The sequence below is a fragment of the Anoplophora glabripennis genome, unplaced genomic scaffold (genome assembly GCF_000390285.2).
Source record: "Anoplophora glabripennis isolate ALB-LARVAE unplaced genomic scaffold, Agla_2.0 scaffold12, whole genome shotgun sequence".
NCBI classification, from domain to species: Eukaryota; Metazoa; Arthropoda; class Insecta; order Coleoptera; family Cerambycidae; genus Anoplophora; species Anoplophora glabripennis.
In genome coordinates, this window is record NW_019416512.1 from 2,664,039 (window position 1) to 2,797,840 (window position 133,802).

General features: G+C 31.9%; 3 protein-coding genes across 7 annotated transcripts in view; 2 read left to right on the forward strand and 1 right to left on the reverse strand.

Annotated features, from left to right (window-relative positions):
* LOC108903233 (ecdysone receptor) overlaps positions 1-23,129 on the forward strand; it is a 521,233-nt gene extending 498,104 nt beyond the window's left edge. For 2 of the 4 annotated variants that reach the window (XM_018705334.2, XM_018705350.2), the window contains 6 exons: positions 10,129-10,299; positions 15,614-15,873; positions 18,129-18,278; positions 18,337-18,489; positions 18,558-18,780; positions 21,495-23,129. In XM_018705334.2, coding sequence (XP_018560850.1) covers positions 10,129-10,299; positions 15,614-15,873; positions 18,129-18,278; positions 18,337-18,489; positions 18,558-18,780; positions 21,495-21,745 — 1,208 coding nt within the window. In that variant the 3' untranslated portion in view covers positions 21,746-23,129. The remainder of the gene's footprint in view (positions 1-10,128; positions 10,300-15,613; positions 15,874-18,128; positions 18,279-18,336; positions 18,490-18,557; positions 18,781-21,494) is intronic. The other 2 variants (XM_018705342.2, XM_018705358.2) reach the window with 1 other exon arrangement.
* Positions 23,130-33,407: 10,278 nt separating this feature from the next.
* LOC108903369 (dnaJ homolog subfamily B member 6-A) lies at positions 33,408-117,150 on the forward strand. Of its 2 annotated transcripts, XM_018705523.2 has the most exons (7): positions 33,408-33,662; positions 64,676-64,785; positions 82,831-82,940; positions 93,032-93,145; positions 111,504-111,680; positions 113,464-113,722; positions 116,697-117,150. In XM_018705523.2, exons 2-7 carry the CDS (start codon positions 64,721-64,723, stop codon positions 116,794-116,796), a joined length of 825 nt encoding a protein of 274 aa, XP_018561039.1. In that variant the 5' UTR covers positions 33,408-33,662; positions 64,676-64,720; the 3' UTR covers positions 116,797-117,150. The 2 variants fall into 2 exon arrangements, with proteins under 2 accessions (XP_018561039.1, XP_018561048.1); XM_018705532.2 differs by lacking the exon at positions 93,032-93,145.
* Positions 117,151-129,223: 12,073 nt separating this feature from the next.
* On the reverse strand, positions 129,224-133,452 carry LOC108917952 (26S proteasome non-ATPase regulatory subunit 11). Its single transcript, XM_018724779.2, has 2 exons — positions 132,283-133,452; positions 129,224-129,542 (listed from the first exon to the last, which is right to left on the reverse strand). Exons 1-2 carry the CDS (start codon positions 133,409-133,411, stop codon positions 129,421-129,423), a joined length of 1,251 nt encoding a protein of 416 aa, XP_018580295.1. The 5' UTR covers positions 133,412-133,452; the 3' UTR covers positions 129,224-129,420.
* Positions 133,453-133,802: the final 350 nt, after the last annotated feature.

A 133,802-nucleotide genomic window follows, 5' to 3' on the forward strand; every position in this document is an offset into this window, starting at 1 on the left:
TGATGTACGTACATGGAAAGATAAGGAAAAAATTTGGAAACGTATTGAAGAATAATAAAAAATGTTTGCCGGACTAAAGCAATTTCTCTCTCTTCTGGCATTTGAATATATTGTGGACGAAACGCGAATATGGCTCGATAGGAAACGTTTGCAAAAAAATTTAAAGTCAACATGCAACAACTGTTGACTTGCAAGTTGTAGACAAAGCGAGGTTCCTACAAAGAAAACAATTAAGTAGTTATTACATAAGGTAATTTGGATACTTACCTTTCTGTTGGATGACTGATTGCTTCCTCAAGTTCCTCCAACAACATTTCAACTGTTCTGGGTTTTAATCTAAATCTCACAAAAAAGTCGTGTGAATCATAATTTCAAAATAATTAGGTCTCCGAAGTATTCTAGGCATTACTTTACTTATTAATTTCTCTTTGCTGCTATATGCATTTTTTTCATAATCGCTCAACTTCTACAAACTAAATTCTGAATCCCAACTCGATAAAATTTACGGATTTAGATAAAACTTTATAGGTTAGGTTTCTCAAAACCGGTAGTTAACCCATACTTTAAGTTATAGTTAACAAATTGGGAGGTTAACCAAAAGCTAATGCCAAATCCGATATTGTGAAAAGGAAATTTACTGGTTAACTTGCAGTTTCCAGTCATCTTCAAGTGACCAGATATTATGAAAATGGCCCTAAGTACTTGATTAGTAATATTTCGACACAATTTTTTTCCTAATGTCAGAATTTCTCGATATTACTATGGCGTAGGAACTAAATACAATCTATACATATTTTTACTATAAACGTCAAATTATTGCTTTCCAAATTTATCATAAATTTGGAAAGCTTTACTCCTTTTGTCGCTAATTTTTACAATATTTCGAAGCAGTTGTCGAAATAATATTTGACATAAAAGCTACGCTTTGCAATTACATTTATTTTATACTTAAATAATTATTGTTTATGGTTTGCTTACAAAATAAAAGCCATGCGTCAGCCTATCTTTCGACAGCTATTACTTCGGGTAGAAGATAATTAGCGAGATAATTAGTCCAATGAAGTTATATAAAAAACCATTGCACCAAAAGGATCAGTCAAAGGGTTGATATAGAAATATATCACACTAAGAAAGTGGATAAATCCTCACGACAAGTCACTAAAAAAAACGTCACAGAGTTTACTTTTTGAAAAATTTGAATTAAAAGTCAAATGTGACAATTTTTTTGTTTTGTTTATCTATCTATCAATTCTATTATTACTTGACCTCATCAATCAATAAAAATAAAAATTTAAAGAATATTTGAATCACATCTACCACAATTTAACAAAATAAATGACTCCTTTAGATTTTTTTTACCGCATTTGTTTTCCCAAACTTTTTGTGTTATTTCATTGAATAACATTACCATTTCCTCCCGCCTGTTCACAATTTTTTTATTTTTCAAATTCTCCCTCTCTAAGATAACCCCGATGACCTAGTCTGATAGTACCAGTAGCACGCCACTGGTTAAAGCCACAAGGTTAGTATTACATTCAATAAAAGGTCTAATTAAGTGAATATGCTGTAGTAAATTTCAATCAGTTCCGGCAGCGCATTATGAAGATATGGCAGAAAATATATTTTTTTTTGACTATTGCGAATACGTAGTCCCGCAGGAAAAAGTTTATAGAGCAAACTCTACTTATTTTTTTGTAATGAATATAGTCCTGCAGTTTCTGCATTTAAAGCGAAATCACCCTGTATAAAAAACAAGAAATTCATTTTTAACGTCTGCATTTGTCCCAGTGTGCGACGTTAGGTCGTGATCCGGCAACGTCGGCGTGCGACACGATTCCGTCGGCACCGTGGAGCAGTATGTGGATCAATGTGCTGCCGGCCTCTGGAGTTGTCGGCCAAGACATCGCCATCGAGCGGCCGCCATCTTTATTGACCAGGGGCAGTGCGCGGCCTTGACTTTTCCCCTTCCCGTCCGGGTTTCCATATCCCTCCGCTCCGGCTCTGTTATGTAAATATTTGGATTATGTAAATCCGTCTTCGGGCCCAGTTGGTGCGATTCGACTCGACGATCGCCAAATGTTTAGATAAATTACCAAATGTGGACGCGGTTTCATTTCTTGTTAGTCTCCTTCCGGATTATTCCGATTATTCCCCACTTGAGATAAGTCAGTATGACATATCGTTAAAATCGTATTATTTCCTCATTACAAAATGTGGTGCAAGCACGTACTTACAGAGATATTATTTTTTTTTAAATCCACCCAGCCCCATGTACATTTTGAGAACCTCTGTCCAAATGTAAGGTAATCATTTTTACATGCACACTAACGATTTGCGAGTTTGACATGTTATGTATCAAGAAAATGATTTAGAATCTTAGTCTCTTAGTTCTACAGGGTGTTTCAGAAAGACCTCCCGTAAAATCAGGGGGTGATAGTATGACAAAAAATAAGAATTTTTTGTCTTATGAACGACATGTCTATCTCCTCTTGTTTTCGAGATACAGAACGACAAAATAAAATTTTTTAAATAGTATTTTTACAAAAATTTCCAAACGGTGCGAAATATTTTTATGAAATTTGGTATTCCGGGGTTTTCAAGAACGCCAAATACGTTGATCTAATTATTTTTTATATATTTTATAGAGGGCGCTAGTTGCGTTACATTCCTATTACATTTTGGGTTCTAATTTTTTTTAAGGTTAGGTTTTTACCATTCGGGCTCCAATTTCTAATGTACAATTTTATTTTCTAAAATTTTCGTAAAAATTCTATTTAAAAAATTTTATTTTGTCGCTCTGTATCTCGAAAACAAGAGGAGATAGACATATAGTTCATAAGACAAAAAATTCTTATTTTTTGTCGTACTATCACCCCCTGAATTTACGGGAGGTCTTTCTGAAACACCCTGTATATTGCGGATTAAAGCTAACCCAAATGTACTGTGAACAATACTTTAAAAAATGGTAACTAATTTTAAAAGTGACTTAAAATTGAATTATGCAGTACTCTTAGTCTTCATTTTGACTTAATAACAAAGAAAACACTAAATGTCTGAAAAATTAACTTAAGTTAAAAATTTAGTTAAATGCCAAAGTTTAACATTGCACCATTTTAAATGTAATTCTCTTAATTACTCAAAAAATAGTTTAACTACTACTTAAACAGTTAGTTGCTACAAAATATGTTTAGTTAGGAACATGCCAACAGAAAGTTGTCATAACCTTTCCATGCACATGTAGACAACTCATAAATATACTACAAGTACCATAATTTAAAACAGAAAACTAGTATCAAATTCAAGTAAAGAATGTTAAATTTTAATGAGAAATACGTATTTTGACCCGGAGTCTTCGGGTTTTCATGGTACATCTTCGGGCTTCGGGTTAACATGTCATTTCTCCGGGTTTCCTGGAAAATCATGGATTTCTTCTCACATTTCCTAATTCCGTCGTTTTTTTTTAGACATCAATTATTATCTGCTCTAGGTGTGTCACGAAGGAAAGAAGTAAATATTTCCTGAGTACGTCCTTTTTTTTAGAGATCGATTTATTTGAAAACAATTTGATTCCCAGATTTTCTGAGACCTTTTGTAGAAAAATTTTCGGGGCAAAAATGTAAGCTGTATATTAGTTTCCATTTGCCAAAAAGGAAGCACTTTGGTTTTCACTTATTGGAAAATACTTTTATTTGAATATCAAGTAAGAGCAGCCATTAGCTGTATCTTATACGATTTTGTAATTCTTTGTGCACAAAGTTACCCCTATGTATATCTTTTTGATTTTAATTGTCGAACTGCTTGTCCTCTTATACTCGGCTGGATATTGTCCTGGAATCCTCGTCTTCCTGCAGTTAATGGATAGCTGGAACTTGTTGCTTACTTTATGCGTCTGGAATCTCGTTCCTGGAATCCTCGATTTCTTGATATTGCTGGATAGCCGGAACCTGCTGCTTACTTTATTCGTCTGGAATATTGTCCTAATACTCGCTTTCTTGAGACTTCTGGATATCCGAAACCTGATGCTTACTTTATGCGTCTGGAATCTTGTCTTTTATGCGTCTGGAATCTCGTCCTGGAATCTTATTGGAGTCCTTTTTAAGAGACTGGCCTTTTGAATCCTTTTTCGGCTCAACTTTAGATTTTCTTTATACTGGTTGACTAACTGTACTTATCTTACTATTTTCCACTATAATTATTTCTATTTATATGGGTTTTTCCCACTTTACTTCTTTTCAATACCTCTCTCTGACAAATTCTTTCGTAACTAATCAATAATCTTCTAAATTTTTTTTTCCTACACTTGATATTTTCTTCCTTGTTGGGGCCTTTCCACATATATGCCTGTTCTTTTAAATGCCGTTTTCTTTTTCCACTTCACTTCACTTCACTTTATAATTTACAATTTTACAATCACATTCCAGTTTATTTCCAAAAATTTTTAACTTATATTTCAAAATATATTTGTATTTGAATTTCATATTAATATAAATATTATACTTTAGACATTAATATTTCTTGATACTTATTTTTCTTACTCATAATACTACTATTAAATAAAACTATGATATTTTATTTATTTAATTTGATTTCATCTCACTATATTATTTTAGCAATGCGAAATCAATAAAGGCAATAAATAACAATAAAGCGAGCGGTTCTCAACAAGTTTTTATGAAAAAAAGTCAGGCATATTTATTTTNATTATACTTTAGACATTAATATTTCTTGATACTTATTTTTCTTACTCATAATACTGCTATTAAATAAAACTATGATATTTTAGCTTTCATTTGATATATGTCACTTGCTATTACTAATTAATTTTGATTACGTTTTTCCAATAATAACTTTGGCATGTACCCTATTTAACCAAAATGATGTTTTTTTATACTTAAGTCTTTGAAATTTATTCTGCTCTAGTAATACGACTCTCCGATAATAATTCACAATTACCTATTTAATACTAACAATTTTTTTTTACTCAAATATTTTTTGTAAGTATTACAACAATTATTTCAATCTTTTCTCTTCAACGTGTCTTACTCAAGTAAAGTTTTAATTTAACTTATAAATTGCTATCAATAATTTGATTTCATCTCACTATATTATTTTAGCAATGCGAAATCAATAAAGGCAATAAATGGCAATAAAGAGCGGTTCTCAACATGTTTTTATAAAAAAAGTCAGGCATATTTATTTTAAATCATACTTTTTATTCCTGATTTTCTCGCAAAAATCTATCAGTACTGTACCACTATTTAGGGTACACCCTGTACATGCATGAACTTGGTACGACGTTACAAAATGTGCCGTGAATCATGGTGCCAGTAGGTTATTTTGTTGCAAACACGTTAATAATATCCCTATTAAAGTTACCTTGGAAAGTTTGCCAAGTAAATATTTACCGAAAGATTTGAGGTCAAAACTTCCCGAAAATCGACGCTCGATTAATGGCCGCGCGATCGGGGCCATAAATTAGATTTGTCCGTGCGCCGTTGTGTCGTAATGCAATAAAAGTCACGCGAATGCCTGCCTCATTGTGATCCGGAGAGGAATCTCGTTGTCGGTTGTCCTTGAACGTTCCGCACCGTAGCACAGTACCCACGTACCTACTCCGCAATAATATCTCGGATCTCTAGCCTCTTCCATATACAGCGTACAAGAAACGACAGTAAGGATTTCAAGAGTGTTGCCACTCTTCGTACCTTACAACTCAGCAGGATTACACAGTCAAAGAAACATGTGCAAGATTGTGCTCAATCTGTTGACAATGACAATAAATTCATGAAGAAATGGTAAGAATTGAATTGGCTTTAAATTTTTAGTACATTCTGGTCACAACTGGTAAAATCGTTAAATCGTAATTCTCTTGGATTCCTTTATGAACTAAATTCCAGTTACCTAACTTTTTTTTCACTGTAATCAGATTTTCTTGGAATTCTTTATGAAGTGTTTTTTTTTTCAAAAAACGTATATTCTGTTATAAGCTCTCCCATGTTTTTACTCTTTTTTACCTTAAAGACAAGACTCCTGTGGTATTGTGGGAAACAACTCTATGGGTCGCATTTTCCAACTGATATTGAATTACACCACGCTATATAATACATAATTATCCAAAATAAATAGGTACTAAAAAATGATATGTACATATATAATTAATACAAAACACGCACCTAACATATTGAAATTCTTGAATAAATGCACTCATTCAAACAAACATCCTATATTTTTGCTGTCACTTTTGACAGATTAATCAAGTAGAAAATAGCTGCTACAAAGACATATTTTTGTTTCCACATTTTACTTGCGATGTTTTTAATTGTCTAGAAAGACAAACAATCAGATCTTACACAAGTAAACTGATGTGCATTTGAAAAAGTCTAATGTTCGTTGAGGAGCAGTGTAAATTCGCAAAAAGCAAAACAAATAGAAAATTTGCACATATGTATACAAGAATATTTTAGTCATTAAAAAAAACTTTTATATCTTCAAATGATTATTTTCAAAATCCAGTTATCCACAGAGAATTTTGAAACAGTTATTTAAAAAATGATCCCTAATTATGTAAAACCGAATGTTTCACATTGACGGTTTATTTAGGATAGAGTAAAAATGACCTTCATTTATTTTATCTTTGGTTTAATTTTACGTTACTTCAAAGGTGTTAAACTACTTACAAATTAATTCTACAAATTTACCTAAAATTATGCTAGAGAAATAACTTCATAGAGCTCGTTAATAATTACATTACTCCTTGTTTTTTTGGAATCAGTAATTGTCTTGGAGTTTATTTTCTTCTTCAAATAATTTAATAGTTCTATTTTTTCATGGTATAAAAACCGTATTTTCTTATGTACACATATAATTTTTTGAACAAGAAAAAATCCAGAAAGGTACCTACATTACAAAAATTTTAATAAGTATATTAAATTCTTCTTGGTAGATATAAAAAGATTTATATGCTCCCAAAGTTGAGATCTTCTGGTAATTTTTTTTATTTACCTTTATTTATATCCAGGTGTTGTTTTTTGTTCATTGATAATTGTATATATTTTTAACATTAATTGTTTGTATTTTTCTACCAATATTTCATGATTTATGTGTAATTTTTCCCGTTATTTAAATTAAATAAATAAATAAATAAATAAACTATTTGACTGGGATTGGCAAGCATTGAAATGAGCTTTAACGTTGCTATTGGCTTTTTCAAATACATCGTATTTCTAAAAATATGGGGAATAAATAGGAACAAGGACGCAGCCTCAATTTCAATGAAGCATCGCATATTTTTTTCTTATATCTGTGGCAAATACAGAATCGGATCAAAAAATAGATCAGCGGCGTGATTCTAACTATAGTAGCCGGGTCCACACGATGACAATCTGACACGGCAGATATTTGGAACTTTATGTTGTCATTGGACACAAATTCTAGAATGTTTCTCTCATCATGACGGATTAGTCAATCTCATTTAATCTATTCTTATAACTTGGAAAATCCGCCTAAAAACCAGCTATTTGATCTATTATCGCCACGGTAGCGCAGTCGGTCGAGAGTGCGGTGGCAAGCATTTCGGCACTGGCAATGTCGATGGATAATGGGTGTTTGTCCGCGTTTTTTCAAGTGTAGCCCCCTTCCGCACAGCCTTTGGCTTTGGATTTGGGGGTTGTCCCATTTCTGTGGTGTGTTTTATGTTTTTTTTTATTATTATTTTTCTAACAACTTATTCTTGGAATTCCTACGTTCTTTGGAATGCATTTCGCGCGTTATTTGAAATATCGATTTTTCTCTTTATACCAGATGCTCAACACATGGCCCCGACAGTCTCCGAAGGACGGCCTTGTTGCGACGCTAAACCTACTTGAAATCCCTTAACTTTTCGATAAATTAGTGTTGACTGAAATATTTGACTTTTTGGTCCATCCGTTACGAGAACTAATAAATAAATTACCACGCGTCCCGGCTTTTGTTAAACGTACATACCATCTTAGAATCAGAGATTTCCAGACTTATCTTCGTATGAATGTTTCTCTTTATTCTCAAATGGAATATGAAGAGCATGCGACTTAGTTTTTAAGCACCACCCTGTACAATGTAAATTACAAAAATTACACTACAGCGACCGAATAAAAATAATACATAGTTCGTAAAATTCTGCTTGTTAAATATTGAAATTGAACACACTGTATTAAAGGAGATTCTGTTTCTCTTAAACGAAGCGTACCTAGTCTAGTGAAATAATTTCTAAATTTACATACTTAATAAACATAAATTGTTTGCTCTACTTATCTCACGCAAAGTGAAAATCTGGGTGTAGCAAACGAAACGCGTAGTGTTACAAACCAAAGCGTGCTATAAAATAAAGAATTATCACCGAAAATAAATATAAAATTATTGTCTTTATAATCTGTACCAGAAGTTAAGAGATTTTTTTTGAGCAATTTTAAATTAAAATTAAAATAAATCTTAGCGTGATTTAACAATACCTACAATGAACAATTGAAGTGTTGATTTGTTCTGTTTAGTTAACAAGTGTAATTTTGGAAATAATAAACTGTACATATAACTCATTTCACATTTATAACAAAATAATTTTAAAAAATGAAGTATAATCATAAAAACTTAAAAGTAAAAGTAACTTATAAAAGTAACGTAAAACTTGTAATTTTACACTTTTCCTGCAATGTATTGAAAATTGTTTAAATGAAAACAAGCAATATTTCCAGTAATGTAGATCCAATTCCACTTTTTTAATTTCCTGGGCAATTTTGATAAATTAGTTCTAAAAAAAATAGTATTTACTTACTGATCATTATTATATTTATTTACAAGGATAATTTACTAAAACCTTATTTTGTCACATAAGATACAACAGAAAGTAGTACTAATACTTATGTTTTTTTTCTGGAAATTATCTTTATAAAACTGCATATAAAAATTCGCGCGAAAAATGTGACAACGGACGTTACTGTCATAATTGAGATCACAACACACTGTATTTAAAACTAAAATTGTGTTTCTTATAATTAGATAGTTTCTACAGGGTGATGATGTTATTAATTTTAACCACGTATTCGGATGACCTAAAAAAGATAGAAAATCAAAAAAAAAAAATTACTTGACCTTTTAAAAAATTTGCAAATTACCCCTTAACTCCCGTTAACTTTGAACTCTACTTCGCAACAGGGAACGTGCCGGCCGGCAGACTACAGTGCCTTTCAACATTGAAGAGAAACAGCTGATTTCCTCAGTCGTCTCGAATTTTTCAATTGGTTTCAAAATCAAAATGCAGCCGAACTTATTATTGATAAAGTGCTATGAACGGATGTGTTTTCTTTTATCCTGGAACTTTAAATAGCTACTACTCTTTGAAAAGCAATAAGTCACTACGTACTACAAATTGAATAATTAACTAAGATAATACTAAAAACTCATATTCAGTTATAAAATATAGTGAAAACGTTAAGTTTTGTCGTTCACTACAGATTAAAAACACAGTAAAAGCTAGGTTAGTGACCGAATTCTGTGGATCAAGATTCACTCTCGATAGACCTTTGTAGGTATTCTAATAATTTTTCCCCATCTTCCCTTAAAATTAATGACATTATGACTGAATCACCATGTATGTTTCAAAGCAGTTTTGAGAAAATTACGTATTTCTCCTGTAGAAATATCACGTGAAAGCATTTGGTACCCGCATTTTTAACTGCCCCGTTGATGTAAAAGAATATTCACGTAATAAAAACATATTATTTCTTTACTGAAATACTGAATTAATTTTTGTATTTACTTTGTACAAAACTACGTTGATTAGGTATGTTCTGGTTGTTTCAAATCTAGAACAATAATGTACCTTTTACCTTTTTCTATGTTTCCGTACCTTTTCTAAATAAATTAATTAATGATTTCTTTAAAAATCTTTAAAATTACAAAATGTCCTTCTGAATATTCTGTTTCACTACTACATTTGCATATTAACATCAAATATAATAAAAACAGATACAAGAATAATAGTTATACACAAACGCGTAATGTATGTAATGTACAGTTACACCCATTTCATAGTAATAATTAAAAAATGTAGTTATCTTGGAAACAGCATAGTTAATTATCCTTTTTCTGTTGCAGGACGCGAAGATCTGTCTCCCCCCAGCAGTCTGAACGGATACAGCGCGGACAGTTGCGATGCGAAGAAGAAAAAGGGGCCCACACCTCGGCAACAGGAAGAGCTGTGTCTGGTGTGCGGCGACAGGGCATCTGGGTACCACTACAACGCTCTGACTTGCGAAGGATGTAAAGGTAATTATGGACCTCGATAGTTATTACTCTCGAACCGTTAAACTATCCCGGTGATGAGTTGCTACCCGCAACCGCAGACGCTACTTGTACGGAAGCGAGCTAGATAGGTACTTCTTTATACGTGTTTGGGAGACGTGAAGGATAAGTTGTAGAAACTTTTCAAGAACATGATGAGAATAATAATAATTGATGAGAAAGTTAGTGTTTGAAACTTCACTGCGAGATTATCAGATCGTATGCTTTTATCGTAGGCTCATTTACCAGCTTCTTTTCATATTCAGAAATTATACCTACATCATTGTTAGTTGGATGTGCAAAAAAATCTGAATTTGTTTTCACAATTTCTCCCTCAAAATAATGAAAACGCAACGCGGGAAAACGCACGGAAGCCACGGTGTGACGTCATACCACTCGTTACATACTTTACTGGGTCCATACGATATTTGTTGAGATTGAATTGCAAGAAGACCCTGCGTCACTTTTTTGGAATTGACCGCATTCAACGCGAGAGGTAGACAATTTGTTTTAATTTTAACTATAATTAATTGTAGACCCTGGTGTAAGAAGGGAATGAGCGCCAATATGTAAATTGTTTAGGAGAAGTAAGGGAAATAAGTACAACATTTGCATACCTATAACATTAAATGAAATATTCCCATAAATAATGATATGTCCAAAAAATCATTCATGATCCATTTTTTATGATGCAAGAATGGGATATGTAAATGTTTTGTTTATTTTTTTAGTTTTAAATTTACCCCAGAATAAGGAAGAATAGGTGAATAAGAATGATAAGGAATGAATAACATTCAAAACGTTTTTCCATGCACGAAAAAACCAATGCAAGATGGGGTGCCAGAACGACATAAGTGACTTGTTCCGTTCTTGCACTAGTTTATAACTCGAGATAAATGATTTAATCCTGTAGTTTAGTTTCTATTAAGTCCACAGATTTCATTTTTGCACCAGACGAAAAGAGTAATTTTTAAACTTATACAGGGTGTATAGGTATTACTGGCATCCTTGCAAGGGCTGATTGTAAAGTTAAAATAAATTAGATTTACTCAAATATATCTAGATATATCAGATACAAGGTGTCAAAGATTTTGAAATTTTTATATTTTTTATATACTTGGAAACACTTCCTTCATAGTCTATTCAGTATGTTTAAATATTCCCATTATCACCAGTGGCGTAGAAATTCTGTGGCATTCTTCTTTTACTTAGAATAAAAATAGTATTGCCATTGTCTTAATTATAAAAAAAAACGTCATATACTTTAAGTTTTGATTATTTTGAACAATAATTATTCTTTGAAATTTTGAAAGTACTAATAAATACGAACAAAAACTAAAATTATACCACAAATAGACATTAGTTAGTAGCGCATTGGGTCATCGGATTGAGCCAGTCGAGTGGTGTGACGTCACACATGCTAGATAATTTTAAATATATCATGAACTAAAAATTAGTTGTTGCTGTAAATATTAAAGCTACCGACCCTTTTTTGCCATATATTTAGGGGAGAGGGTTACATGCTTACTTTTCGGAAAGCAGAATGAAACAATTCCGAAATTTCTTATTTTCAATAAGAAAAAAATAATCGTGATTGAAAAGGGTTGTGCTTAAAGGTAATATGTGAAATACAGTTTCTGAAAAAGATATAAAATTTTCAAACAGTGTAAATCTTAACTGTGTACCTACATATATTGTAATAAAGTAATATAATTCGCGATGTAAATGAGGTTAGCGAGTCATTTTTTATAATTATAAATATTTACAGAGGTATTAATTTTATAAGAATCCGCCCATTTACATATACACAAGAGTCATCACGCAAAAATGTTAACTTTCTTACCTTTGAAGTTTTCGAAAAAGCAAGATTTGCTTTAATGACAAATTTTTAATCAGGAGAACAATCGAGCATCAGGTTCCAGAGATATTGCGTCCCATAATGTAAAAGAAGTTACTGAATAATTAAACTGGCAATGGTTAGGAGAATATGGGACTATTCGATGGCCAACAAACAGTCCTGATCTGACACCGCCGGATACATTTTTACGGGGATATTTAAAAGACAACGCCTATATGAATCGACCTGCGACTATTTTAGACATTTAACATATAATTTAGAACGCAGTTGATGACATTAATCAATATCCCGAATTAGCTAGCTAGAAGTTGTTTAATAATTTGAAAAAAAAACAAAGACAATCTCGTTTAGACGGTGAAAAACGAGGAAGCCTATTTATACAATTTTTATTAAATGTAACTATAATTATTATAAGTATTAGTAATTAATATATAAAGAAGTGATAAATTGCTTTCAACATGAACGGAACAGATTTAATTATTTAATTGTTAATATCCTGCAAACGACAAAAGATAATGGCGTACAGGTTTATATTGATAAAATTTGAAAAAACTAAGGGAGCCAAAAATACAATAATACAAAGGGTGTTCCTTGGGAAAAAACACGAGTGTCAATATATGGAATGTGATGCTAAATTGTTTTTCTGATTAAAAAATTGAAGTCCAGTTCTGTTAAAAACCGTGTATTCCCGACAAACTCTAGAAATTTGTATTTGTAGTGTAAACCAGTCTTGAAAGTGCCTAATTTTTGTTAATAAAAAGTGTTTAACTAAATTTTTATTTGATGAAGTTGTAAATAAACAAAAATTGTTTATGTTTTATGTCATTTTCGAATTTTACAACAATCTATAGTAGGATCGTATTCGATGCATAGTAGAGCAAAAAATTGTCGGTCTTTTATCAAAAGAAAATCGTGTCATCATTTTTAGGAGGCGTAAGATGAACCGTTTCACATTTAAAATGAAATTGAATGTAAAATCTGAAATACCGCCGCATACGCACTGTGTTCTGGTACTAGCTGTAGTCGGCCAGGTGCATCGAGTGTACGAAGTGGTCGGTTATACGTCAAATACTAACCTGGCGAGCTTGATCGTAGAGCAGGGAACAATAAACAGTGGCGCGTACAGAGGTGAAATGTAGTACATATGTGGAATTTAAATAACGAATTGGATTTATAATAAATTACATTTAAAACAAATAGTTTATGAGAATAAAGGGATTTTTGTAGGAACAGGGTTCCAGACGTGAACTGATCTCTTCATCGCACCCCATTACGATTTTTTTTTTTATAAGGAGAACGAAGTTTCAAAGCAAAAACCTTGTATAACAGATATACTATAAATATTTACAGAATGAAAACAAAATATAAATCCTATGATATGATTCTATCAAATGAAAACACTAACAACAATTCTCTACCAATATCAACAAAATAAGTTATTTTTCTATCAAACAAGAAATGTTAACAAATTATAAACAAAATATAAATTCTATGATTTATGTACTGTACGCCAAACTGCATTTTTCTCAACTTCATTTAATATTAATTTCTTCTTTCCACCCCCTTTTTTAGGTTTCTTAACGTCTCCATTTTTCTTCTCTCTTAAAATTTTGAAAACAGATAATTCGCTTACTCCAGTATATCTAGAACTCATTTCCACCAAACCAGTCTTCAGTTTCATGGGATGATCCTTTTCTAAAGGGTTATAGACATTTAATATTATCGTTTTTTCTCTGTAACTTAATACATATTTTTTTGTACCCACAGCAGTACATCCGGCTCGCGAACATCCAGACACCGCCTCCATTTCTCCATATAACGACAACAGAGCAATAATAATACAAAAAACTTCACTTCACTAGCACAGAAAATATAATAGCATTCACGATTCACAAACAACTGCCCGAAACACACTCACAGCACACAAATAAAACACTAAAAACACTTTTGTTTGAACGAAATATAATTGCACATATAACAATTATAGCCTCACAAATATCGCGAGCGAGAAACACGCAGCACCAATACAACCGAAACGAAACTGACCACGCCGGGTCGGCACGCGCACCGCGGCAACAACCACAAGACACAAGTCATGTGAGGGAGGATGAAAGAAGTAATAAATGTATTGTTGCCCTGCCGCCCAATGTGCGAAGGAGATGCCTTTGTTCTTCATTTTGTTTTTCATAAATATATACTATTAATTCATAATGCATAAAGAAATTATTCAATTTCCAAAACCCCGTATAAAATGTGTTGCACTGATTCCCTTGACAGGCAATGATTTATTACTTTGCATCGAATATGATCCTACTATAGTCTGAAGCTTGGATAGTTAGCCGATTTAGGGTTCTTTGTATAATCTAACTAGGGTAAATTATTATTATTATTATTATTATTATTATTATTATTATTATTATTATAGTATAGCTGTCAACATTGGGTTGAGGTGTTTGTCGATTTGTTATTTTTACGGACGGTGTTTTTCTTTTAAATGTAGTCTATTTAATTAATACTTTTAGTAAATTAACTATACAAAATACTATATTTACTTTTAATTTGATTTTTTCTATATACATTTTGTACAAAGTCGTAGAATTCTTAGGAACTGCTTTTTCTTTAATTTTTTAGATAAAGTTTGTCGCAACGTCATTTATACCCTGTATACCCTGCTCATTTACAATTTAATTTTTTTTTGTGAATTCGCATTTTGGCGATGACATATGACATGAAACATGCTTCGACTCTACCAGTCTCATACATATTAAACTAAGTAATTGTATAAATCCTTAGACTGAAAAAAAGTCTACACCAATTAACGTTCACCGTAGTTATTAATCCGGGCTTTCAGCTATCGTGCAAAAAACCAACAAAAACCCGCTGAACGAGATCTGAGTTTGTAAACGCTAGTGTCGAAACCACTATAAGAAGACTACGTATTTGTCTCGTTACGTCACTTAACACAACCTACTCACCATACCATATGCCTGCCTACTAGTTTTTGATTTATCATCTCCATCTATGAATTTTATTAGCTGTTCTACATAGAATTTCGTGTTTTATTGCTTCAATAAGGGAAAAAAATTGTTTATTTATCGCAAGTCTTCATGTGATCTCAACGTATTCCTTAAATAATTAAGATTTATTTGAACTGTGGACATTTTTAACATTTAAAGTCGTGTAGTAATAATATTTCAAAAAAATGTGCGAGCAGGACATTTTAATGAAGAATTTACTTCTTTAAACACATGCAAATTTTTAAAATAGGTCTTCTGAGTAATTTTGAATTCACTTTTTAAACTTCATAGAACTTTATAATAAAAAAAAATTAATCAAATCAAAACAGTATATCCGCGTATGCCGACTTGCCTACCCTTCTATGTACAATGTTTATGCACGCTATTTCGTCAGTTTCATCACTTCCAATATCGCTATTTGCAGGTTTCTTCAGGAGAAGTATTACAAAAAATGCCGTCTACCAATGCAAATATGGAAACAATTGCGAGATAGACATGTACATGAGGCGGAAATGCCAGGAGTGCCGTTTGAAGAAGTGTTTGAGTGTCGGAATGAGGCCGGAGTGTGTGGTTCCAGAGGTACAGTGTGCTGTGAAACGGAAAGAGAAGAAAGCCCAGAAGGAGAAGGACAAGCCCAACAGTACCACGAACGGATCTCCGGAAATGATCAAATTAGAACCAGAGGTAACTATTGTTAATAATTTATAAAATCCTCATACGAAATCGACTCATGATTTAGTTACATTACATATTTACAAAACAATAGATATAAAACAATACCCTGTGGAATATCCATTGTTATGACTTAGTGTTTTGTACAGGGATATTCACATTTTATCTTCCTTATTTTTTAGCATTTTTATCTAGAAAAAATGGTAAAGACCGGTTTCGGAATTTTTTTTGTGATTTGAAAGAAATGCATAAAAAACAATTGAAGGTTACATAAATATGCACTCACTTCATGGACTTCTAGACTAAATATATATTATACAGTCAAAAAGTAGATAAACCAGAATATTGTGCAGTGTCAACGTATATCTATATATGACATTATAAGTTATAATAAAAAAAAGATAAATTTAAAAAACGATAAAAATACAGTGTGTACTTTTGGTTTGTATCTGTAGTATAACAACCCTAGGTTTGATAAAAAAAAATAATATAAACATAGTTGTGGCAAAAAATATGTGATCGTCATAAGAAATACCTACGTTGTGTGTATCTATTTTTTTATTGACCGGAAGGCGCTGGCTACTAACTTTTTTTGAAGTAATGTATGGTTTAATTTTATAAAACAAGGACAAAGTAAATACACCTAACTTTATTATTTACATACAACAGTCTTCAAATTAAACATGTGACAAATAGAAAGAACAACAAAAACATTAACAGTCATTTAACATAGAATGAGAGTGCCAGGCTCACCTAGAGCTCCTGCGGGGAAAGAGCATGGCAGAGAAACCCACGATCGTTGCTCTTACCACCCAAATATAAATGCAAAACAACCGCTAACCAAAGGCATAAATTAAGATCCTTTGCTAATGATAAATAAGACCTGTCTCATTTAATGCGTCACTAAATGTCATCGGTTACCTCATATTAGTCATACACACTTCCAAGTAAAACTGAAGAGGTTTGGTGTTAATTAGCCGGCAGAGCCGGAAGGTACTGGAGTCCCATACGGGAGGCAATCCAGCTATAGTTGAGATTTCGAAAGATCCTTCATAACACTGGAGTCCCATACGGGAGGCAATCGAGCTTAATCCAGATTCGTTCCGCACGGGCGAAAATGTTAGTAAACTCAACAAGGCTCGTATAGACGTATGACATAAAGTGAGCACAAGAAATCAAAGAACAACGTGGTCATGATAAAACAACTTAGATGTGAAACAAAGTAGTTGCTATTGCAATATCTGGGCAGTCACGACAATATATATTTTAACTTGAAATAAATAATGAGCAATCGTTAATAATAATTATAACAATTTTACCTTAGAAAAATATATGCCCTTGAGCATAAAGCAATGGAAGCTAAACATACAAAGAATTATTATCATGAAACATCTATATTTTACGAACAACGTAATCATGACAAAAACAAGTTAGATGTGAAACAAAAGAGTCATTATTGTAATGTCTGGGCGCCCACACAATATATATATTTTAACTTGAAATAAATAATGAGTAATCGTTAATACTAATTATAACAATTTTACCTTAGGACAATATATGCCCTTGAGCATAAAGCAATGGAAGCTAAACATACAAAGAATTATTATCATGAAACATCTATAACCATCACAATCATAAGATTACATTGAACAATTAACAACAAAGTACTTAACGGATATTACCTGCTAATTAATACCGGTTAAACACTTATTTTTACACTACTTTGTCACACTGCCCGCCGATTGTCTTGCTACCTATCTGCACACTGTTCTCACTTCAACTCCCTATCTTCAACTATTTCGGCTTCCTTCCAGTATTCCCCTCCTATACGTTAGTTTTTGCGCTTTCTTTTACCAACTGTTAATATTACTTTTTCATTATTATACAACACTCATGTAGCAGGTAACGTGGAAGTTGATAAGATAAGTACGGTTTTGCACATATCTCTGAATGCCAACATCCAGTTTTTTTTGCATTTTTTTTGAGTTTTGAAAGAAGTAAATTTCCGGAAACATTGGTCTTCCCAATTTTTTATAGATAGAAATACAAAAATTATAAAAGAGGTAGAATGTTATGTGATTATACCTGTACACGTAGAATAAGATGATTTTGCATTAATCACAAGTGAAACGTTGATGAAAACATAATAAAAACTGAACAAACAGCAACCGAAACGTTGTTGCCGAGTTCAGCTTCTATTATTTTTTGTTTCCTTCATTTGGGACTAGTGTGGCACTTGCAGGATTGTTTATTAATATACTATGTAGATGTTTTTCTTGCAGCTGTCCGATTCTGAGAAGACCCTCACTAATGGCGTCAAGCCCATCTCGCCAGAGCAGGAGGAACTCATACATCGATTAGTCTATTTCCAAAACGAATATGAACATCCCTCAGAAGAAGACGTCAAACGAATCATCGTAAGTGATTTTTATAGATGTATTTCAACTGGATGTAATACTTTGTTTTATGTTTCAGAACCAACCAATGGAAGGAGAAGACCAATGTGATATTCGGTTTAGGCATATAACTGAAATCACCATTTTAACCGTACAACTTATAGTAGAGTTTGCTAAGAGGCTACCTGGCTTTGACAAACTCTTACGAGAAGACCAAATCGCTCTCTTAAAGGTAAATCGCACTTAAAATCACTCGTACAACCTTATTTTTAACACTAACAACTGTTATTATTTTTTCAGGCATGTTCTAGTGAAGTTATGATGTTCCGAATGGCCAGGAGATACGACGTTCAGTCAGACTCCATCCTGTTCGTTAACAATCAGCCATATTCTAGAGATAGTTACAACCTGGCTGGTATGGGTGAGACTATTGAGGATCTCCTACACTTCTGCAGGACAATGTACTCTATGAAAGTTGATAATGCTGAATATGCCCTACTTACAGCCATCGTCATATTCTCAGGTAAGTTTGTCACTTATAAAATCACTAGCGCTTAAATTATTACCGCAATAATTTAAGCAAGTGTGATATTTGGTAAGAAAATTCCACATCAACGTTAATCGTTTAATCAACATGAAACTCTATTCTCCGAATCCACCGTGCTTAAACTGTTTCGTTTCAGTAAACAAATTCATATCAGAAAAGAGGTTCAATATGTAATACCCAAAAATATCAAAAAAATTAAAGTACATGTAAGTAAACAGTTTGAATTTCGCCATCAAGTCATATAAAATGGACTTCTTCATCTTATTGGAGCTGCACATGACAGCAGCCGACCATTTCTTTTATTGTTTTTAGATGAGCGGAACCATATGACATATTTTATTGAGGATCTACATTAGTATGAGTTTTTAAATTCAACGATAGTATGCATCGACTGTTTATTGTATTTTTCTAATTTAAAACATATAAAGAGAGACATATTTTAAAATATATTTCCATCAATGAACTTAAAAACTTACGCATTAGTTCAACGTATACTTTATTCCATGCATTTTTCTTAATATATTTGTCATGGTATTGTCTGCAAAAGGTATCGTATAAAACGTGGCACTTTTGCATCTCACTGTTCAATTTTTTTGCACCGATGACCATAGCAACAAGATCGGCTATTCTGTGGCACTGTTGACTGACAATACTGACATAAAAAATATTGAACATGTGCATAAACATTATCATACGTGGTCTATTCTCTGAACCAAAGTTGAATTGATCAAAAAATGGAACGATTTGTATTCGTTTTGTCAGAACTACATTGTTAGCGCATGTTTAATGGAGTGTTTGCAATAAAAGTGAATGTGAATTGTACAAACAATTTCATTAAATATATATATATATATATATATATATATTTAATGAAATTGTTTGTACAATTCACATTCACTTTTATTGCAAACACTCCATTAAACATGCGCTAACAATGTAGTTCTGACAAAACGAATACAAATCGTTCCATTTTTTGATCAATTCAACTTTGGTTCAGAGAATAGACCACGTATGATAATGTTTATGCACATGTTCAATATTTTTTATGTCAGTATTGTCAGTCAACAGTGCCACAGANAAGGCATAGTTTAGAGCGTCACAGCTGTACAGGGTGATTCACTAGATTCTGACTCTCCCTCCCATTAACGTTTTTGTTTTAAGTTATAAAAAAATGTGAAAAACATAGTCCAAATAAAATGGCAGCGAATGTGAACTTTGTTAATTTAAATGGAACACCCTGTATATTTTTACATATTTGGATAAAACGTTCCCTGTCGAGTTATTGTGTCCATCTCTAACAATGAGATAATATTAAAAAAATAATAATTATTATTAATAATAATAATTAAAATAAAGGTTTTTTTATTAAGAAAATAAGACATTTTGTAATTGTTAGAACTCTTTCAGGCATTTTTGCCCTTTTTCCAATTACATAAGGATTTAAATTTAGTTGTAATATATTTTGACATATCGGATATTGATATAGTTCAAAATGCGTATAGTACAATTAAACAGAACAGGGCAAGTTTTATCACATTAGTTTATTTTCTGTTAATATCTGAAAAGGTGGCAAACATTCCATTATATCTTGTTCATTTTCGCTGACAAGATAATCGGCTGTCGATTGTACATCTCTGATAATTCTGGATAATTTGTTTCGATATTACTCATGTGTTACGAAGTGTATTTCAATACATAAGGCGTCCTCATACCATATTAGACCACTAAATTGTTATAAAATATCACACAGATTTATGAAAACATATAAATATGGTTTTGTTATTAAAAAAAAACAAAAAGTCGGACGTCAACTGTCTATCTACACTAGGGTGGCCCAAACAAAAACCAATATATTTTTTTCGTGTCTTGTGAAAATATTTTAGTTTATCATGTTTTAAGAGCCCCCTCAAAAAATCAGCTCAAAAAAAATTTTTTTTAGAGGTCGCTTAAAATTTTTTAAAATTTCTAAAATCGTTAAAAATTTAATTTTTTTTTTAATTTTTTTTCTCGTTATGATTTTCTAGGATGAAAAAAATCTCAATTCTGAAAATTTCAAATCAATATGTTAATTTCTAAAGGTCACTCATAATTATTTTAACTTTAAAAGTAGTGTACCTAAAATGTTTTCGAGTGACCTCTAAAAATAAATATCAACGAACTAATATTTTTGTTTTATTGAATTTGATGAACAAAAGAACAGAAATAAATCACGAGACACTTGAAAAATTTCTCGAGGCAAAATTTACTACCGCACTGAGTATCAAATATTTATAATTTTTTAATTTTTTTAAATTTAAGTGAGATTGATTTGAAATTTTCAGAATCAAGATTTTTTCAACCTAGAAAATGATAAAATAACGACAAAAATTTAAAAAAAAAAATCAATTTTTGACGATTTTGAAAATTTTTAAAAATTTTGAGCGACTAGCAAAATTTTTTTTTGAGCTGATTTTTTGAGGGGGCTCTTAAAACATGATAAACTAACATTTTTCACAAGACACGAAAAAAAATATTGGTTTTTCTTGGGCCACCCTAATCTAAACCCATGAAAAGAATCATTTCTAGGATTTTTTTTATTACCGTAATAACATTTTAAAACAAAATTTTTAGTAAAATAAGTTTCCATGTATGATTCGTCATATACAAATTGTTTGGATTTTTTTTTTATAACCTAATGATTTCGTTTTCAGAACGGCCAGCGCTTATAGAAGGCTGGAAGGTGGAAAAAATTCAGGAGATCTATTTAGAGGCTCTGAGGGCCTACGTAGATAACAGAAGAAAGCCCAGGCCAGGCACTATATTTGCGAAACTGCTGTCCGTACTGACAGAACTCCGAACGCTCGGTAACCAGAACTCTGAAATGTGCTTCAGCCTGAAACTGAAGAACAAAAAGTTACCGCCATTCCTGGCCGAGATATGGGATGTCGATTTGAAGACATAGTAGAGGAGGATACGAGAAAATCCGGAGAACCCGGGAAGGGTGGTGCTCCTTTGTTTCGCTGTTCGTTTTTAACTTTTAATTTCTCTGATGAGTTGTACATACAGTGAGAGAGAGAGAGAAAGAGATATGGCATGAAATCAGATTACTTAACACAAAGAGAATGACAGTTGGACAGTGCACCACCAAAGTTGGCTGTGAAATATTATATAAAAGTTATTCTTTTTTTACTACTAACCCTCGACGGCATCTAGAAATGTTATATTATGAATAGTTTTTATTTAGATGATTATGTAGTTCGATTTTCGTATAAGAATCAAACTATACGTAGATTTTATAAGCCTCTATGAACTTTTATAAAACTTTATCTTGGCAAAATGCTTACTTAATTGGTAAGACTGGACTGGACTGAAAACAAGGTGCCTTCACGAAAAAAAAACAAGGATCATTCAGACTGAGGGCAGGTGCAAGCGAAAACTAGGGACCGTTGAACAGGAAGGGAAAATTTTATGATCTGGAATCGATAATTTAAAGTGCAATTTAGTTTTTAATAAATTATTATTGATTCGTTTAGATGAATTTTACGCACCAATTTAGGAGTGGATACGGGGGGCAGAATTACTTCATACAAAATTATTAAGAATAAAATGCAACCGTCCGATGTAGCGTCTTGCAACGTTAACAATGACAGTGGAAGTGAAGTGATTCAAACACACCGACTCTGACAGTGCTATTTCCTGACGTGTGCCATTTATTTTTGGGCATGGGTCACACATACGTATAATAATAACCACTTTACAGACTATCCTGCCTTTAAGAACTATTGATGTTTAAACTCTTTTGATGTGTAGTTCATAGTCTACTCATTTTTTATACGATATAGTTTCCGCCATTAGTATTTCTGCTGCTACATATACAAGCATTACATAACGTATATACATATTTTTCATCGATGTAGATAAAACATATTTTCATAAATGAGACAGATGTATTTTTTTTCAGACACCGTTATTTTTGCGCGCCATCTAATGCCTTACGGACATGGCCCGGCCAGCTGTGCACAAAATCCCACTCTCACTTTCACTACAACTTGATTAGTCCCTAACAATAAAAAAAAAAGATCTCAAAGATAACCACAACAAATCGTACATATAAAGAATATTTGGTATCGTCCAATAGTTTTTATATACAGTGTGGACCAGGACATTTTTTCAAAAATTTGATCGAATGCATGAATCGAATAAATTTTATTATGATAATCCAATTGGTTGGTCATCTGTTTATTAAAAGTTTGGCTAAATAGCTTTCATTTGTATCACTTAAGAGGGCTCTATAGCAAATAGACAACCAGCAATACATTTGTATAGATTTTATTACACAGTTTGTCTAAATACGAATGAATGCACAAATATCAGACTTTCCCCCATTTTAACGCAGATTTTCTATAACATAGACTTCGTTTGAAACACAAATTACTTTTTGGTGCAAAAAAAATTGTAATTTACGATGCAAATTACAAATTTATTTACAACAAAAAGTAATTTGAGTTTCAAGCGAACTCCATTTTATTGAAAATTTGCGTTAAAATGGTGGAAAGTCTGTTATTTGTGCATTAATTCATATTTAGACACACCGTGTAATAAAATGTATAAAAAGGTGTTGCTGGTTGCCTATTTGCTTTAGAGCCCTCTTTAAACCACAAATTTCTGTTTAATTCCAAAATCTATGAGGTATTGAAAATGCCTGACGATGAAATATTGGCCAATTACTGACATTTGGTTTCTATAAATGATAAATACGAGGGGGAATTCAGAAATAACCGGACACCAAAAAATGTAGAATTTATTTCTTTGGGTTACAAACATTAGTCGCCTTCGAAGTACTCTCCATTAATATTAATATACTGGTTCAAACGTTTCTTCCACTGCACGAAACACCTTTCGTACTCGTTTTCCCCGATGCCTTGCAGCGCCGCCTTTGATTTTCTTTCAGCTCCATTTCATCCGAGGGAATAAAAAAATCACAGGGTGCCAGATCAGGTGAGTAGAGTGGGTGTCGTGGTTTTTTGCCAACAAATCATGTTTCCTTTTCATCAGAATTCAACAAATGGGGAACGAAAGGACATATCAACCATGTCTAATACACTTTTACTAAACAAAAAACAAAATTTCAATGCCGCACACTGTTCTCAAATATCAACCGTTTTAAAAAATCAAAGAAGTCAAAATAGTCATCGCACGAAAGCTGTCTCAGGTGCTTGCTACACCCGTCTTGGCAGACTGATTCAGGAGAGGTTACGTAACACCCATCTAGCGGGAGAAGCCCGAACTACAAGAGCGGCATGTCCAATTATTTTTGGTTCCCCCTCATAGTGGATGTTTATTGTGAAAATTTTAAGTCCTGTGTAAAATTGTGACGTAGCTAGTTATAATCGGCAATGTCACTAATTGGTTAATTTTTCATGTTCCAACATTTCGTATGAACCCTAGATTCTTAAATGGAAACAGATATTTCGTCTATATAAAAAAAATTTTCAATTTGTCAAAATTTAGGGCACAGCATTTCTAAATAATTCTGAAAAAATATTTCTTGTTAAAAATTCCCGCTTGCGTTCAAATATAAAAACATAGTATCATATGAGCCAACATATACAGTAGGGTGACGAATATTTTTTTTATCGTGTCATGAAAATATGTTAGTTTATCATGTTTTAAGAGCTCCCCCAGAAAATCAGCTCAAAAAAAATTTTTTAGAGGTCGCTCAAGAGAAATAGAATTTTTTTTTCTCGTTATTTTATCATTTTCTAGGTTGAAAAAAACCTTGATTCTGAAAATTTCAAATTGATATTTTAATTTCTAAAGGTCACAAAAAATTTCTCGAGGCAAAATTTACTACCGCACTGAGTATCAAATATTTATAATTTTTAAATTTTTTTAAATTTAAGTGTCTCGTTATTTATTTCTATTCTTTTGTTCGTCAAATTCAATAAAAAAAAATTATTAGTTCGCTGATATTTATTTTTAGAGGTCGCTCGAAAACAGGTACATTACTTTGAAAGTTAAAATAATTATGAGTGACCTTTAGAAATTAAAATATCGATTTGAAATTTTCAGAATCGAGATTTTTTTCAACCTAGAAAATGATAAAATAACGAGAACAAAAATTAAAAAAAAATAAATTTTTGACGATTTTGGAAATTTTTTAAAATCTTGAGCGACCTCTTAAAAAATTTTTTTAGAGCTGATTTTTTGAGGGGGCTCTTAAAGCATGATAAACTAACATATTTTTGACAAGAGACGAAAAAAGAATATTAGTTTTTTTTTGGGCCACCCTAATATACAGGGTGTCTTCTACTTCGTAAAGTTTACTAATATTGGTTGGTTGGTTTTGTCCATAAAAGTTAATAATGCACTATATCAATTAAGAAATAAGCAATCATTTTTTAGTTAAAATTTTGCCATTTTAGATAATATATTTTATGAAAAATTGAGTAGGCCTTAATATCCGGACTCATTTTTTCAGAAATAAGAATAAGTTACAGATTATTTTTTAACCAAGCAGAATCGTTTTCCTAATTGTCAAATTTAAATATAAACATTTTTTGTCATTGATATCAATGGTTAAAACTATATGTAGACACACTGTACGTACATCTTGGAAAAGATAGCAAATATTTATATATTTCAAAACTGGCACGGTATATTGAGTTCTAAAGATAAAATTAAATACTAATTATATTTTTAATAATTCACCCTGTATATTTTCAACTCTATCCGTGAACATACTGTATATAAAAAGTTGGTTTGAATCATTTGTTCCAAAAATTTTTTACGGAGGTTCTCAATGGATCATGCTGTATATTATTTACAGTGTGACTTGATTTAAGTTAAGTTAATACCTTTGAATGTTAAATATTCAATTATTTAACAGTATATCATCATATTTAAACCTCGAGAAGCTAATTTCATCTTATTATTTTAGTAACATTCTTTTTCTAAACAAGCAATAACGGTTTTGCATTTTGTCCACAACTGAACTGGGCCAAAAAGCACATATTTATTTACTCAGGAGTCAACCCAATACCTTATTTCATCAGGTAATAATAAAATATCGGCAATATATATAAATGCCCATAATTCTATAAATAAAGTCATGTTTGTGATGATTCTAATTCAGATGGCCTTTCGATGTAGAATGTTGTTTGTAAATTGTTCAGAAATATATTATTTATCGTCGAGAGATCTGCAGATTTTTATATTAGATAGATGATACACCCTATACTAAGTGTACAAATAATAATGGTACAAAGTTTTTCAGGAAATTGTTAATTGTAATCAGCAATCGGTTGACTCCTTTCGTTTACATCCTCACTGCCAGCAGTGACTCTGTCTCTCACACCCCATCAAATATCTTATTCTACTAGTGTTTCACTCTATGTCTCTGCCAGAATTCCAAAAATAACCACAGCCTACTTTTGGAAAAAATGCCACTTACACTTTATCACCCCGGTCATCGTATTTTATAGTGTTAAGGATACTATAAGTAAAAAAATGTTTTCCTAAATGACGTGTCAAGTTATTTTTTCACGAAATCGATATGTTATTGTTGAATTATCTTTAGAAAACATGCCGACTGTACCGATCGTAGGCGGTGTTCGTTTTTGGGGTGCTTGGCACAAAATCCATGCAGTCTTATAAGAGTGTTTTAGTCAGAGACTTTTTAAAAAAATACAGCCCTTCATTATTCACGATATTATTGGAAAGAGTCTCTGAATAATTCGGCACAAAACCTTTAAGATAACATTTGACACTGCCAAATTATTTGGACTGCCATCAAAGTAACCGTAGTTTTCATAAATGTATGTCTCATAGAAAAACGGCTGCATGGATTCATTACGTATTTAAACATTAAAAAGGACTGTGCTGTTTTCGTGTACCCTTGCGAGAATCTCCCCTTCGCATCACCGAGTTTTGTATCGACGATTATTATGCGAGCGATGCCTAGAAGAGATTTCCGCAGGGTAGAGTGGAATGCAAAAAATTGACACTGGCGTTGGTTGATGCAGTTATATGGGAAACTTTTATTTATGATCTTTAATACTTAACAGGAGAAGATATTATTCATTTTTTAGAATGAGATGTCTTAACGATTTCATTTGAAATCCAATGACCAGCAGCCCATCACTTTATTCAAGGATACACTCTATTACCAATAATTAAGATTTTCAAAAGAATAGAAGGTACTGAACATGATTTTGTGACACATATTTTGAGTTTAAAATCTCTTGATAAAATAATTTGGATTACATGGAGAAAAAATTTTCTTTCCTGTCTTTTGATTTTAACTAATAATTAAGTGTAAACAGGCCGATATCTAGGGAGTGGGCTATGGGTGATATACCCTCTGGAACTAACGAGATCAGGAGGCCTCAGCAAGATCTGGTAAAATCAAACCGAAAATTTTGAAGATGATGTATAAAAACAAAATAAACCGCAAAAAAAACTCAAATCGAACTACTTATATTGGTAACTCGTTGATTGCGGAATAATTTTTTTTTTAAGAGCTTCAGGCCCCACCATAGGTTAATAACACCCTAGATCGTATCTAGAACAAACCACAAAGCTTTTATTTGTATTATTGTCAGCGTTTTGTCACTGTATGTACTGTGACATTCTCAGGACACTACGATAAAATTGATAAATTGGTATAGTTGTTACGATCTCAATTGGAACCGCATAAAAACATTTAACTCATAAATTCTACGGAATCCATAGACGTCCAGAAAAATTTAGTCCTGTCTCGTCTAGATGTACTATATTCCAACCATATAATTACCATACGATTGTCAAGTTTTATCACATTGTTCACTATTTTCAATTTTCAAACATTCATATATATTTAATATAATACGTTGACTTTTTACGTGTAAATCTTTGTTTTTAAACTCTTGAGTTTGTTTCGATACTTTCGATAAAAACCGGTTCCACTATTTGGGGATTTTCCTGAGTTATTTCATTATCCTCCGCTTCAACGTGTCTCCAGAGAGCCACGCTAAATTACTAGATAATTACATATAACATTTATTTTAATAACTATTGCCCTTTACTGGTTACGATATGAACAAATAATAATATCGACTAATAAATAATAATACGTATTACACCAACAAGTAATGCTCTGCACTACACTGGCAAAGCGGCAAAGCTAAGTGAACCTGTGTACCATACAAAAAAATTATTTACGACCTAGTGGACCAATACAGGTTTGCTTTGATGACCAGCGCGCCGCCGTCAATTCTACATCAGGTGGACTAGTTTACCAATACCAGATTCGCCGAATTGCTATTCGAGTATAAATTACGGGACACATCATGGTCAAAGCATAGGAAGAAATTTCAGGAGAAGTGCATACGGTCCTGTGCTTTAAGATTTATGGGTTCCAATTGACATCGTAATAACTTATATATAATATACAGTATGCTAATAATACATATTACAATTTAATTTAATAGGTTTTTTATATATTTTAAATCGTAATATGGGTGATTATGTAAATGTTATATACATAACGTTATGTAAATTTTATTGTGGTATCCTGAGGAGGTCACCAAACAAACGTGACGAAATATCGATATATATAGAAAATTTCTGTTTACTTTGAAATTTACTCTCACTTTCCATTAGTGACTAATAAATATTATATCTAAAAAAATTTCAGTATGTCGTATAGCCCACACCATACTAAATATTTTAAATAAAAAAAAATTACACTGAACTAAATCTGAAACAGGAATAATATCAGATTTGCAAATTTATCATGAGATCTAAGAAAATGTACTAAGAATTTTTGTTTGCCTGATTACATTGAAGACAAGACACTACACAGATGAGTGTCAACAGGATGGCTATATTGCTTTGGCTAACAAAATATTAAAATATATCTATCTTTTCAATAGAACTGTTATAGTTTTCTTATAGATAACTTTTAACAATGAACATTCATCAATCAATTTCCGTGGATATCAATACGCTTGAAACGGACTTAAGTACCTTCTGTTTCTATAAATAAACCACGTTAAAATGATGGGCTATTGTTCTCGATGTTTGTACGATAATGTAAATAATCTCTGGTAATGATTTAGTCATTTTGTTAAATACCGATATATTAAGTTTTGATCCTGTTTTGTTAATCCCTCTTTTGTTGAAGCAGGTTTCGATTCACACGTTTTTTATTGTACATGGACCCTTAACAACGCCTGCTTTCTCAAAAGAGACCATTCCTACTAAGAGTGAATATATTTAGATTTTATTAAAAAGTGCAATATGTACAAATTTTACTAATTTACTTTTTTATATATTAATTATTAGGATTGTATATCAAGATTATTAATTAATTATTATAAATATGTGTTAATTTTATACAGAGAATGCTGAGTGGCAGTATTATACATAAGTGACAACTAATATGGCAAAAAAAGTAAAACGGGTTTTTTTGTCATGTTCGATGCAACCCCAAAAATGTTAGTCGGCCTCAAACAGCCATAACACTTTGTTTTATATATATATATATATATATGATAACTATAGTTATTTTACTGTTGTACAGAAGCCTATATTTTATTTATTATGGCTGTTTGGAGTCCGGATCTTATCACAAGTTAACCTGCAACATGAACCGGTACTGTAAAATCGAGTGTTGTACGCAGTGACATGTTCGATGATATATTTTGTGCAGTAAACAGTAAATTAATAGATCCTATGTCTTTTATTTCACTGTCCATACCTAAGCAGTATTCGTAAATTCCTAGTTATAAAAAAAAAACAAGCAAATACACTAAGAAAAATAATTGTTGACGTACTAAAATTTATTCTATCAGAAAGAATGATGGAAAATTTTTAAATAAACAATATCCGATTATAGTAAAAAAAAATATATCACGGTCCAGCAAAGGTGTAGCTTCCAGAAACGAAGGTAAGTTGAAAGATGTGTAATTTCTAAATTATCCAACAGATGTCATTGTTTCTCATTCATTTTATTAGTAATGAGCATGCAAAAAGTTTTCATATATTTTTAAAACACTACCTACAGGTATTTAATTTCTTCACAACAATCACTATCCCTACTTGCATTCAATTTAAAGAAGGCTATTTTATGATTGTTTTTTGAATCATTATTTTGTCTCTGTTATTAGGAAAGATATGGTCATATTTGAAAAATTTAAAATACAAACTTAGTATTAATCTTTATATTCTTATAACCAATTACCTCTTAGCATTGGTACTATTGTATATTGGTACTATTGATACAATTATATTTTGTGGTAGCTCTTACGGTTCTTCTGATAGTTTGCTTAACAAATCAATAGTATTGTAGTGGCTGGGGATGTATACACGTGTCTTTTCAGAACATCTCGTACAAATCAAAATTTTGTGCGTTGAAGAGTTTTATTAAATTCGGATAAATGGCGAATTCTTTCGCTCATGATTTTCTGATTATAACTTAAAATCAGAGCAGCTGATTGGTTGAATTTAAAAAATTACGGCATAGTTTCAAATTCCGCCAATCAGCTGCTTTGATTTCAGGTTACAATCTTAAGGTTATGAAGGAAACAACATGGGTTAAAGACAACATATGAGTAATATTTAGTTAGGTACCCATATGGCTAAAGACATTCAGTCTTAAAAAAATCTGACCCTTGTTTACTTATATTTACATAGATACTATTGAAATGAACAATTTCAAATTAACTTATTTTTACAAAGATTTAGATTTAAGAACAGCCAACAAGTGTCCGTAAAATAGATACACTAATGTGCTTAAAACTTACAAAAAATGATATAAAAGAATATTATTAAATTTAAATAAAGTAAAAATTTAACATTAGCCGTTATTCCTAATGCTCTGCTCGAGATTTCCTTTCCACCACCCGTCCCATGGAGGCCGGTGTCCCCCAGGGCACCGTCCTGTCCCCACACCTATACACCATTTACAACTCCGACATCCCACATCCCCCCAACACCAACATATACTTATACGCCGACGACCTGACAATCACATCCCAATCCGTAGATCCTAGATATTCCGTCTACCTCCTCCAAAACTCCTTAGACCAACTTGAAACCTGGTGCAACAGGTGGAAAGTCAAAATTAATCCCAACAAAAGTTCGGCTATCCTTTTTACCAAACGAAAAATCCCACAAAACCTCGACAGACTGACACTATCCCAGGAACCCATCTCCAGGAATCGACAAACACGATACCTGGGCGTGACGATGGACCAGCGTCTCACGTGGAAACCGCACATCGTGGAGACGGTGACGCGAGCGAAAACCACCAGGGCTAGGCTCTATCTCTATCCCTTACTCAAAGGAGGAAACGCCCTCAGTTTAAGGAATAAGCGAACGCTTATCAAGGTGGTACTTCAACCGCAGCTAACCTACGCCTCCACGGCGTGGGGTCACGCGGCAAAAAGCCACTTAAAGTCATTACAGGCTGTGGAAAACATAGCCCTCCGCACGGCCACCGACGCGCCCTGGTACGTAAGAAACACTGACATATTACGAGACTTACAATACACAAACGCTACACAGACAATAAGACAAAACGCGGAGAAACGGTTTGACGTAGCCGCTAGACATGACAATCCCCTCCTCAGGCAAGCCGTTGACTACGTACCCGACGTGACCGACAAACACAAAAGACCTAGACACCAACTTTTTGACCCTGGGTGACCACCCCAATGCCCCCCCCCCTGCCCGCTAACCTTTTCTGTTTCAGAGACAGCCAGGATCAAGAAACGAAGACAACGACACACACACACACACATACACACCCCCCATACCCTCCTTAACCCTCCCCTCCCGCGCTAGCCTAAGGGCCACCTTAGCAAAGCGCATCCCAGGCTGCATAGCCGCACTACCCTACCCAACCATACCACAACCATACCACACATAACCCCCGGGGTTTACACAGACGAGCCGGCGAAGCAAGAAGAGCGCCAGAAGAAAGGGCCCTAGCGAGCGGGGCCCAGCCAGGACAAAAGGACAAAAGGCTTTGTGGGCACAAAGCGCCTACACCGGCCGCATTTGCGGTCGGGGTAGACGACGGATGGGGCCCACCTACGAAAGCTGTCCAGGCCTACACGAGATGAGGCAGGATAAAGAGGGATAATCCCCCTCTATCCCAAATCATTGAGGCCAATTTCTAGCCATGGAATAATGGCGCTCTGCTCGAGAAGAATAGCCTCATACGCAAGTGAGATCTTGTTGATATATCATGACTGTCATCAACAGCGTATTTTCTCTTCTTTTGCTTAATCTTAGCATTTTCAATTTCTACCATGTATTTTATATTGCTTTTCTTGGTGTTCTGCTGTGTCAGTCGGTTTATATAGTTTTTTTTCTTTAAGTGATTTATATAGACGTACTCTTAACCAGAACCAAAGTTGTCTTGATTGGTATCCTGTTGCGAGGCGTACGTGAAATTATCTTTAATGCGCATGCTCAGTAACATTGATATAATTTTAATTTATTAATTACTATAAAAGTCAATATTGTTCTTTAAATTTAAAAATATAAATTCTATAATTCTTTTAGTTTGTCACTTGGGGTTTGAAACTTATTAAATATTTATAATATTGCCCGAATATCGCGGTATTAAAGGTTATGACAAAGAAGACATTTTTGTTGCACTTATGTCCAAAGTACATAAGGTCGAAAATCGATCTAGTAAAAATACTGAGAAATTCTTCATGACAATGTGTACTATGGGGTTGCCTATTATTTGGCGTATGTGACGTCACTACTAAAAAGGTTGTAGCATTTAAAATTACTACCGCCAGAAANCGCGTGTTTGGTGTTTGTGGTCGTGTTTTGTTTGTTTTGTCTGATTTTTTATGTCTTGGGGCTTCGTCCTCGCTAGAGGATTCCGCCGTGTGTTTTTTTTGCGTTTCTCTGTCCGTGTGTGTGCGGGGTGTGTGTGTGGTGTGTGTGTGTGTGTGTGTGTGTGTGTGCCTGTCTGGGATATATTGTCGGTCATTTGTTTGTTAATGAGTTTGTGAAGTTTTTGGTGTAATTTAGTGGTGTTTTCGTCCGAAAGTTTAATTGTTTTTTGCAAATCGACGATTTGCTGTGTCATGGTTAGTATTTGTTGGTATTGTCGGGTGTTCTAATAGCATCCGTGGATTGATTACTTGTTACCTCCATTTTTCAACTTGAATGAGACCTAGCGACTTAGCATTCATGTCCACAGAACATTTGTCTGTAATCTGGGTGATCATCCGCAAAAGACTCGCGCTCGCGATGCTCGTCCACCCGTCTAGTGACCTATATGTTGGTGTATTCACAAACGTTATACAAATTTAGGTTTGTATAGAAAGAATATAAAACCGTAGGTCCCTTATCTAATGTTAGACAAGTAAAGAACCTGTACCGTAACAAAGTGGGGTTTCGGCAATCACACATATTAATTGTTAGAATCAATACTTGCATAGATAAAAACTAGAACAAACGAAGTAAAAACTGTACCAAGAATATTTAGTTGTTTAATGAATGGTAATTATAAAAATCTTTTCAACGATTTTTATTAGACAGCGTTACAGCTTAGTCCGACTCTGATTCCAGTTCCCACTCATTCGCGATAGAGTGCGTCATAGCAGATAGTGACTTTTGTCTGATACCTGCACCTGGGTGAGTTCTCTAAATAGTCTGCATTAGTGTAAAAAGTTTATGTTTGTCGTTGATGTGCAGTAAACCGTTTAATAATAATAAAAGTGACTAGTGTGTGATCTTAAATAAGGTGATATATTTTAGAAAAAGACGAAAATTAGTGATACTCAACGGTTGTGTATACACATTCAAGCAGCTATGGGTGACATGAAGTATTAAAAAACAATTTTTGATAAGTTTCTCCCACTTTGCAGGTAAGAACATAATTGTTGCAGTAATGTTAGGATAAACAATACATTGTTATTAAAATTATTGTACGAGTTAAAATAAAATGACGGATAAAAGTGGGCAGTTATTGTATTATCAAATCAAATGAGAGTAAATTATAAATATGTTAACATTTAAGTACGTACTATAGAATTCGTGAACCTACACCTAACCTATTATCGGTTCGCCGCGGTCTATTTTGAGGATACTAATTTTTGTAGCAACATATCCAGAGTATTTATTTTTGTTAACTTCTAGAATGTAACAGCTAGATCAATGAAGCGACCTTGAAATTCTAGAATCCCAATAATTCAAAAAACGAAAGAACCTTTGAACAACAAGACACAGATTCTGCGTCCTACGCCTTTTTAGCATAATAAAATTTTATGTGGGTATATATGCAGCTAATGTGGGAGTAATTATACGGTACCTACAAATTAATATTTTCAGGTACCTACTCATACTCGTAAATCAAGTAAGTATGCTACTTTGTTTACACTTATTGAACAAAAGCCCAGTCACATTAGCTGCAGTGATAACATAACTGTTGCTATATTTTGAATATTTTTACCCAAGCCTACATTTTTTCACATATGTTGTAACACTTGTAAGCATATAAGCTGATAAAAAATATAACAATATAGGTAGATAAATGAAATTCAAGTGGTAGTTGGTATTGAGTTATCACTATACCTATTCTCTATTTGACTAATATGTGGATTCTTTGGTTTACAATATTTTTTGTAATACATTATGTCATAGTGATTTTTACTTAACAATTTGGAATGTAGTTACGTATATTTGAATAAAAGTAGAATTACCAAGTCTCATTAAGTTAAAATTTCAGAAATTTTCTCATCTACATATTAAAAATTGTTTCTAATCAAATTAAATATATTACTTATATGTTAAATTTGAAACTTTACTATATTGATACCTATTACTCATTAGAATATTCATTGATATTTTTGTATTAAATTTACAGAAAACAGAATCTAAATTTACTAGGTATATAGATATTGCAGATAGGTACCTACTTCCTACTTATTTGATTATATTTCTAGTTTAACATTGGTAAAATTCTTATGTCGAACATTATTATGTACAATTATTATTTTATTATTATAGTTCTTTTTTGTGGTACTACTAACTAAAGAATACATTTTTGGTTAATTCCATCACTACTTTTAGAATAATGTGATTGTTGACTGATAAGTGACATTTTCAGTACCTAATACCTACATTAAAGCGTACCATGAAAACTTGGGTACCTACTTAATTTTAAAATGTTATTTTCATTGATATCTAGAATGATGCAACATTGTTCTGGTAATATAAACTATACGTAAGATTGTGCAAACACTTGAAGCCATGTGTATCAGTCATCGAGTAGGTAACCTAATAGTTTTTAATCTGCCAAGGTCATTAATAGTAATAATAATTAGTTCACTTTTTGGTAAAGCTGATGTTAATGGGTTATTTAGGTTTATTTAGTAGCTATCTCCTTCATTGGCATGCAATAAAATTGTTGGGTAGGTACTCAATGATTGAGCAAGATAAATATGAATTCTTAAAATAAGTACCTAATACAACTCTTGCAAATCGACTATAAATGTTCCAAATTGAATGTGATAACAACACAACTATCTACACAAGGAATAGTTTAATAGATTGTTTCGTGGAGAAATATAGAAAATCTTCAATTTCAGGATATTTGTTCAAAACTGCTGAATTTATTTATCATTTTTTGTTTTTGAGGAGCTATAGGTTAATATAGCATAATTATATTGAAGACCGTTTTCCAATCTATTCCAATATAGGTACAATATATGTACTAAGCTGAGCTCGATACTAAGATACATGAGTTTACTTATTTGCATCAAAAGATTAGTAGTAGTCTGTAAGTCATTATCTCTTACTTAATAACCCTGCTTACTGTAAATATTTACGCCTTTAACTTCTTTACATATTCTTTATTTGAGTCATTTCCTGAAAGCGCTAGTCAAAATAAAATGCTTTATACAAGCTTTCAACAATTAGGCAATCTTATTTGCACTTAAAGTGATTTCATTTTGTACATACATAAGTGTGTAATTAGTGCATCATAATTATAGCTAACCATTTAAGCAACAGTACTTATACTTAACAAGTTGCAGCAAGAGTAGCAGCAATTAGATCATTTTTTATTTTTTCACTTTCAATTTTTTATGAAACTGAAACAAAATGTTATAGTTTTAAAACCCTTTTTGAGGTGTTGCTGATTTATTTTAAAGAAAAATGTCTAGATGCATAATGTAACAGTATAGATATGAGTGACTTAAAATAGTGGACATGTAACTAGTTCCTGAAATAATACCCCGTATACAGAGTGTTAACAGTAAACAACTCTACTTCGAGTAAAACCTCGAGTAAAACTATTTAAATATGTCTAAAAAAATTAATTATTAAATAAAACACTGTGACAGAAGAATCATCACTGACACGTTGGTTTTAGTAAAATTTGTTTAAGCTAATTTGGAATCTCATGATTATCATAGTTATTTCTACTAACATGAGAAATACAGGGTGTTTTATAAATAAATAAGGATTCTTTTTATAAGAATACCTAGTCGGTGATAAAATAAATTACTCTTATATAACATAACAGTTGCAAGTGCTATAAAATTATTAATTAATTATTTTTTTATTTCTTATTGCAGGAAGTCAAATTCAGTTACATAAATTCATTTCACAAAAAATAATGTCTATAAAAAAAGATGTACCTATGTAAAGTATTTTTGACGGATTTATTACACAGATTATTATTTTAGCTATCAAATAAAATATTTACAAACTTATTCCTGGTTATATTTGTACAAATAATAATTAAGACATTGTATATCATTGAAAAGCAGAAAAATCTTACTTTCTAAGCCATAACCAAATATGGTTCCCACTTTTTAAATATAAGTTTGCTCCATAATCAAAAAACTATTATTTTCATTTGATTATATGCTGAATAATTCTTATGGACCCATTTTCATTTTAATTCTAATTTATCTAGCAGCGTCATTAATATTTTTTAATATTCTTGGACCAGTAGATGACTCACATTCATGGTGTTAATGAGGGGCTAGTTTTAGGAATTTTTTTCATATTTTTATGACAATTTATCGAGCAATTTATTAATGTTGAAAGTTAATATCGGTTCCATGCATTTTAAAATCAGCTCCCCGTATACGATTTATTACGGAACTGACAATGGAGTGGTTGCATATTAACAAACGGTAGTACTTTGTCACTAAATACTACTCTACAATGAAAGTTAATGCGATCTATACAAGTAATATCGCTAAAATCTCCTTATATAAATTTTTATTTGATTTTAAAAATTTTAATTCAAATCTCAAATCGTACTCCATTGTTTTCAACTTGTGACGTATTAGACCAAGCACTAGACTAAGCTGTGACTAGACTATGAACATTATTACAGAAAACTTCATATTTAAGTAACCCCTTCTGTCTCCGTAACTCATCTATGTCTCTCTATTAGTAAATAAAATTAGTTCAGTAGTGTGAGAATTGATTGCACCATTAAGATAAGTATGATTTAACACATATTCAACCAGAGATACACGGTACAGGTATCCCTAGAGGTACTTCAGGATGTATTAATAGGTACGCGGGAATAGTGAATGAATAATTTAATCAATTATGTCTCTATTTTTTAGAGAATATAGCTCAAGAAATATTTTATAAATATTTGATTTATTGATCAATTCGGGCATTAATACAATAAATGAATACAGGCATATAACATTGGCATAATATACTGCATAAATTTAGAGCGACTATAAACTTTGACCAGGTATCCGTACACTGGTTACTGAACTGCCGATGGATCGGGTTGACGTTTCGAACCTGGAACGGCTATTCCTCCTTTAACTCGCGTCGTTGGCAGAACTGTACTGCTGAGGTGGGATTGGACTGCTCGGACGATTTTGGGCGCGATGACGGAAACTTTGAAAAGTGACGTGAAAATTCCAATTCCCGTGTCGCTGCGTCCTTGCTGTCTTTGTGGACAGCATGAGTGAATTTTTGAAACACACGGACTTGTATTACGGCACTAAAATCACCACGACGTGTATCAGTTTATTTTTAAATTATGTTAAAAAGTCATTGGTGTAGAAATATTTTATTTTTAGTAACTTTACTGTTTTTAAAAAATTAAAATTTTCTATCCCAATGATTTTTTTATCTTTAACAGGATGAGGACGATTTTCATTTCGGTAAACAATTTGAGTATGATCTGAAAAAAAATAACCATGATTATTTGCGTATGTGAAATTTTTTTAATCTAAGTTAATATAACATGTTGAATTAATATCCAGGAGATATAAGGGGAATATAAATTTTCAAAGAAACACCCCTGAAATAAATTCGGTTATTTTTGCTTTGTTCGTCACCTAGTTGACGGTTGAATAAACCGAGGGGTTCCAGAACATACATTTTCAACCATTTTAATCTGCAGCGTTTCATTCATATACTTAGGCCTCGAATGTGAATTAGTTTTGTATTGTGTATATCTATATATTGTAGCTTCGAATTATATCAATGTCTAGCTTGTAGCCACATCTAGCAAGCAAATATTGTAATATAATAATTTCTATATTGTATTATTAAAATAATAGTAATAACAATTTTGTCAAATTTTAGGTTTAGTTTAGTTTAGTTTATTTATTTTGCATATAGACATTAATACATGTATAGCAATAGTCAATATAATGATACAGTAAAACTGTACACTATTATTACAAATAAAAAAAAATAATTGTAAATATAAAAACATTAAACACAAAAACAATTTAAAAAACACCGCTACTTAAAGCAGTTAAAGGTCATAAAATTAAAAAACCTTACAATTTAAAATATTCTGGAAGAGAATAGTAACACCCAAATATGTTTAAAAACATGCAAGTTTTTACGACTTAATATTTTCCGGGAGAGAATTATAAATTTTTAAGCCAATGTGGTCAGGAGATCTTGAAGCAATCGATAATCTTGCAAATGACAAATGGAAGTGTTGCCCAATTCTAGTATTAGCAGAGTGAATATCACGATTCAGCATAAACTTATTTTTGTTTTTATAAACATACACACAATTCCAAAATATATAACGACGTAACAGTTAAAATATTGAGCTCAACAAAAATACCTCTACAACTATGCGTGCTAGAAAGGCCAGCTATTGTTCTTACTATTTTCTTTTGAACTTTAAGTATTGCTTGGGACAGAGTAGACTCACCCCATAAACAAATTCCATAACGAATATGTGAATCTACACGAGCATGATATAAACTTAACAACTGTTGTCTCGTTAAGACATCTCTAAGATTTAAAAATAAAAAGTTCATGGAACTTAAATATGAAACCACATTTTCACAGTGTTGTTTCCATGTCATGTGCTCATCGAGTAATATACCCAGAAATTTTACAGGTTCTGAGCTAGTCTTAATTGAAGAATTACCAATTTTTATGCACAGAGGCTCACACATTTTTTGTCGAGTATGAAAACGCATAATTCGTGTTTTATCAGTATTTAAGTATAAGTGACTTTCAATGAACCAATCACATAAAGAATTCATAATTTGATCACATTTATTTTGCGCGTCAATATCGGACTTGTGCGATATAATTAAAGAGATATCGTCTGCATATAACGAAAAAGAACCATTACCCAGAATATTTTCAATACTGTTCATATATAAAATGAACAAAACAGGGCCTAATACGGATCCCTGAGGCACTCCCGATTCAGCCGTAATTAAGTTAGATCTCACATTATGTTAGATAATTATCTTTTTTATGATGTATCGAAGTAAACTGTTTTCTGCCAGTGATGAAGGAAGGTGTCAAAATATATTTAAAAGTTCAGTTATTTCTATGATATTTGTTAATCAAATATATTTTTTTTATTAATATTTATTTATATAGTTCAAGTATTGTATAATAAAGGAACTATTATTACGTTCATAATGTATAGTTGGAGTATAGCATAATAAATATCACATATATACAAATAAATAAGTTGAAGACAATTAAAGAAATCACGTACAGAAAAGATAAACTTGTCTGTGTTTACGGGTTTCCGCTGTTAATTTTTACATGAATTGCACTACGCCTGTCTAACTGCCAATGATATTTTAACCTAAACATCTCGGATTAAATAACCAATTAAAAAAAGATAAAAAAGAAAATATTTTGAGGCAGTGTTGAGTTAAACGGGGGGCTTGTGGAGTTGTTTTTATTTGTTTATTTTCGAATATTTTAAACTTGTAATATTTTTTTTATGTAATTTGTAGAAATAAATGTTATTAGCTATTGTTTTTACGTTAGGTAATACTTTAATTTGTCAAGTAAGTGGAGGAATAATGTTGTAGATTAACAACAATTTTCAGGCATTTCCAACGCTTTCTACATTTTTTAACGGAAACACAAATTCAATAAATAAAACTTTAAAAGCTTACTTTTACTTTGAGGAGTCATTTATTTTATACATATTGTAAGAGTTCAATTAAAAGCATTTTTTCCCGAAAACCGTCCACATTAGGAAGTTCTGACAAGAGTACATTATTTTAAGAAAATAAAATTGTACATTAGAAATTGAAGCCCGAATGGTAAAAACATAACCTTAAACAAATTAGAACTTAAATTGTAATAGGAATGTAGCATAACTAGCGCCCTCTATAATATATCCAGAAATTAATTAGACCACCGTATTTGGCATCCTTAAAATCCCCGGAAAACCAAATTTCATAAAAATATTTCGCACCGTTTGGAAATTTTTGTGAAAATTCTATTTAAAAAATTTTTGTTTTGTTGCTTTGTATCTCAAAAACAAGAGGAGATAGACATGTAGTTCATAAGACAAAAAATTTTTATTGTTTGTCGTACTATCACCCCCTGTATTTACGGGAGGTCTTCCTGAAACACCCTGTATATATTAAATTATATGTATAATGTGCCCCTGCTCTTTCATTGAAACAATTCTTCGGTACATAATTACTTTATGAGTCAATATTTACAAATAACATTTTGAAAATAGATATGTAACCTTGTTGAAAATGGAGGGCATGAAATATAATGATTACATAAAACAAACTGCTACTTTATTTTTATCTATTCATTATGTTTCGTGTATGCTCGTCTGTATCTATCTAAAAGATGTATATTTTTTTAGTATGCATTGATATTTTTCTGCGTCAATACTTACTTTAATGAAACTGAATTAATTTGGTTTGCCCTTCAATATTTGACCAATTTTTAATTTATTAAATATACATATAGTTTTTGTAAACGAAAAATTTTATAGTGTAACTGAATGTATGGAGGTGGAAAATTGTAGTACCAACGACTCAATTTACCTTGAAATATTTTTTATGAACTACAATGTGCCAACTTCATATAGTAATTTATTAGCTAATAAGTCTATAATCTATAAAGTTCTGTACATAATTAATAGAGTAGAAAAATCCAGAGCATCAAAAGAAACAACGAATTAAGTTATTTTGTATACTTAAATAAAAGGAAACGACTTATCAAAAATATCTAATACCGCAGCTACAAACCGAGTATTACGTAAGTACACTTATTATAAATTTTATAATAAAAATATGTGTTTTACGCCGCAGGCCAATACATTTCTGTATTGAAATTATTAAGAGAAGGTGGGGACTGTGTGCTTAATAAATAAAAATTGGCGTCTATCCACCGTACTGATTTTACTCTCCGCTAGGACACCCACAATTTTTCGTAATATGAAGTTGTTTTCATAGAGTAGGCTAAGCCCACATTGAATTCAAGCCCATTGCCCATTTTTGGAGAATTCCAAATTTCTTATTTATTGCTTTAATAATACCCACAACGTCAGTATGAAGCAGAAAGACGAATGACTTCTAATAATTTTACATTCTACAGTATGTTGCTGCCTTGATATGCGTGTGTGTTAAAAATATGATATAGGACTGAAATGCCTAATGTTGGTGACACACGGAAGATAAATCCTATTAATTTAAGCGTGCAGTTAAAAATCGTTTTGCTAACTGCACACAAAATGGCTGCAATTTATTCCATCAGCACGGCACAAACCGAACTATTTCCCGTCCAAGTCGAATAAATCTGCACAATTTGATCTGGGCTAAAAATTGCCGTTTGTAACTGGCATTACGTTTTGTTTCATCTACACAGCACCAATATCTACACAAAACAAAAATTCCATCCACACATCTGATAAATACACGGGGCATTCTACGACGCCAAATCACTGTCTTGACCTGACCTTTTTGAACTTTCCTGATTTTTTGGTATTATTTACTACCCATCGAGAGTAGTTTTCTTGAATTTTTTGAATATTTTGGGGAAAAAATTCATATACCTGTAACTTGGCAAAAACTAATGATACCTATCATAAACTTTTTTAATTTTGTTCGTTTTGAGATGTAAATAAAATTTTAAAATAATACATTTTTAGTTTTTTGTTTTTTTTTTATTTTTAAACCGTGTTTTTTTTTCAAAAGAGCGGCGTTTTTTTTCTCGAAAAGTTCTCAAAATCTCGTCTCAATATGCAAATTTCTGAGACAGGTTCTAGAGTGGTATCTTTGTTTTATTTTTTTTTTCGAATAAATTTTTCTTTTGTATTAATTTTTTACAGATAATGCACGCTATTAAAACAAGTTTTATTATAGAAATAAAGCGCGATGACTAAATACTAAAATTACCATATTTTTAAAACTACTTTTACTAATATATATTGTCATTTATTAAATATCGAAATTATTATGAATTGAATATTCCAATTTCTTCAATATTGAAAAGTTTGTTTTGCGTAATACTTGTTATATATTTGATGATTTCTATTTAGTAAAAAGCATTTATGCATATATAGATAGGTTAACGACAAAATAAAAAAAGAAATAAATTTCTGGAATATTCCCACCAAGAGGATTTGACTCCTATAGTTGTTAATTCTCTTAACGACTACTTTGGTACAATGGTACAACAATATTAATATTTATTATATTATTTTCGTTATTTAAACCAAACATAAATACAAATTTATATTATATATGAAAGGTCAAAAATATGGCATTATGCAAAACAAACTTTTTAATATAGAAAAAAAATGGGAATATTTAGTTAATAATAATTTAAATAATTAGTAATGACAATATTAGTAGAAGTAGTTTTAAAAATATGGTATTTGTAATAATTAGTCATCGCGATTTACTTCTATAATAAAATTTATTAGCGTACATTATTACATTACAAAAAAAAATAGAATGAAAAAGATTCCACTCTAGAACCTATCTCATAAAACTACATATTGACGAATTTCAGAGAATTAAAAAAAAACACTAAAAAAGGACTTTTTTAGTTTAAAAATCAATAAACACCGCAAAAAACTATTATATTTATATATTTTTTATATACAACCATCTTAAAACGAACAAAATGAAAATGCTATTTGAAAATGTTTTACCCAAAATATTCAAAAGCTGATAACTTTGAGGGGTTGAAATAAAAATTTGAAAAAATTCATGAGAATTACTCTAAATGAGTAAGAAATAATACCCAATTAATTGCAAGTTTTAATAAATATAAAACGTCGTACTATGAAATTGTCAATGTTTCTCTTGATTGATTTTTTTTTGGGAATGGAGCATTCAGTATGTCAAAAATTAATAGTAAAAATAAAAACGTTACTGTCAGATATTAGTATTCGATTATTTATAAATTATAAATTCAATAATTTACAGTAATATTATGTATTAACTGACGCCTTGTTATTATATACTACAACAAAAAAAAATGCTGAAAACTAAATACCTACTATTTCCTTTGGCACGCAGGTAATGGTGCTGATTCAGAATAATAAACGACAATTATCCATTCTTTATGTTGATTTGTTTCCTTATTAGAGTTTAAAAAATATATAATAACGCGGATATACGTATTGTACGTATTTATCTACTGCGCAAATTGAAATATCGCATGTGTTTCTATTATTTATTATAACATAATCTAGACCACATATGTAAACCTCAAAAATATTTATTAGATGTGTTTGCTCAAAGAACAGTGTTTATGTTATTAAAGGAAATGATTCAGTTTGATAAAGAATTTAACATTAATATTTTTTACTTTAAAATACACTAGATCAGATAAGCATCAATCACAGTCGACACTACAAGTGTCATGCAATACACTACAGGGAACCCTATTTTTCACGTGGGCCAAGTATCCGTACTCTCGTAGGAAAACACCATACACACTGTCGTAGGCAAACTTCTATGAGCAGTGTAGGCAAACATCGTCTGCACTCTCTTAAGAACATATCTACGAACAGTGAAGCCAAATATCGCTGCTTACATATCTCACTTAAGATCTTTCTAGCTTTATTTATCATTTAGTTATATAGAATATTTTCTTTTGAAATGTAAGGCACAATAAACTGTTCATGGTCAAGAAATATACAGGGTGTTTGGTGCATCGTTTGCCAATTTGAATTTGCCGAAGGGAAGGGTGATTTGCAATCTCTTCAGCCCTAATAATTTACCCTTTTCTCCATGGGGTTTTTATTTCAACTTTTTCATTGTTATTTTGAAAAATCCGAAAATTCAGTTAAATACTGATTTACTGAAGAGACGGACGATGAATTCTACTGCGGAAGAGTGAGATAACAGTATTTACGTGCTTCGCGCGTGTTATTGACGCAAATACAAGTCTTCATCCCGAATATCGAATATCAGCCTAATGGTCCCTATACACAAATTAAGCGAATTAGTGAAGTTATTAAAAGGTTTTTATGGCATGTTGCACACCGTTTTTTATTGCAACGTTAAGTCGAGCTTTAAATTTTCTTTTACCTGTTCCAAAAACTTTGTGAGTTAATAAAATGACAATTAGATGTTATACTTGAGTCATTTTGAATTTGATAGAACCATACAACAGTAAGCATAAAAATTTAAAATAACTTTTGAGGCTATACCAATAGCTCTTTTTTAAATATAAGTATTAATACTGAATTTTGGGATTTTTTAACAATGAAGATGAAATAAAAAAACACATGGAGCCAAGAGTGAGTTATTGGGGCTGATGATATTGCAAATCACTCCTCCTTTCGGCCAATTCAATTTGACAAACGATGCACAAAACGCCTTTATGGGTGAAAAATTAAAAAAATTCCCATCAATAAGATTTAGATAAATTACCATAATACAACTGTGTTTTCTTAAAAAGTTGTTGGGCTTCAGAAAAAGTGTTTTTGTTTAAATTTTACTTTAAGATAATGCGACACTTTTAATAGGATTCTAATGAATGAATTGATATAGCAGAGGGTTCCTTAGGGATAGCAGAATATGAATATGAACTAATTTTATACTTAAAACGTTCCTAGAAAGTTTTCATTCAGGTGTGTCAAGGGTTACGAGCGTTACCCTTGACCAAAGATAACTCTCGTTAGTAACGCTAATCACATTTTGTGCATAAAAGACTAAGGTTTCTACAAATAGGCGCGCTAGTAGTAGCGTTCGCGTTATTGCGATATGACGATAATACAGTACAGAGCTTTCATAAATGTTTACAAGCCACGTGACCGCCGAGCTTACACTTCTAAAGAAAATTTCTGATTAGTTGAATAGTATCTTGTAAAAAATTGCACCAACCACAGCCGATGAAACTTGTAGCGTTTTAATGTGATCTTGATCTTATTGTTTTAATAATTGTATGAAGGAAATAAATAAAATTACTGTGCCAATCAAAATCACTGGTCACATGGCTTGTAATCATTTATGAAGGCACTGTAGAACTTCCCTGACAGATAATACCAATTAAGTAAAAGGCAGGGCATACAAAAAAATACCTAAAATCTACACTAAAGGAAGATATGCATATTGGAAAAACTTAGCAAAACCATTAACTAAACTTTAAAGATTAACCATTAACAGTAACATCATATCATTGATAAGAAGCACTATTATATGACATTACGTGTACACTATTAGCAAAACACGCATTTAATACATCATAAAATTGATCGCATGCGCTACGTGAATTCGTTACCGCGATATCGCAATAACGCAACCGCTCCTTATATCGTGCCTGTTTGTGGAAGCCTATTTAGTAATAATGTAATACCGGCAATACTTGATCTCCTGTTCAAAATAGGCAAATCAAGTTACCGCAGTGAAGTCGGCGTTTCTTAGTAAGTTTTCTTAAAAATATAACGCATTCTTATTTTGAAAGTATTTTTTTATTCCTAATCCGAAAAAAATCTATTACTTTAAACTTATTAAACTGTATCCCTATTTAAAATAATAGTTACGCACATATTTAAAATTTACTCTGTATAATTTACAATATATAATATATATATACAATACCACAAAACTCATCATGTCTCAGATGTTCGTTTTAAACTTGTTAAAAAAATGTACCATAGGCAACTGTAACTAATAGAACAATTTAGTGCCTAGATAGCATTAGATACAAATAGTGGAAACATAGTAGGAAATAGATTAAAATGATATTAAATAATTACGTAAATATATTTTTGTAAATTTGAAGTGGATTAGATTTAAAATCTACTCGCATACGTAATACTATATTATTCATTCGATTAAACTCAACGTCCGGTTCAGTCAGACAAAGACATTGCGTCGAAAGTTGTTGTGTCTGCTTATCTGGGACAGCAATCAGTAGTACACAGTTATTATATAGCCATAAATGGATTACACAACAGTAAGTCGGTTGGGAGACGCGTTTCTTCGGATTTCACAGTGCTTTTCCACATAAGTGTCACAGTACGCTCTTTCTGTAAAGGTACTTTTACATACATTAAGTGTTTTTGTTCACGTTTTAACAAGTACATACAAATGGTACCAGATTCTATTAGAGGTTTCTAGAAAGCTGTTAAAAAACAGTTACAGCAAATACAGGAAAGAGCTAACAAAGTACACGTATATTACGTAGTATTGATAAAGCATTAGGTGCCCTAGTTTTAATGAAAATGTTAGCCTCCATTATATATACATACAGGGATGGCCAGAAGTGCGGAATAAAATTCATATCTTTTGAATGAGTTAATTTTTTTAAAACGCCGAAACACGTTAACTGATTTTGATTTTTTCCCATCTTTCGGTTATATAATTAATTTTTCTTCAACCCCGTAACCCCCAGCTACCCCTACTTTTTTTTTCAAACGGAAACATAAGGCATGAGGGGGCTCGTTGAAAAGCTTATAGAAAACCGAATCCAGCCATACCAAATAAACAAGTTTTATTTTTTCAATAGCAAGGTTTTTAGGGTTGTATAAAACACCTACTTAACAAGTGAAATAAAATTTAATTATCTTCAGTGTTATCCTCCATGAATTTGCACAGAATAAAATAAAGAATTTGAAACTGTACCTATCACTGCTAACGCAAAAAAGATATATTTTTTATGTTGCGTTTTTTTGGCACCACTTACTTGCCAGGCTTTCTGGTTAATTTTTCGCTTTAGTTGTAAATTGGAGTTCGAAACGTTACTATTGTGTCAAAATCAAGTTATTTACTGAATTGCAATGGTATTGTCGGAAAGGCAACGCATCGAAATCTTGATATTGCTTGGATGTGGAGACAAAATAAGAAGTCAGGCTGAAGTGCGCGATTTATTTAATGCGAAATATCCCGAAAACCAAATCTCGCAAGGGACAGTTAGTAAAATATTTCACAAATTTGAGGAACACGGTACAGTACAGACTTTGCCCAAAACTGGACGGGCACGTGCTTTGAATGAAGAAAAGAAATTAGACATTGCATTAGAACTTGTTGAAAATCCTCATACTTCAACTGTTTCATTGGCCCGCAATCACGATGCTTCTCGAACTGCAATTCGAATGTTTCTGAAACAAGAGAAATACCACCCCTATAAGGTATGTCTTGTCCAAGAGCTTTTGGAAGACGATTATGATAGGCGATTACAATTTTGTGAGGAAATGATGAGACGGTGTGACGACAATAATGGTTTTCAACGAGACGTACTTTTTTCGGATGAAGCTACGTTTTATTTAAATGGAGTGGTTAACAGGCACAACTATCGCTTTTGGTCCCAGGAAAATCCACACTGGACATGCGAATCGCATACGCAGCATCCACAAAAAGTTAATGTATGGGCAGGTATCATCAACAACAGAATCTTGGGCCCATTCTTTTTTGAAGAAAATCTTACTGCCGCACGCTACCTGGATTTCCTAACATTTGACCTGATACCTGCTCTAGCTGTGATTTTCCCTCATGAAATTGATCCAGATATACCGAATGCAAGAATTTGGTTCCAACAAGATGGCGCTCCCCCACATTTTGGTATTGATGTTCGAAGATACTTAGACGAAATGTTTCCAAATCGCTGGATTGGTAGACGGGGTACAGTTGCATGGCCGCCAAGATCCCCCGACTTAACACCCCTGGATTATTTTCTTTGGGGATATTTGAGAGAAAGAGTACCAGGACAGACCGGATAATATTGAGAATTTAAAGAACAAGATTAGGGCGGAGATGCATAATTTATCAGCTGAAGTCATTCAGAATGCTGTGGACAGCATTACTATCGCCTTGGGGAATGACAAATAGTGAATGGAGGACATTTTCAGCATTTGCGACATTGAGTTTATTTTTGTAAATTATCTAGTTGTTTCAATTTCTAAATAAAAAAAAAACTTGTTTATTTAGTATGGTTGGATTCAGTTTTCTATAAGCTTTTCAACAAATCCCCTCATGCCTTATGTTTCCATTTGAAAAAAAAAGTAGGGGTAGCTGGGGTTAGGGGGGTTGAAGAAAAATTAATTATTATATAACTGAAAGATGGGGAAAAAATCAAAATCAGTTAACGTGATTCGGCGTTTTAAAAAAAATTAACTGATTCAAAATATTTGATATTTATTTCGTACTTCTTGCCATCCCTGTATAGCTAAAAGTGTTTATCTTATAATCTAAATCACACAATCATGTCGTAAAATATTTTTAAAAAAATGCTCGACTGTAATATGTATAGGACTCGGTATATGGTATTTCATATCTAGGAAGCTTAAGAGATGGAAACACGGATGTAATGGTTTTCTGAGTAATATTTTTAAAAAACGATGTACGATTGGTACCCAAAAATAATCGAAAACTCTCTATTAATACTAATACACAGTTCAAACGTCAAAAATCACAGGGTGCCAGATCAGGTGTGTGAGGAAGCGGTATCATGCGGTTTTTCGCCAAAAATCACGCGCAGAGATGGCTGTGAGCTGGAACATTGTCATGGTGGAAGAACCAGTCCTCACTCCGACACAAATCAGGCCGTTTCAACCGAACACTCATGTGCAACCGCTACAAAACACTCTTGACTTGGTTCACAGTTTGATGCTCAGAGATTTACTCTGTGTGAACAATGCAACGAACGTCAAAAAAACATCAACATTGTGTTCACGGCCGATTTGACTTGTCGGGCCTTTTTCGTTGCTTTGTCTCAGGGTCCTATCCATAACACCACGATTCATTCCCGGTGTCGCGGTGATGATTTTGTTAAAAAAAGTTCTCGTTCATTTTCCAACAAGTCACGAAAAGCAGCGACACGAGCTGCTTTTTGATCAGAATTGATTTGTAGCAGTGCGATTCGTCTCATTTGCAAATCTTCTGCTAAAATGCGTTGCACAGAGCTCCACGAACAACCATATAATTCAGCAAGTACATCAATAGTACTCCTCCTATCCTTGTACACAAGGGCGCGAATTTTTTCCGCGTTTTTATCAGATCTGGACGTGGAAGGCCGGCCCAGACATTGAATGTCTTCGATCGACATGTCGCATGTCGTCACGTTTGAATCGCAAATACCACTTATACACTTGAGTTATTTGCAAGGTATGTTTTTTATAAGCTGTATACAACATATTAACTGCGTCCGATGCACTTTGACCGAGCAGAAAACAAAATCAATGCCGCACGCTGTTCTCGAATATGAACCATTTTAAAAAATCGAAGAGGTCAAAACAGTCGTCGCGCCAAAACTGTCTCAGGGGTTCGCTACAACCGTTTCAAGCGACGCCACTAGACAGACCGACTCAAGAGGGGTTACGTAATAGGCGAGCGGTTCACCCCTAAAAAGATCCTTCTAAATGATAAACCTACAGCATGAAACTTTTTTTATTTTGTAAAGTGTATTTTTCTGATAATTTACATATTTTTTTATATTTTTCGGCGTGGTCAGTTAATTGTTATAAAGAAAATAGTTGTAAAAAAAACTACTCGCCGAATGGCTTTGAAAAAAGTTGAAATAAGCGTTTCATCATCAATTTCGGATGGAACATTCTGACATTCATTTGAGCACGCACAGACTGCACAGCATTCCAGGTTCGATGACAAACAGTTACAAGGAGAAACTGCGTTAGATATAGAAAAACTTATTATTTAAAAATTAAATAAAAAGAAATTAATATATTTTCATTGCTCTTGTAAAATAAAAATAAAATAATTATCCTATATACAATAAATTATCCAATAACTTTTTTATTTTTCAAGACCGCTAAGTCAATTATTATTATTAGGTTAATTTTACTATTTAGAGCTTATTTAGTTTAGTTTTGGTATAACTTTCAAGTCAATTTTAGCCATTTATAAAACCAAAAATCGAATATTTAAATTTTACTAATTACTTGCAAAAACCTTACTCTGGCTACAAAACCAAACAAAATGATCTTAAATATCAAAAAAATCGTAATAATGTTTATTCTAAATATAATCTAATCCAAGATATTGTAAAAAGAAATTTTAAATTTGAAGTGATCATAATTTTCTTTAAAACACTTTTTTTACTCGGTTTAGACCGAAAAAATATATCTTAAAGTAGAAAATCTGCCGATTATTATGCTTTTTTAGAATTAAAATCTGTTCAGTAGTTTTTGAGAAAAAAATTCCGAAAGTTTGTCGTTTTCGTCACTTTTTTCACATTAAATTGTAAATATCTCGGAAACAAAGCATTTTCCGAATTTTTGTCAAAGAACAAAAAGTGTTTATTTTGTTCCATTCCATAATAAACTATTTTCAAAGCCATTCGGCGAGTAATTTTTTTTTTACAACTTTTTTGTTTATAACAATTGACTGACCACGCCGAAAAATATAAAAAAAAACTATGTAAATTATCAGAAAAATACACTTTATAAAATAAAAAAAGTTTAATGCTGTAGGTTTTTGTTTTAAAAATTTAGTCGGTTCATGCCTTTTCTTAGGGGTGAACCGCTTGCCTATAACACCTATCTAGCGGGAAAAGCCCGAACTACAAAAACCGCGCGCCCATCCCTCGTATATGTTACCACTGTTTGGTGGTGTTTACAGCCGGAAAATCTTGAATGTCGTTTTTCTTCAATAATGGTGGAAATTACAATTTTTACAATTTCATGTTCAAATACTTCCATACTTCCATAAATTAGTAAAAGACGTTACACCTATTTTAGACTACCTTGAATTCTTTTAATGACAAGACAAATATTTGCACATCACTAACAACATTTTTTAACATAATTATACGAGTATGTTAACGTTTTCGAAACATTTTGTACATATAAAAGTACTTAAGAAATGCCACACATAAATGCATTTAGACAACATTCTAACTTTGCTACGATATTGCTAATGGTTAAATATAAAAAATTACAAACTTTTTACGCACCAAAAAGAAATCAAGGTTTACACTTATTTTGTTAAATTAAGTTCCTACAAATGTTCATCCGTTGTTGTCAAGGCATAATTGTACACAACGTTGTCTTTTACTCATACTATTATTTCCGGATTGCAGCGGTTATTCTGACGGCATTCTTTATTCGTTCTCGCAGTTCCTCTACCGAACTAACTGAAGTAAAATACACCTATTATTTCAAAGGAGTCCATAAATAAAAGTTGCACGCATTCAAATCTGGCGGACTATGAAGCTAGACCATTTCGCCCAATCCACCGTCCAGGTAAGTGCTGACTTAACTCGAATCTCGAATAATTCGGACATTATGGCAAGATATATCGTTAAGATGCTCCGACGAATTTCCAGCGGAACATCCTCTCAGCGTCCCTTAAAAAGTATAAATACCTTCTAACCTATCTGGTGTAACGTAAGGTCCAATTCGTTATTCCGGCCCAAAATTTACTGAAAGGAACTCTTCACAATACCCAGCTACAGAAATGCTGTCGGTGACGGTAATCAGTTGAGGCTGTAAAAACTGTACTTTTTGTACAAGGTACGAGTATAACCGCTGTTCTTTTAAATTCTTTCAAACTGAACATTTTGATACATTTCGCTGTAAAGTAAGTCTACGAAAGCTGGTTCCAGGATTATTTACAGCATTCTTCAAAAGTGTATCTTCAATGTTATTGGTACTATTTCGTATGAGATAATTTGAGAAATGGTCCATCCTTTGAAGAGTTGCTAGAGACAATGCAAGCTACCATTATTTCAACGCATTTCTTACATTTGACATTGAGTCTAGTAAAAAAACTTTGAGTGAATTGCATAAAATATATATTTTTTTAAATTCATAAACCACCCGTTAGTGTTATTTTAATGAATAAAAAATACAGGACAAACATGCAAGATTTTGAAAACAATTATTAGACAAAAGTTATTGCTTTTGATGAGTTAAATAATGTGATTCAAATTTTTGTCACTTTCTGGGAAATCCTCTATACAGGGTGTCCGGAAATACCGTTCGAATAATTCTAGGGGTGATTCTACATGTTAAACTATGAAGGGAAGTTCATATGAACATAAGTCCGCAAATGCGTCATAAGGTTGCTATGGCGATTCAAAGATTGCACCGGGATATAGGTTTTATTTTATATCTCTGGAACCGTTTCAGATAGCCATCTGAATTTTGGCATATGAATTGCCTTTAATAGTAGGTACTTTTCAGTGTTTTTACTAAATTATTATTTTAATCAGGGGCGTACCGACAGGGGAGGCCTCGATTTAATTTGTTCACATTTTTATTNTTAAACGTTACAACAGCAAGTGTAATATTTTATTTGATGAATAACTATTAGGTATATTTGTGTTATATGATATATTCGTTTTATACCTTTTACATTTATTTTTTGAGTTATTAAAAATATTAAAATATTACAACAGAAAGTATATTATTTTATTGATGAATAGATATTAAGTTTATGTGTTGAATGAATCATATTTTATAGTTTTGTAACTTTTACAGTTATTTTTCGATTTAATAAAAGCGTTTAAAAAAGTAGATTTTTTAAAATTTATTCCCATGATTAAAATAAAAAATCAACTGATTTAAATCACGATTTAAATCTTGATTTAAATCATGTTGATTTAAATCTTTGCACCCTGCCGACAGGGGAAGCCTCGATTTAATTTGTTCACATTTTTATTAAACGTCATATTTTTGCAGTTTTCTTAAGAAATTCTGATTCCGCGGTATAAATGACATAAGAAAGGTATTCTTGTAGAAAACCTGTCAGGTATTGTTAAATAGTGATAAAAAAGAAACGGTAAATGGAAAACAGATTTATAATTAAAAAAAAAACAGGGAACAATACAGAAACAAATAATACTAGTGTCTTATTATTAAACCTGAATGTTACTTCTTTAGTTACAGCAAGTGTTGGAAGTTATGTCCATTCATTTCAATGCAACTGGCTAAACGATTTCTCATTGAACGTTTAACTCGTTGAAAAACACCTTGCATATTCCGTATTTCTTGGCAACAATGAATGACTCTTTGTTCCAGTTGTACACTGTCAACAGGCACTAAATAAACTGTTTTAAATAACCCCATAGAAAATAGTCTAACGGATTAAGATCCGGCGAACGGGGAGGCCAAGCTACGGGTCCACCTCGTCCAATTCACCGATCTGGATAAGTCTGATTTAGATATTGTCGAACTAATAAACTGAAGTGGGCTGGAGCCCCATCGTGCATAAAAAATGTTTCTAATCTTAATCCATAAGGCAAATCTTCGAGCAAAACTGGTAAAGTGTTTTGTAGAAAATGTAAGTATGCGGGCCCATCTAAACGATGCGGCATAACACATGGTCTTAGTAACCTATTTCCTATAATACCTGCCCAAACATTAATGGAAAACTTATCTTGGAATCGAGCTTCAAAAATCGCGTGAGGATTTTCATCTGACCAAATATGATTGTTATGAAAATTTACCACTCCTTCACACGTAAATCCTGCCTCGTCTGTAAACAAGACTTTATCGAGGAAATGACGGTCCTGATGGCATTTCATCTGCATCCACTGACAAAACTCCACTCTAGGCAAAAAATCCCGAGGTTTTAGCGCTTGAATTCTTTGCAAATGGTATGGATGCAAAAATTCCTCGTGTAAAATTTCCCATACAACACTTTTGGGAATATTCGTTTGTACTGAAATTCTTCTGGTGCTACTACCTGGATTAGCTTCAATCTGTTGTAGAACAATTTCCTCTGTCTGCGCCGTTCGGGTAGTACGGTTTCGTCTACAATCTCTCTTATTTGGCGTAAAATTACCAGTTTCTCTTAATCTCTGATGTAAACTGCTGAACAGTTTATCAGAAGGAAGCTGGCGATTTGGAAAAGTTTCTTGGTACAACCTCCGAGCTTCCAAAGCACAACCGTTTGCTTTGCCATACACGAAGTGCATGTCGGCCATTTCAGCAAAAGAGTATTCCGGCATTTTTTGAAAGACAAGAACAATGATTTTTTTCAATTACAGTGTTATTAACACAATACCTAATAATCGAATAAACTTTATTTTTAAATCTTATGTCAAATTCATTTACCGTAACTACAGTAATTTGACCTTTTTCCATTTTCAACTTAGCACCGACATAAGCCTACTTTGATGTAGAAATTTTTATTATTAGGCGACCATGCATGCACTATTTTCTTTGGAGAGTATTTTCTCGAAAACGGCTAGCCTGACAGGTTTTCTACAAGAATACCTTTTTTATGTCATTTATACCGCGAAATCAGAATTTCTAAAGAAAACTGCAAAAATATGACGTTTAATAAAAATGTGAACAAATTAAATCGAGGCCTCCCCTGTCGGTACGCCCCTGATTAAAATAATAATTTAGTAAAAACACTGAAAAGTACCTACTATTAAAGGCAATTCATATGCCAAAATTCAGATGGCTATCTGAAACGGTTCCAGAGATATAAAATAAAACCTATATCCCGGTGCAATCTTTGAATCGCCATAGCAACCTTATGACGCATTTGCGGACCTATGTTTATATGAACTTTTCTTCATAGTTTAACATGTAGAATCACCCCTAGAATTATTCGAACGGTATTTCCGGACACCCTGTATATTATAATACATTAAGATATGTACTAATTTGCAACTAGTCCTATTCCTATTCAAAAAAAAAAAAAAAACAATTAAAATGTAGTCATAAGTTGGCAGTGAATGGTGAATATATCAAGAAAAATGTGATTGTACTTGCCAAGTGTTGCCTTATTCATTCATCGCTTTCATTGCAAGTAGAATATTTAAATTACTCGACAGACTATTTCAATACAGAGGATTTTTGTTAATTTATGAACTCTTATCCATTAATAATGAGTTCTTTTGCAAACGGAAATAAACACATCTCCAAAAGTCTTGGCCCCCCTTAATAACTTTTAAGTTTTCCAATATCAAGTGGCCATTTTTTGTGTATAAATTCTTTATTATCTTAACATACAAGAAAAAATTAAATCGTAGCAAAAAATTGTTTTTATTCAGAAATATGCTGATCTTTATGAAGAAATCAGTGTGAGACTGACAATAAATTGTCAATTAAAGTTTGTCCAAAATGCCAAGTAATCCGATTTCTCAGTTTGACCGGGCAAGAAGAGCGGCGTTACATCAAGAGGGATTATCAAATCATCAAATTGCTCGACGTCACGGACGTCGGTAAGTCGCATCGTGGCCGTTTTCCAGGAAACTGGCAGTGTTGCGCGAAGACCGGTTCCTGGTTGACCCAAAGTAACAGCAGAGAGATAGAAGACCATTATATGGCTAATTTCACAAGAAGGAACCGAACGATAACGGTAACAGCTCTTCGAAATCATTTTTTGCGCACATACCACAGATTAGTTTCGACAAGTACTCTCAAAAGGAGATTACATTTCGAAAATCTAAGGGCACGAAGACCTTTACGAGTGCCTAGAGTTTTACCCCGACACGGAGCTGCACGTCGCCAATGGCCTCAAGACCACAGGGATTGGGATTTGCAACAATGGCGCAACGTCCTTTTTACGGACGAGTCACGATTTGGTCTACACAGTGATAGTCAGCGGGAAAGGGTCTGGAGAGATCCTGGCAGACAGGAACGACTCATTTTTGCTAGAGAAGTTGTTCCTTATCAAGGCGGATCCGTGATGTTTTGAGGGGGTATTATGTATCGTCGCCGTACTCCACTTATTGTTATTGAGCAAACAATGACAGGTACCATATACGCTGAAAACATTATTGAACCAATCGTTCAGCCTTTGCGCAATGAATTTGGAGAAAATTTCATTTTTCAAGACGATTATGCCAGACCACATCGCACGCGAAGAGTACAGAACATGTTACAGCAATGCAATATCCAGAGAATGGACTGGCCAGCAAACTCACCGGATATGAATCCTATTGAACATGTGTGGGATTAGAGCAATATCCAACCGCGAAAACCCACCTACAACCCTCCAGGAATTGACTACAGCTGTTCTAGAAGAGTGGGATAATATGCCTGATTACTTTATTGATAACTTGATTCAAGAGATGCTAAGACGCATTAGCCAATTGATCGAAAGAAGAGGCGATCATACAGACTACTAAGATATGTTTTTTAATGTAACATTTTTTTTTCTCGAAATAAAAAAAAATCTAATTTCAATATTTTGCAGCTTTTGCGTAATATGCTTTATTGTCCATTCGTAAGTGGGAATATTAATATCAAAACAGAAAATAAGATCCATTACATTTTTAAAATTTAAGTTGATTATTTCCAAAAATATGAGGGGGGCCCAAGACTTTTGGAGATGTAATTCATTTGAAATTTTTAACATTGATCAATTTATTTTTAGGTTTTTTATTGAGGGGTATTATTATGCTATACCAACTCCAGCTGTACTATTATCATAATTAAACAACTCTATTTTCTTTAATTTACTATTATAATTACACCAGGTGTGGCTGGAAATGGTCTGCTCGGAAATCTGTTGTATGTGAGTGTTCCAAAAGGATATTATTTGAACAAGCTGCAATTTTCTGTGTAATTTACTTCGCAAACATCCTTCAGTTGCACTCTTATGTATAATATACTCTTTCCTCCTACTTGATATGATATAAATGATATAAAGAAACTTTTCTGACCTATGGATTCTCCCCCACACACCCTCAATTAATAATAATAATATCTCTACTCCTCATTCTAACCACGAGAATTAGCCCAGAAGTCGGAGACTTTTGCGGGAGAGGAGGAGGTATATTATTATTATTATTAAGCAATCCGCATTTGCGCCCAGGAACGACATGTTGGTAGGTCCTAACCACCATTCAGTTCAGGAATGAGGGAAACCTGGAAAACCTCATTAATTAGGGGGGTGGTCAAATGCCAACCGGTGTCAATTTGCCACCCAAGCCAACATTCTTCCACCCTACCATACCTGCACAGAGGGTGCCAATGCTCCGTACAAGCATAGCTAATCTACGGTTTACCGGCCGCGAGAATCGAACCCGGGCAGAATTAGCACACATCGATTTAAGTACTGACGCCTTATACCGTGCGGCTACCCCAAAAATTAAAAAAGTCCAAACTAGCTATTCAATTTTTAGTAAAATCCGAATCCGAAAATGATAAGAACATTTTTAAATTACATTTTACAGACCAGAAGTATTTTTATAATCATAAACGCATTGTTTGTGGATGCATAGTGTATATAGAGCAAACATGGTGCGACATTTGAAACGTACTGTGAAAGTAATGTTTATTGTTTAAATAGTGACGATCATCTTAATAGAGATGAAATCATGTTTTAAGCAGCTTGTATTACAAAATAATGCATTAAAATCACGGCAGTATATGTTTACTCATTAATAATTTAGAATGTAAGTAGGCATTTACAATGAGCTCAGTTCGAAGAGGTGTAAAATATTTTTTTGCCAATTTTATATTTTCTTTTTTATTTTTTTAATCTGAAATAATATATGACGCATTCATAGCTGATTCATATTGAATAAAGAAATAATAACACTTAAATATTTTGTAATATAGAATACGAGCATTTAATTTTAACGTACTTTAGAAATTCTGAATTGATTGATTTATTTTTCAAAGGTAAGTTTTATAAAAATGCATTCGATATTTCAAAATAATTCCAGCAGTATTACAAAATCCTAATGTGTAGCTCCTCTATCTGTGTGTAATAATAGTTATTTATTTTTATGAAATTTCATTTATTTATCAAATTTAACAAAGGAATTCACATATTTTATAATTATTTTTAAAGTCGGAACAAAATTACATGAGGATTTTGCTCTATTGAAATTATTAATAGGGTTTTTATACGCTATTGTGGAATAATTAGTAATATTCATTTTATATACCAACAGGTTTTGACTGACAGTGGCTTTTAACTTATTAAATTATTATAAAATATAGTTTGTGCAATTAAAACTGTACAATTTTTGACGAAGCTTCACTTGTGTAAATTTATCGGAACTTATTGATAATTTTCACTGCATATACCTATTGCCGACTTAAACTTAAACGGTATTAAAATTTTAAAAAGTGACCACAAGCAAATTACCCATTCTTCAATATCGAAAAATATCACTAAGAGGAGAAATTCAAGACCATTGTAAATATGAAGTTTCAATTGTTTTGCAAAAAAATAATTAGCTTATTTTATATCAGTTAGGAGGCCTGAACACACTTATGATTTCCGTAATTAAGCAAGAAACTGATTAAAAAGAAATGAATAATTAAAATCCATTGAACTCGGATCTGGACTGTGTACTGCATTTTCCCTCAAGATTTTCCTGTTCCATTATTGAATGATGCATGTATCGTTGAGTTGTGATTTCTGAAATCCTACTTGCTATTATAATCATAAAATATTGGATATTTCTAAAAATTCAAATACCCTGTAAGAAAACACCTTGTATATGAAATCAAGAATATAACATTTTAAAGAATTTGAGGACTAGCAGGAATTTTTATTAAGGATACATTTTTTATTAATTTACAAATAAAAACGTTTTCCCTGTTTAAGACACAATCATGGAGGACATTGTATGTGAAAGTAATAATTTTCTTACAGCGTAGTCGAATGAAAGCGCCATTTTTTCTGTTTTAAAAATCTCAAGACGAAAATGAAAAATCAAAATTATTATTTTCGTAATTGAAATGCTAAACTAATTAAATTTGCATGAGCTTTATTATCATTTAACTTAATTTCAAACATGTATGTTAATAATACAGGGTGATTCACAAATGGTGACCAAAAATGAAACGTCGTATTCTTTGGTGAATTTTAAGGGGTCTTTCCTATAAAGTTTTTATCTTCCTGAAAACACTTTTACTTAAATGACATAACATGACTATTCATTCGGTTATTTATTCGAATAAAGAAATGAATAACACTAGTCATCTTTTTAATAATTTTATTGGAGTAAATGCTCAAAAATACCTCCATTTCTACGAAAACAGACGCGACATTTTAGTAACGAAATTTATTGTTGCTTGAGTCTTATGAAAAGCATTAGGTATTTATTCTTTCTTCTAAACTGCTCTGAATGTCAATGTTGCTATCGCAGCCTACTGTGTAATTTTAAACCGCATTTTATTCGAATATCGAAGTGTGTTTTCAGTTCGTTTTTTATTTAAGTTTGACTTTAAAATCTGGCGTTTTTCGAAAAACATAAGAGAGTAGTAAGTTGTAGAAAATTGAAAGACGAATCCAAAAATATCATGATAAAGCAGTGGCGTACTATTTTATTTAGAAAAATATGCCACCGATACCCTGTCTCTGCGACACTGGAGCATGTAAATTTTAGGAAATGTCTCAAATTTTGGACAATGTTTACATAAATACATGTGCCCCATTTCAAATTATTTCACTTACTAGTTTTTAAATTATTTAAAAAAATTAATTATATTTTGTTAAGTTTAACACCCTGTATCTTTTTAAGAAGCGGTCTAGATAAAAACTTTATAGGAAAGACCCCTTAAAATTCACCAAAGACTACGAAATTTCATTTTTGGTCACTATTTGTGAATCGCCTTGAATTATAATTTACTGAAATTCATGTTTGTTAAATTTAACAAAATTATACAGGGTGTTTCAGTTCGAGTGAATCAAACTTTAACCACAAATAGAACTCAATAAATAATTCAGAATTAGCATTATAAAGCAAGGGTCTAAGTCTCACCGTTTTCACTGTACAGGGCCGTATTGGTCGGTTTTTAAAATCATATCATTTACGAAATCTTTGATATGCTTGTAAAAAATTGATTCAAATTTAGTGTGGTGTTAACATTTACACATGTGCTTAATTTACTGTAAAAGTAAAGCGGGATTTTTTTAACCCAACTTCTAATAATCATTTGGGATTCATTTTTAGATTCCATGGGCAATTCTACATAAAAAAGGTATACTTGTTGAAAATCGGTATAGTGCACGTTTTACCCAAATCTCAGTTGAATGGGAGACCGTTCTTCTGATAAGAAATTTGTTTCTTTTAGTTGACGTTACCAACCGTACATTGTTGGTTGCCTAAGCTGGCCGGTTACGTAATTTTTAATCATTTGAATGAAGATTCTGTACATGTCATAAATCCATATAGGTAAACGTTAATTAAATAAAGGAAATTAAGAGAAAATTAAAAATATATGTCACATAACACAATTTTTATAAAGATATGAGGAAAACGGAATTGTATAATTGAAGTAATGTGCTGCATCAAAACCTTGTTACATTTTTTTAAATTGTTTTTTAAGTCATAATTTGAGAGTTTCAGTCATGAATTTGAATCAGTTTAGACCAAAAAGCCGAAAGCCTAAAGTAGTTCGTTTTCGTTTGAACTAGATTGATGAAAATTGTTCTAATACGAGAACTAATAATGTATCTTATTAAAGACAGAAATTCGTGGCAATGACATATAAATGAACCATCAACCAGGGATGTCGAATATACCGGGAGACACTGTCATTAAAAAATCTAGAATTTTGATCGATGTCGTTAAACATGTTCATAGATGTTGCAATATACATATTTATTATCCAACACCCTGTAAGGATTCAAAATTACCTAAAGAACAACTTCCTGAACTTGTAAACTAAAAAATATCCTACATAAAGGAATTATTCAAAGTGGGGAATATTTATTCCCCTGAATATATGATATTAAGAGTAGTCATATGATCACAGCATATGATCCTCATAAAATTTTAAACAAAGCAACAGTTAAAAGTAATTTAAAATAAGGAAACATTGGAATACGAAGGTTAAATGCTTAAAGTCACCAGTTCAACCAGAAATAGCCGTTGCTGTTAATGCGTGACTACAATTAATATTTCACAAGCGTTTAGGTACTGGTTAAAATTTCTTTTTTACATAAATTGTAATTTTTTTGTCGAAACAAAATATTTTGTAGGTGACTATAACCTCGACGGAAACTGACTTGATTTAAAGGATATTTATTAAAAACGAATAGAACATTTTAAATAATTGCTTAATTGCTTAATTAATGAAAAAATATGTCAAAGAAAGTTGTTTGTAGATGGAGATGCAATATTTTATAAAAAATTATTAATTATTATCTTCATTTCAAAGGTATTTTACCTCCATTTTTAAACACAATTTAAATGTATAGTCTGTTTGCAAATGAAAGAGAATAATAAAACCCCGAGATAAGAACCGGCCATGGGCGTGGTAATATTTCGTTTCAGGTAATTATCGGGTAACACTAATGCTAACAAAAATGACAGGGATTGGAAAATCGACTATCTACAGACTTTTAAAGGAAACAAAAAATGAACAAGATACTGTAAATCCCCCAAAATCATCTACAGGGAGGTCAAAAGTCGTTATAGATGATTTCTTCAAAAATGTCATTCGCAGAAAAGTACACTCATTTTATTTTAAAAAAGAAATACCAACGCTAAACAAAATTTTAAGTGAACTTTCAGAGGACAACGATTTGCCAAAAATCAGTAGAAGCAAATTATGGGCCGTCTTACGAGAGTTGAATTTTTGCTGGGAAAAGCAGAACAGGAAGTCAGTTCTTATCGATAAAGATGAAATTATTTGTTGGCGAAGATCCTACTTAAGATCAATTAGAAAATTCCGTGACGAAGGGAGGAATATTTATTATCTAGACGAAACTTGGGTCAACGAGGGATATACTGTAACAAAAGTATGGCAAGATAAAAATGTAAAAAGTTTTCGACAAGCATTTTTGGATGGACTTTCAACAGGGTTCAAGGCACCTTCAGGTAAAGGGCGAAGATTAATAGTGACACATATAGGTAGTGCCAGTGGTTTTGTAGATGGCGGTTTACTTTTATTTGAATCTAAAAATACAGGTGACTATCACGAAGACATGAACGCAGATGTTTTCGAAGAGTATTTTACACAGATGTTGGATCTTATTCCTCCGGGGTCTGTAATTGTCATGGATAATGCCAGTTACCATTCACGGCAGACCGAGCGGACGCCTACGACTGCTTGGAGGAAAGCCGATATAATTCAATGGTTATCCGGAAAAAACATTTCTTTTGAAACAAATATGGTGAAAAAGGAACTTTTGACACTTGTCAATCTTAATAAAGATCAGAAAAAATATGTTATCGATGAAATGGCAACAAATCGCCAAATAACGGTACTACGGTTACCACCTTATCACTGTGAACTTAACCCAATCGAATTAGTCTGGGCGCAGGTAAAAGGAGATGTAGCGCGAAATAATACGACGTTTAAATTAAGTGACGTGAAAATTTTGTTAAAAAATTCCTTGGAACGAGTAACTGCAGATAACTGGCAAAGATGTATACATCATGTACAAAAAGAAGAGGAGAAAATGTGGGAACTCGATAATTTAATTGACGTTACTGTGGAACCTATCGTTATCAATCTAGGAGACGAAGATAATTCATCAGAATATTCAGAGGATGAATTTTAATATACCTACTTTTTTATTTTCTTTATTGTACATTTATACAACACTACATTTACTCACCATAATTTGAATTTTCAAAATACATATATTTTTGTGTGGAATAAAAGTCTATTCATTAAATTTAAATAAATATTTTGATAATAATATTGAATAATTTTATTTGAATTACTAAAAACCCTCTTAACCCGGTTATGATGCTTAAAGTAGCCTCATGTTTTGAAATGCTGTTTTTATATTGTTTACTTATAAGAGAAATGGACCGAGAAATTGAAGCGGCATAGACAAAGACGGATTGTCGGGGATTAAATTTTAGCTACCTGCTACAATTTAGTACAACCCGGTCACACAAAGTTTTTTTAAAAGTACACCTCATCTATACCGATAATACATAATATAAAAATATTGAATATAAGCACCAGTACTACATTTATTTACGATTTGCATACATAATAAGCTTTTATTACTCTCTTTCATTTCTAAACAGACTATAGCTAATAATTATGTCTAATTATTTTTTATATTTATTAGGTATATATTGCCTTCCCCTCATGTTGTTTCTGTATTTATGATTAGATAGTCTATTCTAAAAAATTAAAAAAATAAGGTAATCCTTAGATATTTAATTTTTGGTGGCAACATTAAGTGGCATTAAGAACTAGACCACCACTAATTTTTTTTGGCCGCACGACTCAAATGAATATTTATATACAGGGTGTTTAAGAAATCAGTCTGCAGAGTAGCGAAGCGCCCTCTGCGGTCTTGGCCCCCAAGAAGATATCTAATCCAACTTTTTATTTTTTTATCGCCGTTTTTAAGATTTTCGTACTTGAAGTGAAAAAGGTGTACTTGTTTCTGATTTCGATACAACTAACCATTCCCAAGATAAACGCATTCAACGACGAAAATAATAAATAAATACACGAAAACAAAAATTAATCATTTATGCAGCAAAGTTAGTACTTTTCAAATGTTATTTGTTGTTTTCAGGTATTATTACTATTAAGATCTGCCGCATGTAGTATGATATCTGTACCGTTAAAAGGGTTTAATTCGAAAACAATTAGTTGTATCGATAACAAACACTTTACCCCAAAACCTCTCAAGTAACTATCTGTAAATTGAATACAACATAGCTTTTACTCAAAAATTATCCTAATTTAAAAGGAAACAAAAAAGTTACAACGATAAATTGATTTTCAACAGTTTTAAGAGGTGGGTGTGCCTGAATAATGTAAAAGTATGTAAAACTGTGCGTTATTTTTGCAAGACGTGCCCAAATCTGAGAAATTGACCATCATTTCCTGAACACCCTGTATATAATAGACTACTAGATGTACTTGCAGAACCATTTACGATGATTCAATTATTTCGCCATTTTTTTTAAAGCAACTTTCGAAAGTTACTTAGGATTTTTGTATTAGCCTTAAGTAATTGACTACTGTATCTGAATTTTCATGAAATTGACGATTATAATTATTTATAGTAAATAACATGTTTAGGGGTCTAAAATTGTGAAAATTTTACATTATGCCAAAAATTGGGAAAATAACAAGCAGATTATTATTTTCCATTATTGTCAGCAGTGTCAGTAATTGACTGATTTTCAAATCAGGCATTTTCAAGGCCTCCTCGATTTTCATAAATTAAAAATTATAAGTATGAAATAGTCTCTTACGATCATCGTAAACATAAAATCATTAGACCCCGAAAGCCATAAAAAATTAGGAGGGATATCCTGCACCATATTACGTATAGGTAGCACTGATTAAACTGTGTTTTATCTATTGTTTCAGTAATATTCGTTAAAACTGGGGCATAAGGATTCAAGTGGCACCAAGATGGTGGACTACTACAGAGTCCTCGAGGTGTCAAAAAGTGCCACAACTGCAGAAATTAAAAAAGCGTAAGTGTCATTTTCTCTTTTATTTTTTTGTAGTGTAGATAGATACAAGCAATTGTCTCGGCAATTGTATATTACATGCGTTATGAAAACAAATAGATACCTACGACTATTATATTTTTCATTTATAGATTCTATTTTTATACTTCCACTTCTAGTAATAGATTTCTGGGTAGTCGCGATTTACATTTTGTTTATTAAGTAGTCCTTTATTACAGCTTATTCTACAGCTCAAGGCAACGACACAGCAGTAGCATTCAATACTGATAAGTCATCTTTGATGTTAACGACGGAACTTACAAACGCAATACCAACACCTTTGTGCAATTCTTTGAAATATAGTTCTTAATGACGCCAAAACTGATGTAGATCTCAGATTTATACTTTTTATTATATGCTCTTGTGTATGTTGTATTTTGTCTTATGTAAAGTGGCTCTTCTTATTTGGTACGAACTGCAGTATCCAAATTGTTAATGAAATCAAGGAGAGCAATATTTAAATAAATTGAAGAAACAACTAAAGAGTTGTGATTTATTATGCATATAATTACAATGTGTTCATTTGGCAAAGGAGCCGAAAAAACATATTTTAATAATAGTAACGTGTTCGGAAACACATGAATACAGGGTGTATCCCAAAAAAGATGTGGAGTATCAACGTGTATAATTTTTAAATAAAATCATGAATTTCCTTGTTTCAATTAACGCTTCCTTAAGTGTTCAGATTTGTGTTAACTTTTTTATTTTTTAATAAAACATAATTGATTCAAAATAAATAGATATGTTGCTGTTAATAATAGAGAAGAATCACGAATAAGAGACCAGTTCTTGCGGCTCTACAAGCTTTCAACTTTTTAGCAAAATTTTCGATCACATGTTCACATAATAGTGGTTTAATTTGAGTGATATGCTCAATTATGTTTTTCAAATGTTTGAAATGGTTTGAGGATTGTCAACATAACTTTGGTCTTAAAAAAAACATAAAAAGAAGTCTTGCTGATAAATCGTATGATCTTATGGCCAATTAACATCTCTTCGAGAAATAATTGAACTATCAAATTTCTGTTTCAAAAGATCGATTGTTTCCGTTGCTGTATGGTATGTTGTATCGTCCTGTTGAAAGCATATATTCTGCACATTAATACGCTCCATTCGTCCCATAAAAGGTTATTAATCATCGTTCTATGGCGAGCATCATTCACAGCAACAACGTTTCCAGCTTCATTTTCGAAGAAATATCACTCCACCAGACTAAAAACCATACCAGACAGTTACTTTTTTTGCATGCATTGTTTGTTCCAATGTTACTTGTCGATTTTCTTCACCCCAGATACGACAATTTTGTTTATTTACATATCCGCCAATTTCAATATGAGCTGCATCAGTAAAGCTGATTTCGTTAAAAAAAATCATCATTTTCTACATTCATTGCAAGAGCCCAATTGACAAATGTACAACGCAATCCAGGATCAGTTGGCAATAATTCTTCTGTTAATTGTATTTTGGATGCCTTTATTGATGATCCTTATACAAAATATTGATTAAAAGGGTTTATATAATGCCTAGTTCTTGTGAACGATGATGAATTAATGTGTTTGGTTAACAGCTGCAACATTTACGACCGTAAATTTGATTTCTTTTAGGTATTATTTCCATAGGTATTTTATACGATATTTTCTTCCAATTTCTGCACAACTTTCACCAAATTTAAAATAATTTTAACAATAAAGACCTTTTGTTCAAATTTCGTGGCTGAATACGTACATAGGTATTGTATTTTTGAAACCGAGAGAGTTGCACGAAACTAAATTTTTACAGGATAGCTAATACCATGCGAAACATCGCCTTAATGTTAAAAATGTTGTCACCGCCGTTGTTTGTGGTAAAAATTCGAAATATTTTTAATTATTCAAGTTTACATGACTGAAAACATACATAGGTATTGTATTTTTTAAACCGAGCGATTTGCACGAAACTAAATTTGTACAGGACATAGTTAATACAATGCGAAACATCGCCTTAATGTTAAAAATGTTGTCACCGCCGTTCTTGGTGGTGAAAATTCGAAATATTTGGAATTATTCAAATTTCATGGCTGAAAACATACATATGTATTGTATTTTTGAAATCGATAGAGTTGCACGAAATTAAATTTGTACAGGACATAGTTAATACAATGCGAAACATCGAATTAATGTTAAAAATGTTGTCACCACCGTTCGTGGTGGCGAATATTTGAAATATTTGGAATTATTCAAATTTCGTGGCTGAAAACATACACAGGTATTGTATTTTCGAAACTGAGAGAGTTGCACGAAACTAAATTTGTACGGGACATAGCTAATATAATGCGAAACATCTCCTTAATGTTAAAAATGTTGTCACCGCCGTTCTTGGTGGTGAAAATCACTTGTAAAAATTTAACAGACATCAACAAATAATTTTTATAAGCATTTTTTATACATAAGGGTGGCTGCCACCCTTAATACGGCCCAGTTATATACAAAAACATACAGGGTTTTGTTGGAAGAGATAATTTAAGCTATTCACGTATAAAAATTTAACAGACATCAACAAATAATTTTTATAACCATTTTTTATACATATGGGTGGGTGCCACCCTTAATACGGCCCGGGCATTTATAAAAACATACAGAACTTTGTAGAAGGGGTAATTTAAGCTATTCACGTAGAGAAATTTAACAGACATCATGAAATAATATATAAATTTACAATATTCACGTAAGGGCGGCATCCACCCTTAGGTACGAGAACTGGAAATATATACCCCGTATATTAATCCGATTTTCGAGTTATTTGAATCCATAAATGTTGAAAATTATAAGGGCATTACCACAATACCACATGAACAAAAATCAAATCTGAAAAGCCGTTGCTGGAAAACCGTTGCTCTATTCACACCCGTCATGTTCCTACTCAACAACTGTCAGAAAAACTAAAATTATTCTAATACAAAAAACACAAATGGCAGCAAATTTAAAAAGTTAACTCAAATTTGAACAGTCTTCATATAGTTTTAACTTTATTTTGTTTCTAGATGTTGCGTTCATTTTCAAATTATTCGTCTATTCACTACTTCACAGTACTAATAGAACGATAACATTTTATACAAGGTGTCCAAAGCTTTTTCAGAAGATTTTAAAATTACTTTTTTTAATTTTATATATTTCTTAGATATTTTTATTTTGTTGCTAAAGGGTCTATCTTTAGTGATTTTAAAATATGTGGGCTAAAAGAGAGACACGATATTTTTCATAATTTAATTTAAATAATATAATTAATTAAGTTTATTAAAAATCAATTAAAGTTAATCTCATTAAGATAAAACAATCTGTAGAATTTTTAAGAACTTATAATATAAATCATACTACATCGTGAGTCAAAATCATAAGTGAACCTAAAATAAAAATTGGAAATGTACATTATGAAATCTAGAAATATTAAAAAAAATATAAGTTACACTGAAAAACGTAAAAATTCACAAATTTTTCCTAAAATGTCTCCATTTCTGAAAATTCGATATTTACGGTGTGATTTTTCTGCAATTGTAAAGTTATCAATAAATTGTAGATTGTCTCAAGTTCTCACATAAAAGTCAACACAATTTGTACATTTTAGAAACAAAGGGCAATGGCAATGTTTTCTACGAATTAGAAATTAAAAAATAAAAGATAATTTCAAAATGATAATTCCATTTTCTCTCAATAAATTAAAAGGCTCATGTAAGTGTAACAGACGAAACTTACCAAGAAATAATTATATTCAAGATATTCCTAACTACTGAGGTTATAATATACCTAAATCAGCTATTTTTCCTAGATCCATTTTCATATTCAAAATTTTAGTCAAATCAAACATTTCATTTAGGTCGACTTGCCTGAAGTTGACTCATGACCCCACAGGTTGATATTTTATTTTAACAAAATGATTTTATTCGATTTTTAATATATTTTTATTTTTGTATTAAATTATAAAAAATATATAAATATATTGATTCGTTCTAGATATTAAAATAAAAACAATCGAAGGCTGTCATTATATGTCATAAAAAAAAACAATTTGCTTTATATAAACAATTTGAAATATCTAGTTAATTATTTGATATCCATATTCTGAAAATATTATTTTGCAGTTAGTTAAGTAGTCACTAACGACTAAAAAATACAAAAATATGTAATATATAATTTAAAACTAAACTTAATTTTGTTTAGGGGACTTAAAAGATTTATTTAAAAATCTACACATTTATGCTCCAAACTTTTTTTCAACTCTTAAATACACCTCACTAATTTTAAAATGTGCCTTAGGCTATGACAGAAGAAGGGTCCGCAAAATGATTACTCTGGTAAATGGAGAAAATTTATTAGTCGTGTGACCCAAAATATTGGAGAAAACATATAATTAATTAATATAAATCAGCAAATGGAATGCTCTTATAAATTTCACTTTGCATTTTTGTTTTATTTTTTGCCGAAAAGAGTTGTTCAAATCTTGTGTCAACGCTAATTAGTATAAAATAAGGCTGATTGGACTGAACTGTAAAAAATAATAAAATTAAGAATATATTTAGTTCAACGATCGTCACGGAGCTATGAAAGAGAATCACAAACACCGCAGTTTTCCCACGAAATTTAAGGTGTAGCAAACTCCAACACGTGAAATTTATTCGTCCATTAGGTGATTATTAACTTAATAAATTAAGACAACATTTATGTTCTAAATTTGTATTCTTAAGTGACTTAACGCGGTGATTGACCTGAAAATTGAAAAATTAAGCATCATTATTTGTCACACTTATAGCTATTATTTTGAGTTTGTTTTTCAAGAGCCGTATTTGGTGAATTTATCATTAAACATTGAACCCTCTTTTCTATGAAATGTTGAAATACGTTCGTAAAATTACATTTGGAAATGGTTTATTTATAGTATAGGGATCAGTACAATCCACACAATTTGCACACAAAAGTAAAACTTTTAAGGTTGAACTAAGAATAACTAAGGTTGGGTTAAGAATAAACAGGAATAATAAATGTTTTATTTTTGAGAAATGATTTTAACAATAAAAGAGAGCCTAATCAGACTCTTGCCTTTCGTGTAATTCACAGCAACTGTAAAAAAAAATCAAAGAAGATAGAGCATCAAAACATTGCAAGTTCAGACGATGTTTTATAAACGTATTATTGTTTGTTTAATTTTTGTCCTTTAAACTATTTTTTTTGATAAAAGTTTGTAATTAATAAAAATTCTCAGTGGCATAGATATTAAAGATTTCTAACTATTTTACCTTGTAGCTGATGTACCATTAAAAGTTATTTTTTTATTACGCTAAATGCTATTTTTTTTTTAATTGTAAGCTAATAACGACATGCAGTCTCAGCAACAGTTGAGTTATAGGGGCATATTTCTATGTAATTTGTTACAAAATGGTATTAAGACTATAAAATATCACAATTTATTAACAGTAAAATTGGAGTCATATATCTCTCCTACTCTGTTATTTTTATTTAAATCTATTTTAGTAATAGATACCAATTTGTACAGTGCCGAAACTTTCAACCAAATAAATTCCATCACTCTTCAGGGGTTCCGCAAGGGTCAATCTCGAGTCCGCTGTTGTTTATAATTTGTATTAAAACTGAATGCCTTGATATGCGGACGACCTTAAGTTGTCCTTGAAAGTTATATCTTCTGTTGGTTGTATACTAGATTACAAGATAATCTAATTTACGTAGTTGGTGTTCAAATAATAATGTGTCTTTTTTATAAATGTAAGCAAATATAAAATTACGTCTTACATTCGACGCAAAAGTACTCTAGATTTTAATTATAAAGTTGGAGAATCTTTCCAAAATAGAGTTACGCAAAGGTATGTGGATTGACTACATACATTTTTCATTCTGTGAATAATATAAAAAAAAAAATTGTGTAGCAAATGTTATCTAAATCTCGTATAATATGTTACTTAGATTATTTATGTTATTTCTCTTATTGTTTGTATGTAAGACCTACTAGTATATAATATGTCTTTATACTCATTGTTAGATGTCTTTAGTTTTCTGTTTGATCTTATCCTGTAATTGGATCTTTGTCCGATTAGGTATTATATTTCTAAATAAATCAAGTGTATAAAAGCAACTGTCAATCATGAACTAATAAGAGTGTAAACAAAAATTTTTTTATTATATTTATTATTTTAACTTAACCTTTCACATTGATTTCAGATATAAAAAAATATATATAAGTCTCCAATTTCAGTGACTAAACAAACATATTCAATAATGTGAATAAGGATACCTGTTTTTAGGATACCTAGAATAAACTTATCGAATGGCCTTCATGCTCTCCAGATTTGATCGTATCAGAGTTTTTAGTGCTATTCTATTGCAATTGAACATTTATACCTATTTTTCTTTTTGATATGCATCTGAAAGATTAAATATAAAGTAATATAAGGTAATTTCGAAAAACATAATTTTGTTTATATTCTTATTATTTCTCGATGTAATAGTTTGATTCGTTTATTCCTAGTCTTAATTAAATGGATTGCTTGTTTTAATGTGATTACACGTAGTAACGGAGTATGTTATTATGAATAATGAATCAATATTTGTTATGAATTAATTTTGAACTCGTTAATTACTATGTACAACACCTGATATTATTTATTAACAGTATAATAAACCAATAGTAACACTGATAGTATACATATGTACAAACCGATGCAAATAAGTTTGCATCTGAGAAAATACCACGTACAAATGTCTACTCGGCACGGCTACAGGTAGCCGCTATCGCAAATCGTCGCGCCTATGTCTTATTCCTTCTAGCCTAATGCGATCTTTCTCAATCTCGCTCAGCTCTGCCCGAGTCAGAAACGCAGAGGTTTTCTAGTTTATTTACGATTCGTACTCTACTGTACAGTAAAATAAATAAAAACACATTTTACTCCAAAAAATCTACTTTATATATATTTTCCTTATACATATATATTTTAACATTCTGAAAATAACACGGAAAATTTCAAGGCACGCCCCTGCCGCAGTAAATTGTTACAGTAGTTCGGATAATAGAACTTTATTGGTTTATTGTTTTCTTGGAATTGTATCTCATCAAATATTGTACGGGCTGTAATTAAATCAATACCCCAAGCTTCATCAATCTGCGTAAAAAATTTTAAGAACAAATTTAAATAAATCTGATATTTGTTTAATTTCAACACTTTGTATATTGAAAGCGAAGCGTTCTGCGATCTGTGTTTATTTGAACATATTTTTCTTATTTTCCTAATTATGAAGTAGGTATCTCCGGTCATTTACCTTATTGGGGTCATGTATCCCTTTTATTCACTTACCGGGGTCGTTAACTTAACAAATCATTTTTCTTTGAACTTTTAATCTGTTCACCCGCTTTGTTTACAGCTAAAACTAATTAAATTTAAAAAAATGTTTCATCTCAGTGATTTTAACTTAAACAATAAATTGTAGACATATTTAAAATATTATTCCCAGTAAAACTTAGACTCATACTTTTAGTAGGTGTTAAAAGTGACGTATACTTACTTGAAGAATGTGAACATAAACGGTAGTAGTCTTTTATATGTAGTCATCTTTGAGTATTACTCAAATGTGTATAAAAGTAAACCTAGGTAGGTACCCAAAACGAAAATATTGTCCCAGTTTATGTGTACGTCAAATTCTCCCATACTTTGTCATATTTTACGTATTTTTGGCATGATTCATCGGATCATAAGTAGGTTGAACCCACACTAAAGAAAATTGGAAAAAAATGGAGCATCTAAATATTTACTCCGTTATTGTTAGGATATAGGTGACTTTACATTCTAGTAGTTCAACAATAGCAGTATCTAGTCTTATAAATTTATTTAAATTCTGGAAATTAAGGGATATAAAAACAGTTATTAACTTATAAATAATGATCAGGATATCAGAAAAGATTACGACAAACTAAAAACATGAATCTCACTATCGTTAATACGATAATGCAAGGCGAAACTTGTTGAATCACTGTTTATTTAATTGTGACACTGATAATAATTAAACTTTGGTAGGTACATTTTTTTAGTTTCTCCAAAATCAAAAGAGTATGTTTGTGACTTATGAGGCAATGGTAACTAGTTTGTGTAGGTAAGCATCTTGAAAGAAGTTAATGATTGAATCAAACATTGACAAGTCAATTCATCATTTAAAAAATTAGATGTTCATTTGAATACGTTTCTAATAATATAACGGAAATTATCCTCTTTCCTTTTTATTTCATGTCACTGACAGATGCAGACACATATAAAAGTCACAATATTTAAATAATAATATCAAATAAAGATAAAATCTTTAATCCCTTCTATCGAAGATACATTTAAACATCATTGTAGAAAATGGTTTATTGAAATTTCAAATGAATTATCCATGCAAATATTTTATTGACATAAAAAATATTTATTTGAATTATTATCATTATTACAGTTCGTACAATATTGTTGAGATAGAATTCCAAGAAGACCCCTGCTTCACTTTTAATTAACCGCATTCGACACCAGAGGTAGAAAGACATGGCGAAGTGGCGTTCACCACAGTAGCTTGCAGTGTTTATTCTTGTTTATTCGTTTTTGTACCAGCGTGTTTATAATTGTCTTATCTTTCAGTTTATTTTGATTTGAACACTACTATGTTGTAAAAGAAATAAAACACATTTTAATCCAAAAAATCTACTTTATGTACAGGCTGTTACAAATTCGCTTCTCACTACAGGGATCTCGGAAAGGGTAAGAGATACGAAATAGCTTAAATGGGGGCAAAGTTGCGTAATCAGGGGAACAACATTATGCCTCTAAAAAATCAAGGCTGACATAATTAGTTTTCGAAAAATTTGAAAAAAAAATACGAAATTTTGGAAATCCAGTTTTGTTTCATTTCAGCCTTGTTTGAGCATAGCAACTTTTTGCCCTCTATCGAATGGTATGATCAATTTTTATATGTAACGTTTCGTCTCTCCAGAACCGTCATCAACTTAATTTTTTTAAATACGACCCTGAAAATTTTATTACATTTTTTGCAAGCCTTCATGACCCCCAATACTGCCTCAGCCCGAACCAAATTCAGACGTTTTATCTCGAAAAATTCATCTTCGATATATTAGTTCAAAATTTATCTAAATGTTTTATTTAGATTTCAATGATTATTGAATTATCGTACACTCTAAGTGTCGTTAGACGCTGTGACATCCACCTGGTTATTTAAACTATTACCATCACACGTTACACTAAAACATTAGTGAATATTGTACTTACAAAAATTACAGTAAATGTTCAAAAACCTTTCCGTTTTGGCAAATATTGAAAATGATGATAAGCATAATATGATCTGAATTTATTATACCTGTAACCGCAGTTGTGAAAAAGCATGTCGAAATTTGTTTGAATTTTGAGCATTCGAGAAACCTAGAAATAACTATGAGCACAGGATTAAAACTCTAATAATGTGTAACGTGTGATGGTAATAGTTGAAATAACTAGGTGGATTTCACAGCGTCTAACAACTCTTAGAGTGTACGGTAATTCAAGAAACATAGAAATCTAAAAAAAATTACTTTGGAACAAATATATTGAAGATGAATGTTTCGAGACAAACAACGCATCTGTTCGAGCTGAGGTAGCGTAGTATTGGAGGTTATGAAAATGTAATAAATTTTCCAGGGTCGTTTTAAAAGAATGAAGTTTATGACGGTCCTGGAGAGACGAAACGTTACATATAAAAATTGATTATGCCATTCGATAGAGGGCATAAAGTTGACATGATGTCAGGGTTTAGGTCCGGTGTTTTCGTTTTTTAAGTTTTACTCGAAAATCAGGTTTTTTTCGAAAAACATAAAGACAGTAGTAATTTTGAAGAAAATTGAAAGGCGAATCCGAAAATATTATGATTGTTACCATAAAGCAGTGGCGTACTATTTTATTTAGAAAAATATGCCAGCAATACCCTGTATCTTCGTCACTGGAGCTTCTAAATTTTAGGAAAACCCTTAAATTTTGGACAATGTTTACATAAATACATGAGCTCAATTTCAAATTATTTCATTTACTAGTTTTTAAATTATTTAAAGAAATTAAAATTTTTTTTAAGTTTAGATAAAAACTTTATAGGGAAAAAATTCACCATTTGTGAATCGCGCTGTTTATCGGAACCTTTTATCGAGTTTTTATTTATTAAACCACAAACACACATCCTTTAGAATTCTCCAGATGAATAATGCTGTACTTTCCATTAAATTTGAATACTAATTATTACAAGTATAATATTTGCTCACGAAAAAATTATTGTAAAGTAAAATACCTCGTCGACTTTAGAAGTTAAAAACCATAAAAATATTTTAATAATGTTTCGAATAAAAATATTTTAAAAGTTTAGACGTATATATTTACTATAATGATAAAGGTAGTAGATATTTTTAATTTTATACTTTAGATATAAAATTAATTAAATACATTTTTGTATTGCAATCGCTCATATCAGATTGATTGACCTCAAAGTTTAATGTTGCTATCTTGATTTTGTATAATATTTTTACATATGTATCAAATACAACATAAATGCATATTTAAAAAAATCCAAACCATTCATGCATCCGTCGAAGTATCATGAATCTGAAAATTTCAGATTTTTTCTGATTCTAAACAACAACAAAGATGGCATTGGGTAATTATGCTAAAATCATTATTTTACTATTGTTTTCTAAAAATGATAATGTTCGATAAGGTACCTTGTCAACAAGATAAACGACGCGTTGCTGTGTGCATGTCCTGGATCTACTTTTCCTCGTTTATATTGGAAATTTCTGTCGATCGTTATTACTCGTTCCATAATAATTACTTTAGCACGCATTATTTAGAAACTGCGTGCTCAGACAATGTCGTTTTAACAGTAATTAACTGGACTTTAAGTACAGTCAAATACATTCCATTCCAAAGAGCACTTCCTTGTCATTGTATTTGCGTTACGAGTTAAGCGGGTATCATACAGTTTTAAACAAAAAGTATATAAACAATTGAATATATACAGCGTTTTTTCATTAATATTACGGTTTACTGGGAAATCCCTGAGATCAAAATGGGGCTATTGAGCCAAACATAGTATGTATCTAATTCTTGCGATATTTTAAAAGCCACTTCACTAATGAATTTGAAAATTTCAGAAGTTATGATTTTTTATGGGACGAAAATTCAATAATAGTATTAATTTTGTACTTATTAGTCGAGAGTTATACCTTCCTAGGGGTGGGCTTTCGGTCATGTACGTGGTGCTAACAATAATACAATTATCAGATTGTTCCGAAACTATTACATCGAAATGAGGGAATTTTGAATTATTCAACATCTCTTAATAACAGAACACGAATTGATGTAGTCTTTACAGATTTCAGTAAAGCTTTCGATCAGGTGGATCATAATATTTTGATGAACAAATTTAAGTATTTTGGATTAAATCAAGATTTTACTTGAACTGAATAAGTTTTTATTAATAAATATAACTAATTATGTAAAACATAAATGTTTAAAATCACAGTTAATGTTACGACAAGTGGCGTGACTCAGGGTTCCAACTTGGACCCGTTTATATTTCTAATGTTTGTTGATTATGTTGTAAAAACTATGAATTCTCAAGTATTTTTATATGCTAATATTGTGAATATTATACATAACGGAGATGAATATCGCTCTTTGCATTCTAATGATATTTTTGTATTCTTGGAGTTAGCAAATAATTAGGGCGCTGCGGTAGCCGAAGCGGCCTAGGTCTGCCGACTGAGGCGGACCAGGACTGTACGGCAAAACCGTAGTGGGTTCGAATCCCGCATGGGACATGAAAATTCGAAGAAATTTTCCTGTCGTACCCATGGATGTTTGTTATTGTTAAGGTGGAGGGTAGTGTAAGTTAGCAGGCAAGAAGGGCCAAGCATGGCCTAATTGCTGGTAAATTTCATGACCTTTACCTTACCTTTATCAAATAATTAAGTTTAAATATAAGTAAATATGAAGGTATGACTACAAAGAAAAAAGATTCTATAGCATATTATTACAACATAAATGGTGTCTCTATTGACTGAACATATAAAAAATACCTTGGTACAATTATTGATTCTCAATTATCCTTTACGTATTATGAATATATCGACAACTGGTGTATGAAAATGCTTAGGTTTGTTTTTAACAAAACTAACCAGTTCACCAATATTGACTGTTTAAAAGCACCATATTATTCTATTGTTAGATGCCATTTTGAGCATTGTAGCACCGCTCAGTCTAAATTGTAATGCTCGTATAAAACTGAACAGACACAATCTAATTTGTGGGGTTTTTTAACACAAAAATAGTGCCTTTTAGTATATCCACAACGGTTAACATGTTTGTATAACAATTCAGTGAATCTAATTAGTTAAAGCCAGTTCAAGTTTCATCAATCTGCATAAAATCTCTTATCTTATCTCTCTCTATATATATAAAGGTATGGCTTTACACCCTAGATCGTAAGATCAGATCCTTAGTTCATTAAGTCTTTCTGACCCAAAATAGTCAAAGGTACGCGTCCCTTGATTTATGACATGAACTTAAAACATTGTGTATAGAATTTCAACTAAAGCAACGATTCTACTGGCCATTGTAAAGGGTGTCCCAAAATTCACGCAATAAGTGATAGAAAAAAAGGTTTCTAATTAGAAATTGTACATTTTTTATTGATTCATAAAGTATACAGTGTAGTATAAAATAGTACATCGGGTAAATGGACCCACATACACGGCACATACGCACTCTTGTCGAAATTTTTCATGAACGTTTTACATAAATGCTGCAGAATTTTTTCCTTCAAGGCGTGGATGGTCGTGGGCTTGTTGGAATAAACCTTAGACTTCAAAAAACTTGAAAAAGTCTGACGGTATTAAATCACATAATCTAGGCGGACAATTCTGATCATCAAAACAGGAAATTACACGACCAGGCAATGATTCACTCAGTAATAGAATAATGTTTCTCGTACTGTATGGCTTGTGACACCATTTTGTCGAAACCACATGTCATCTGCATCCATATATTGCAATTTAGGCACAAAAAACTGAATTATAGCAAACGCCATTAACTGTTATTGCCTCACCAGCCGCATTTTCAAAGAATGGTCCGATTATGCCTCCAGCCCAAAGTCCGCACCAAACAGTAACACATTATGTATGCAGTCGTTTCTCAATAATCACTCGTGGATTTTCTGAACCCCAAATGCCACAATTTTATCGATTAACGAAGCCATCAAGACGAAAATGAGCCTCATCGCTGAAGATATTTTTTTTCGAAAAATCAACATCCACTTGTTCCATAATCCATAATCCGTTCAACGAACTCTCTTCGTAGGCTTCATTTCGTGAGTCAATTGAACTTTGTAAGCATGAAGATGCAAATCTTTTGTGAAAATACGCTGTAGAGAGCTTCTCGAAATGTCCAATTCTTGACCACGGTGCCCAATGGACTCTAAGCAACAGTGTCACCAACTGCTTCGATATTTTGTGTTGAACGACTTGTTGAAGCATGGCCAGAAAGTTTAAGATCACTAATTGACCCTGTCTTCCTGAATTTTTCAGTTAATCTCTTAACAGTTGATGAAGTTAAATCACTATTCCGACCATATTATGTACGAAAATTGCGAACTGTACTACCAAACCTTCATTATTTTAAAAATATTACTCAACAATGGAAAGCGTTGCTCTTTCATGTAGTGCTCCATTTTTAATAACAATAATAACCCCTGTTGGAAATTAGGGCTAATAAATAAAACTAGAGACGTCTATTCAGCTCAGCGTTTATTGAAGAAGTGCTTTTTAGATGGGCTTATGATACATATTTCTACAGTTATCAATATACCTCTTTGAGAAAAGCATGGACCAAGCTCGGTCCTATAAGTAATTTTTGTAACCGTATATTTCTCATAATAGTCAACAACCCCGAACTATCAACTGTCACGCTCACTTTTTTTTTCGTTGGCAACGCTTTACGGGACAAATGGCGCAAAATTCAAATCTTGCTTGAATTTTGTGATACTCGATTTTAAAGAAAAAAAAGAAATATCAACTATTTCATGTAGTGGTAATATATTCTTCTCTTCAATTTGAATTTTGAGCCAGAATAACATAAAAACCGAATCGTTAGGAAAATAGAATAAATACATTTTTGGAAAACTCCGCTAACGTTAAAGTAAGTTTCTTTTACATTACCTAGGTCTATGTCAGTAAATTGTTCTCAAATATTAACCATGTGGAAGAATTCAGAGTAGACATATAAACAACTCAAAACTAAAAATATACGTCCCCGAATCTTATTGAACCTATAACAACCCACGCATCACGCGGAAGGATAATTTTGCAAATGAGGTAGATTTATATAATTTCTTCCCCTTATAATTTTATCATTGATAAAGTATTTTATTCATCCGATCATAAAGTACTAGACCGAATTTATTTATCCTTTGAGTGATTTCACGGTTTGTTTATTTTGGATGAAATTAAATAACAGTGGCTGTTATTTCTGACTTCGTTAAAAGTGTGAGGTATGAAACACTTCATTTGTGGGGCAGTGGAAGGTCACTGTTACGGGACATGCTAGATATTTGAAAACAGCTGTAAGATTTGACTTTTTCGTCACTCTTACTAACTTTGCATATAAGTATTTCACGTCAAATCGCTGGGGTCGTGACCGGACCATTTTTAATTTTCCTGATTTTTTGGTATTATTTAGTATCCATTTAGAGTAACTTTCTTGATTTTTTTTAAATTTTTATTTCAACCCCTTCAATTTTGGGAAAAATATTTTCAAATACTTTAGGTACCTGTTAAAAAAGGAGGAACCTTACAAACAAAACATTAACAAATACAACTTTAACCACTTGAACTACCGATATTGTTAAAAAGCACTACAATAACTGTTGAAAATGGCCACCATTTTCTCTAATACATAAAGGACCCCGCACAAACCTTATGGAAATGGATCCCCGGTGGATCTCTCTCAAATTTTGGGAATGAACTCTTCAGAGCATCCTGAACAAAAGTTCTCATGGGCACAAAACCCGGAAACCGCTCCCAACCCCCCAAAGTCACCCCCAAAGGTCGGGCTCATTATACGACACCACCAAAAAAAGTATCAGACCAACACATGCAATATATGGTTTTCGGTGTATTTTTAAGCGCTGGGTACGAATACGTCATCATTTTTGCTCTTGCACGTATCAGTCTTCAGCAAATCGCTGAAGAAGCTTCAGAAAACAAGTCTTCAACTAATAACTGAAGAAGCTTCAAAAACTGAAGAAAGAACATTGTGTTATGTAATTCACATGCGATATGTGCACTCCACTGAAGAAGCATGGTGTTCTTTCTTCAGTTTACTGAAGCTTCTTCAGCGATTAGTTGAAGGCTTAAGGTAATTGACCTGAGAGTCGTGCTCAGCGTACAAAAATACACCGGGAACCACATATCGCAAGTAAATCACAGGCCACAATCTTCAATCTTCTGAAGCGTTTTCAGCGATTTGCTGAAGACTGATACGTGCTAGAGCAAAAATGATGAGAAAGATGATGACGTATTCGTATTCAGCGCTCAAATATACACCGAAAACCATATACTGCATGTGTGGGTCTGTTACTTTTTTTTGGTGTGGTATAATGAGCCCCTGACCTTTGGGGGTGATTTTGGGGGGTTGGAAACGGTTTACGGGTTTTGCGCCCATGAGAACTTTTGATCAGGATGCTCTGAAGAGTTCATTTCCAAAATTTGAGAGAGATCCACCGGGGATCCATTTCCATAAGGTTTGTGCGGGGTCCTTTATCCTCCGCCGAAAATCATTTTTTATGACGTTGCATTTATTATTTATACGATTCCATGAATGTACTTCAGATACAACCGGTGTAAAATAAAAAATAAACAAATTCTTTTGAAGACCTCCAGAGAAAGAAATATCGTTTATTCAGATCTGGTGATCTTGGTGGCCAATTTTCTAGGCAATTATTATTTCCTCGTCCTATCCATCTATTCGGGAACTTCGTACATTAGCACTAAATGCGGTGGAGCACCATCGTTCATGAACCACATATGACATCGTCTTAATTGCAAAGGTAAATCCTCTAATAGCCCAGGGCGAGTATTTTGTAAAAAAAAAATAAATAACGTCTGACAATACCAGCCCACACGTTTATTTTAAATTCATTTCGAAAATGGCGAGGAATTATTGCATGCGGATTTTCATTTTCTGATTCCACTTCGAGTGAAACAGGCCTCGTCCGTAAAAAGAATCTTCTCGTGAAACCTAATATTCTCAAACAAAATGAAATTACAAAAAGTTAATCTTTGGCCTAAATCTTGGGGTAACAATTGTTGAATATTTTGGATATGATAAGGATGAAGCAGATTACGTCTTATAATTCGATAGATCATGGCATGTGGTATATTAAATAGTGCTGAGGGTAATTTTCAATACTTCTTGAAAGTCGTACTTCATTTATTTTCATGCCTTTACTGCTACTCCTTCGTTGCTGACTAGAAATGATCCAGTCTCTCGAGCTCTCCTCTCAACATTAGCAAAGGTCTCCTGGTGTGTAATCAAANTTTCTAGGCAATTATTATTTCCTCGTCCTATCCATCTATTCGGGAACTTCGTACATTAGCACTAAATGCGGTGGAGCACCATCGTTCATGAACCACATATGACATCGTCTTACTTGCAAAGGTAAAACCTCTAATAGCCCAGGGCGAGTATTTTGTAAAAAAAATAAATAATTTTCGCTATTCAGTCGGTTGGGTAGAATAAATGTCCCAAATAAATAACGTCTGACAATACCAGCCCACACGTTTATTTTAAATTCATTTCGAAAATGGCGAGGAATTATTGATGTGGATTTTCATTTTCTGATTCCTCTTCGAGTGAAACAGGCCTCGTCCGTAAAAATAATCTTCTCATGAAACCTAATATTCTCAAACAAAATGAAATTACAAAAAGTTAATCTGGCCTAAATCTTGGGCTAACAATTGTTGAATATTTTGGATATGATAAGGATGAAGCAGATTACGTCTTATAATTCGATAGATCATGGCATGTGGTATATTAAATAGTGCTGAGTGTAATTTTCAATACTTCTTGAAAGTCGTACTTCATTTATTTTCATGCCTTTACTGCTACTCCTTCGTTGCTGACTAGAAATGATCCAGTCTCTCGAGCTCTCCTCTCAACATTAGCAAAGGTCTCCTGGTGTGTAATCAAACGATCAAGAAATCTTGTTTGATACGACTGTACACATCGTCGTCAATTACCCTCACAAAACCCCAATACTAACAATATGTCAACTTTCTCACGAAATTTGCGGAAATGCAGGCATTTTCCAAGTCGATGGAATAGTACGTGAAAATGTGCAGTCTTTGTAAACGTCAAAAATGACACATGAAATCATAGCCTACTAATCGTAAAACTGCATACTTTAGTTTTTGTCCGATTGACGGTTAACAAAATCCCAATTTTCTCAAAAACCGTTATTTTTTCGAAAAATTTGTAAGCGTAAAAAAATTTTTTAAATTAAATTTCTTATAACACTTATATATATAATAATTGGCATACTGATAAAAAAAATCGATATCATTTATAAGGGCGCCCTACCCCTAGTCCCGCCCTTATGCTTCCAACAAATTCATACCAATTAAAGATAACAATAAACGCAAATCGTGTACCAAATTTGGTTGCTCTAAGTTAATACATTGCTGAAATATTATTGTTTTTCAAAATTTAATACTCATCTTCAGAGGCCAATAGCTCTTCAATTGTACATCCTAGAAAAAAAATGTTACATAACAAATCGGCATATTTTAAGATCCTCTACACGTGCCTGCTCTGTGTCGGTAGAGTTATGAAACACCCTGTATATAAAATAGGAAAATATTCTTTCCTGATGAAAAAGTGACCATGGAATACTAATAACATTTTGTTTTTTATTTCAGATATCGCAAATTAGCTTTAAAATGGCATCCAGACAAAAATCCGGACAATATGGACGAGGCAACAAAACGATTCAAGGAAATATCTGAGGCTTATGAAGTACTTTCTGATGGTAAGTTACTTTCTAAGTAATAAAACACTAGAACTTACTATTAATGAGTATAAAATAATGTAACATTATTTTGAGGAAGATAGACGGTTCAAATCTTTGCTGTTATAATTTTATTAGTCACAAGGCGACCTGACTATACTTGGTATGATGTAGGTGGTACCCTTGCAAAGTGTGGTTCCTACGAACATGAGCAAATATCGCTTTCATATTCACAGAAACAAAATATGCGACGTTTCTAGACGATATCGTAAAGCTTTTTCGGCTCTTATGACAAACCATTGACACGACAGTATTTTTCACCCCATGGATTGTTTATTTTTAAACCCATTTAAAAATACTTCGTTTGTGTGTAAAAATAACACACGCATATGTGATAATGACGTAGCAATTGTAGAACTGACGCGAATCGGTAGAGTTGCTGCCAGGAGCCGAAAATTTGAATTGGGACTTTGAGTTTCCACATTGCCTTAATATACAAATTGCATTAATTTCTAAATTAAAATTTTTTAATTCTGAAGTTAATGGGAACACATTCATTGTATGTTTGATTATGCAATTTTCACGTAACTATTTTCTACAGCAGTTGTTTTTACTCCCAAACAACAGTCTTGCCAAGTGCTATTAGAAAAATTCAGTACGCTTGTCTAAATTTATATACATGTATTCGTCAGGTGGTTGAAATTTTATCTCTCCATAAATTACAAGCAACACATGTCTATGACTGGAAAATTATTTTGCATTAATAAACGATCTTTCTCAAGAATTAAGTACATAGTTTTGAAAATACTAGTAACTTTCTTCGCGTTATTGAGTACCTGTTTAAGGTTTGGTAGAGAAAATGTGTTAATTCATGATAAACTTTACAAATATGAATTTGAGTATTTGTTTCTTCAAATACCAAATGGGTAGATATTCTTCAATAGTCATTTGCTTTGCTTAACTATTAGCACCAGCCACTGGTCGTACCATTCTAATTTTTTCAGTTTATTTTTTATTTTCACCTTTATTTTATTTCAGTTTTACTCACTTTCAGCTTGTTGTAAATTTATGTACCTTCACTCTTATTTTTTGGTCTAATTTGACCGGACTATTAATAGTATTTAGAATTGGATAATAGACAGAATTCTGATTATACAGAGTGTAACAGTGACGTTGCGTCAATCTTCCAGGACTGATTGCGTCAAAGCCAATATTTTTTTTCGAAGATAGAGGCTTCAAACATGATACAGTTCTGTTTCCTTTCATAAATAATATTTATTTGCAATATGGTGCATATTAGTGGTGAAAAATAGGCTTAAATGCAATGGTGCACTTGCTCATTATACTGGTTTTTTAAAGAAAATGTCGTACAAAAGTGAATACGCCGCAGCAGAAAATTTAGCCAGTTCGTAGCCCCGACCTCAATCCCTTAGATTTTGAATTGTAGGCTTAAAAGATTTTGTTTTTAAATAAAGAAGACATTGTTTCCCGCAAGGACCTTCTGGCAAACATTCAAGCGGGAATTAATGCCATTGGGAAGAACAAAGAACGTATTTTAGTCGAGTAAGACAACAAGTAGGGGAATAAGGAAATGTATTGAGGTCAATGGTGAGCATTTCGCCCACTTATTAAATTTGTAAGTATCATTGTTATTACTGTATTATTCCCTTTATCATAAACAAGGCATATTCTAGTAAGACATCTTTACCACAGTATACAAAAGAAGTCACAAGGCAAAGCGTACGTAAGTTAGTGCCGGAATAATATTAGTAGTAGTCGGAAAGCACGCTACGGCATCGAATTATTAAAAGTGGGAATATATCAGAATCGGAGCAGTTTATCTATATCAAACACGTACCTATTCCTTTTTTTTAAATATCTAGCCGATCAAATTATTTATTGAAAATATAGATAAGACTTTGCATAAAAATATTGCGGGGAAAGTTAACTATACAGTAAAGCTAAATGATAAACAATCTACTTAAAATTATTTATCAAATCAATTTTTTTTTGTTGTCATTAGTGTCAGCTTCACAAAACATAGCCTATTTAGGTTAGTGGCGGAATAATACTAGTAGCGGTCAGAAAACACGTGCAACGGCAACGAGTTATTAAAGGTATCAAATATATCTACTACCTATTTCCTTAAAAAAAAAAAATCAGCCTTGCCAGTTACACACTAGACAATAGTGCCATAAAAATTAAGTTCAACTTCGGATTTCTCAGTATTAAAATTTTCATGTTTCGAGTTTCTGCACTATTTTCATTAAAGGTGTCTACATTATTATTATTATTTAAAATCAAACATTAACGCCATCGTAAACCAACAACATTTTACTGATGCATGTTTGGGTAAATGGTAAATCCTATTATTTTGATGTCTATAATTTACAGTTACTCTATAACCAATTCATCAGGGATCACCTTGTATATTTCATAGTTGAAACACATGTAGATAGAGTTACAGTGAGGCAACTACACTGTAGTAAATTTGAAGTACGTATATATATATATATATAAAATTGATGATAATTAATCAGACTTTCACTCTAGTTTTTTGTTTATTTTGCGAGTGTCCTGAAATGTAATCGTGTTGTTATATTTGAAATGTAAAAAAAATGATGGGGTATCACATCTGTTTTAGTATTGTTAGTCTAATTGTAATAAATCCGCTGTTCAAAAATTCGTGGCAAATAGAAATATTTTAATGGTAAATGATGTTTTTTTTTTGTATCACCTAACTGCCTATCTAGTTCTACCTGATTTCATGTTACCCTCCATAATAAATATTATAAATCGATAATCGACGTGGCGAAAAATATGACCTTAATACATAGTTACCATTTATTTAAGCTCATCTTTCACCTAAAACTTTATTATTTATCGTACAAGTGATCTAAATTCTGACAATCATAACACTTAGCTACTATGTATTCAGAATTTATTTAAAATTATCAGTTTTTAAAGCTTTTCTTTAATTCTATTTTCTTGGAAATATCGTAATTTGCTATTATTTAAAACTGTTGTACTCAGATGTCTGTTAATTTTTTGCAATAGGCAGTCTTCATCAATTTTATTGTATTTATTAATATCTACATTGACTCTGGACTCATAATACGAACACTAACTGTTCTATTAAATCAGTCCGTCAGAACGGACGTTCAAAAGTAACTAAAATGATTCTATTAAATAATAAGTGACATTAGACTTTAAATTGTTTAACAGGACGTTTTAATTCAAACCATTATCGAAAATAAAGATTTAAAAGTACCAGCCCTAAAATTAATTACTACAATTCATAAAATAGTTGCTTCCTGAGAATATTGTCGCAATGCTGTGACTATTTCCACCTGTTTTTGATAACTTAAAAGAGACATTTTTCAATGCAATATGCATAATACAGGAATGTTATTTCGTTTGTCTCGCTGACAATTTATTTTTCTTTAACACACATACTTAAAAACTATCTGTGTAGTTTCATTGTTTAAATTAGTCTGAAATTCCGAGGTTTGGTATGCACCTTTTGTTTTGAAACCTGATTGAAATTGTGAGAAACTTTGTATTACATAACTACACTGTTATTGTCTTCCAAAAGAAAGGCCATTTACCTAATACCGACAAAAAGTTTATCAAACCGTTTACCAATACTGTTTACAAGTTTTTTTATTTAAAACATTTACGCGTCAGTAATTCGTTGGGTCCATCGTAGATTTAAGCAACCGTATGGTTCGCATTTTTTTACTACACTTTCTATTACATGAACACAACACAATCCATATCTGATATTTAGATACAGCTACCTGATTTTAATTACAAATGAATTGTTTTTCTATAAGCAACTGTAACATTGGTTACGCATAATTGGGACAAAAAAAATGTATATGGATCTCTGAAGGATGAAATTAATAAAACAATTTGAAATTTTTAATCAGTAGCCATGAGATTTTGGAATGAACCAAATAGCAGCGGATTATTAATCGCGCTTGTTGACTAACCATCATCCTTTGGCTTTTTTATATGGCAAAGACCGCTTACGCTAAACTGGAAGAATTAGACCTTGGCAACAGGTCAGTACTCATATCGCGTTATGTCATCAATTTATTAATATATTCTGTATTATTGAGTACAATTCAGCAAAAGTCGTGAAATAGTTCTATTATTGCAAACAGTTCCCACGTGTTACGCCTATTAATATTACCATATTTCTTAAAAGAAAAGTTGCTGCGAAACTTATATAGACAATAGTGTCAATAAATAATAAAAGCAACGTATCCTGTATTTTTGTTTCAAATAGCTGCAAATTACTGATTTAAATTAAAAAAAAACAGTACTAGGTGTCTTAGACAGTATGCTGAATACATCGACTATTAACAATTATATACGAGTAGGTATATCAAAGTATTTTCAGTGTTTTAAATAATATTAGTGCAACCTTGAATACTATCTTCTAGGAGTGAGTAATCATGCCAGTACTCAATGATTATTACTAGGAATTATTACACATTTTTGCATATTAAGAATTTCAACTCAAAATGTAATACAGGGTGTCTCATAATTAACTGCCAACCCTGAACAGACCGATTCTATGATCAAAACTAAGTAAAAAAGTTCATATGAACATGGGTCCGGAAATGCTTCCTAAGGGCACAGGGACCCATTGAAGAGGGAGGAATGGAAATCATTTTTTTGCAATATCTCTCAATCGCGTTGTGATAAATGAATGAAATTTGGTATACACAGCTAAATTTTGATGAGCAATTTGATGGACTAATCCATTTATTTCCACAAGGTCCATTGGGGTGGGTACAGGGGGCCCTTGGTACTTTGCGTTTGTAACTTTTTCATCTTTGACTTTTTAACAAATTGGACAGCAAATTTCGTTTTCCCGCACTGTTTTACGTTAAAAAGGTACTCTTGTTTCAAATCGTTATCTTTAACGGTTTCTGAGAAAATCGCTCTTGAATTAATCCCACTTTGGTCAATTTCATAGTAATTTAAACAACTCACTCGCTAAATATTTGTCAAACAAAAATATTTCAAATATTTGTATATGGCCAAAATCGATAGCATTGGATACAACCAGTGCTTCCAACGTGAAATATCAAAATTCCTCAAAATGCTCTCTTTCTCCTTATTTTTAGACAAAATCGTCACAAAATACCACATGTTTTCCTATCGATAAATGAACAGAATATGTATCATTTATTTTTTTCAAATCGCGATCAAATAATAGCCAATTCCGTTGTAGAATTTTTTAAATCAAAAATAGTGTACTTTCAAATCATGGTCAAGAAGTCAGAGCGAATTCGTCCAGTATTAAAAATGTACAGAATGCAATATTTTGTCCGTTGTCCTGACGAGTACCAATAATCCTTGCAAAGAACGACAGGATCTGAATCCTCAATAAAAACACGTGTTAATAATTTTCTTCGAATTTTAAGGAATTCCTCACAAATTGAAAGAGCTGGTTATGATCATACATATGATATACATATGTAAAATATGAGCACACGACACAATTGTCCGCAAGTCAACCATTTGTACCACTGAGGCTACTATGTAGAGAGCAATATACGGCGAAACTTGCTTGAAGTCGATTAGATTCGTTTTCTTTGGTGTGTTTTTATTTACCGTCTCCTTGAGGATCCAAAGTGTGTAATTTGTATAACTGGCGAATTTTTGGCAAGTGAAGAAATGCTTTCGAATGAATCGACATGAAGCATCCACACGATACGACATTTGTTTACGTTTGACAAATATGTGCACTCCCGCAAATCTACACATATTCGTATCATCGACGGTGTTTGCCACCTTTTCACATAATGAAGTAATGTGGTAATTTTGTATGAAATCATTGTTTATCATTTAAAACATATATAAAAGTGAAACGAATTTAGCCGACAGTTCTATCGTGCTATATATGCCTTAACTGCGCTATCTGTAATAATAATTTCAACTAATTTCTTACACCACTGTCCTCCTTTTTACTAATAGAGACAGACAGGAGTTACTTAAATAAGAAGTTTTCTATAATAACATATCAATAATAAAGTATGTCACAAGATGGCAATGGCGTACGATTCGAATTGAAATTTTTAAAATCATAGAGAAATAAGAAGTTATTAGCGATATCACTTGTACAGTTCGATTAACTTTCATTGCAGAATAGTATTCAGAGACAAAACTTGAAGCATTTTTTATGCAAACACAACCCGCATTTGTTTTTATTTGACAAATATTTGGCGAGTGACCCCATCATCCGAAGCCAGTTTGATACCACTTTCTTATGCATCCTACGTACCCACACTGTTACAATGAGCAATCGATTATGTTTCAGTTACCTGACCCTACTGTTATAAAATTGGAAAGTGATAGTGATGTAATTATTTAATAACTCCAAAAACTCAACAAAATTAGTGAACTTATAGGAAACATTATTTTAAAAAAAAAATGTTGAATACTTTGCACTGTCAATAGACTCTTTTTTTTCTATTTTATGTACAGTACATATGTATATGTATATTTTTATAAAGTGTAAGTACTTATTGTTAAATTTTGACCTTGTTGGATGCAGCTTTATCATATTATTTGTATTCAAAGCACTGGCTGACAGCATCTCACACTTTTTTATGCCTCTTACACTTCTTCGACTTCCTTTTGCTTTTTCGAATACTGATCAGCGTATTATGCGTGTATGTCCTTTATGTGGTAACCTGTATTTTTGTATCTGAATTAAATTTCTCAGTGGATATTATTAAATATGAAAGGTATATTTTTATCGTCAATCCGGTGCTTGTGGAATATTAGATAAAAAGTCTGTATTATTACCCAAATAATTTCATCAGCTTGTTTGGACGTTGAAAGTCTCTTGGTTGACCAATTTCAATTTCATATTTCAAAGTGGTGATGAAAGTGAATTGTAGGTATATTCAAGAAATCAAGAGTGAAAATGTTTATTTCCCTGATCTTCTATGAGCTGTGTGAAGTTAACATCGAACTTTAGATAATCAAATTTTTCTTTAATGCACCCCTTTAGTACACAAAATAACAGTGGTACAAACAGGTACAATTAGCATTAAAGAAAAATTCGATTATCTAAAGTTCGATGTTAACTTCACATTGCTGCAGAGCAGGGCAATTTAGTCTATTAGAGAATGACTATTTTATAAAGTTCCGTTTTTCGATGAACTGCGTATCATGAAAAATAGGTAATAGGAAACATACAAAAGGTTTCAACCAATGTGGTTGCAAAAAGTTCAGAGAATAAAATGTGTCTCAGAGATAAACATACTGTGTATTTTCATAAAAACAAAAATTTGGGGAGTTATCATAAAAAGTAGTTTTATATCAAAATATATGTGAAAAATATTAAAAGTTTTAAGTGAACCACCCTGTATTACGAAAAAGGAAGAAGGATCTTCATAAACAGTTTTTGTCCTTAAGATCATGCAGGATTCATTCTCTAAAACAAAACACAAAGTTGTGGAATTATATTGAATAAGAACACACCATCGGAAATAATTATTTTCGTGTAATATTAATAACATTGTACTAACAAGTAGTATTTAGTAGGCGTAAATGTTATTTTTATATAATTCAGAGAATTACTTACTACCCAATTATGTACTAAGAAATATAGTTGAATAATAGTTACTTAATGTAATGATTTTTGGCATTATTTAAATAATATTAAATGAAATTAATGTTTTATCTTTTTCTGGGATTTTCCACAATTTTATGTAGGTAGTATCTTAAACAAATGGACAAGCTTTAATAATGATTCTGTCACGTATTAACAAAAAATCTTATAGTCGCACATTTATAGATTCATATTCGAAAACAATTCTTTTTCGAGGTTTCAGTTGTAAGTTTTTTGTTTCTCATTATATTTGGGTAGTTCTTGGATAAAATCTATGTTCTTTGAAGCTATACGTATATTTCTACTAATGTGTTCAATTTACCGATTGCTGCTTTGGGGGTTCGAAAGTAAAGCTCCCTTGACACCCAAAACGTTTAACCTTTTTTTTAATTTTTGTAGCCGTTTTTAAAACTTTCATATTTTTTTAAATGAAAAATGTATACTTATTTGTTATTAATGCAACCAATCGTTTTCAAGGTAAACGTATTTTAACGATAAAGATACCATACTATTTCCAACATACCTTAAAGTAATTAAAATGAAAACAATAGACTCTTTTAGTGCGACGTCACATATTTAGGCAACCCGCAACAAATTGTCATAGTTGAAATTGTACAGACCGAATCTGACCCTTGTGTACTATTTACATAGATACTATAAATTTATTTTTACGAGGATTTAGAAGTATTTAAGAATAACCAACAAGCGTTTCGTAAAATACACACTTATGTGCTTAAAACTTACAAAAAACGATATAAAAGTATATTCCTAAATTTAAATAAAGTAAAAATTTAACATTAGCCGCATTATTTCTAATGCGCATGCTGGGAGAGAATAGTCTCATACGCAGGTGAGATCTTGTTGATATGTCATCGCACTCATCATTAGCGGTTAGTGGTTGCTTTTCTGTATTACTTTTTTGGTTTTTCCATTTGCTGGCCATGTCTATAGTAGACAAATTGGTGTGAGCAAAGATGGCAAGAGCTGCCATGTGATGGCATGTATCTAATATGGTTTTGGCATATGTGACGTCACTACTAAACAGGTCTATTGGTTCATTATATAACAAAATAAACACACAATGTCAAATAGCATTTAATATTATGTAATTATTTTGCTGCATAAATAACTTTGTATTAATATATTTATTACCGTTAAGATATGTCAAAAATAGTATGGTGTCTTAGTTGAATTTCGAAAACGGTTCGTTGAATCGATCTTATGAAAGTCGATATAACTAAAAAAAAGAAGCCTATAAATTTTCTTGGGAGTCGAGACTGCTTAGTAAATTAATACTTTATTGGAAATAGCTTCAGATAATATTATCCAAATTTAATGAAAAGCATAAAAATTATTACGAAAGCTAGGTTTTTAACTCTCATCTTTAAATATAATAAATCTATAGGCCCAAATAAAATAAGATATTATAAAAGTTACCGTTATTTTTGCGTTACTCGAATCCGAGAAATCACCTACCATTTACTGAACATCCTGTATAGTACCATATTTATCTGTAAAAACTGTGCATCTTTGAAGAAAGAGAAATTTGTATGAGCAAAGATGGCACAGTTGAGATTGAAAATCTCGAAAACTACTTAATCGCACCTCCCCCCACCACCAATCGTACTGATTTTTTTTGGTACAAATAAAACTCCAAGAACTCCATATCCCCACAATATTATGAAACCAAACAGCCCTATCCTGAAATTCTAAACTCATAAGCTTCTAAACTGAAAACTTGGCTGAGGTATACCATAGCGCATCACGATATTTAACTAATGTGGATAAGATTACAGATGTATTTGCGAACCGAAAAAACATCGACTAGAATTTGCTCTTTGAAGCGACTTTTACTTGTTTGTTACATTGTTTTTAAGCAATGTGATTCCTGTTATAACTAAATGTGCCAAACAAAAGATCAAAAAGAATGAACTAATACAGGTTAAAAATTTTCTGCTTAAAAATGTTTCTCAGTTTTCTTTGACTGCGTAACCTTTTTTTACTCTTTTTAGATATGAACCGTAGAAAAGCCCCCTCCCAAATTTATTTCTAGGTCCGCCCTGTATCATAATGTAAACATAACACGAAAGAATAAGTTACATGAACCTTCTGCTTGATCAAAAATAACTGGCGACACAACTAAATCTAGAATTCAAAATATACAATAATTTACCACAATTAGTAAGTCATAGCACGACGGAAACAGTGTTTAAGGGTTAAACGAATTTTTAAGATTTTATTCTCTAACAGAGTATTTTAGCTTTAGTTAATTGTTAGATTTAAGTTTGTGTGACTATTACTATACAATAATGTCTTAATTTCATAAAAGGAAAATGGTGAAGTAAATAATTAAGCTAGTTTATTTTCATGGTTATCAGATCACGAATATTTAAAACACCATTTAACACATTTTTTTATTCTCTATTTTAATTTGTCACGAAAAATAATCTTGTAACCTTAATTTTGCATGCAGATACAAAAAGAAAAATATACGACAATCGATGTAACAGGAGCAGTTCCGCAAGGTCGACGAGGTCCCACAGAAGTTACTTTGACAGTCACAATCCCTTCTCACAGCGCTTTTTCGGTATAAGCATTGTTTTGAATTTGGTGTGCAGGAAAACTAAACTCACTAACTGTTAGCTTGAAATTGCCCTAACACTAATCCGCTACAATTTTTGACTTTGCTATTGACATATTTATCTTAAAAAGTTTTATTTTAATAATTTTTTATTCAAATTTTAACATTATTATACGACTTTTTCCTTTTTTCAATAGCGAACATTATCTTGTTAATTCAGTAAGTTTTATTATTTTTGGTTTTTCGTATTCTTAAAACTGTTTTACATTTAAAAAAAATTTGGTGTAAGATGTTTAAATATATAAGTTTGCATGTTATAATGTTCAATGTATGTCGTGTATAGTAATTAAGTACAACGAATGTGTTTTTAGACAACACCATATTTTTTCTTTTTTTTTCAATTTAAAAATTGTTGGCTATATTTCTTATATTGTTAATTGGAATTTTCATCATCCTATAAGTCGTCTAATGCACCGTTTCGGAGATTTACCATTGCCTTGAATGTTTAACGAAGAACGAAAAGAGAGATGTATAAAAAAATCATAGTCTTTAAGAAAGAGGCTAAATACGCTAATCTCTACGACATTGCTAATTAAAATGCAAAATTACTAGCATGGTATTCCAAGTACTAGAAGAAGGAAATACTCCTACTCGTTTTTTTAAATATATATAATAAAAGTTGTGCCAAACAAATTAGAAAACTCCCAAAACTACGTTACTGAATTATTTTTTTGGTAGCTTTATCAAAAAGCATATTTTAATAGACATATTACACAGCTTCCTCTGATTTTTTTTATCACACTGTGAATTCACAAAGTAATTACATTAATGAATTATATTAATAATAACTTCATTTATTTTTGTTGGAGGAATTAAAAATAAAAATCCCTGAGGAAATAAAAGTGACACGAACTACAAAAAATGGTGTATATTCACACACCTCAGGAGTAAAGTGGCTTTTACACTTTAGTCCCTTGGTTAAGTAGTATATTTTTTTCACTTTCTGGATTATTGGGTTCACTCTTGCTTTCAGTCTAGGAAACAGCATTTTTTATTAGTAATGCTTATAGTCATACAAAATTTTTTATTCCTATATTTGAAAAGGTCAAATAAAATGCTAGAACACAAAAATTAAATTTTGTTCTCATGTTACAGTAACAAAGTACTACTGTTGTATGTAATTTGAATAAAACATTTTCACTAAGTAAACAGAAGAAATTATCAAAGAAAGGAGGCGTGTTGTCATAAAAAATACGGAAGAATGAAGATTTTGAGCAATTCTAATGAATAACTAAGACATATTTAACTCAAATTTACATTTTAATTAATGGGCTGGGTAAGTAATGTCCGTTTTTTTTTCAAATTTAAAAATTCATATGAAAATTAAACACATTGTCAAATTGACACAACATCATTCGAAAGAGGACTAATTGCTCTATCAGATTGTGTTTGTGGTTATTTCATTAGACTTAATTTTTGTGAATTTTCATTAATTTGATTTGGAATGTCAAGCTCATTTTCGGCACTTAATTCATTTTGTTTTTAATCGAGACGAGGAAAACGCTAAAGTTGCTCAATAAAGCTGCTCGTGAAATTTGTGCCGTATATGATGCGATGATTGAACGAACGGCCTGTCGTTGGTTTTTGCTAGACGATCCAAGACGATCAACAAAAGAATTAGCTCGAGATGGTACCTATGTTATCAGAAAACAGTAAACCACCCACATTCGATGGGAAAAGTTCAAAGGCTCGGCGCTTGAGCCATGTTTTGGACGAAAAATCAATAATAAGTCAAACAATAAGTGTCTTAAGGAAGGTTTTCTTCATCGTATGGTGATGAAAAATGGTGTCTGAAGGAACTTGGAACAGCGAAAGGAATGGTTAAGCCTCAAAAAACAAGCAACTCCACTAACAGGACCAGAACTTCATCATCGAAAGATAATATTATGCGTTTGGTGGGATTGGAAAGGGATTCTTCATTACAAACTCTTACCAAACAATGAAACACAATCAAACCGTTAACGCAGAACTCTATGTCCAACATCTACGACGATTCCACGCGGCTATTAAATAAAAAAGATCTGATCGGCGATACGACATTCTTTTGCGCGTCCACATATCGCCAATTTGACCAAAATGGCCATTCGGGAGTTGAATTGAAAGGTTCTGCCCAACCCGCCTTACTCTCCTGATGTCGCGCCTTCTGATTTTCACCTCGTCCGCTCTTTGTCAACTCCTTACGCGATTTTTCTTTTAACAACGGGAATAAGTTGAATTAGTTTTTCGAGTCAAAACTGGAGGATTTCTACGGAAGAGGCTATTACTATTGATAATGACTAGAGTTAAAAAGAAAATATCTTAAATTTGAAAAAAAACGGACATTACTCATTCCACAAATCAATGGTATCAAAGTCCATAAGTCAGCATAGCAAAAAATAAATAACCTCAATTATTTTTTAACTAGACGTTTAAACATACGCCCATTAGCCCCACGATAAGGTATGGTAACATTTATAACCAATAACCCTGTATTTTTTTGTCCCGTTGCGTGAAACATATTTAAGAAGATAAAGATACGACATTTTGTCAGTCCCGTTACCTAACCACCACTAAGCTATTTTGTTGTTGAACAGTTGTGCAGATAAGTTATATTACATGTTTAGATAAGTTATATTACATGTTTAGAATAGGTTCTAGAGATAGCCCTCCTTTTCTTGATTCTTGGTAAAAAATAAATTAATTGATAGGTTTTTCAGTACTTACAAAACATGCGAAAACATTTTTTTTAATCATTCCTGTAAGTTATCTCTACTTAGATATTTATCTAAAGAAGGTGGCTCTGACAACTATGCTTCGCTTCAAGAACGTTGATATTACACCAAATGTAGGATGCGGAGAAGTGAGGTGTCGCCTATGGAATTAGGCCGTAAGGAATATGCCTCTTCTGCAGGCAGACACTGATAGCATTTCTCCTCAGTTTGTGTTTGACAAACCCTACCCAGTACTCATCATTGAGGATCAAAAGGGAAAAAAGGTACAGGATGTGGGATCTATTCTAGATCCCGATATCCGATATCAGTGGGCTATGGATGTAAGTGGTATAACCAAGCTGCTAAATAAATTTCCCGTAGGCAAATAAGGGGCAATGGCAATAAAGAAGCTGACAAGCTAGGCTAGGAGGTCATCGGGTTGTACTATATTCGGATACGGTCCCTTCAGTTTACTCTCACTGTCAGCACTTTGAAATTATTAAAGAAAACACCCGCAAAGAGTATAGAACACGGTGGGATGAAATAAACAGTTGTCAATTTGCTAAGGAGTTCATAGCAATGATACAGCCAAAAAATACTTGGCTATGTCCAGAGTAAGTCTTCGCCTAGTGACAGGTATTCAGACCGGACACTGTTGGCTAAGGAAACACCTCTACAATATATGAAGAAACACCTCTCTGTAGAGGTTGTGAGCAGGAAAACGAGACAGTTTTCCATGTACTCTGTGAGTACACTGGTGTCTCGTCAACGAGAGAATCTGTACTAGGAGAACGGTGGCCTTCTATGGCCTACATCAGGGAGATCCCCCCTGAGCAACGTCATCACCTTTTTCTCCTTGATAGGTTGGTAGACGACTCAGGAGAGCTCGCTCGCTGGGAGGGTGCACAAGGGGTCCAATGGGGCCTAAGTGCTGTAGCTCAGTATACTGAGCTACCTTCCAAATTATTCCAGAATCCAGTTATCTCTAGCCTACGTTATATAAAAAACACACATGCGGGGAGCCTCGAAGCAAAGTGAATTTGCTGCTCTAGACTATAGTCAAGTTTAGTCTTTTAAATAATTTCCCCACTTAGCCACCCAGTCGCGGAAAACGGCAGCCTTTGCTCAGATAAATTGCAGTCTTTGTTACCAGTATATTCCAACATCTTTAGCTGAAGTGCACGTACGTACTAATGAATTAAAAAAAAGTTGCGTAAACTTTCATCGTATGCTTCAGTGCAGATGATTTTATATCAAATACTCGTATTTGAATGAAATTTTCCTAAATTGGTAATTTTCTTTAATTTTATTAATAGAAAGTGGACACTACTAAATGTCCTTTATTATGTATATTACAAAATCACCAGTTAAAGTACATACTCGTATATTGTTTATCATTTCTTTATGCGTGTAATGTCACTACAGTAACCTGAACCAGTACCTGGGTTTTACATAATGTATAATTTAGTCACAAATCTTACATCTAGAAAGGGATTATGTATTTTTTTTAATTATAACATTAATTTTGATATTTTAAGCCACTGGATATGAAAAAAGCTTGTATATCTCAGAAATAAAGTGCCTTTTGATCCCTGGAGAACTTCACACTCGGAATTAAAAGATTCAGTTCTCCAATACAAAGGAGATACTTAATTTAACTTTTAATCCGCAGAGTGCAAATATATGTATCTACTAATAAATGAAGAATATAACTTCCCTATCTATTTACATTTATCTTCTTATTAACACTTAATTATTGGACATTGTAACTATTTGCTTGATGAAGTAATAGGATTTGTTTATTATTAATTAGATTTCCTCAACTGAGCATTGAGTTTACTTAAGGAAAATATTGAAACAGATAAGCTGGGAAAAATGTCTATTGCTTAGTGTCTGCATCATCATTATCTTCTGTGAGCGTATTTTTTATATTCTATAAAAACATAGCAGATAAATGCATTAGTGCACTTTGTACTAAAAAACAGACAGATAATTAAATCGATGTGACACAATCTGTTATTTATATTGTAGGAACAGAATAACGTCATTAACGGTAATTAGTTGCTGGCAAAAGTTAAGTGCCAAATTTACAAATAAATAGCGTTTAATTTGCTTTAGTTTAACTTGTAATATTAACTACCTTTCTCGATATTGTCAAATATTAGATATAAATATAATGGCATCTAATAAGCTTGGTGGCTATGTGGTTAAGTTATTTATTTTTTTAAATACTGATATTTTAGAATTTTATTTATATTTTGGGAATAGAGTTATTACTTTTCGAAAAATAGGCACGTTTACATTTAAACGAGGCAGCATGATATTACTTTAGAAAATATTTTTAATTTTATTATAAAGGTAATTCAAATTAATTTTAAAAATGAATTCATTTAGTCTAAATTCTAAACTAAAGTAAAAGTCCAAATGCTAATATTAAAAAATGTACAGTTCGTACGATATTTGTAGAGATAAAATTCCAAGAAGACCCTGCGTCACTTTCTTACAATTAACCGCATTGGACACCCAAGGCGTTCACCGTGACAACTTGCAGTGCATACTGTGTTTTGCAGTTACAAAGGCGTGTTTCCTCGTAAGTGTATCGTCCTGTGCATTATAAATCAATGGAGGTGAAAAATAAAAGAAAGGAATTTAATTCCCAGTCGAATAGTAATCATGTTCTAGTCCTATTATAGTTAACTAGTCCTATTTGAAATCATTGTCGTTTAAATGACTAGCTCAGTATTTTCATTTATTTTATTGCTCTCAAAAAACTATAACAGAAGGAAAATACGTCCATATTCATAACCATAAATAATTGAAGACAGTCAAGGATACTCTACTGTAAAAATACTCCTTTTGACATACTTTCGAGAAATTTAGAACTATCATGTCCAAAAAAAATGAGGTCATTTACGGAAACTTTTCGCATTCTCTCCAATTTACTACTTTTATATTGTCCTGACAGCATTCGAGTGTACACAGAAACATAAAAGTTTTAGTGTCATAATGATTTACTATATGAATTTCATTGCCAAAATTAAATGCCACATTATAGGTACTATAAACTGTCCACATAAATTAAAATTCATTGCTTGTGTCAGTGTCATCGCATTCCGGTGCAATTTTATTATTCCTTATTTTGAAATGGCAAATCGTCGGCGTCGGTGCTAACCTAAGTAACTAATACATAAAAAATGTTGTATCGTTCCATGTTTTGTTGTCCAAAAGGTAAAAAGTGGAAGAAGTGAAGTAAATTTACCGAAACCTATTTTGCCATATACAGGGTGTTAAAAAAAGAGTGTAAAATATTTAAGGAGGTAAATAGTATGAACCAAAATAAACAGAAAAGTCTCAATAAACATGGGTCCGCAAAGTAACGGTTGCGGAGATATGGAATGTTTTATGTTTTTTGCCCCTTTTTTTATTTTGCAAAATCGTTGTGTATTTTCTTATAATAGTTGGTTGATGTTTAGTGAAATAAACAGTACGTATTTGACAGTTGTTCTCAGTGCACAAGTTTTCTTTCGCTATGGCTGGTTACTCTAACGCAGAATTAACAGACATGCATTTCATGTATGGTCGTGCTAATGGGAACGCCACCGAAGCGCGACGTCTTTATGTTGACGCTTATCCAAATCGCCAGATTCCTTCACAACGCATGTTTGGAAGAATTCACCAAAGATTGCGTGATACCGGTTCCTTGAGCAAACAGTGCCATTTATCCGGAAGACCAAGGTCGGTATCCACTCCTAGAGCAGAAGAAGAAATTCTAGCACTGGTAGAGCAGAATCCAGGTACGAGTGTGCGGAGAATATCAGCCGAGGTAGGAATTAGTGGTCCTCTTGTTTGGAGAATCCTTCACGAGCAACTGCTTTATCCATACCATGTGCAACGAGTACAGGCCTTAAATCCAATAAATGATCATCAAGCACGTTTGGTTTTTTGCCGCTGGTTTCTACGTCATGATGCTGAAGACCCTCGTTTTCTTGCAAACATTCTTTTTACTGATGAGGCCGGGTTCACAAGAAATGGAGTGTTTAATTTTCACAATACGCATATTTGGGCCGACGAAAATCCTCATGCTCTAATAGAATCTGGACATCAGGCACGTTTTTCATTAAACATTTGGATGGGTATTGTAGGTGACAGGTTTCTAGGTCCTGTTGTTTTACCAAACCGATTAACAGGCGCTGCTTACCTCAACTTTCTGCAGAACACACTGTATGAGTTTTTGGAAGACATTCCTTTGAATCAGAGGCAACAAATGTGGTTCCAGCATGATGGTGCTCCAGCTCATTTTTCCATGGCCGTTAGAGAGCATTTACACCAAACTTTTCCACATAGATGGGTAGGAAGGGCCGGACCTGTTTTATGGCCTCCAAGATCGCCTGATCTGAACCCTCTAGATTTCTTTGTTTGGGGATATTTGAAGACATTAGTGTATGGTACTCCTGTAAATAGCCTGGAAGAGCTGCAGCTACGGATTAATCAAAAGTGTCAAGAAATCCAAACCAAGGAGGGTGTTTTCGAAAGAGTTCGAATATCGTTGAGACGAAGATGTCGTGCCTGCTTGGAAATGGACGGAGGGCACTTTGAACATCTTCTGTAACTTTGTTTTTTGTTTGTTAAAAGCTTCCTTTGTCGGTTTATTCCTAATAAAATAAAATGTTTGAAAAACGAATAGTGGTCCATATCTCCGCAACCGTTACTTTGCGGACCCATGTTTATTAAGACTTTTCTGCTTATTTTGGTTCATACTATTACCTCCTGAAATATTTTACACTCTTTTTTAACACCCTGTATGTAGAGACCATTTGGTAGCTGCATTTAACATCTTGGACATATGGATGCATCTTTGTCAGCTTTAAAATGAGTATTAAGCGTCGTTAAGAAATACATACACCCAGTGAGATACCGTCTTCGAAGAATCCATCATAGTGACGAATAACCAGGAACATTTTGTTACTATTATATACAGAGTGTAACTAATAACGTCGCAACAAACTTTCACGACTTACTCTTCTCATCAAAACAAACAGTAAAAAAATATGCAACATTTTTTCTTGATTCCTAGGAGCTTTGAAATTTTTCAATTCGTAATTGCAAAGGATAGTTTTTATTTGCGTGTGTACCATGAGTAGAGCTACCAAACCTCCGGATTTTAGTCAGTCTTTGAGTTTCAAGGGTTTATGTTCATGATTCGGGTTAACATTGGGGTATCTAGATATTGGTTATGAAAATTAATCTGATTCAAAGTGAATCTGATTTTAGTAATAGTTAAAATCATGTAGGTAATATTTGATTATAATAATTGCTATTGATCTGTATCATTGGGAAACTTCGCCAGGTAATAGAGCAAATTATTTTATGCAAAAAGTTTCATATGAACGTGGGTCGTAAAACGCTTCGTTTTCAAAATACAAGGTATTGAAATTAGAAAAAATATAACTTTCTGAAACATGTTAGATAAACACTAAGTTAGTTTACAAATACCAGTGGTGGAGATGTGGCGGATCAGTACAAATAAGACTCTCAGAATTTCGATGCTACTGAGTAGTCTACAAACAGGAATAGTACTTTTCAATTTCCAATTTATAAGTACCAATTCTAAGAAAAAAGATCTGTTCCATTTTGTGTTAAATATATAAAAGCACGCCACAGAAATGAGACAGCCCCCAAATCCAAAGACAAAGGCTGTGCGGAAGGGGGCTACACTTGAAAAAACGCCAACAAACACCCATTACCCAACGACATTGCCAGTGCCGACGCCAGGGATCGAACCTGGACCAGAATAGGAAGTCAGGCCGAGAAATGCTCGCGCCCATCATATCGGAGTTCTTATTTATTCTTTTTAATTTAAGTTGAGCTTACCACACAGTTAAGTAAATCGAAAATACATAGCTCTAAAACAATTCTTTCTACAAAAGTAGTTTGTTGGAATATTTTGTTGTTGAAGATACTATTTTAAATACAACGTAATGTGTTAAACAAATCATAAGCATAGTTTTTGATTTTTTAGAGGCACAATTCTCAAAAACAGGGTGTCCCTAGAAGGTCTTTACAATGCTCCACCAGATACACTGCGGTTCGAAATAAGCCGATTTAGTCAACCATAGTTCAAAGTTACTCCGTTTGGGCGGTATACCGATCTGAAATTGCAATTTCGAAGCCGTTATTTTTTTATAAATTTAAATCGCCTTATGCGATTCTGTTAAAATTTGGTAAGTTGACACCGCTCTATAGGATAATAAACCCCATATCAAAATTATGAGTAATATCAATCCATTGGCGTAAAACTTGGGTATTTTTAGTAATTATGGAAAGTGTGTTATAATTCCACGCCAATAGAATTTTAAGTATAAAATTTAGATTAAGTAAATTATTTACTACAAAAAAAGCTATTCTTAATAAGACTTGGTTACTCTCATGGTTTATTCGAAATTTGTAATTTTAACCATTGGTAGCAATTTTGACACAAATATTTAATTAACGAAAGCAAATAAATAAAAATGTCATAGTAGCTGTTCAAAATGGCCACCATTTACACACATAGAAAGATTTACACGACGAAGAAAATTGAAATGTACTCTGCATAATTTCTTCATCGCCTCTAAGAATATTTGTTGCATCGTGAAGACGTTGCCATAGTTGCTCCTCGTTTTCTACCGATGTTATCTAAAGCATGGACTTAAGATGACCCCATAAAAAATAATCCAATGGATTTAAATCGGGAGAACGTGGTGGCCAATTTACAGGAGCGTCATTACCTCTACCCATCCATTTGTTTGGGTACTGTTGATTTAAGTGGTTACGAACAGGTAATGAAAAATGTGATGGAGTTCCATCATACATAAACTACATATCTCTCCGAAGTTGTAGAGGCTCATCTTCTAACAAGGCTGATAACGTATTTTGTAGATGTTCCAAATAAATTTCTCCCGTTAATCTCTTAACTGTGGTAAAATGACAGGACCAACAATAAAATTTCCAATTGTTCCTGCTCACAAATTAATTTTAAATTCGCGTTGAAAATATCTAATTTTCACTGTGTGCGGATTTTCGTCTGCATAAGCGTATTCATTTTTCATTTTTTGTAGTAAATAATCTACTTAATCTAAATTTATTTAAACTTTTTCCATTGGCGTAGAATTATGGAAGGTGTAATTACTAAAAAACCCAAGTTCTACGCCAATGGAATAATTTTGATATTGTCCTATACATAGAGCGGTGTCAATTTTTTAGCAAAATCTCATAAAAGGCGTTTTAAATTTATAAAAAAATAAAACGATTTCAAAACCGCTACTTCAGGGCAGTATACCGTCCAAACGGAGCAACTTTGAACTAAGGTAGGTATCTGGTGGAGCGGTGTAAAAAAACCCTTTTAGGCACAGTCTCTATATCAAAATTTTTACGTCAATGATTTTTTAGATTTACGTCATTTTTTAAGTTGTATTTCAAACGAAAAAGTCCCGTAAGCTGATTTTGTAGACCAAATTATTTTAGAGTTATTTTCAGTTTAGGTAACTCGGTATTAAGCTAATTAAAAATTAGAAACCAGAACTCGAATAGAATAGATTTTTTTTGTAGAATTAAAATTCTGAGCCTCTTATTAGTGCTGACCCTCCGTAATTTCGCCACTGGTTGACGTATTTATAAGTCGATGTAGCAAATTTTTACTTTTAATTAAATAAATCACTTAACAAAATTTCATCAGTCTGCGTCAAATATCCTCAGAAATATTTCAGAAAATATAATATCTAAATTCTTATTTTTGTTGCTATAACGTGTTCTCTTTTCTTCAAACGTTTCACGTTCATTCTTTGAGTGATCATATATAGCCCCTAGGAAAAGTTTTAAGAAAAAAAAAAAGACTTTTTTTTTGTTCTAACGAAATAAATAAATGAGTGGTCAAAGTTTTTCTCAAGGACCTCTATTATGTATTTGGCGACACGTCTCTTTCCAAATCAATCCTAGATGTTAAAGGTTATAGAAAGTTGAATAATTTGGTTACAAAGCTGTTGAAATTACACAAGGAAAGTGTTTGTGGTTACCTAAAAACATTTTTGGATAGAACATTTCATCATAATTGATACTGATGGATAGCAGAATGTATTATAAATACATGAGTCAGATTTAACCGTTGAACACGAATGTATAATACTTTTGAAAATAAATACGATTTTTTTACAAACGTTTTTCCAAATATGTTTTCTTCGATATACTTATATATGATTTTCCTACTCTTAAAACTATTTTCAAAAAAGATATCGAAATGAAAAATTTGTTTGATATGTTTCATCTTGTACTTTATTTTATAATAAAAAAATTGAATTTATCATAAAACTGTAAAAGACATAAAAAAATATCTAGGGACACTTTTCATTTAAAACTAATAGCTTCATATGAAAATGGCTTTACTTGGTACGGGATTACACTACGTCTTTAATTAAAGCCATTTTTATTTTAAACAATCGCATTAAATTGATATTGATATTTAAAGAAGTCAACACTGGATTTGACCGAACTAAATATATTTTATTTTCCCTTATTTCTTACCTTCACTTGTACAACATTTGCATAGACAATACTGTTGGCAGAAAATGATAATTAAATTACGAACTTTATTGTCTCCTTGTTTCATGTGCCCACGTGCTGCATGTGTCATCATATTCATAGCATCATGGATGATTAACCTTTCTCTACATTTTTTACAAATATTTTATTTACTCATTTGCTCCAAAAAATTCCCCAATTACAGTACTGTAAAATCCCACGCACTACATTGAGTCGGACAGATACCTAAATAATTTAGAACATTAAGTTTATGTTTGAATCGCCAAAATAGTAGATATCTGATATTTGGGTGCCGCGAAAGTTTTGGCGGGAACATGTCTCTGATTTATTATGTTGTTCAGGAATTGATTAACTAATTTTACCGTTTCGGGAACGTCACAGTATATTTATAAACATTTATTTTAATGCTTAAATATAATTTAAGATACTGGTGAACTTAATGTGACTCTGGCAAATGGCTAGAATTCCATTCTGCACTGATTCTGTATCAAGTTATATCATAATCGCGTGCTCTGGCTCGATGCCCAACAGCATTTCATTAACCCCGTGTCATATAATTACACCAATGGAGTTTAGAAGTACGTCCAAATTTAGCAAATATTTGCCATATTTAACCAGGCGTCATTTTGTATAGTAATATTTTCAACAGCTCGATTTATTTTTAAGTTGAAGGTTTCGTTTTAATTGAAATTTAGCCAAGTAACTTATTTTTATATTTCCGTCTATTTTTTCAACTTTAAACTCAATGGAATTGTACATCAAGTAACATTAGACGCGCATTATAAAAAATTATTCCGGCTGGTAAATTCTTAATTTCCTCATCCTACTTTTAGGTGTCGGGTATTTTGGTGAAATATTTGGCTGTAGTTCGACCCATCAAGCGCCAGGTTGTTAGTCATAATGTACGCCTGGTGTTCTATTAATCTAATTAGCCTTATTTTTATCAAATTATTCCATCTACAAATTAAAAGCTCACACGCAAGGTACCTCCCAGAAATTTAACAATAATTATATTCACTTCCATCTTTAATATATCCACTTTAACACGTCACTTTCTTATCGTTTAATCACATTATGGATTCCCGGCTTTAAATGATTTTTATTGTTTAAATTATCTTGGAAATTATTTTCATAACTTAATCCTTTTAACTAATCCAGCTGTCAATTTTGCTGTATAGATGCGTTTGTGATGAGATGTCATATTAAATAATACGAAACATAAAGTTTAACAATATATGAGATATATAGACAAAGGATTAAAATGCTTAATTTAATGTCGAGAGTGGCATTTGCCCGAAGTATTAAAAGGCACTTTCTACTTCTTCTTCTTCTACTTCTAGTGGTTGGTCCTAATAAGTCCCATAGCACTGCAGCCTGATTAGGCCTATTGTGCGTCCCACTACTAGTCCGATTCAGCAAGTAGATTTGTCCTTTTTACAAAGTCCAAAAGCTTCCTTGCTGACACTTCTCTCAGTTCCTTGGGTTCCAAGTAGGGTCTCCCAAGGAGCGAAATTCTGCTACGTGCGAATCCCGGGCACTCGCCCAGGATATGCAGAGAAGTTTCATCCGCCGATTCACATCCTCGGCAGACCGGACTGTCTACAAGCTTTAGCTTATGTAGATATTTCCTAAAGTTACAGTGTCCCGTTATGAGTCCTGTCACTCCCTGAGCCGGATTCTGTTCAAGCTCAGTAAATCATTCGCTCTTTCCTTCGAAGGATACTCCATGAGCTCCTTAGAATGTCTATGTCCTGGCCTTGAAGTCCAGTATTTCCTATGTTCTGTCAGTCCATTTGCCCAGAGCCCGTCTGACCACACTGGGAGATGTGCCACAGAAGGGCTCCGGGCCAATGAACTCTGTCTCGGATCCCTTCCTAGCAAGTTCATCCGCTTTCTCATTTCCACAAATGCCTTTGTGCCCTGGCACCCAACACAGTCTGACTGTATTGTTGGTGGCCAGTTCAGTCAGCATTTGTAAACAGTCCCACACCAGTTTTGAACTTACCTTGTGTGCGGCTAAAGCTTTAATTGCAGCTTGACTATCAGAGAATATATATATGAGTTTACGTCTATAACCTCTACGTACATTCTCTGCCAGACACGCCATTATCGCGAAGATTTCTGCTTGGAATACAGTAGGGAACTCCCCCAGACTGTAGCTTGCACTCCATCTGGGTCTGAGTCCATATATTCCTGCACCCGTCCCTCTGGTCATTTTGGAGCCATCTGTAAACCATACTAGGCTCCACCTTTCCAGGGTACTTTAGTTCTAAGTATAGTGTAATTGTATACATTACTGGCCCTTGTCTCTTTCAAAGTACTGGGCCTTTAAAGTTTGTGACGAATTTGCTTTGATGTCATCAATAGTCTGAAGACGGCGTTCTTTCAGCATTAATTTTAATTTCGGAAATAAGAAATACGCGCAGGGTGAGGGAGGACAGTAATCTGATTTTTGGCACAAAACTGACGAATTGACAAAGCTGAGTGTGCAGGCGCATTTTCATAGTGCAATAACCATGAGTTGTGTCGCTACAACTCTGGTCTCTTTTTGCTGATTTTTTCACGTGACCGTTGTAAAATGCCTTAATAGTACACATGGTTCACTGTTTCACCTTAAGGCAAGAATTGAAAATCCGCAATTCCATTAAAATCGGAAAAAAAAACAGTGACCATGACTTTGACATTAGATCGAGACTGACGTGCTTTCTTGGGGCGTGGAGATCCTTTGCCAATCCATTGTAATGATTGAACTTTTGTTTCAATGTCGTATCTGTAAACTTAGCTTTCGTTTCCCTTTATGATCTTTTGAATGAATGTTTCATCGTCATTCGATTGTTCAAGGAGTTGCCGAAATCGTCCACATGATTTTCTTTCTGTTCGATCATCAAACGAGGTACAAATTTTGCGGCAACTCGATGCATGTTCAATATTTCAGTCATCAATTGAAATCGAAGGCCTTCCTGGTCGAGGACCATCTTCGTGAAAACCATTCGTAACATTCCGTACGATACAGAGCATCATCTCCGTAAGCTTGTTTCAAAAGATGAAACGTTTCCGGAAAAGTTTTCTCCAATTTCACGCAAAATTTTACGTTGCACTCAAATAACAATTTCATGAAAAGTAAATGAGATATCAACAATCCAAGAACATATTGTTGCAGAAGAGGTTATGCGCAACGCAATGCTGCCAACCGCATATCATTGAATACCTACATTAGCGCGTAATTCAAAAAGTTCAGTTATTACCTGAATAGACCTCGTATATGCAATTTTTGCACATACATATTTCAGTACACCAGTACACCTAAGTATCGTCTTGATGTTAGACTCTATTAACAGATATTGGCTACATTTATAATTTATGCCTGATGTTGTATAGATGTATCATTACCTTTAATAAGTCATCCGCTTTTTGAGATATGTACTTGTGTTTTGGATGGAATTTTGGCTGGGATAAGTCATGATGCAATTATTTGTTGCAATGAATAGTTATTTCATTATTTCGTTTGATAGAATAAATTTACTATGCAAGTTAAACATATTTATTAAGTTTTTTTTATTATCTAGCAAAAATGGCCTAAAGGAAGTGTTTATATATTGTAGTATAGCTTTTCAAATAAACCTGGGAAGGAAAGTTAATTGACCCAAATATCAAATTAAACATCTTTTAATTGCATTTTAAATATTCATACAGCGTGTTAAAGAGAAAATAGCCCGGAAAAATCAATTTCATTATAATTACCGTTTTTTTTTTCAAATTAAACTTCTTGATTGATTCTTGATATCAGAAAAATTGAAAGAGATTGAAACTTGGGGGGAATTGTAAGTGTCAGACTCTGTATATTGTTGTATAGTCGCAAAAAGTATCTCTCTTGCGAATATTATATCAGGTGGTATCGGAAACTTGTTTTGTATTTGTAGATAGCAACCTATTTTTTTAATTATAGAATACATATTCGGGTTAACTCAATTTTATATGTATTTATTGAAGCGATAACCGATACAATCCCAAATTAATTGAATTTATCTATCAGCAACCTTTTTATTTAATTATACATTTCATATATTCAAGTTAGCACAATTTTATATTTATTGAGGCGATAAACGATACAATTCCAAATTAATTGAATTTATATTGGAAAAGAAATCCAAAAATGTAAGATGTTTATGTTTATATTGTTTATAAACGATTTTTTGACTCTATCAAAAATATTTAATATTTTCCAGGAAAACGAACCACTTAAAATTTCACATATCAAAAGATAACTAAAAATCACCCAAACATAAACTTCTCATTTTGCCAAAAACAAGATTTTATATTTGATGGTCGATGATTTCGTTATCATCAGGTGGAGAATTACAGGGGAATATTTTTTAGATTAGAATTTTACCGTTTTTTGCAATATTCGGGAAAAATAGATATGATTTGACTAAAACTATGTTATTATTGAATGTATTTTTATTTTAGTAACAGCTGGCGAAATTAAACACAAAAGAGAAAACTAGCTGCCAACTAAGGTTAAAAGTAGTAAATAATCGGAAATGTATTTTATTTCGTTAAGTTTTCTTAAGGTCAATTGTTACGGTGAGAGTAGTTAATACAACACTAGAAATTCAAAAATAGCTACGAGAAAGCACGATTCCAATGTGTTTTTTTTTCGCATAGGTACTTGTTTGAACCAACAACGATTATCCATTATTGTTTTTTAAGATATTTTTCAGATAATATTTTAAAAATATATTTACTAGAAATCTGGCCACTTAAGTTAAGTAATGCCATTTAAAACTCTAGTATCTCAGATTTCACCAATTTATAATGCAAAACAGTTTTCTTATATAGACTTAAAATTTTAATTTTCTCTTTTTGTTTAAAAGTGTAGGAGGCATTGAAATGCCTAGATGAAAAGTTAATAATACCTGGAATAAAAAATCGGTCAATTACTGATGCTGCTGGTTATAATTATAAATAAGCAGACTATTATTTACTATTATAGTCAGTAATTGACAATATTTTCATATTCATACATTTATGTACCCTGTCTCCTAGATTTTTAAATAGAAAGTTAATAGATACAATTAAAATTTTAAACCTGTATAAAAAAATATTCTGCATTATAAAATGATGCCAGATTTTAATAAAAAATCTCTGACATGATTTTTCGAAAAATCACCTTCAAATGAAATCCGACTGGGTCATGGATTACCAGCTGGGTCACAAATATAAACTTACAAGGCCCATGTAGAAGGCTACTATACAGCGCTATCCAAAAAGTTTACACTATATGGGAAACAACTTTATGGATAAATTTAATAAATTTCTTCGATTGCCTGTTGTCTCTACATGTCGTCAAATCAAAATAGCGCCCATCGTACCTAATCGTAAAATTAAAATTTTAAACCTGTATAAAAAAATAATCTGCATTATAAAATGATGCCAGATTTTAATAAAAAATCTGTCATGATTTTTCGAAAAATCACTTTCAAATGAAATCCGACTGGGTCATGGATTACCAACGGGGTCACAAATATAAACTTACAAGCCCATCTAGAAGGCGCTACTATACAGCGCTATGCGAAAAGTTTACACTATATGGGAAAGAACTTTATGGATTAATTTAATAAATTCCTTCGATTGCCTGTTGTCTCTACATGTCGTCAAATCAAAATAGCGCCCATCGTACCTCATCGTAAAACGTGTGTTATATACGAGGGGCAGACGAAAACTACAAATCGGCCGAAGGTTAAAATACCTTTTTAAATTTCTGAATTTTTATTTTTTTATTTATTTCTATTTATAATTCCTGAAAACAAGTTGAATCAGGAACTAATAAGGCCGTTATAAAAAATGGTGTAGAAAATAAGAACAAATTTGGTGCAAACTTTATTTTATATTCAAGAATAATATAAAAACTAAGTAAAATGATAAACCTCATATACACCATTTCTTAAAGTAACAGTTACAGTTCATTCGTTCAGAAAATATTAACCGTGGTTGCTATAAGGTGGAAGCAATTGTTATTTTACAAAGCAACCTTACTTTTAGGTGAACCATTGTAGACGATACTTTTTTTGAATAACATTTCATTTTGATAAATTTATCATTAACACTGAAATTATAAATTAAAGTTTGCACCAAATTTGTTCTTATTTTCTACACCATTTTTTATAATGGCTTTATTAGTTCCTGATTCAACTTGTTTTCAGGAATTATAATGTTTTTCTTGTAGAAGCGTACTAAAAAACATGACCTTAGTGATGGATGTGTTTGCTCGAATTATGGTAGGTAGGTACGAGGGAAAGTTGCAAGATTGTCAGGAATCGCTTTTTCAACATAATGAACTGAAACTTTATATTTGGGCTAATCTTTTAGAGCGAAATAACTCTTCTTTGACACATTTTCCCCTAGTGAAAATAAGTGTACTTTACTCTTGGGTCAATTTGCAATTTTCGTCTACCCCTCGTATATAACAAACGTTTTATGAAGTTCGATGAGGGCTATTTTGATTTGACGGCATGCAGATACAACTGCTAATCGAATTTATTAAATTTATACATAAAGTTTTTTTCCCATATGGTGCAAACTTTTTGGATAGCACTGTACATGTACTCGTATGTTATTCTTTGTGAACTTTCACTTTTGATTAGATTTTGCATATTTAGAACTTGACTTTATTTTCATTTGTTATAAGACAATTAATTAAACACCTCAAACTCATAGATACATACTTCACTCCGTATTGAAAACTATAATTTTAATGTGTTGCATACATCGAAAATATAAATTTTTACTCTTGAATAGTCGGTTTTAAACAATGTAACATATGTCATACAAATATGGTAGCAGTATGGTATGGCTTATAATTAAAACAAAGATGTCATATAATTTCAATAATATGAAATCAATATTTATCAATTATGCTAATGTATTTATGCTTTCAAGTTGTCTGATTTAGCAAATCAGGATTTTAAAAAAATTTCCTGTTTAAAAATAACATTAATTTGCAGCAAATATCTATTTTTATATCTTCTATGTCTTTGCAGATAAGAAAAAACGCATGTATGATCAGTATGGTAAAGAAGGTCTATTAAATGGAAATAGCAGACGAAGAAGAGATGAAGATGATTTTGATCTTGGTGGTTTTGGATTCTTTACCTTTAGGGATCCAGAAGACGTATTCAGAGAATTCTTTGGTGCTTCTGTATTTGATCTCTTGAGTGGTGAGTCACATGTTAAAAATACTTGATACATTTTTGTCTTAATAGTTAAATTTTGCCTTTTTTCTTAATATGAAACATTCGTAGGTTATAATTTTACTATTACTAACATTATATACAGGGTGTCCTAATATTTCATGTACATAGAAGTACCACGAATTCATAGCGTCAAAATGGAAGAAATAATTAAACATACTCTATCTTTGTTTAACCACTAAAAGGGCGGCAAGGTTGCCAAAAAATAACTTTTTTTCAAAATAATTCTCAAAAGCTTCATTCAATTTAAATGAAATTTGTTATACAAGTATTTTTATATAGATGTCACTTTTTGTCAGTGATCAAATTAATTGCATTTACATAAATGGGAATATTCTCACAACTAATCAAATATTTTTTTTGGGTGACTAACTCCAATTTTTGTTTTATCATAAAAATAATGGGTTCATTTAAATTTTTTCTTATGCATTTTTTTTATTTCTAGATATGCAGGGCAGAAACCAGTGCTAATAATTTTCGCGTAAATATGTAATTATTAATCATCATTGTCATCACCAACACATTTCCTATACCTACAAATTTGATGCAATTATCATAAAAAAATTGATTTATTTGATAATGAAACAATGTTTTATAAAGTTCAGAAACTTTTAATCAAACATTCTTGCGAAAGTTATTGCAAATCATAAACAGTACTTTCTCATCAAATTTATTTAGTCTAATGCTCCTAAAATATGATTCATCTTAGAGATTAAAATTTGATGCAATTTAGAGAATGAGAAAAATCTGAAATGGGTAATTTTTTACTGAATTATGCGTTTTTGGAAATATTGTTAATTTACAGTGATATTATTGTGAAAACATTCAGATATAAGTTTCAAAACTACATTATTTTCTTGTTGTCACATGAATCAAGCTTTTGATTACAGTTAAATTGAATTTGGATAGGAAATGCCTTGATGATGAATAAAAAATAAAACTTGAAACAACTCTTATCTTTGTAATAAAAAAGTGTATAAGATCATCTACAAAAAAGATACGAGAAAGAGGGAATATGTTTCCCATTTCTATAAACGCAATGCACTTTGGTTACTATATGATCTACAATATTTTTAAATCTGCCGTAACCTCAGAAAGTTGTTCCTTTAGGTCAGGGGTTTAAGTTTTGTATCGTTGATGGTGGTAAAATTTTATTACCGTCCACCAGTTTTGCAGTACCTTAATATAGCACAACTACAAAGTTCTCTTATTATTTATATTTTGCGTATGTTTATAATACACAGAAAATTTAATTTAATGCTGTATTTTTAATCTCCATCGATACAATACCTGCTAGAGCGGAAACTGCTTAATTTGAAGAAAAAGAAAATTAAAAAAGTTTACAATAAGCCTTTCACATAGCCATAAGTTTCATACACTTTGAAACTATTTATTTTTTAAAGATAATAAAAAAATCTTTTGTTTGAAATACAATTTTAAATATAAATAAACAAATTATTTTTTTTGGTTGCAAGCTGCACTGGTAATTAAAAATTTATATGGCAATCTTTCAGACTTTTCATGGTTACATTGTATTTAAAATGGTATTTCGAACAAAATATTGTTATATATTTTTTTGTGAAATGATTAGTTTTGAAGTGATTTAATAATCTATAGTTAAATATACACAGAACATTGCGATTAGGACAACCTATATAATATATACTGAAAAAATCCTAATAGTAACGGAGCTTCTTTAGATTTAAAAATCTATTTATGCTTTTACAACTAATTTTTGGTTCTGTTTAAGATTTGCATCCCAGGGATCGTAGAAGGAACAGACATTCTCATCCACAGAATGCCCTAAGCACCACTTCATTATTTAGTCCATTTGGTCTTTCAATCGGTGGCAGCTTAATGGATGATTTTTTCAGTACAGGTCATGGAGGTTTCACGTCATTTAGCACCATAAACAATTCGTTTAATACCGCTTCACCTAGCAACGCTAATATAAAAAGAACATCTACTTCAACAAGGTTCGTCAATGGAAGGAAGATTACTACAAAGAAGTGAGTTAAATTTTCATATTCTTCAAAAGTAAAGTTAAATTTTTTTAAGGCTTCAGAAAACCTATCATTTATCAGATATTTATATTGATTTAACTAAAATGTTATTTATACAGGGTGTTTATTAAATATTTGTACAAACTTTAAAGGGTGAATCTTTGACTAATTTTAAAGTATAAAGTTTTTATGAACATGGGTCGGCAGCGGCTTGGTTCTTGAGATACAGAGTATTTTGATTATATTTTTGTTCAATAACATGGCAATTTGGCGAAATTCGGGAAACTGGGAGTATTGGTGATGAGAAACTCAAACATTTACTTAGATTTTTGTTTAATGTTAGAAGGCGCCACATACAGTGACAAACTGAGATCATTTACAAAAATAAAACTAAACTGCTTCTACAAATAAGTTAATTATAGGTAAATATAAAATATTTTTTTGAACTTTTTATCTTAAAATTACTCAAAGATTCACTCTTTAAAGTTTGTACAAGTACTTAATAAGCACCCTGTATACTGACAACTTTTACAGTATACCGTTTTAGTTGTTTATTATAAAATTTTGAAATCGTGTGGAATAAATGAATCGATTAAATACATATTGAAATACAAGCTGATTTGTTCTGTTTGCAATGATAATTATATTATCCACAATTTGAACTGGAATTTAGATAAAATCTTTATCAAAGCTACCATATGGTACATATTTGTTTATATTTTCCTAGTTTATCGATTTTTTTAATTTCTTGTTCTCATTAGATAAACTGCTTTGCTAAAAACTATGTATGTCATGATAAAACTGAGCCTTAATTGTTATTGTCAACATTAACTTACAATTATTAATAAATTAAAATAACTAAATTGTTTGTTTTCTGTTAATAAAAAAATGAACTATACAAATACTGTATGAAATCATGAATATATATTCATAATCAATCTGAAGACTGCAGAGTTTTTTTAATTTGTTTTGTAATTTTAAAAGGATCTTCTAAAAAGTGAAAATTTATATAGAGCCTTCATAAATGACTACAAGCCATGTGACCGCCAGGGTTAGGCAAAAATCCCTAAATCCTAGCGTCTCCAATATTAACAATTCATTTACAATCTGCGTCTACACTTTCTGATTGGTTGAATAAAACCTTATAAAAAATTACACCAATCACAAGTCAGTGAAACGGAACGTTGTGTTTTAATGTAAACTTGATCTTATCGTCTTAATAATAATATTTAATTTTACTGAAATTTTATTGCCAACATAAAACGTATTTACTGGTGACATGGCTTGTAATCATTTATAAACGCTCAAGGCTCTGTACTTAGACACCCCGCAAGTTACAACTGAAGCAACTTTGAACCAAAGTATATTTGGGTCAGTTATTATATTTTGTGCTCAAAATTATCTAGTAGCATTTGTGGTCTTTCATCTAAATACACCGTATATGGAACCGTAACTAATTTATAATAGAGATAATAAATGATTAAATTTTTATGGCTTAGCCTTGCTTTTTTTCACTAGTTTTGAGGTTTACTGGAATCTCACAATAAGTAAATAAATATCATCATTAAAAACACGTTCCACATGGTAACATTTCAGAAACTTAAAATACATTAACATAAGTATGATGCAGAAGGTGTTTTTAGTGATGTGCAACTGGACAAATTTCACTTGAGCCCAGAAATGTGCAAACGAAAAAGAATCTATAAAAATTAAACTACAGGCAGCTTCCTAATGATATTTGTAATAGAAATGTCTTATATGAAAAAGTTCTATTTTTACTTTTTTTTTTTTTGTAAATTAATGTTCAATTATGGATCAAAATATTTTCTCTGGAACGGTCCTGTTCGTATGCTGTACGATGAGTTACGTGTTGTAGACCAGCCGCGTAAACAAATCCTCTTTGAAAGATAGAAAGATACTTCTCAATTTTTGGGTCAGCAGCTTCAAGTATACGATTTCGCAATTCTTCCACAGCTGGTGCTTTAAGATGTGATGTACAATACAAAATGAAGTTCTTACTTGCTGTGCGAGTCGTCGAGTACTAATTGTGGGGTCTTCGCCAAGATTTTCCAACACGCATCTTCAACACTTCAACATTAAGTTTCACTTGCTGACCACGTCCTTATCGAGGAATAACACTTCCTGTATCTCGCAGCCGCTGAACGCACTGTAGGATTGTATTTGCACATGGGGGTGACGTTGTGGCCATCGTTCCCGGTACAACCTAGTCGCCGCGAGCGCATTTTCTCCGGCTGCACCATACACTAACACCATATCGACATGTTCGGAAATAGTAAATGCATTGTTTTCTCGGTTTATTGTAAAACTAGTTTGTGCAAAAACTAAAAAATTAAGCAAAGTAAGAAATAAAAATCTTGCTTTTAATGTAATCGGCAGGCTATTCTTATTTTTTACTTCTTTATAAAAATTACACTATCACTATTGTGGAATAACAAAATAAATCTTTTGTCTGGAATCTTTCACTTTTTAACACTGATGGATCGATAGACGATGCTTAATATTTAATAATTAAGTGAATAATTAATTCAATACAAATACAAAATCAGTTGACTGCACAAATTTTTTGACAATGTAACCTAACCTTCTTTTAGTATTACTAGTATTAGATTATACTGATTTTTATATGGTTGCGCCTCGGGTTGCTAAAAAACATTTCCAAAGTTTTTAATAAATAACACAGGGTCGGCCTTCATTTTTGTTTAATAAATAAACTTTAATTTACAAAAAAAAACGCGAGGATAGAACTTTTTCGTATAAGACTTTTCTATTACAAATATCATCAGGAAGCTGTAGTTTAATTTTTATAGATTATACATGCCACACCCTGTATAGAAATGCAGGCAGCAGGTAACCCATATGAGCTCTGTCCTGCACTACTCCGTCCTATATAAAAAAGAACTATTTAAGGAATGCTACTATTGATAAAGCAATAAAATTGATGATATTGTGATGTTTTTAGGGTATATGAAAATGGGAAGGAAACAGTGATGACGTATGAAAATGATGTTCTAAAATCCAAGACTGTGAACGGGATTCCTCAAAGCCTAACCTATAGTTAATTACCTCAATTTCTAATATTTCTCACTACCATTAGCCTAATTAATTGTAGCACATACCCTATTCAAAAAATTTAATAATAAATGTGATTTGATGTACTGTTTTACTATTTGAAATGGTCAGTAACCAGATAATCTTTTTCAGTATATAAGTACTCCAAAATGAATGTGAATTTATATATTTTAGCACCAGGATCGATGAATAGCAATTAGATGTGATTTGTACAGTTGAAATTTTGTTAATTTTTTATTTTTTCATAATTATGCTATTTGGTTGTTTTGGTTCAGTTATCATTTAAGAGAACAGTTTTTGTGTCAATAGACAGGTTGGAAATTCAATAAAGAGAAAATAACATACTTAATTGATTTCATTTACATAGATCAATGTATTAAATCTCTTTGCAAAAATAACAATTATTATTTAAAAAGATAATTATAAGAAATCACGTAATTTTGCACAAAAACTCATTTTATTTTATTTATACAGTGAGCGGCAAAAGTATGGAATATATTTATTTAAAAATCAGATGTTTGTTATTTGAAAAATAGCTCGGACCTGTCGAATTATATTTTTAGTTGCGCATTTTCTGAAGCAATTTTCATTTATACATGGTGGCCCAAAAAAAGTTATGAAATCAAGGCCAACTTTTTTAAATGGAAACCCCACTTTTTTGTATTTTTATTGAATTCTCCATGGAATTCTGATCATTTTTTATGTAACATAACTCTACCTATCTTTAACCGTTTTCGAGATAATGGCGTCTGAATATAGAATATGGAAAATTTTCAAAAATTACCCTGAGATTTACACTGCTGATTTTAAAATAAAACCACGTTTATTTTTCCATCTTAGATTTATGTGGTTCACAGAAAGTTGCTTCAAATCAGAAAATCCATAAGAAATAAGTGGTTCGGCAATTTATTTTGATCATTAGGATGCAATGACTTGAATGTAAAAAATATAAGTGACGTATTTAGGTATAATTTAATTAAAAACGTATAATTTTATTGTATAAAATATGATTTTGTTAAATGTCACTATTTAAATTACAGCCAGGTTATTTTGCAAATTTTAAGAACCAAACCACTTATTTCTTATGGATTTTTCTGATTTGAAGCAACTTTCTGTGAACCACACAAATCTAAGATGGAAAAGTAAACGTGGTTTTCTTTTAAAACCAGCAGGGTAATTTTTGAAAATTTTCCTTATTCTATATTCAAACGCCATTATCTCGAAAACGGTTAAAGATAGGTATAGGTTATAATACATAAAAAATGATCAGAATTCCATGGAGAATTGAATAAAAATAGAAAATTTCGATTTAAAAAAGTTGGCCTGGATTTCATAACTTTTTTTTGGGCCACCCTGTATAAATGAAAATTGCTTCAGAAAATGCGCAACTAAAAATATAATTCAACGGGTCCGAGCAATTTTTCAAATAACGAACACCTGATTTTTAAATAAATACTTTAAATTCCATACTTTTGCCGCTCACTGTATGTTGCTCAATAAATTGATCAAGTTGAATTGGTACAGATTCATCTGTTATATTTTGACTAGAAGGTTTTCTCTGTATTCTTAAAGAATATTTCTTGATTTTTTAACAAAAATAATAGTATTTACATTAAAAACATGGTCCAGACGTATAATTGTTTTAAGGGAAACACCTTTGTGTATTTTTACACGTTCCTTTAGAATATACATATATTCTTCGCTTCTTCAGGATAATGGTGATAAGATTTAATGGGTCTATCCATCAAATCTTAAGGTTTCTGAAGTCATTATAAGCTGTTTCATATTAACTTGTAGATTTTTCAGGAATAAGTGCCACATTTGTATCATTATTTTTCTTAAACAATAAACAAGAAAACCATAAGTCAAAATATAATAAATGGCTCTGTGTAGTACAAAAATTGTGATAAGTTTCTCAGTTTCAATTAATGGGCCAAGCCAAATGATTAAATTAAATTAGTCTTCTTTGGGAATGTTATCTAACTTTATTCAATTTTAGATACAATCTAGAATTTTGAGACTTGAATTTAAGGGGTAACACCACTAGCGGTTGGAAAAATAGGGTGATTCTTGGGAATTTTCAAGGAAAAACGATACAAGGTATAGTGTCAGGGCCTTATTGTACATGTTTTCAGGTAGTTTTGTCAATTTTTTTCAAAGCAAATTTGGTTTTAAAATGGCAGCTGTAGGTGATGGCAAGCAACGACACCTTTTTAACGGGTGGTCTTGGAACAAAAAAAACAAAACATTGTTTAATATTGCACATTAAAAGCTTGGAAACATCTTATGGAAATTAAAAAATATTAATAATTGCTGCTTTAGTGAACATTCAAAAAAGTATAGAAAAAAGATGAAAAATTCTGCGTGGGATTGCTAATAACAATGGCGTTCCCTGAGTTATGTTATTGTGAAGCTCTGTACAAAATTTCAAGTTAATTCATTGAAAATTTTTTGAATTACGTTTCCGACCACTTATAAAAAAATTGTTTTCGAAAAATGTTCTTAAATTTTTTTTGTCATTCAACACAAGAAATTTGTTATATGTACACCTTTAATAAGCAATGCCTGCACCATATAATTGGCCTTCTATATTGACATTTTCTTCATCCTCTTTTCGGTTTAATCTGAGGCTCAATCTGACCTCTATAATAGCAAACGTGTGTGTTCTTACGAGTTACAATAAGCACTCCTGTAGCGTGCTGCAAGTGGTTGCGCTCCACTTCGACAAAACTCGTTCCCAATTTTTCCTCCACCTAAAACTATTTTCCTTTATTCTTCGCATAATAAAGTATTGTTCAAACCATTTATCTAAAAATCTTTCGTCAAAATTGTAAAGTGGCTTTACTTCTTAATATAAATATAGAGCTATATACACTAGCACTGGTTTAATATGCTTTTACTCTAGTATTATCGCTAGTAAATCATAAATTGATTAACTAGTCATATTTTGATAACAAAGCCTAGATCCCATACCGTTTTTTAGAGAATGATTTTTAGACCCCCTTCTGTGATGAAAAAATTTCAAACGAAATAAAAAAATAGGGGTGGCTAATTGTAAGTTCTCAGAAAAGGTGGCACACATATTTGCAAAATATTACAGCATAAGGTTTGAAAAATAGAATGTTAGTATCAAATCAAAATTTAAACAGATTTTTGCAAAGAATAAAAAAATCTGATTATATCTGTCGGCTGTTTATAGAAAAATATATTTTGCAATTGTATATGCAACACTTCGAGACAGCATTGACACCCCCACTTTAATTTTTTATTCCGGCGAATTTTGCTGTAAATTATGTCGTTATAACATATCGTATAATATGTCTTAACAGTATGGATCCTAGGCTTTTTTATCAAAAAGTCGCCATTTTAACTTTCACGGGCCATCACTGATTGATTTTTATTTTAAAAGTTGGTAGCATTAAATTTGACAATGAAATTGGCCAATTTATTGAAATATGAAAAAATGCCACAAATAAAGCAAATTGTGATACTTTTTTGACAGATTCCTTGAACAATTTAATTTATTGATTAAAAAATTGGTGAATGTAAAACTCGTTTTAAGTAAAAATGGGAAAGGAATATACAGGGTTGGTAAATTACAAAAAAGTTGTAAATAAGTGCTATAGATAAGCATACCGAGTTTCATTACTCTACTTTGAGTAATAAAAAAGATATGAAAGAAATAAGAAAAGCCAAGTTTTTTCAGCTTATCTCAGGAACGATGCAACTTTCTTCTAATTTCTTTTCGTAATCGGAAATGGCATGACGAGTTTTTTCAATTTAACCATCCCTGTATATCTTCAAGTTCAAGCGATACTAATGGTGTACACCTTAAAAGCTACAGTATATTTACTAAGAATTTCCAACTTTGTCAAACGATTCATTCCATTCGTAGTTGTTACAATAAAATTTAAACTGAATTTTATGAGCTGATGAATCTGCCTAGACAAAAGAAAATCTCAAAAAAGCCAAGTTGTCATTCTAAAATACTTAAAAAAAAACGGCCGAATAACATAAATACAGGGCAGATGAGTTTTTTATCAAACAACAACGGGTAAATTATACAAAAAGTTTTAGGAGTTTAGCGATATGGGTTGTTTAAGTTTATTTTCTATTATATAGGGTGTCCTATGCATGTTAGGTGTTACTTTACTTGATTTTTTTCAGACATGCGCCTAAATTACACCCTTTCTATGTTATTTGCTAGTGGATCATCCATAAAATTAAAATTGACCATGAAACGTTTTTATTTAAAAATGGTTAGATTTATGATAAAATCGAAAGGGCTTTATTATTGTAAAGAACAAGTTTTGAAATGCAAAAGAGTAACCTCTGACTTCTTTATCTTTTTTTTATAAAGGCATCGCTACCCTTCTGTGGATATCGATAAAATTAAAAAAATTTAAATACATTTAAAAACTGCAAAAACATTTTTTTTTTATTTCAACAATTGAAAATGGAAAATATTTGACAATTTAAGGAGAGTAGCACTTCATATCTTAAAAAGTAAGCATTTTCTGAATAAATATTTGTTTGACTTTATGTGTTCCTAAAGTTTGATAAAACAAAATCACCCTGTATACTGAGGAAATAATGACTGATCGATAAATACTGATATCATACATGAAACTAATACATTATTATAACACAACTATGAATGGAAAATTGTGAACAAGCTTTTTAAACGTTATAATAGAGTAGGGAGATGTAATAATGAAATAATATGTATATGTAATCGATTACTGATGATACACACAATTACACTACCCATAATATTTAAAATATAATTCCTGCATTTAATTACGTTAAATCACATTGACCTAGGGGATTACAGTTTCATAATGTTTGTGAGATTTAGGTTTCAAGTTTTACGATGTTTTAGTCAATTTCAATTTGTTCATTAGTAAGTATCTGCGTCACGACTTTTTGTTAGGGAACTGTCAAATTTTTAAACAAGTACCTGTTTTGTCTAGTTTATTTAAATTAGATTTTGCTTTTTGATTCTGATTTAATAAAAACAAGCTTACTTTTAATTTTTGTTTTTTGTTCAGCCCTGTTGTCCCTGTTCAAAGTAGTTTGTTCTTTTAAATTTTTAAAGGCTCGATATTTCATAAGCGACAGTCTAACAAAAAGCAAAGGTATTTTTTTAATTTTGCCTAATTTTTGAGGCACATTGTACAGCCATTAATGTAACGAAAATTTAGAATTGTAATTAGTACCTAGGTTATTTTTAGTATATTATTTTTCAAAACTTGTGACAATGTGTTTGTTGAGATTCACTTTAAAAATAGTTTCATGAATGAATAGCGTCTAAAAAGTACAGTGACCTTGGTGTGGTACAGTGATAGTAATAGTTAGTTTCTTAGTTATCCATTAAATCAGGGACTTTCTACGTTACTGCAAACTGTGATAAGATTTTGCTCAGTTGCTCTTGAACTAGTTGTATGAGGAGTTGATCGATACAGAACTTTTTAAAATGACTATGGACTACAGATACGAGAGCCACTCCAAAAAAAATGCACAATGTTTTTTAAAAATCAGATTTATTTTCCTTTGATATTTTTACAGTATGTTGATGCATTCTTGAACAAAATGTAATTTTTCCTCTTAATCTCCATCTCTTTAAACTGCCTTACACCACTGTGAAACTAAGACCTGTATACCTGCATGGTAGAAGTCGGGACCAGCACATTTGACCCACTGTTTAGCATTCTTCACAAGGGGGTCATCAAATATCGTACCGCAAAAGGACTTCTGTTTACCGAAGAGGTTGTAATCACATGGTGCCAGATCAGGACTGTAGGGTGGGTGTTTCAATGTCGTCCACCCAAGCTTTGTGATCTCGGTGGTGGTTTTTGCACTGACATGTGGCCAGGCATTATCATGCAACAACAAAACATTGTATTTTACCGATGTTGTCAAACACGACACATTCGAGCAAGAAGTTTTTCAAGGGTTGTCGCATGCGTCAAAATTGATAGTAGTTTCCTGTGGCATGATGTCCACAAGCAACAGTTCTTCTGAATCAAAAACACAGATGCCATCACTTTTCCTGCTGAAGGCGCAGTTTTGAATTTCAGCTGCAACGGCACGCTTAAATGATGCTGTTCCATCAATTGTTCTTTCATTTCCAGTTCAAAGTGATTCAACCAGGTATCTCTTGTCACAATTCTTATAAGGAAGTCATTTCCAGAATTCTCATACTGTTCCAAAAGTTCGCTGTACACTTATGTGTTTCTTTATGGGCATCTGTCAACTTCAACTGACTCAAATGTTCTGCACACACTCTCTTCTCCTACTCCCAGTTGGATTGACAGTTCTTTCACTGTTATGCGTTCGACAACTGAAATCGGATTGTGAATATGCTGCACATTGTCAAGAGTCAGTGCGGTGCTCGATCTGTTGCTGCACGGTAGGCTTCCAGTATTGGCGTGCCCACTTACACCAGACAATTGGCTTGCCCAACGACTAACTGTACTGTGATCAACAGTGTCATCCCCATACACCTTCTATCGCTTGTGAATGTTTGTCGTTATCTCCTCACAACAGAGGACTAAATAACAGCACGTTGCTTCAGATGAACATCAAGTACAGCAGCCATCTTGACAGAGTGCTACGACGGTGCGTCTTGCGGAAACGTGTTGAATTAAATTTGAATTCAAGTAGAAAGAATGTTTCTATAACCTCCGTGAATAGCAAGATGTAGAACAAAAGTTGAGTTTTCGAAAAAATGTTATATATTTCTTGTGGAGTGACCCTCGTAAAATGATTTTTTAACAGAACTTAAATAATGATATATAAATTGAAAGAAAGTTAATAAAATTTGTAGAGGCTATGAATTCTTCAAAGGTCACTGGAAATACATTAGATTGTCCTTTAGAAAATATGTTGAACTGCATTGAAAAATATATAGTGTTGTGTATAAAAAATGTTAAAAAAAAGTTTATCTATATTTTTTCCCTATTGCACGAGTTTAATTTTACTGGTCAAATGTTTCCTTGAAATTTTTAAAAATAAGATTATAGATATCTTGTCCAACACTTTACCAGTAAAATTAAGGTGGCAAAGGAAAATACTTAACAAACATGCACGCTTATAAAAATACAAGAAATTAGCGATTACGATCATATTTCCTTTAAAACGTAGAAACTGACAAATTTTCTAAAAATTTTAATGTCGCTTGAAAGTAAATATATGTATAATTTTTTATATTTGTGATACTACCGGTGTTCTTACTTTATTTAGGTGCCAAGTCACAGATCAGAACTAAAAACTTAAATGTGCCAAGAGCCTCTACACCTTTTGTAATTTTTTGTCTACAAAGGACTGTATTTTTCAAGACTGTGGCCTAACACTTATAAAGTAAGAGTGCTCAAAATATTATTGAGCTTGAAAAATATTTAGAAATATATATTAACCTGATTATACATTATTAGATTGTGAAATATTATGGAACATTTGAATAAATATAAGTTATGACATAGATAGAAAAGATGTACATAATTTTTAAAACTTTACTTGCAAGCCTTTCAAACAAACTGTGCTTTAGTGTGTCCTTGTAATAATTATATTAAAGTGTAGATATGTTCCACTTGCTATGAAAATATTAGTTATAAATAAAACATTCACTCTGTGGAAGAATAATTACCTGCATATACATCCCTAAAACTATAATAGTGGGCAAATGGAAGAACATTGAACAGATACAATTGGAGGTAGCATTTTTGACGTGGTACAACAAATTTGTATAGAAAATCAATTCGTCTTATATTTCTTATAATTTCTTAGGAACATTCCAAATAAGAAAAAAATGTCGAATGCTATGACTATATGAGGTAGGTAGTAAGTAAGAATGAAATGATATAGAACCAAAGCATTAATTTTAAAAATTTTTAAAGCACATGTTCAGATAAGTATTTTGATTTATTTCTTATTATGTACATTTTATGTACAGCAAAACTAACTATAACAAATTCCTTTTACTTACAGTTAATAGCATCCGCCTATCCACGCGTATTAGTTAATATTCAATAAATTCATTCATTAAAAAATATTAATTTTGTAATATTTTCTAACAGTTAGTATTTCACAAAATCGTACAAAACCAATCTGTTTTTTATAAATTTATCTTCTGCTGCTGTTTTATTCCATTGGTTTTTAAACAGGTCATACTGATAAATGTGAACATACAACCAAGTTCAGCAGCTGCCCAGTGACCACCTAGACAAGAGTTCAAATGCAGTTTAAAAACAAAATTATAAATTGACTGGACAAAAAAATAATTTCAAATTAATATCGTGGAGAACTATTAGCCCTAAAAAATGTTCCCGTAACTTTAATTATCTTTTACAAATGTTCACCATTTTCAGTAACACATGAGAAAAAGGGAAAATTGTTACAGTAATGGCAGATTTTCCCTATTCTGCAAATTGGGACTTTATTCTTATTTGCTCCTATTTGAAGAATATTAAATTCTAAGAGAAATTAATAATTTGTGGAATAATGATGTGTGAATAATTTTTGTATTTTTACAAACACAAAGAAAGAAAACACTTGAAAAAGAACCACTTTCTGATAAAACAAGCAACTTCTGAAGTTAGAGAGGGATATTTCCATTTATGTAAATGTAATTACTCCTGTTATTACGTCTGTAAACAAGTGTCATCTATATGCAAGTATTGCATAAATTTCATTTAAATTTAATAAAATATTTTAAAAACAAACAATAAGTAAGACATAAAATTAAATTAAATAATATGTACATGTACAGGGTGATTCAGAACTTATCCAAAAAAAAATTCTGGATGTACAGGGGACCCTCACAAATATAATTTTGTAAAGAAAAAATCCAAAAGGGCAGGTCGAAAATGATTTAAAAATACACTTTTTCAGTCGATGACCAGCACGGTGGCAACGTATAATAAGAAATGAACGGATAAACAATTGAAAGAATTTCTTTCCCAAGGAAAGAAGTAAATAAAATTTTATATCACCTATTCTATATGCAAATTCCACTGCTTTTACCGCTATTGTTNTTAATAAAATTAATTTGTGTTTTTAAATAATAAAATCATTTGACATACCCGATGTTACAACAATTGTTCAAAATTTTATCCACCTAAACACATTTGGGTCCATCTTACTCAGTTTCTACGAACTAACACAAATGTCTTGCTTCACCATAACACAAATACTTCACCATAAATTAAAACGCTATCCATCAACTCCCGAGTTGCTATACACGCAAACCATTTTTGACTAACTACTAAAAAATTATTGTAAACACCACAGATAACAGGTAATTACTATCGCAACGATGATTGCAAAATCCGATTTCAGTATTCGGAGTTGCTGAGGCCACGTGGCTCTCCAAGCGCATTGCGAATGACGCTAGAGTCTAGTTGTCCAGCTATGTAGTGGTTGAATGTTGTATAAATTCAATAATTTTTTTCTCGTAAACTATAAGGATTTTACAAAAAATTTTTTTAGGATATTGACTCCATTTCTCATGCCGCATCTATTCCCAAATTTTTTTGGATAAGTTGCGAATCACTGTATAAGCACTACATCATAAAATTATAAGACATACAGCTTTCAATTGAGAAATACTACAACAGAATATATCGCACATATCAGAGACCCTGTTGGCATTGCTACACATCACATTAATTGGCGCGTTTAATAATAAATTTGTTTTAGCTCTTTTGCTAAAAAAGTGTCATGATATCTGGAGGAAATTCTAGGAAATAAAATATTTACGTAGGGCAACAACTGAGGGCAGTCAATTTTACAGTGTAAAAGTTTGTGCAAGAATAAAACAGAGGCTAAATTCCAACGTTTCACCAAGGAAACGAAATTAAATGTGAGCAACAATTCTGGATAATTGCACCTTCTGGAGGGATATATTCCGTTTATTTTAAAACTTAAAAATTTCAAAAATGACTTGAATTATTTCAATAATTATTAGAGAATAGTGAATATAAATAGGATTCCATATCATGCTTGCATACTCCAAGTTAGTTCGGACTAGAATAAAATATAAACATTTAAGAGCTAATATATCTTGAAAATTTCTACAATTTCTGATAATAAATCCAAGAGTATGAAATGCTGAATTGACAATCGTGTTGATGTGACTATTAAAAGTAAAAGTAAGCCCAGTGTCAAAATAAACCCCTAAGCCTTTAACAGTTTGGCACCGTTCAAGAACTGTGCCATCAATGCTATAATAAAGCTATTTTACATAAAATTAAGTTTAACATGAATCAAACAAATCTTGAAGATAAACATTTTGATAAAAGATCAAATCAAACCAATCACAAAAATCTACAGAATAGGCAGCAGATTAAAATTTTGTAAAATTAAAATTTTAAGGATGAGGAGGTTCCCAAGTATCTCCAGCGTTTCTATTTTAACATTCGTCACAAGGGATGAGGCGGAGATGATCGCTTCTCCATTCTTATTTTTTGCTTCGGGTTGATGTTTGTTTGACCTAAGACGTACTTTGGACACTTGCATTTTAGTGAAGTTTGTATTATTTAAATGTTTGTGTAACGGGTTTTCAACTGAACCCTGTATATCACTTTTACCGTAGTGGCTGAAAATCATCGTCTTTGCACTGGTTAAAAGTACTTGAGTTCGATAATGTATGGCCTCCTTAGAGAGCAGATCCATTAGGCTTTAGACGTTTTGTAGGAACTGGCAGCATGAGAACTGAGAATGAATTGCAGCATGAAAGCTATGTATGAGAACTCGATTCTCGGCGGATACGGCCATCTCTAGGGGGTTGAGGATCTGTGTTAATACTGACCCTAAGGTTATTTAGTGCGAACTTGATTTATTAATTTTCACCATCTTTTGGAAAGTGGGGTGAAAAATTTTGACGTCTCTTGCACTCATCAGCGACTTCGAGGAAAGAGTGGCACATGTTGACGTTGTCCGAGGATACACAGAACTCTTGACGATCTTCTCATCGGGATATTCGCGCACTTGTCTGCATCGCCATGAATTTCTGAGACAATTCTGGCGGTAATTATGAGGTCTGTGGAAAGATCGGTGAAAATTTGAGTGCGAACTGTCTATCTGAGCAGAACTGCCCTATATCGTTTAGGTTTCTATTTTTGCGGCAGGAACTGCGCTATATGAACTTCTTGTAAAATTACTGAGGCTATTCAAAGCATAGGTGAATTTAAGATAAAATATTACACTGGTTTAATAAATATTACAATATGACAAAAATACAATAAAAAATGTTCAGAAAGTGAGAAATTTCAGAAAAATAAGTGATAAAAGTTAAATATTGAAAATAAAAATGAATGCACATTGTTCCATTTATTATTTCAAGTTGCCATTTTGGGAAACATAAATAACTTCAAACAAATTTTCAGCAAATACTTATGTCAACCATATTTCTAAAATGAGCTTCTGATGGACTTAGATTTTGCCTTGTTTATTGAAAAGATACATCAGTAGGAAGTCTAAGACGAAAAATAATGTATTAATTAGAGGACGGTACAATTATATCATTATGTATGATCAGCATCTTATTTTGCATCACAGTAATCGGCAAGTTTGACAAACAATTTTGTGAAATCGTGTTAGCTCTAGGAAGACAATGTTAAAAGTTTGCAAATTTTCGATGGTTGGAAAAATGTAAAATATACTTACATTATTTACTTATTCCTCTTGCATGTGAAAGGGACATTTTTAGAAAAATGTTCATATAAAAATATCTATTTCCAAACACTGTAACCAATTTCTTCAACACTAAAAAATTGCCTGACCACTATATGGTCAGAATTTCTATATCTTTGCAATTTATTGTTTCACTTTTCTCCTATCACTTTGTACATATAAGAAAGGAGGGGTGCTATATATTTTAAATTTGCATCACCATCACCTAAGGACGATTTGTCATTTACTAGCTGCAGGAATAAGAAAAACTTAACATCGTGAAGCACGTATGAACTTAGATATTTATTTAAAAACTTACAAACTACTCACTTAAAAAAAATTGTTCAAATAATGCATTATTATTTCTATTGGAAATATTTTCAAAGGTGTTTTCTCTATAAGAGAATTAAAAGAAAAGAAACGAACCAAGAATAATTCAAATAAATTTATTTCACATCACTAAAATTATAAATAAAAAAAGTTTATCAAATTGTAAAGTTCATATACAGTGTACAGTAATTTTTAAAATGTTAAAAAAAATTACTTAACTATTTAAAAAATGAATACGTTTTATTAATTCAGCATAGTTTAAATAAATACAACTTCAATACTCAATAACCGTTTTATTTAGCAGAATTTAAAAATATTTTAAAATTTATTTAACAACGAAAGATATATAGTTAAGTGATTTAAAAATTTTAATATAAATTCAAAAATACCAAAATTTTATATTTTAAGTATATTACAAATAAAATGATAAACGAAATTAAAGAAAACAATTATTATAATTTTAGTTAAGGTTATTTGAAAAGTTCTGAATAAGTATAACATCTAATTTTATACATTAAATTAAAGAAAATGGGAATTTTAAATGTTAGTGGTTGTGTATTATTAGGAAAAATACAGTCATTTTATTTTGTATTAATTTTAATTACATTGACCTATGACAACTTTTTCGCCTTTTGATAAAGTGTATCTACTACTTTGCTCATACTTTGGATTGTTTCTAAAGCCATTTCGTACGTTTTATCTACTGGAGTATCTTCAAATACAATTAGGACCCCTGCAACAACGATAAATTATGATTTATTAATGCATAACTAAAATTATAAAATAAGTCTAATTAATTACATAGGTATTTGTATATTCGATATTGATTTTTTTTATTACATGAGAACATAAAAATCCAGGCAACATCAATCACTCTTTTTGCCAAAATACTTTAATAAACTAATACAAACGTATACTAAAGGTTATATTTTATTTTCAAATGTGGCCATAAATCAGCTTTTTCTGTGATCCCCTTATAAATGTTACAAAGATAAATTAAAGATTTAATAAAATGAGTACAGAAAATACTGATATTTTCCTCTATTCCAACAAAATAAATAGGTAATTCTGTTAAAATATAAAACCATTTCCACTATTCAGTGTGCAACTTATATAGGGTGTTTCAGGATTAAGTCGACAAATTATAAGATGTTCAGGTAAAAATAAGCAAAAATTTATATATAAACATAATGCCTTCTTATTCGAGATTGTGTTAAAAATTACAAGACCAGGATAAAGTGTTACATTCAAAATTGTTACCAAAAATTATCATTTTTTACAAGACTACTTCTGTATTATCTGTCGAATTAATTGGTCCGCCTACCCCAATTTACCCTCACTGGTAACTAGTAATACTTATTACCGAGACATATAGCAACAAACTATGTAATCATAAGTCACACCAAGTTTTACTTAAATATCTACATTTGCTTTCAAGATATTAAAAAATGTAATTATTTTTTCGTTTTTGGTCCTATGTCTAGATGTATTTTTTACTTATTTTTACCCAGAAGTACGTCCTTAAAATTTATCGACTTAATCCTGAAACAACCTGTATAAAATTGCGCAAATATTTCTAATGATATATTTGACATAGACTGATGAAACTTAAACTAGTAACTAATTAAGGCAATAATTCAGTGAATCTGTTACATTTTATTAAATCTTTGTTTAAACTAAACCAAACTTTCCGAAATGTTAAAAAGAAATCTACTGTAATTGTAAAACTACACGTTTCATAGAAAAAGTCTATAGGAATTTTTTGTTATAAATATATCATCAAAACTTAAAAAAATAATTGGCATACAAATTTTGAATATTAGTTGCCACAAAATAAAAATATAAATTTCTCCGCCAATCATTTTTAGATGATTGGTTACACTATATTCAAAATTGTATTTCTAACAAAATATTTTTGCATTTCTTGTAAAATGAGTAGTTTTCAAGTTACTGTTGGTTTATTCAACTGTGTGGTAAGTTTATTTTTAGATTTAAAAAAGTAATAACTAAAATAACTCATTTTCCAAGATGGAAAAAATACTTTTTTCTTAAAAAAACTATTAGGAAACTAATATGCCTATTAATTTCCAAAATACTAAGTGCATCGACATTTTGAGTCCCTCAAAAACAACATCTCCCAGTATATTCACATAATTCTATACAAATCAGTGAATTTTTACCTTTATTTTGTGTCAAGCACTAGCACAACGTTCAACAGTTTACATCAAATATCTTCAAATTATTTAACTATACTCCGCGGTCGAAATTATAGAGAGTGACTAAGACATAATATAAAAACACTATTACCATAATGCGTATAAAATATAAAATTATTTTTATACGGTTCAATATTATTTATCTTTGTGCCGCTTGCTACGCACATCGATAGAATCTATAATCGTCTAGAGACCGAGTTACACTGAACGTCGATCTATATTCTATCTCTGTCTTTTGCACTTGGTAGGGAATAGGGAAATGCTTTTTTAGTGAGTGTAAACGGACTTGATTTAACCCGTCCTGAGAAACATCATAGCATAAGCGTAGACGAGGGGTCTAATTCCATGGCTATAATAAATTTATAAATTAAAAAAACACAATTGGGACGTTTTAAAATGCTGTAATAATTAAAATGGATCAAAGTGCCTGTTATAGTATACCGTAAAAAAATATTAGATGTTATGTTTTATTATCTTTTTTCATTATTTTCTGTATCTTGTTGCCTTTTACGCAGACACGCCAATGGATTTTCGTTCCCGGCACGCTTCATCCCCCTTATTAATCCAAAAGCTAGCGATGAGTCACTCTCTATAATTTCGACCGCGGAGTATACATGTTATATTTTTCAAAAACTGTCTCGAAAACCAAGCTGTTTAGCACATAGACACACAGGAACTTAAGTTGCAACTTATGCAAATAAAGTAGTTCATATTACCAGATAAATTTTAAACTAGTTCGCAGCTTCTAGAGATTTAAATAAGCAAAAGAAGTGAAGTCTAACACTAATAAATATATTAAAATGAGATTAATTTTATCATTTAAAATTTGTTGAGTCACTTCAATTTAAATATAGCTAAAACGTCAGGTATGTGTATCTACTGCATTCTATAAATATATATTTCCAGATTTCACATTGTTTTTCATACACCTTTATCCTTTTTTATTAAAATGGAGCATTAAGCTCATTTTGAGAAAGAATCTCCACAATCTTTACACATACCTAAATTTAATATATTTATTTTATATCTATAGCAAGTTAGAAATGTAGATCAATTGACAAAAACTTTTAATTAATTGGTAAAATGTTCTAAAAGTAACAAACAAATGTTTACATTAAAAACAATTATTAAATATATTCAAGTTGTTTTTTTGGCACATTACAATGTGGAAAAATACCCAAAAAATACTTTCAAACAATAAAAATATGCTAATTTTCCTATGAGGAACATTCTATGTGAAACAAACTGTGTACTTACCTTCACCTTGATCCAAAATACCATGAAATTTAGCATCCAAGATCATCTGAGAGAGCTTTTTCTCTACTTGGGCCATAGGAAGTTTTATTGTTTTTGCTACATAATCTACTTGCACTCTGGAGTATGGTTCAATAATTCTACATAAATTTTGTTCAAGCATATTATCATACAACGTTCCTAAATGTGCCCTAACAATAACATCGTCTTCTAATTCATGTTTAAACTGCTTAACTGCTTGTTGAAAGTCAGCAAGAGATCTTTTGTGGGATGCTTGTGCGACTGCCTTCATTGCCTCTATGTCCTGACCAGCATACTTAATTGCTAACTTTCCACTTACAATTTGTTGTACGTCTTCAGGATTATTAAGCATAATTTTGGATAACAACATATATTTGAGTGCTGTAAGTGCCTTTGGAGATTCCACACTATCAAAACCTTCAAATGCTTCATAAAAATACGAATAGGCTGTTTTAAAATCTTTTTCGTCAGCTGCATGTAATATACCTGACTGGAGATCTAAGGCAGCTTGCATTTTTGGCGGACAATATATAGCATTGGCTGTGGTACGTGCCGAAGTAAGGGCAGCACGAGCTTTTGGCAAGTTGCTCAAGGCATGATATGTTTTGCTCTCGAGTAACTGAACTTCCACTAATAAATTTTTGTCATCCAATTTTTTTAGTTCTTTAAGTAACTTAGACCCTAAAAGTAAAGCCTCGGCGAACATACCAGTATCAAAATATAATGCTACTAATCGGGCTTCTAATGACTGGCGTAAAAATGTTCTTCGTTCTTCTTTAGCCCATTCTATACATTCTTTGCAGAGTTGAACTTCTATACCAATGCCAGCTTCTAAGTCCAGAAAATAGTCTACCAAAGATCTTACTAATTTTGCAGCTTTTGCTTTACTTATCATGCTTAAAAAAGGTCTGGTGGCTTTAATCAGTTCTGCAAGTTCTTTAGCTTTTCCCTCTTTTTTGTATCTCTCACCCAAATTAAGTATATCCTGTTCTTTATTTTTAATATTTTCTTCATCGTTGTCCTGGTCTTCATCGTTTCTCTTTAAATTTAACAAATTTTCGTGCTGTGAAGAAACAGACTGCGCTCTTTCAAACAACATTGCACCCGCCATATTGTTATATTACTATCTAGAAAAGCACTGTCATCACAAATGACACAGCAGCGATGATACACAAAAAATAAGTACTGCTAGAAGTCGGAACAGAAAAGTATGACGTAAAGGTTATTGTACTGCCGCGAACGTAGATAGAAGTCGTGTTCCACAATTACCAGATATTTTACTCATGCAATATAGGTACGATAAATATTCATTGTTTTAAGTTTAAATTTACTACTTGGAGTAATAGATATGTTAAAATTATTTTATGTCAAATTCGTTCTATTTTCGTGATTTTGTAGTTACGGTAATCACTGATTTTAAAATATATGCTTGAGAGTGGACAAACCAACAGTTCTAAAGCCGGTTACACATCGCCGCGCCATTATTCCATGGCTAGAAATTG

What these genes read in the sequence shown, in the direction of transcription:
- LOC108903369 (XM_018705523.2), top strand. Translation starts at nt 64,721, where the DNA reads ATGGTGGACTACTACAGAGTCCTCGAGGTGTCAAAAAGTGCCACAACT. An exon ending in CTTCTCACAGCGCTTTTTCG is followed by an intron (nt 93,146 to 111,503) that starts GTATAAGCATTG and finishes ATGTCTTTGCAG; the next exon opens with ATAAGAAAAAACGCATGTAT. An exon ending in AGGAAGATTACTACAAAGAA is followed by an intron (nt 113,723 to 116,696) that starts GTGAGTTAAATT and finishes TGATGTTTTTAG; the next exon opens with GGTATATGAAAATGGGAAGG.
- LOC108917952 (XM_018724779.2), bottom strand. Translation starts at nt 133,411, where the DNA reads ATGGCGGGTGCAATGTTGTTTGAAAGAGCGCAGTCTGTTTCTTCACAG. An exon ending in TATTTTGGATCAAGGTGAAG is followed by an intron (nt 129,543 to 132,282) that starts GTAAGTACACAG and finishes TCGTTGTTGCAG; the next exon opens with GGGTCCTAATTGTATTTGAA.